Source organism: Drosophila persimilis, unplaced genomic scaffold (assembly GCF_003286085.1).
Source record: "Drosophila persimilis strain 14011-0111.01,24,50 unplaced genomic scaffold, DperRS2 tig00000431-arrow-pilon, whole genome shotgun sequence".
NCBI classification, from domain to species: domain Eukaryota; kingdom Metazoa; phylum Arthropoda; class Insecta; order Diptera; family Drosophilidae; genus Drosophila; species Drosophila persimilis.
In genome coordinates, this window is record NW_020825312.1 from 2,628,880 (window position 1) to 2,750,775 (window position 121,896).

The 121,896-nt window shown below is 45.2% G+C and overlaps 2 protein-coding genes across 2 annotated transcripts; both read left to right on the plus strand.

Annotated features, from left to right (window-relative positions):
* Positions 1-13,658: 13,658 nt before the first annotated feature.
* Positions 13,659-15,850, plus strand: LOC6596202 (proteoglycan 4). Its single transcript, XM_026989610.1, has 3 exons — positions 13,659-15,141; positions 15,433-15,653; positions 15,818-15,850. The coding sequence occupies exons 1-3, from the start codon at positions 13,659-13,661 to the stop codon at positions 15,848-15,850; spliced, it is 1,737 nt and encodes a 578-aa protein (XP_026845411.1).
* A 44,287-nt stretch (positions 15,851-60,137) lies between these two features.
* Positions 60,138-114,631, plus strand: LOC6596201. The gene is made up of 25 exons (XM_026989429.1): positions 60,138-60,289; positions 71,563-72,198; positions 85,948-86,119; positions 86,186-86,334; positions 88,189-88,359; positions 89,196-89,354; positions 89,662-89,738; positions 90,550-90,648; positions 90,709-90,868; positions 90,925-91,036; positions 92,916-93,097; positions 93,167-93,342; positions 93,414-93,545; positions 93,614-93,729; positions 94,312-94,696; positions 94,994-95,123; positions 95,195-95,290; positions 95,349-95,507; positions 95,590-95,672; positions 100,997-101,183; positions 102,438-102,578; positions 107,262-107,356; positions 108,431-110,206; positions 110,752-111,939; positions 113,670-114,631. Exons 2-25 carry the CDS (start codon positions 72,012-72,014, stop codon positions 113,814-113,816), a joined length of 6,279 nt encoding a protein of 2,092 aa, XP_026845230.1. The 5' UTR covers positions 60,138-60,289; positions 71,563-72,011; the 3' UTR covers positions 113,817-114,631.
* The last annotated feature ends 7,265 nt before the right edge of the window (positions 114,632-121,896 follow it).

Below are 121,896 nucleotides of genomic sequence, written 5' to 3' on the forward strand. Positions count from 1 at the left end.
GCCAAGCAGTGGAGCGGTGGAGCAGTGAAGCCGAGGAGAAGGCGAGGCGAATGATAAAAAATGAAGGGGCGAACGAATGGCTGAGTGGAGTAGAGTGGGCGTGGGCGTGGTAATAGCCATTACACACATTGTAAAGTAGAAAGCCATTGTACCCGTAGCTCCTCCTTCTGTTGATATCTTCTAATTGGAGTCCAACAAAGACGTTGTCGCTTCGCATGGCACTAAGGCCCGGTCACTCATACGCTCTGTTGTCCGCTCGTTCGCACACACCCATAACGTTCCCAAGCACCCAGTCATAGTCATAGTGCCTGTCCGTGTCCCCTGTCCCATCACCCCATCACCCCATCATGGCTCCTTCTGGTAACGCTTATCCCTTTTGTCAGTTGCTAATAAACACGAGAAGCAAGCGTATAAATTGTTGACATCTTACTAGCTGTTGCAGCAACTGTTGTTGACAGAAACAGAACGAGAATGAGAATGAGAGCGAGGCATGTGGCAGGAACACGAAGGGTCTGACTGCAAAGAGGGATCGGATGGACAAAGACTGACAACAGTTGTAGCATTTTTCATACGTCAGCGAAAAGTCTCTTTGTGAGTGGCTAATAACACAGCCCCACAAAAAGAAAGTGAAGATGTCTGTCCCGAGCAGTTGGGAGAGAGTCAGTCTATATGTATTTTTTTTTTAAATTCTCACATAGGATACAGATTCAGCGGTTCAATTTCATTGAATTGAAAGAATTGGAGTGTTGATTGGGAATCATAATCATTGATGAAAATTTACAATCAAATCAATTTGGGGTTCTAAGACGTTTATCGGGCATCTTAAAACCTTTAATATTTATCATTTAATGGTGTAAAAAGATCCTACATTTAGTCCATCGAATTAAACAGAAACCTGAAGGCTTGGTTCGTTTTGCCTGGAAATCATACTGCGAGCAGTTCATCAACTAAACCTGAAGCTTTGGTTCAAGCAGTGCCCCGCTGAAACCTGAACACTTGGTCCATTTTCCCTTCACAAGAAAGTGATCAAGCAGTGCCCCGCTGAAACCTGAACACTTGGTTCGTTTTTCATTCACAAGCAAGGGATCAAGCAGTGCCCCGCTAAAACCTGAACATGTCGTTCGTTTTTCTTCCAGAAGCAAGGGATCAAGCAGTGCGATGGTGAAACCTGAAGGTTTGGTCCGGTTTGTCCTGAAATTACCCTGAAAGCAGTTCATTGATTTCACTTGAAGCTTAAGTTCAATTTCCCTTCGAATCCAAACAGCCAAGTGATTAAAAATACGAATCAGCTTTTTAAATTTGACCTCGGATTCAAAGATATAGAAATTCCGGATTGTTCAAGCGACCACACATGCTAAGTGAAAGTCCCATTTAGTGCTCGAACTTTCCTTTATTTATTATCCGCTCTAGCCGTTTTGTGCTCTGCGTGGATCTTCCAGTTAGTCAGTCGGTCTTTTGGGGAAAAAAGCTATATAATAGATTTAAATTATGCCAAAAAAATCATGCGCATATAAACAATTTGTGGCACACGTACATGTGTTTCTTCCTCAACTCTGGATAAACTGTGGAGAGTGTGTCTTGCCCCCGCCCCGCCTACAATCCATCCTGCTCATCCGGCTCGTCACCCCCGCTTAACAGTTTGTGCAGCCAAAACGTGTTTATGTCTGTTCATTGTCACATTTACTTGTAAACTTTTTTTTGCCCTAGAAGCTAGGAAGTCTTCGTCCTGCCCCCGTCTCTGCTGCCGCAATCTGCCTCTCGTGTCCCGCATCGCATTGCAACACAGCGCATCGAAGCTGCCACTTTGGACCCCGGCCAGGACCCTGCTGCTCCTTAGACATGTCAGCGACACATGCAGTCTGCAGTCTCCAATCTGCAGTCTGGTAGTTGCAAAGTCTCTGCTGCCTGCTGCAGGGGCAGGCAAGCAAAAAATTGAATGCCACAACAGCGGCAAGAGCAGCAGCAGGAGCCGGAGCAGGAGCCGGAGCAGGAGAACGAGGCAAGGATGAGGGCGGGCGCAACGGAAGCAAATAAGAAGCAGCAGCAGACGACGATTAAAAGTGCAGACATCGCTGGGACATAAACAAGGCAGGAAGTTGTAAAAAACACATAAACAAAGTTGGCAGCAAAAACTAAAACTAAAACAAAGCGCACCAAAAGGCATCCAACGGAATTTTTCTCGTACTCGTACTCGCACACTCGTTCTCATTCAAGGATCCATGGTAGTCGTCGACATTGGCGCCCTCGACATCCTTGTCGTTCTCGTCGTTCTTCGAGTTAGCTTTGCGCCAAAAGTGCCCTAAGAGCGGTGGGTCCTTGCTGGCTGGATGTGCTGCAAGACGTCTGTCGAATTGCATTGGCAGGCTAACGACAATTGAAAAACAAGAGTGGAAACCGCTGACAAAACGGCAACTGCGAATAAGAATCACACTTCGGGACACCAAATCTCAGGAGCCGTATTAAAAAGATCATTTGACTGCATTTATATGAAGATTGTATTTGATAGGCAGGTGATATGATTCCGTATTCAACTGGATATACCCTTGTGCAGCTATCGGCTCTGTTTTGATAAATATGTTATAGCATTGCTTCTTTAAAGAAACATTTATTTTTATTACAAATACTTGCCTTTCAATTCTGTATGGTATAGTAAGCGGATCTTGGCGGCTTGAACCGGCTTTCCAATTAGAAATGATAAGTGCATGAAGTTCTGCAAGATACCTTCAAAATGAAGGAGCTGCTTATTAAAGTTTCCTTTTCTGGTCCACAATATATATATGTTATATGGTTGGAGGGGCTTTTTTCCGTGCGCCGCAGACATCGGGCAGCCGTCATACCCTCTCGGTAAGGGTATAGAAACAACAGTCAGCTCCAATTGTAGCCAGCCCGGAAGCGTCTGCTTAGCGGTTGCATTTCCGCGTGGGGACTACCGCCCGTGCGGCAATGCTTGTCCTCCACACACAAACATATACACATACACACGTGCGACTACAAATAATACAAACTAATACAAATAAATATGCATACGTGTGCCCCTTACGCCTTCTCTTCCCGGCACTTGAGGAATAGGGATTACAATTTCATTTCAATTTCCTGCTTCTGCTTCTGCTCCTACTGCTGCTCCTGCTGCTCCTTCTCCTCCTTCTCTTATGCACACAAACAAAATGCAACGGCGGGGGGTGGGGGTTCTGTGCAGCAGCTGTGCCGGCTACTTGGCTCGCCCCTAGAAAGTGTGCGACATCTAAGGGTGTATGTGCGTGTGTGTTGTTTACTCAAGGCTTAAGGTTTAAAATGGATTTGTTTGACTGGCAGCAAGCCGACTTGAGCAAGAATACACACACACACACACGCACACACACACAAATATAAATACGAGTACGTGTTCTCCACATCTTATCTGGATACCCATACCCATTCCAGTCCACATCCACATCCCCATATCTATGTATCTTCCACTATCCTGGTGCATCTCAAACACATGTCGTACACGCTCAACGCCATTTAAGCTATTTAACAGCTTCCTTGAGCTTTCTTCCACAACGTTCGTTTCCTTTCTGCTAGTTTTCAATTTACTTTAGTTTTTCTACCCATTTTCTTTTTCCATTTTCCATTTGTTTTTCCATATCTGCTTTGTTCTGGGTCTGTGCCTGCGTCTGTGTCTGTGTGCGCCATGGCTTAATTAGCTTTTGTTGCTCGGCAAAAGTTTTTACTTTACCCCGGCTTCCTCTTTACCGATTTCCCGCTTCTTGCGAGTATTATTATTTTCAAGCGTTTTTTAATTTGTAATTTTTATGCCGGCTGTTTCTTTGGATTCTTCTCTTTTTCCCCTCTCGCCATCGGTACTCGTTTAGCGGCATCCAGCTCCTTCGGCGGCGACGTTCTTTCCTTTTGGCGTCTGGATTCGCAATTGAGTTTCGAGTGTAATGGCGAAAGTTTAATGAGAATTGGGTAGTTAGTTAGCGGTTTAAGTTGCTATTCGGGCTGCTTAAGTGAAGTCGTTAGTGTGGCGGCCTGCGAAGGGGTACCTCAATCAACTCGAAGCTACGAGTACAAGTGTTTTTCCCAGACTTCCATCCATCCTAATGAGAGGGACGACTTCTGTGAAACGCGACGTGAGTCAGACAACAATCACCCAAAACACAGACTGCTGTTAAAGAAACAAAAGTGCGCTCTGCCAAATTCAAAGTGCAAATCTTCAGTTTTTGGAGTGGCAGAGATACTAACTTCCCAATCCCATGCCCATGCCCAGCGAAACAGTTGTTGTGCAGCTGCAACGAGTCTTCCGAATTCTGAATTTTGCTCTCTATAAAACCCTGTACACGGTCAGCCTTGTGGTAGTCTGAAATACAAATGAAAGCCATTGTACTGCTAACAATTTGTGCGGCAGTAGTTCTGGGTACGCCCCTTAACGGCTCTCCAGCTGGAGCAGCATCATTGCCGCACTCGCCCTCGTCCTCGTCCCCGTCCCCGACGCCTACAATTGTGCACGCATTTCCACCTGACATCCAAACAGGCCAAACAGACAGGTCAATCAAGGCCGAAACTCCACTCATTCAGAAGAGTTATACGACTGCTGCAGGAGCAGCCGTAGCAAACAATTCGACAGATTTTCAGCACACTCCTTCCCAGACTCCGACCAAATCAAACGATTTCCCCAGGCTGTTCGTTCAACAAGAAAAACTTCCGAAAACTCAGCAAAGTGACAGAACGACGAAAGAGTGGAATACACCTGTCCAAAAAGCTGATCCAACGGAAAGCACAACAATAGTCTCAAGACTATCCGATGGCCAGCACCATGTCGATTTCCAGGACAGACCTTCACAGATTCCCAGCAAAAAGATAGAGGAGCCTGTCCCACACCACAACAGATCACAAGCTAAGGAAAAAGGCAGAACTGACTGGAATCTATCGGTCCAATCGAAAAATTCAACTGATACGCAATCAGAAGTCTCACGACGGACGGTGCACTTGAATCTACCGGTCCAAAAAGATCATACCACAGAAAGGAATAGAGATATTCAGCATCAACCCGATGCTCAGCCCCATGTGATCTCCGGGAACATTTCTTTGCAAAATCCAGACAAGCCCATCGCTGGGGTCAGGCCCGCCGAAACTCGGATAAAACTCCAAAGTACTCAGAACAGCGGCAGAGCGCAAACAGTCTTCAATTCATCGGTCCACAACGATCATCCAACAGAAAGGAATAGAGATATTCAAAGTCAGGCCAATCCTCAGCCTCATATGATCACAAAGAACATTTCTTTGGAACATCTGAACAAATCTATCGCTGGGGTTAGGCCAGCCGTTAAACAGAACAATCTCCAAGGAACTCAGAAAAATAAAATTATAGGCTGGAAGACATGGTTGCAGCAAAATAATCTAGCGGATAAAAGAACGAATACTTCAAGACAATCCGATCATCAGCAGCAGTATCAGGAGAGTTCTTTCCATCAGCACATAGCTCCCATCAAAGTCTTCGACCTACGTATCCCAGCAGAACTCCGGCCCAGTCACAAAACAATGAAGGATTCAAATCGATCGCTCGAATACGATAATCCAACAGACATGAATCGAAACTTTCAAGGCTCGGATTTGCCGCCTCACGTTGATTTCCAGGACAGTGCTTTCCAACATTCGAGCGAGCCCATAGATAAGGTCGTACCTGCTAAGGAAAACAGACTCCCAGAAGCTCAAAACATCGGCAGGACTGCAACTGACTGGCATCCATTGGATAAGACAACGGAAATATCAAGAAAATCCGATCATCTGCAACATTATCAGGAGGCTTCTTTCCATAATAAAAAAGACAGTCAACAAAGCAGAATTCCGACAACTCAGGACAGTGCAAGGACGTTGAAGGACTGGAATCAATCGGTCCCAAACGATAATCCAACAGAAAGGAATATACATTTCCAAGGCCAACCCGATCATCAGCCCCAATCGTACTTCCAGGACACTCCCTTCCAACATTCGAGCAAACCCATCGATGAGGCCGTGCCGCCAGTTCAACAAAGCAGATACCCAGAAGATCAGTACAGTCTATCGGTAAAACAAAAGAACGCAACGGCTAGGAGAACGGAAGATTCAAGACAATCCGATCATCAGCAACATTATCAGGAGGGTTCTTTCCATAATCCGATAGAAAGTCAACAAAGCCGACTCCCATCAACTCAGGACAGTGGCAGGACGTTGAAGGACTGGAATCCTTTGGTCCAAGGCGATATAGTAACGGAAGTCCCAAGAAAATTCGATCGACTGCAGAAATATCCACTCGACAACCAGGGCTCACACATTCAACAAAGCAAAATCCCAACAGCCCACCACAGTGACCTAACGTTCAAGGCGTGGAATCCATCAGTGCAAACCGATAAGCCAATCGAAAGCCATCTTGATATTCAAAGCCAGCTCTATCGTCAGCACGATGTGTTTTCCGAGGATCCCAGGAAACCCATCGATAATGCCGGAGAGCGTATTGAACAAAGCAGACTCCCAAAATCTCAGCCCAGTGGGAGTGCATTGAATGACTCTAAGCCAACGCTCCATAACGACAATCCAACAGAAAAGGAAAGAAATTTCCAAGGCCAACACGATCGTCAGCTCCACGTTGATTTCCAGGACAGTCGTTTCCAACATCCGAGCAAACCCACCGATGAGGTCGGGCCGCCTGTTACACAAACCAGACTTCCAGAAGCTCAATACAGTGGCAGGACGATGACTGACTGGCATCCATCGGTCCAAAGCGATGCAACGGATAAGAGAACGGAAAACTCAAGACAATCCGACCATCAGGAACATTATCAAGAGGGTTCTTTCCATGATCCGATAGACAGTCAACAAATCAGACTCCCACCAACTAGGGACAGTGCCAAGACGTTGAAGGAATGGAACCAATCTGTCAAAAAAGATAATCTAACAGAAAGGAAAAGCAACCACATGATATCTGAATTTAATCTTTTCCAAGATTCGAACAAATCCATCGACAATGCCGGACAGAATATTCAACAAAGCAGACTACCGGCATCTCAGCAGAGTGGGATAGCATCAAAGGTCTTGAATACATTGCTCCCAAACGATAATCTAACTACAACGAATACCAATTTTCGTCAGCCAAAAGTGGATATCCAGGACAGTCCTTTCCACCATTCGAGCAAACCCACCGATGAGGTCGGGCCGCCTGCTATACAAACCAGACTTCCAGAAGCTCAGTACAGTGGCAGGACGATAGCTGACTGGCATCCATCGGTCCACAGCGATGCATCGGATAGGCGAACGGAAAACTCAAGAAAATCCGACTATCAGGAACATTATCAAGAGGGTTCTTTCCATGATCCGATAGACAGTCAAAAAATCAGACTCCCACCAACTCACGACAGTGGTAGGACCTTGAAGGACTGGAATCAATCGGTCCAAAACGATAAACCAATTGAAAGGTATATAGATGTGCAAGGCCAACCCCCTCGCCAGAGCTATATGAATTCCCAAGACAATTCTTTCGAACATGCGGGCAAACCATTCGGTGACGAACCCATCCAAGCAAACCCAATGATGAAGGAGAGGAATCCATCGGTGCACAGCGATCTTTCAGCTGAAAGGAACGATCAAAACATTGCCAGAAAAGTGATGTCACACCGACAAGAGTATCCAATGGATGGAGCAACGGATGGAGTCTTAGCATACAGAACGGAAGGTTTGGAACCGCTCGAGCATCAAATCCAATCTCAACATCCATTTATACAAAAAGGGATCGTTAGAAAAGCGAGCACTATCGATGATATTGTTCAGACGACTACAGAGTCGTCAGAAGAAAACATTGATGACAATACAACGAAGAAGAACAGATCAGCAAAAAAAGGAAAGAAAGCTAAAAAACCGCGCAGGAAAGCCAAAAATCGTAAACGGAAGACCAAAAGGCAAAGAAATGAGGCTTCCAGGAAAAAGAAACGAGTGACAACAACCACAGAATATTATGAAGACGAGGAAAAAACCACGGAACCCGACGAAGAGTGACGTCTTTAACGAATCAATATATGGATCCGCAAGAGCCAGCTCTTGTGGTAATTATGATTAGTATTGCCTTAATGCAATAGAATATTTTATAATCAATGTATATATTGTTTAATAAATATATTGAAAAATTGTATACTGTACGTGTATTAATTAACATGCATTTCGAATATTTGTTTTATTCGATTCGGACATTTTTTGCCAAATATTTTTGTTTTTTGGGGGTCGAGAGAGTGAAGAGATGGTTTCTTTCAAAGCTGGAGGAAACGTCACCACATATTCATTATTGTGAAAGCAGAGACACCAGACTCGCATACTTTTCAATCCTTTCATAAATATTCATTGGTAAAAACCACATCATTCAGTCGAAAGAGAAATGCGAAGCCAGCGTGTAAGGGCTCCAACAGTCGAAATGACGACTAAAAGATACCCGCTAAAGTATTTTGGGCAACCATTTTGCAAAGATCGTAATATTCTCTGTGCTATATATTATTGTCTCACAGACTCTGGTTCAGACGGTCATAGAACCTGATGCCGTTCATCAACATATCTGCTCTTAATCGGACACGTTTCCTTATGATAGTGGCATACATTTAAAAACGCACAGTACACAATACCACCCCTCTATTCTACGAGTAACGGGTATTAAAAAAAACAAGCCCCCATCTAAAAAGGGTGTAAGGATGGAAGGGGCAGACACTGGTTACATTGCACGGGTTTGTCTCTGTCGATATGCTTTTGTTTTGCGTTTCAGTGCTGCATGGTTTTCCTACTCCCGTTCGCATTCACATTCACATTCGCATTCAGATTCCAATTCAGAATGGAACCCATCTTTATGCAACAAATATGAATTGTTGAAGCTCCGCTCCGGCTAACTCGTAACCGGAGCCACAGAATTTTGTGGCGCTGAAAATCGGGCATTAGCGTTTGTTTGATTTAGGTCAGTACGACACAGGGTCTCACAGCTTCCACTCGTAGCTCTCGGCACACAGCCCCCAAGGCGGGTTCGTTCGTGTCCCTGGGATCGGAGTGGGTATAGGTATGGGTACGGGTATGGGTATGGGTATGGGAAAGGGTTATTCTAACGAATGCATCCGCGTTTCATTTAAATTTAGATGAACAACATTGTATTCGGTTGCTGGCGATGTCGTCCTGTGTTGGTGCTTTTAATCTGTGTCAAAATATTTTCCATTTTCGAGCAAGAATGTTTCCTATATGAATTTTAACGCTTCGGGAAATGTTTTTCGACAGCACCATGTAAAATATATACGTGGCAATATATTTTCCACAAATTCGTGTTCCCCCTCTCTTTTTACTTTTACTTTATTATTGTTTTCTTGTTTTTGCTTTTGTGCTGTAGGTTTTTTATTGCACATTTATGCGAGTATGTGTTGGAGCTTGCTACGATTTTGAGGCTATTTGTTGTATTTGCTTTCAATATTTGAGCAATTCAATGGGGGTTGCGGGGCTACCGGGATGCGGGGATGCGGGGCGTGTGTGTCTAGGGATTAGTTTCTGGCAGTGCCAAAATATGAATTGGTTGGTATTAAATTGTGTATCGTTCGATGAGAGATCGAGGGACTTAGAAGAGATTTGTGCGAAATAAAAGCTTAGGGTAATAGAAAAGGATCTGAATGGCCAAGCTGGCGACTATGCATATTACATTCTCTCAAAGGCTAGATACGAGTGGTAGGTACATACATATGTATAGCATCTACATATATGTAGGTACCTACAATCAACTGAATAGTATCTCTATATCCACTTAATTGAGTTCAACATGAGTACGTAATACTCATGCAACTGTTATATCATTGCGAAAGCAAAGTCATGTCCTGCTGTTTGCGTTTGCTGTTGCTGCGCTGCCACAATAATTTATGACTAAAATAGTTAATGAATTGAAAAAATTGTTCGTGTCAGCAGGGAGCATGAAATGTTTTTATAGTGCAGATGCCGAGCCCAGAATGCGGTCGCTGCGCTGTCGATGTGTGTCTGGTATTTTCCCCAGCGCCATCCCCAATCTCCAATCCTCAGCCCCTTCCATTGCCATTCCTGCTCTGCCTTGCTCGCCTGGCTGCACCGGAGATTGGCAGTTGCATTGATAAGTGCTTCAGGCCATAAAAATGTGCATGGCTTGCTCTACATATGTACATATGTATGTATCTATGTATGTATCTGTATGTATATGCATGTGCTCTCTATACACACATATGTATACCTCCGCTTACTTTCGAAACCCGGCTGTGCTGTTAGTCAGGCCCATCTGCTGGAAAACTACTGCACCAATGTGTAACATGCCCATAAAATTGTTTTAATTTCGAAGCTTTGTTCTTAAGTTGTGACTAAGTGAGATGATTCTTTGATCGTTTGGTGACTAAAGCCCGGTGATGTCTCGACTGCGATATGGATACGGGCTGGCAGGTATAAAAGACTAGTCGGAAATGGCCAGAGCACTCAGTACCATCCAAGCAGCCGCATGATGCAGTTGGTAGCATTTCTAGTACTTTCTTTTCCCCTTTTGGGAGCACTGGTTGCCGGAGACATGTTGCAGGTGATATCCGAGAATCCAGATACAGGACTGGCCGGTAACCGCTCCCTGGCGGACAAACACGGTAATCCAGTCAGCAGTACAACGACCAGTTCCTCCACGCGGATGCACAGCAGCTTGCACCACGAGAATCGAACACAGAAATTCGACGTGAAAAATTACTTTCGCACGAACTCCACTCGGCTCGGATCGAACAACGCCACTGACTTATTTGGATACAAAAGATATACTCCGACCACAGGGGATCAGCAGCCACAGTCACCCATCACTACTCGTCAGCAACTCTTTAAGCAAACATTCGTAACTCCGCAGACTGCTCAGGCATCCTTCTCCTCCTTGGGCTTCGGCACTGGCTCATACAAGGCACTCACATACCCCACGGCGATCGCAGCATCTACGCCCAAGCCTACCAATATTCGAACCACCAAAGTCATGCTGCCCCCCGAAAGCCTATTCCTATTCGGCTCCAACAACCAGAGAACCACCACCACTGGCCCCAATAGTACCGCAGCCATGCCCAATATGATGGAGTCGGGTGTACCGTGTGCTGGAAGTGGAGCGGCGCTGGGAGGACTGCAGCCCCTAATTCTATTTGTGACTGTGACTGTGACAGTGACAACATTTAGAATGGGGAACGCCATTTTTTAGACAAAAAATATCCATAAATAATATTATAATGCTTTATCTCTTTATCTGTTATGATATGATATGATATGATATGATACGATATGATATGTACTTAAAACAAATAACAAGTAAATAAATGATCTTAAACAAATTCTTTGAGGTAGTATTTCTGCAAGTACATTGGAAAACATATGTGAAGAAATTAATTCCACTTCCTTTCATTTGACAACTGATTCTTTACAGATTTTATTTTTTTTTTTGCTTTAAGCTTTTTTATACATTTTCCGTAAAAAGTGTTTTTTGTTAGTGCAAGTGACATTGAAAATGAACGATTAACAGCAGACCAAATGGGATTTTTAATTAATTTTCATGAAAATACCAATTTGTGTCTCAGTTCATTTCAATTTATATTTATATGATGTTTCAATAAAATGTCGTCGAAAAAAACTTGACAGAAAATTGGATTAAATAAACGAAAAAATGATCGCACAAAAACTGAGTCTATTGCAACAAAAATGCTGATTTCCAACGTATATACATATATATTTATTTATATAGTAAAATATGTCACAAACTGTTCATAAATTCATTTAGCGCATGAAATTGGCGCCACGAACAGAATTGCATGTGCATTATTTAGCATTTAAAAGTGAATTTCATATTTTGCGCGGCAGACAAAAATCGCACACTCGCATATCCACATATACATATGTATATATAAAGTCGCAGTCGGAGTACCATATGCAAATACATATACCGTACATACATGTATATGTATATAGGATAGAATAGAGTACTATTTTGTAAATATTTGATACACGTTTGCCATTAGGAGGGGCGTGACATCATCGGCGGCCATCGAAAGTTTGTTGGGAAAAACCAACAGACTGTCAGGTGTCAAGTTCAGACATTGAGACAGAGAGAGAGAGAGAGTGGGAGGGGGGGAGAGAGAGACCCACGTTCTTTGGTGTGCCTAAGCGGCCATCAAAACGCCATTCAGAAGTCGCCGGTATGCAAAAATTGTGCACATCTGTTGGCTCTGCCATTTGCCCCATTTTCACCTTCAACTGACTGGGTTCCTGTTCCTTCCCCTCCCCCCATTTGGTGCACTTCCGACGTTGGGTGGCGTCAAGTTCAAGTTCTTTTCACTGTTGGCTCATGTTGACACAGCTGACGCGGGAAAATGGGGGAAAAACAACTGCAACATGGCTGCCAAAAGTTGTCCAAACTTTTCCCGCTCAACGCAAGCAGCAAAAGACTGTGCAAGAACTAGAGCTCTTAAATCTCATTGGTGTGCTCTGTCTAATACGGTACACTCTTCTGTTATGATTTAAGAAACGCATTAATTGTGCTTTGTTGGATCTCACATATAGAGGCTCTGACAGTTCCTATAATGGCCAAGATGATGTTGACTTCTCTGAATAGTTTTTAGCACTCTGTTCAGTGGGATTCGATTTGATTTGGATACTTCTATAGTCGTTTCTATCGTCTTTAAAAGTTTTTCTGGAAATCATCTTGTTCTTTGTTACGAATTCCGGATAGACTGTGACGACCGGAGCTCCTACTCAGTATATTTTGTAGACACGGAAGGGACACCAGGAAGATTTCAAATATTAGATCCGTTTAACCTATTGTCCATCAATTTTTAATAAGTATATTTAGATCTCAGAAGATAACGTATTCACATCATTCCGAACTGATATTAGTTCTTCTTTTTCGTAGCCTTTGCTTTCTTCTTAAGATAGGCTGCCGTGTTTTTAAGGGCTTTCTTGGATTGCTTTCTTTTAGTTTTGGCTGCTTTTGTGGTGGTTGGGACTATGCTAGGCGCCGCTGTGTTGATTGGGGGGGTCATGGTGGTGGTGGTGGTGGTGCTAGTGGTGGTGGTGCTGGTGCTGAGGCTGTCATTTAGCAACTTATCGTAGGCTGCTCCCTGGAAACTTATGAGAGGCACTTCAATGGCACGCCGCATTCGGATCCCGGGAGCGTCGATTGTCTTGGCCAGTCCTTCTAAGAAAGTGTGTTTTGCGGACTCAATGCCGACTGGGTCCACGTCTATGATTGAAGGGGATCTCCTGATACTTTGCAGAGCTTCATCCTGACAGGACAGCGTTATGATAGAGACCAGGCTGAGGATGGCTAGATATTTCATGTTGCTGATTTATCTGCTGCTACAGGCAAACTGAATTTGTTTGAGATCGTTTGCTGTATATATACAAAAAAAAATGCGCCGAAGCCAAGTCCCCAATAGAAAGCATAACACATTAATTTAAGTGAAGCTTCTGTGATGGGAAAACAGATGTTCTGTTCCAGTGCCACCTCCAATTATCATTTTTGTACCGACAGCTGCTTATGGGGTATAAAAGTTTGTATTCTGGTAGTTGATGATCAGTTCTCTTCAATGCATCAAGCAACGTACAATCGCAACGCATTCAGAATGCGTTTCATAATCATAGTATTTGTTAACTTTACTCTCGTCGCCATGGTCCTGGCGAGAGCCAACACCGAAGAGCTCCAAAAGAAGCCGATTTCCAATAACGAAGTCTCGCTGACGGCCAATTCAAACAAAGCTGCTGTCAAGTCCGAGCCACCGACCACGCTTTCGCATGCGAACTTTTTTTTCCGCCACTTGTCAACCACGAGAGCAACAACGGCAGCGGTGGCAGGATCCAAGAGACGCAAGATGACCACACTCAGTGCCGCCAAGTCCGCCTCCACCCCCACAATTCCGAATTCCGACAACAAAACCCCTAACAAGATCGACAAAAAGATCCCCAGCAAGCCGGACAAAAGTATCGATTCTAAGACAACAAACACAAAAGAACTCAAGGCCACCTCCAAGCCCACTACTAAGACCGATAGGAAACCCACACCAAGCGCTAAAGAAAGCTCCAAGGACACCACTAAGAAGGTCGGGAAACCCACCACCAAGCCTCACATCAAGTCCGACTCCAAGGCCCCCTCAAAGGCCGAAGGGAAGACTAGCTCCAAACAGGGGTATAAGACGACGACAATGAATGAACTAAAGGGCACATCAAAGACCCCCACAAAGACTGACACAAAACAGATTCCCAAAACCAAGCCAAACACCAAGGTTACCACCAAGATCGATGCAAAGCCAGGCACCAAATTGCAACACCCAAAGCCTGACACCAAGGGCTCCAAGCCCGACACCAAGGCCCCCGCAAAGACCGACACAAAACCACCCGCTCCCAGCTCCAAACCCCATACGAAAGTCAGCACAAAGATCACCGCAAAGCCTCAAATGAAGAGCCCTCAGCCCGACTCCAAAGCTCCCACAAAGGTTCAAACAAAACCTAACTCCAAGCAGGAATATAAGACAACGACAAAGAGTGAAGTGAAGGCCACCTCGAAAACGCCCACAAAGACAGACACAAAACTCCCCCCCGGAACCAAATCAAACACAAAGGTCACCACCAAGACCGACTCGAAGCCCACCGCCAAGCCTAAAACCAAAGTTTCTAAGACCGAAACCAAGGCCACCACAAAGACCGACACAAGCCCTAACCCCAGGCAAGAGTATAAGACAACGCTGAACATTGAATCCAATACTGTTACAAATGCCCCAACTACGATCGACTCAAAACCCACAACACCCACTGACATCAAGACTACCCTGCCCGACACCAAGGACTCCACAAAGGCCGACACAACACCAACCGCTAGGGCAGAGAGTTTGATCACTACCCAAGGGGAAATCAAGACAGCCACCAATACCCCTACTATGATCGACACAAAACCCACACCGGGCGCTAAGGCCACCACCAAACAGCCCGAGAGCAAGACCGATCAGGTGCCCATCGGTAAGACAGACGCAACCAAGGCCAAGGGCAAGGCAGACAGCAAAACCGAGGCGAACACCCAACCCAAAAAACAGTCTAAAACGGACACCAAGTCTAACTCTAAGACGGACACCAAAGCCCATTCGAAGACGGACACCGAGAGTCACCCCAAGACCCATGCCAAGACAGAGCCAAAGACCAATGCCAAGACCGAGACTCATGCCAAAGCACACCACAAGCCCCACTCGAAGACCCAACCGAAGACTCATCCCAAGCCCCATGCCAAGCCCCACCCCAAGAGCCATTCCAAGACCCACGGTAAGGCCCAGAATCACCAAAACAAGATCAATGCCAACAAGACCGACACAAAAACCCCCACGAAAACTCAAAAGACTCGCCGTTCCAGCCGCGGCAATGAAACGGTCACTCAGAATTCTGATGTAATCAACCCAGGAAACGAAACAAATTGGAAACTCCTGGAGACTCCCAAGACGGAAGTGATATCAACTACGCCCGTGGCTCCTGTTAAGGCAGAAATAATGTCAACTCTGACCACGGTTCCGACTCTACCGACGACCACCAGTCGTCCCCCTCTTGAAGGATTCGCTCTAGTCGAAGCGGCGAGCTTGCAGGAGGTTGATCTAGCCATTCACAAAATGATGGAAAGCACCACTGTAAGCATCAAAGATAAAGGGCTTCGCTGATGACGAGCAGGATGGGAGGAGTTGGCCAATATTAATTTCTTACGCGTAGCACCACTAAATACAATAAAATATAAAGCCACAGCCGAGTCGAAGTTAATTTTTCTCTAGTTTTAAGTAGTTTCTACAACACGCAGCTAATGACCATTGAGCGACTGGACATGCAATGAATATTAATTGCCCCACATGTGCAGCAGCAAATAGAAATAGAAATGAGAGTACGCCCCAAACCATGAAACCATAAATCTCGCACAATTAGCATTAAAATGCAATTTGGGGCAATTTAAACACACATCGTACACATCGTACTGTACTCCAAAAATCGTACTCGTACTCTGCAAATCCCATTGATAGTAAGCATGCAATGGCCCCGACATGGAGGATGCCAAATGCAAATGCAAATGCCTGCTCGTCCTCGTCCTCATCCGCGTCCTCCGCCGTTGAACAGGGCTAAAAAATTCAACTGGGTTATAATTTCCAGTTACTTTCTAATCTGCTGATAATATTAGCGCTCATAAATTTTCGCATGCTTTTGTATGCTCGTATTTTTGTGCCACTGGAAATCTGTTTTTTGCCTGTTCGCTTCGTTTTTTATTTATTATTTTTTATCGGCCCCGCCGAATTTAGCCTTTTCTTTCTTGTTATTTTTCGGATCCAGGGTCCGGGGTCCGCGGTCCGGAGTCCGGGGAATGCAAATATTTTTTTGTTGGGGCCTGCAGCAGCTTTTCAAATATTCATTCATGCAAATTCATTAAGATTTTTTAGCAACTCGCGGACCGCGTTATGAATGCAAAGGCCGCAGAGAAAGCAGAGAGACAGCAGACAAAAATATTACGTATACGTATTGTGTATAACGTATACGCCACCGCAACGGACCAAAAAGTGCTTTGCTGCCGACTCTTTATAACTCCTCATACCGCTGCATCTGTAGACGATTGAGTTGTTATTTTTATTTTTCGTCGGTCGACCGCCATTTTCCACCTTTTTAGAGACGGTCGGAGGAAATTCTTATGCGTGGAGGAAAATATGAAAATGTGTGGGTAGAAAAGCAAAGCTGTCCATGCTATTAAAAATACAACATAGTAAATTAAAAAACACTGAACAAAAAACAAAGACGCCAACAAAAAACATGTTAGAAAAATGCAACAAAAGCCACTGGAAAATATTCTTCTCCTAGCTGCCGTCGCCATCTTGGCTGCGGCTTTGGAGATTTCCTTTTCTCCCTCTCTGTCTCTCTACCCTCTGCCCTCTGCTCCTGTCTCCTGTCCCCTGGCCCGTGGCTCCTGCTTCTTTCTGCTGTTTTATTTGCATTTCGCTTTAGTTTTCCGCTTTTTCACAGAATTTGCCGCTTTTTTAATTTCTCAACAAGCTTTTTGACGTCAAAATAAGCGTAATATTTAGTTGTACTCCGCAGAAGCGAGAGCGGAAAAGGTGGAAATAAAGAAGGCAGACATTATGTTTAGCAACGTGGAAGTAAGCATATTATTTCGCTTTTTTCATAGACTCTACCTTTACCTTTACCTCTACCTCTACCTCCACCTTCACTTCATGCTGTTGTTGGATTTTCAGTAATTATGCAGGTGAAAATGCAAATTTTAATAAAGAGAAATTGGCAGAGCTGAAGTGCAGAACAGGACCCATGCTGTGCCACAGCCAGAGTCAGAGCCAGAGCCAGAGTCTTTGGTGTTGCGTTAAGTGGTGGGAAATTCCTTGGACCTGTTTCGACGAAGTAAATTAATGCATAATATATTTATTTTTCATTTCAGATAATCAAAACGATACCTTAAGAGATACACGTGTGTAACAAGATTATTGGGTAAGTTTTAAATATCCATGTAGCATATACAATCCAATAAATACAATAAAACGCAGCCATTTTCCTTTATTTGCTAGTATTTGATCATATTTGTAAAACCTTTTCAATATATTAACTGTCAGGCCGCAAAAATTATGCCAGAGAAAAGAACGACGATTGAGATAAATATCGCGCATATAAATATCATAAAAGAAAGCGCCATAAAAACGGAGAAGATTATCTTGTGAAATGTGTGGGGGTTCCAATGTTCGAGAAGTTTGAGTTTAGATATCAACGACAGTTTATCTTTGGCTTTTCCTTTGCTATGGGATGGCCACATACCAACATACCCACATACCCACAGACCGACATACCCACACCCCGGAGCAATCCCAACCAATGTCAAGGCATTATGAAAAATGTTGCACGCCTAAAAATATGTTGGGGGCTAAAAATGCAAAGCAATTTAGTGGAAAAAGCCACAACAGACAGAGGCAGAGACAGAGGCAGAGGCAGAATCAGAGGCAAGGCATCTACATCTACTCGTAGAAGCAGAAGGAAGGAAAGCCGAGAGCAGAAGCAGCCTGCTGGAAACAGGGAAATTTCTGCCTCTCTGGTATGCCTTTGTGGCTTTGTGGGTGGTTGCTTTCAAATCAAATGAGAAGGCACAAAGCGAGGCGCATACGAGGCATGTGAGTGGGCAGATCTAGAGGCAGATCCAGAGCCACTGAGGCAATGCGGCAGTGAGGCTCTAAAGGAGCATGTTGCTACGGCTGGTGGCAGTGCGGTGGTGCGGAGTCATGTCGAGGACACACGCCCAAACTAATTTATTACTTTAATTCGCGTTCAAAGTGGCTGCCGTTTGTCTGTCGTGTCTGTTGTGTGCCCTGCTTCCGTTTCCTGTTTTACAATTTTTGTTGAGTGCCAAGTAATAAATGATGCGTCATTGGGGCAGACATCGACCACACTCCCCAAGCACACACCTCCCTTCGCTGGGCCCGTCACATGTATCAAATTATGCGTCGCCATGGTGTCGTAAATCGTTTTTCGAAAGCAAGTGCCATCTATTGGCGGTTTATGTGTTCCCGCTTGGCATTCGCGTCTATCAGTATTCACCATCGACTGGAAGGGACAGCTTCTAACCCAGTTTCCACTCCTCTAGTTTCTGTTTTAATGCCCTCGCAGAGGGTCTCTTAGTTTCCAAGCAATCGAAACTCTTTATCGCTTCTTGTGGTTCTTGAAAAGTCATACTCTTCGGCAGAGTGTATGCATCGGGAGGGGTCTTCAGATTACAAAGTGTGCAGAAAAGATGCCCTTTTCTTTAATCTTCTTGTGACTTAAAGAATATCCCATCTTTAATGTGCTACTTACTTATTCATCCGATCATTTCAAGTGCCCTCATATGCAGTATAAACAAATTTTAATGCAAATATCACTGGGGCTCGGGCTCGGGCTCGGGCTCGGGCCCGGGCCCTGCTCCGGTGGCCATCGCATATCGCATGCTTTAGGGAACCATCGCGCTAAACCAATAACCACTTAACACGTTCACGACATCGTCAAGAACGCAAACATCCAGGACCTCCCTCGCCCAGACCCGTCCCGTCCCGCCCCGCCCCTTGCTCCAATAACAATCATACGCACCATTGTGCAGCGCAGCCCGTGGTGGCCAGGCCATCATCAGCAGTCACAGGGAAAGCTGGGAAGAAAATCAAATTTTCCACCGTCATTAAACGCTTTGTAAGGCATCCCTGACGTCCTCCTGGTAGATATGTCGACACCGGAACGGCGGCGGCCACTTTAAGCAGGTGGTCCTTTCGTCCCTGGGATGATCAACACTTTTTTATCATTTAATCCCGCGGTCGCCTCCATACAATGGGGTCCGGGAAGCGTGAACACCGAGCGAACGAACGAGTAGCCACGGCAGCTGCTTGTTAATAAATTTAAAGGACATTAAATTTGTTAACAGCAATTTAACTATTAACGAAACCGTTGGGTGTTCCCAGCCAGCTTTCTGGTTCATCCATTTACAAGGATTATTATCTTGCCTTTGCTTCCCTCATCTCACTCCGGCTTTGGCTTTGGCTTCAAGAAAAATGCGGACAACGCAGAAGCCAAAGTGAGAGACCAAAAGCCAGACGAAGGAACACCAACAGGCCAGACAACGGAAGTGGGTTAAAAGCAGAGCACACACACACGCACACACACACACAGACGCGCATGGAGCCATCCTTCAGTTGTATGCCACGTACTCGTATACATATACGTTCATGCATACACATATGTGTGTCTGGCTGCTCTCTCTGCTCTTCCCTGCAGTCGTAAGCCATAATATCGATTAAGGATTATGATAATGATTGTGTGCTTAAGTTGTAATTGCAAAACTCAAACAGCCACACACGCAGATCCAGAACAGAGCTATACGAGTATGAAGTAGGCACCGCCCTCCACCCCCCGCCCTCCACTCTCCACCCGGCGCACAGCACCCTCCACTCCCAGAAGGGAGCTTTGGGTTCTGTCCTCCAGTTCGCTTGTTTGTCGCTCAGGTTTATGTGCATGAATAAGTCGTGAAGATTGATTAGGAATTTGTGTCATGGCATTAGTGCTCCTGTTGTTGTCGTTTCGTGGTGTTGTTTTTGCTTGTCGTTGGCTTATAATTGCTCAATGTCGCACAGCTCTCTTAATATGGCTCGTGGTTGTTGTTGTCAACCATAGAATCCGGCCGAAAGCCGCCTTTTGGCTAATTCGACAGCCGGCTCAAAATATGCTGACACTCGTCCCCACAAAACGAGCATACAGTGTATGAATAATGTATTCGCATACAGCAGCTGCTTCTAGATTTGTAGACTACTCGATTTGTTTATTAACTTTTAGACAATAAACACAGATATTCAAATATACTTTTCCAATTTCCACATCAAGGCATTAGCTGTATTTGGTAACAGCTGTTTTTGGGCCCCTCACACCGAAGTTGAATGAAATGTTGCTGTGACGGGCCACAGATTTCTCCCGTGAATAAAGTTACAAGCGGCTGCTGTACGCCGACATTATTTGGACACTGTAGCATGGTTGTCTCCGGCACATCCAACCAACGCCAGGCCCTGCATTGAGGCATACTTAACGATTCTTCGAGTAACCCATCAATTTGAATTCCCCCTAATTTTGTGGCTTATCAAAAAGAATTGAATTTAGAATATGCAACATTTCCAGCAAAAGGAGCTGCTGCTAATAAGACATATTCCCACATTTGTACCAGTAACGTACTACTTTATGGGGAAGCCCATTTAGATGAGGGAATCCACCTATCAAGTCGAATTCCATGCTAATTTTTGCTGTTTATCAAAAGGGATTATATTTCGAATTTTGCAGTGTCGCAGTGTCGCCATTGGGGACGAGTTCGCAACATTTCTTGCATTTTTCGCAACTGTTTTACCTCACTTTGGTCTGGCAACAACCAACAACTGACAGCTTCTTTTGTCACTTTTTGCACTGGCAGCCACTGAATGGGTTTGCTGCACCGCTCCGCAGTACCACTGCCAGTACGAAACGAACCGCTGGAATGGCACACAAAAAGCCGGAAACTTTTTAGCTCTAAACAGCCAAAAACAAATAGATACGCCAGTCACTCCGTTTACCTACGGATCCCCCCCCCCTACGTTTAGCCTCTCACTCGTAGTCGTACTCCACGTGCGTGTTTGCCTTCCTGTTTGGGGTTCTCGTACTGGTTCTGGTCCTGTTCTGCTTCTGCTACTGTTTCAGTTTCAGTTTTTGCCTGCTGGTTTTTGCTCCAATTTTTCGCCCCTTAGTTGCTTTCAGAGAAAGTTTTTACACATCCCCGAGCTGCTGCATTGTTTTTCATTAGGCATTAAAAATTGTTTTCCCTGCGTCGTCGACTTAACGCGCGGCTACTTTGTGATAATGCCAACTATTCATATAGCGAGAAGTTTTGCACATCCCTTGACAGCGGGGCAGAGTGACAGACATTCTGTGGGACATTCTGTGTGTGTCAGGCTAATGCATGCATGTGCTTGTTGGAGCTTTTATTTATTTTTTCACCCTTTTTCGCTAGTGTGCCAACCGTCAGAAGCGTATGCTGAGGCCCTGAGCTCTGAGTGGTAGTTAGATGAAGGATAAAGCATGCTAATTATTTAGGATCCAGACTCATTGGCTAATTCGTGGGTGTTTTAAGGCCGATGGCTGTTGAGTAGTTTAACATACGGTGGGGACCCATGCGCCAAAGGGAAATATGTTAACGTTCCATTTGCCATATGCTGTAAGTGATATCGATTTCCACAGCAGGTAAATGTCTTTGATTGGAGTGGAATGGAGAAAAGGCATGCCAGAAGCTGCTGGAGGACATCTGGAGGAGATGCTGAACAATAAGCGGTTGGAAAAAGTGGGGTTGGTTTAACAAATAGAATTTGGGATTTTGCCTTTCTACGCCGGATGGAAAATAAACCAGAAATCCATTTCCTACAACAGCGACGGGCGCACGGGATCAGGGCTCAGCGCATTTTGGGAGGCGGCGTATGTGAGCGGAATTTCAAAAGGCGACCAAAAAACCAAATCCAAAGCCCGAGAGATGATAAAATATCATAAAAATATTTGCTTTATGTGCGCCGAAAGTCGTCTCTCTCCCGCGACGTTGGCGTTGGCGTTGGCGTTAGCGTTTGCCTTGTCTGTGTCTGTGTCTGTGCCCCATCCGCCTCCTTGGGAAGGTGAATGGACGGATGGATGGTTTGGCGATGGTGACGATGGCGACACGAGCATTTAGCGCGTTTTGGGAAGGAATCAGACCCCGTGTGTTTGTGTGTGTATTCGCGTGTGTGTGTGTGTGTGTGCTTATGTTTGTGTTTGTGTTTGAGTTTCAGTTTGAGTTTGTGCTGGCGTGCGCAAATATTATGCTATTTCCGGCCAAAGTGGTTTTTGATAGTCATCTAACCAAAGTCGGCATCGCCTCGCATCGTTCGCATCGCATCGCATAGCATCCCTGAATGTCGTCTGAGGGGATAAGGCTGGAGCTGAAGCAGCTCTTCAAAATATCGATTTGATTTACGAGTGTGTCTTGCCACAGGCCACGACTTACATAATCGAATGCCACATTAATCCACCGCCAAACGGCCACTTCATTGGATTGCAGTTGCTTCTTCTTTGCCTTCGAGGGTCTCTTGCCTGTCTGTTGCTCATGCGAGTACGAGTACGAGTACGAGTATACGGCTAATATGCATACCTGGGGGCTCTGTTTGTACTTAAAAATACATTTTAATACTGCATTACAATGCCAAGCACGTGTCGGGTTTTAAAAACTTTGTCCACAGCAGTTGCATAGACTTGCACATGGCTGTGGGAGGGGGTATACGTATCGTGTTTGGCAAAAATCAGACTTCAGCAAAGTAGAAACGCAAATACACTACCAGTTTTCTGAATCAAATGGAAAGAATGAGCTGTCAAAGTGCATTAAAACGAAGTCTAGTCCAAAGTAGATTTGGTGTTGGAAAAACATTAAAGAATGTATCATCTCTACTTTTTTTGAGCGCATGATGTGCCATCGCTTATGCATAATTAAAAGTCTGTTAAAAAAAAGTTCAACAACTGTTATTCTCACTAAGCAGCTGTTGCAAACATAATTAAAGCGACTTCGAGAAATCACTTCATGTTATTTCCAATTGGCCAACATGATTGTTGAACCGTTAGACTGGACCTTGTTATATTCAATGTACCCATCTATATGACCTATCTATCGTGTGTCCCGAAGCTTCCTAATAATGGCAATTGCAGCAACGCCAGGATGCCAGGATGCCAGGACGACAGGACGAGGCGGCAATCTCATGCGCATTTTTAGCACGTATTTCTAATTAGCACATGCAATGCGCCACTAAGCCCGGAAGCAGCTTCTCTTTTCTGTTCGCTTCGCCTCGGCTCGGTTCACTTCACTTCACTTCACCTCCCGTCCTATGGTACGGAGCCATACCATGCCACACCATCTTGCCGCAGAGCAAAAGTCAGCGTGACCAGCGTCAAGTGAGCAGCGATGAGTTCATTAGGGGCAGATGGAGGGAGCGGGACGGAGAAGCTCTCTCGCTGCGGCACACGCCAAATAATATCAACGTCATTTGGAGAATGTTGACACAAACTGCGGTAGCGGTAGCGGATGGAAACGAATGGAAGCGAATGGAGATGGAGAGCTCCTAGAGTGCTCCGGGAAAGTGAATGAACCGTTGGACGCTGCCGATGACTGGGACGTGCTTTAACGCCTGTCTTAGAGCTTTCGGGCTTGTTTAACCAATGCAGCAAGCGACGACTGTTTGCCGTCGACAACCCGTAGTCTGAGTCCGTCCAGAGTCCGATATCCAGAGTTTGCAATCCTCATTCCTCAGAGGAACGAGTTTCCGTAGCCAACGCCTGGAACGTGTCCTAACTTAAAAGGTGCTGGAGAGTGGGCGACCCAGCCCGACCCGACCAGACCCGTCGGCATCTTTAAAGTGTACCCTGCTTAATTGTTCGTAAAATTGACCTGCAATGCAATGCAATGCAATGCATTGCACACACCCACCTCCCAATCAATCAATTTTCATTGATTTTATTTAACAAATAAATGAATAAAACACACTGAAAATGCAATGCGGGAGGAGGAATGCCGAAAACAAACTCTGTGGCAACGATTTTTTTTTATTAAATTGCACAACAAATTTATTCCGGAGTCACAGTCCCGGGTGTGGGAGGAACAGAAACAAAAAACAATTGGCTTTTTGCATAAATAAATAAGTGAAGGAAAAAAAAGGCCACCGAATGGCAACTGTCAGTCACGTGTGGTCTTGTGACAGATGACGTCACGGGGTGCGGATGTGCATGTGCAGACAGGCTCTGAGAAACGCTCCACGGAGGCAGAAATTTAATTAAGATGCAACAAATATGTCGACGGGCTGCACTGCGAGAGAGTAAGCAAGAACAGAGAGTACTGGCAACTTATTAGTTTAATAAATAAATATTTAAAATTGTTAGAGAACGCAGACATTCAACGTATCGCAATACAACCTCTTTGAGATTCCTTCAGATAAAATTATGGAAATTTCAGCCTGCCAAACACCCACGCACACACACACGCACACACACACAGCGTTCCTCTCGCGTTTTAGTATCCAAAATATGAGAAATTCCATTCGCATAATTCAAATGTTTTGGTAAATTGGCGCGTACGATGGAATCTGAACAATAATTATGGCTGTCTGTCGGAATAGTGTTGCAGGCAGCGAAGTTTCCACGCTCATCAGCCGCTTTTCCACACCATCAATTCCGAATCAATCAATGTCTGTTTGCCATAAATCATGCACATATAGAAAGGTGTAGAAAAAGTTCTTTCCATGGGGCTGAGAATTAACAGCCACGACGGGGATATAGTTGTGCATATACATACATACGCACGTATATATGTATATAAATACGTACCTATGTATGTATCATAAACAGATGCTGCATTATATATTATTTATAATTTTCATCTGTGTGTGTGTGTGTGTGTGTGTGTGTGTGTGGCTGAGTTTGCATTTTAAAAGCATCTCTAAGATGGAGAAAACTTTTACCGACAAGGTTTTCACGGAGTTTTCCCTCTGACTCTGCCTCCGCTGTGCATTTTCTTGTCTGGGCGAGACGCATTTTCAATTAGTTTCAATGGCACTCGGCACACGTGCCGTAGGAGTCGCGTCCTGGCAAATGTATCAACGTCACAGGCACATACAGTGCAGGTGGGCCCCTGAAGCTCTTCATAGTCGGGGAATAGATTGCCAATAAATGCACCATTAAATCAGCTCCATCAGTTCGATGGGGATAAAGGATGGGGATGGGGCTGGGGGACAGGGGACAGGGGAATAGGGGAATAGGCGGTTAGGGGGAACCATTGAATCGCTCCTATCGTGACGTTTTCCCGACAAACTTTTGCATAAGTATGCACCAAGGCTCCAAGTTGTTTGTTGCGTGGAGGCGAAAGAGCTCTTAAGAAGTTTCAATGGTATACAAAAATCGCTTTGGGTCTTAGGGTATTATGTATCCCATCTTACTATTGCAAATTGTAAAATTATAAAATTACGTTCCCCTCCCCGTGCACGAATTCGCTGAAAATAATGTGTTCTGATTAACAGAAGAAACCATTTTGGATCTTATAATTATTACAGCCATGAGCAGAGTGCCTCTCTCCGTATTCGAAACAGATTTAATTGTTAGAGATGAGTGCGTTATAGTTAGGATACAAGTACTGTGTGGTTGCTGCGGTCTTCATGGAGTTTGTAGGCGATCGATGGAATGAAAGAAGGACGCTCCCCGCTATGCGCTTTTGCCTTGAGGAATGCGAATGGAATATTCTCTATCAGTATAGCCAAATTATTCCCACTCTTGGCTGGAGATAGTTTTTTGAGTATAGAGAAATATGTAAAGCCACTAGTAGTCAGAATCTCACTTTGTATCTCTGCTCTTTGGCTTCATTTTGCGATCTTTATTCCCTTTCATATACGTTTCCAGCGAACACTTTTTTGTTTGTAATTTTTTTTGGCAGCTAAAAATGTAAAATACGCTTTTAATTAAATTTCGTTGGCAGTGCAAACTTTAAAAAAGGGGCGCCCCAGCGCCAGCACCAACACTATCGTGAAATATTGTTCGCTTGTGTGTATAGACGTACTCAACACAACCTCGTTTTCTTTTTTTTAAATGTAAATTTTTACACACACCTGAACTGAACTGAACTGAACGGAACGGAACGTAACGTGGCGCAGGTCAAGAGCGTTTTTAATTAACGTAATGGGTTGGCCAAACAAGCCAAAAAATAATATAGTTTCCAAATTAAAAGGGCTTGTATGGGTTAAAGATTGTGCATATCAGAATGATATCAAAGTTCGGGAAAACTCTCTCTGTGTGTGTGTTTCTGTGTGTGTGTGTGGGTTCACCCTGTTTCACTCTGTCCCCCTGTGTTCTGATATGAGTGGAAAAGGGATATCCCTTTAAGAGTATGAACATTGCCTCCTCGTTGAGTTGCCAGCGAGCTGGCGGTGGGGTGCGGCTTTCATTTCCATAAAAAATTTATTCGCATTCAACTCAGTTTCCCAGATCTCCGGGACAAACAATGACCGTTTAAATGCCGCGTATGCATTTAATAGTCGCAAAGTTATTTAAAGCGCAGCTCCAATGTGTGTGTTCGCGTTCACGTCTACGTTCACGGAATGCAGCAGCCCGTATATGGTTATAATTTTCATAAAAAATCGTTATGAAGTAGCAGCAGGTGTAGAATAAGCGAAAAAATAATAAAACTCCAACTAGAATTTCAGTGTGAAAAAATGATATAAATTATGGGGTGGTGGAGTCGTGGGGCGGTGTGGGGGGTAAAGCGCACAAATGCTTTAACTGAATTATGGAATATTTAAAGGGATATCATTTCCATAAATACAATGTGGCGGATATGGTTTTTTAAATGTGTATGTGATTACCATAAAAATCCATCAGAATCAGAACTTATGGAAGCGTTTTGCGGTTGCCAGTCGTAAAGACATTCCCCCTTCCTTATATCCCTATACCATTTTGCGGATTTAGCTGATTTCTTAATCGGAAAACCACTTTCTTGTGTGGCAACACACTTATCGCGGGGTGGAAAAGCGAACTGCGAATGAGCCCCAAGTATTGGAGCACGCAATGACCCACAGCATTAGGGGGAAAATGGGATGAGAAAACCGCCAACTCGAATCCAACAAGTACGCAATAAAATAATGGAAATCTAAGCAAAACTTTTTGCAATTAAGCGACATTTTTATTGCTTCCTCAATGCAATTTCGGGCCCAGACAGAAGGCTGAAAGCAGAAGGGAAAGGCCCAGATGGTTTCGGAAGGAGGAAACCAAATAAGGGATTGGAGGAAAACTTTGATGGCGTTACAAATTTTTATTACATTTTCTGGCCATTTCTCGCAGCGTTTCATTGAAAAGCGACAAAAGGGACCGAAAACAACAAAATTAAAAAAAGAAAAAAGGAAACTTGGTGTCCCTTTTTTTCAGAGGAGTACGCATCCTTTTTCGACTTGACACTTGTTATTTTATGTCCTGGACCCCGTTCTGACGACTAGTTGATCTTTTTGACAGCTTTCTGGCAGCCCGACGGCGTGTGAAAATATCCGTGCCCATGCCCGCCCCCCCCCACCAACTCTGGTGTCCTCTAACCCGGTGTAATTTCCATTATTGAGTGCTTGCCGAAACGACGACATGACAAGCTGTAAAGCATGCATTCAATATTATTAATTAAATTAATTTTCAAGTTATTTTTTTGAAGGGGGGAAAAAGTAGAAGAGGTTGATTGATAAATCGTTCGCTATAATATATGTATATTTAAAGGATGGAAGGGCTATCCTTTTACTGAACAAATTATATTCAAAGTTCCTCCGAGTTTATTCAGGATTATGGTACAAGCACTTCCAGTGCAGAAATTTAATTAAATTGCCATTGAAAATGGCCAAAACGAACCCTTGAACCTTTGGCCGACCACTTGCAGCTTAAAGCTTTACCACCTCTTGGGTTTAAATCAATAAAACTCGGCTTAAAACATAACACGAGCGAGTAAATTTCATCGTTGTCGTCCTGTATGTTGCTTGATCCTTGGCCTCCCTCCTTCAGTTTCGTTTCTCCCGTCTGCGCAACAACACACAGAAACTGCGCTTTCACTTCCGCTTCCGCTGTTTAGCCACACTCTGGCGAGCGATTCGAGCGCCACACGGGGAGAAAACGCCGAGCTGTGGGCCACTGAATGTGTCTGTAAAAGTCTAAACGATTATCAGCTGAATAAAATGAACGGCACATGGAATCCCGCTAGTAACTAGTACTCCTAGTGCTCACGCACAGGGTCGGGTCTCATGCCCATGCCCATGCCCATGCCCGTGCCCATGTCATGCCCGAAGCAGGGCCCAAAACAACAAGTGACCAAAAAAGGGTTAAAATCGAGGAAAGCCTGGCCCGAAACAAAGGCATAAAAACGTCTGAAATAACTTCCGGTCGCTGGCACGCACATGGGAGGCGATTGGCACAGAGCAATGGTCGGGGAGAGCTGGCTGGCGTATGGGGGGGGAGGGGAGGGGGGTACGAGTACTAGTTCAAACATTTACACACACTAACGCCGAACAAGCAACACCCAGAGGCCATTAGGCAGCGCCTTATCAGATGTACAAAGTGCAACAGCCTAAAACTATGCAGCACACGCAGAGGTGCCCGTACAAGAGGCGAAAAATGGAAAACGTTGCATTCTTTTCCATCTACAGGGCCTACTACCCCACCACACCGGTGCACAAGGCGGCACAAGGCGGTGTGTGGTAGTTGTTTGCTTCATTTATGGTGTCTGAAAGAGGTAGTGGAATGCATTCAACGAGCATTTGCTCCCCATAAAGTACTAAACGTAGGGAAACCTGCCTCACAAACATAGGCCGATGTATTCCAATTTGAATTCCAAATCGAAATACAGGCCAGAATCTCTACATCAGGAGTCTTCGAACGCAAGTTGAAATTTTTGTAAATTAAAGGCTGTGCCATGAAATTTAATGGGCCGAATCACGAAAAGCCTACGACAATTTGAACCATAACGCATACGCCCTGATGGTAAAAGTTTCCTCGTTTCCCCCCCTTTTTCCCTAAACTAATTATACAAATTGTCACTCTTTCGGGATGTTTTACTACTTGCTTTGGTATTGTGGGCCTTTTGTTTGCTTCTTTTTATTGTTTCTCTTTCTCTTTCAATTTTTTTTTTTTTTTAATTTCCATAAATGCTTTGGACTAAAAACGTAATTGATTGTCGACCGCTCTATATAGCAACAACAAAGGCAGAGTACTGTAATACAGCAAAAACAAATACAAAAATGAATGGAATTAATAAACACATCACGCACACACGCAGAGTAAACGGTGCGGGGAAATGGAGGGAAATTCAAGGGTAGAAAATATGTAGCGGACCCGTCAAAGGTCAAAGCTAAACGACGTAATTCATGGCGAAAGGAGTCTACTGCTGGGGCCAACGGGTACTCTGGCCGGCAGTCAAAAATGTGTGTGTATACCCTCACAGAGGACCCGGTATAATTAATCTGAGGGACAACACTCTCTTTGAATAGATATTTTAAGCATTTTCATCGCTTTTCCCCCCGAATTTCCAGTGTGGACTTCCCCTTTTCAGCGATTGTAGATATGTGCATATGATTCGGTGATCAAAAAGTATAAGAACACATAACAATATAGCCACACAATTCCCTGACAAATACTCCTAGGGTATTGGGGACTTCGGTGTACAAAAAGTATGCTTCTATGTGGGGATAGATGGGTGTATCCTTTCAGAGTTTGAGGGGCGCAACCGCCGCCCAAGCCTCAGAATATTATTTATTGTTATCGATTGTTGGAAAACTAAAGAGGGAGGAGACATCGACTGGGGCTGGGGCTGGGGCTGGGACTGGGACATCGACATCCTTGCCCAATAAATTCCTGGATTGCTTCATTGACTTTCACCTTTTGTGTCAGTTTGGAGGTTAATAAAGTCATTCGGCATTTAGAAGAGAATTAGAAGCAGGTGCCTTTCTCAGGCATTCATTTTTGAAAATGAATATCCAGTGTTAGATATTCAATAGAATTTTCTTCTTCAATCAAGTACCAAATAACCTGAGAATGCTTCATTGCGAAATTAATTTCCCAATTCGTTGACAAATTTTGCTGGCATCGTCAGACGCCTCCTCCTCCGGCTATTCGACACCTTTTTGTCATTTAACATTATCAATTTCCGCTCTTGTTAGTAATTAATTGGAAATTTTCCGGTTGAACGCGACTTCACCTGAAAAGGTTTTATGTCCTTTGCAATTTCAACTGAATTTCAAATGGTTTATATACTGTGTACTTCATACATTTAGGCAGTTTTTAATCAATTTTATTTTCACCCTCTGCATTATTAATCCCTTTTTTCCGGTCCATTCATGCTCTCGGAAATACACGAACACGCATTTGGAATTAATTGCGAACTGTGAAATACAACAGAAAAGTAGAACGCAATCACATAGCGTTAATTTTTAATTAAATATTTATATTTTCTAATAGAACAGAATGCGATGGCAAAAATTCAACGTATACAATTAGTCACCGGACAAAAAAGAACATAAATTTACAGTGGAAATTCCCATTTGGCAAACACTTGGACGTACCATGCGAAATTGTTAACATTTGTAGCCCTTTTTGTAATGCTTTTTTTCATGAGTTTATTTGTGTTAAACAATATCCTGATTAATGGCTATACGATCAGTAAAACATTCATATATCATCGTTGCTGCATCGAAAATGTATTTGTTTTAATTCTTTAGCTTTATCGTAGTATATATTACCTAATCACTGATTAATGGGCACTTTGAGTTGGCGAGAGTTCTAATTAGTATGTTTCTCCTGTAACTGAATATTATAAGGTTGTCAAACAATTTATTCCATATCTCAGATTCGTACATAATCAATTTAGCCACCCACCCACCACATTTCCTCTCGCATTCTATTTACGAACATTTGATTTAGCAAATTAGCTCGGCACGCGAAACAATTTCTTCCCGGAGAAGTACGAGGTTTAGGTACACAAATCAAAATATTCAGAGCCAGTGCCAGAGCCAGTGCCAGAGCCAGAGCCAGCGCCTTTCGGCCACGATGGTTTCCCTGGCCACAATTATTTAGCTTTTCGCTGCGGAGAGATCTCCCCACTTCCTGAATGCCTGTCTGACAGGCGTAACAAAATACATGCTCCGCATACGAAATGATGATGCCAGGCCGTATGCCAAAAGTATGCCATGAAATTAAAATGCCACGGCATGAATGCTGGTCAAGAGTCATCATCAGAGAGGCGCGAGCCGAGACAAACATGTGTCTCTTTCTGCTTTGCTCTGCTCTGCTCTGCTCTGTGCTCTGCTCTGCGTTTGTGCTCGGCTGTGGTGGCTGTGCTGGCTGCGCTGGCTGCGCTGGCTGTGCAGTCACTTGAAATAAATTACGTTTCCTGTGTAGGTGACTGGTGCAAAGGTTGGATTCTCCGGCCACAGACAGCACTCTGGCACTCCGGAGCACTCGGAGGATGGCATGGCCCACCACTAGCTCGCTAGTGGGCCAAACACCAGAGATCTGCACATGCATATGCATAATCCGGCAAGTGCGAGTATGTTGCACCGCACAGAAAATAAGTAGATCTTAAATGTTGCGGCATGCCGCGTCAGGCCTCCCACTTCCTGCCTGCCCCCATTCCGGCTGGCAGAATTTCAAATTAAATTCAAGAGCAAAAAAAATCTAATTTTAATTTCAAAGCGGCGCTCAATTAGAAATACTTAATGATGTTAAAATAAAAAGCAAGCGCCATGAAGTGCGTGTCCTTCCCCGACCCGTCGCGTCCCGTCCCGTCCCGTCCCGTCCCGTTCCGCATTTTCAGCTGGATTTTGCACGGTCCTGCCTGCATTTCGTGGTCCTTCTTTTTTTGCCTTTCTCGTTTTTTTTTTTTATTGGTATGAAGAGCACGTACACGAAAATACCGCAAAGCACCGCAAGGCGCAAAAGTTTAAGATGGAGAAAGCTGGAAAGCTAGAGGAGCTGGAACTGCAGTCGGTCCTTCCATACATTAATGGATCGAATGGGGGACTTGGGGGCGGGCATGGGCGGCCAGGAGGCCAGGAGACCAGGAGACTAGGTGACGAGGGAGACGCCAGGTCGGGTCAATGCTTTTAGCGCGGTGATTATTTCCGAGGCCAGAGAAACTTCGCCGACGGGCGGTGCAAAAAAAGTGACCAGGCACAAAAAAATATACGGCTGCCCTTTGAAGTTTCTCCCCCGTTTGGCCCCTCTTCTGGGACGCAGTGCTAATGGATTCGTGTGTGCTGGAGAAAACTCAATTTGAGCACTAAGCCATGGATCCCTTCGAATGTCAATTAGTTTCGTTGTCAAACTCGAAATTCTGCAAACTCATAAGCTCCTCCGTAAAGTCGAGTTTCTCTAATATTCGTACACCCTTTAACTGCTCTGAGCTCTGTCTTAAATTTCCTCTAATCAAAATAGCTTTGCCTGAAGGAATGTGCCACTCAAAGGAGACCTTTCCAATCTCCATCCAGACCCACCCGTCTACGTGCCGTCCTGGAGAATGCGGGGATTAAGTGGGGGGCCAGTTGTGTTCTCCCTCTCCCTCTGCCTCTGGCTCTGCCTTTGCCTGTCCCTCTCCTTGTCAAAGAATTAATCGCATTTGCTGCTAAACATAAAATTATAACTGCTTTTACTCCCCCCTCCACCAACAACCTCTCCCTTCAATCCCAAATCGGAGACTAAGTAAAAACAACAACAGAGCCAAAAAGCTTTTCTGAAAAATGCAAGCAAACTTTTCCATCATTTCTGGCCGACTCCCGGCCCCGCCCTTCCCAGCCCTGCCCTACCCTGCCCTGCACCCTGAGTGCCGCAATGAACTCCACTTTGATGCTCCCCTAATGGCAGGGTTTTAGTCCTGCAACAACTTTGTAAACAATTTTTGTAATAAACCAAAAGAGCACCCGAAACCCGAAAAAAAGCAAGGCACAAAAACGAATTTCTCAGTCTAGACGGCCAACAATTTTTGAATGATGCACTTGAGTTCAGCGAGTTTTTCCACATTCCGTAATTTTTATTGCCAAAGTTTAGACGGAACGAAGCGGGGGTGGGGCTGGGGGGGCTGGGGGGTTTTCTTCTTTATAAACTACTTATGGCACTCGCCCATCCGATCGGGCGTGTGTGGAGCTATTTCCTTGAGAACTGGAAACGAAATACCTTCCCATAAACGAGCAGCAGCGGTAGCACACATATGTATGTACGTACGTACGTACGTACGGGTTTGTGTGGAAGTTAATTATCTTAAGTGTTGGCAAACTCTCGTACTAAATGCTTTGGTAATTTATCTTTTCTGCCAGCGAGTGTCGGTTGTATAAATTTACCATCTACCAGACCAGACCAGACCAGACCAGACCAGAGCAGACCCAATTTCCCTATCATTTTATTTGAGCTTTTCCTTTTCGCCCCATTTCCTCGCTCCACTCGCACTCGCACCCGCACTCGCTCCATCGTTTGGCTGTCAACCAGCCCGCAATGTAATTAATATAAGAGTACACACAGTCGAAAGGTAGACAAAGCCAATGGCGGGTGGGCAAAAACGGAATTTAACACTGCAGCCTGCTGCCTCCTGCAGGGAAAGAGGGACGGAGGGAAGGAAGCCTCCTCGCGAAGGCCTCTTCCAGCGGCCAACTATTCACACAATAATTTCGTGCACCATTAAAATTAAAAACTTTTCCTGAGGCAACTTTGCCACGCTCATTTGAAGCGTCAAGCGCACTCAGGACTCACCCATCGCCCATCGCCCATCACCCATCGCCCATCACCCATTACCCACCCACCGCATAGCCATGATTCGCTGGCCAGAAAACAAATTTTTCAATTTTCCACGACAGACAGGGAAAGCGAAACAACCCCAGCCCAGTGTAGCCCCCATGCCCCCTGCCCCCACAAAGGTACACAAGTAGAAAGGTATACTATAATAAACAAAATTGAAAATGGAAAATAAAACTAAAATAAAACATAAATACTTTTCAGGTCAAACACTTCAACTTGCTGAGGGAGCGGGCTCGGGTGGCGTGGGGATTCACAACTGGGTTTTAATAGATTTTGCGGTCAAATTAGTTGGCCCCAAAAGCAAACGCCACTTTTTGGCGCTGGCGAAAGTTGTGCATAAATCAAAAGGTAAGGGAAAAGGGAAAATTAGAGCGATGGAAGGCGGAAGGTGGAAGGGGACCGTGGAAATCAATAAGACCGTAAACTGGCCCACAAGTACGTGCAGTGGAAAGTGGGTAAATGAAATCTGTGCTCGCGTGAAAAGCAGGGAAACCCAGGGAAACCCAGTTCTTAAAGAGGTGAAGGAACCCATGCAGACAGCGGCCCTTCCACGAGTACGTACGCCTCTCCTTCGTCCTGCCCATTAATCATGCCACAAACTAGGCAAATGATTTATGGTCTCGCCAATGCGACAACGCAAACAATTAACGAGTTGCGAGTTAAATATGTCACTTACACGCCATTTTATTAACGCAACACAAAGCATTTGTGCAACGCATCCCGGAAATACACTCGCACAAGTTCGAACCACCCGGAAGCCCGGAAACCCAGATAGACAGATAAACAGATAGACAGATAGACAATTGTTAATTACATATACGTATACCCCACTTGACGTAATCCCTCCAGAAACGGACAAAGACAGACAAAGACTCTGGCCATGCCCCGGCTTGTGGCGTGTGGCGTGCTGCCTCCGCAAGACGCACAAAGTTGCGTGTTGGGCGACCATAAATTATAAAGAGCGTCTTCATTAGTTCTCAAGCGGCAATCGAGAATACGCTTTGAGGGCTGCCGCTGCCTTTGCCGTTGCCGCTGCCATTTCCCCGTCTTCTTGACATTTGAAAAGTTAAATGCCACAAAATTTACCTCTAAGCGTATTTTGTCCTGACGACTTAGCCGCGTCGGAACCCCACCCCCGGCCTGGCCCCAGCCCCCGTCTCAGTCCCAGCACGTCTCTTTGCCTCGTCTCTTTTTCAAGGGGGGAAAAAGCGGGTGGGGGAGAATACTTAAAGCAATATCTACTTATACCATCAGCAGAGCAACAGTTCTTTTAGGCCTTCCCCCGCGGCACGAGGGTCTCAGAGGCGGCCCCGAATGTCGTCTTAAGTGTTGCGCATAATTTTTGATAATTCAATTAAGATAAGTTTATGCCTTCTCTTTTTACTTGGTCATTCCTGCCAGGGAGGACATTCGACCCGGGCATTTCATTCAATTACGTAGGCTAGAACTTGTCTCCCAGCTCGCCGGAGCTTCTTTCGTAGCCGCTTTAGGAGGTTTTCCGTGTGCCGGCCGGACTGCCAGCTCGGGGAAAGTTGAGACATAAAACTGAATGTTTACTGGCAATGTTTAGCATATTAGCTGTGTCTTTATTTTAAAGTTCATTAGAGAACAGAGAACAGTGCCCCTCTCCAGGACACAATGTACATCCAGAATGGTACGTTGTCCGAGGTCTTGTCAGATGTTTATTAGGTTTTAAATTAACTCGAATTGTTTTCAGGCGGATCGGATTACATATAATAAGCCCAGGTGCACGTTGCGGAAACACTTGCGATAATTTTTATTAAATTTAACTTAAAATGGAATGTAATCCCCACTGTTCTTGGCCATTTGCCCATTTTCCCATTTGCCACGCCCCAATCCCGACCTGTGAAATTTCATGAGCCTAATTAAATTATATGATTTTTATCGCATCAAAGATTACCTGCCCCTGGGTCAGGCCACGTTCCGTTCCGTTTCGTTCCGTTACGGGCCTCTCCTCTCAAATTACACATTCTCGATGGCAGAACCCGACCCGGATTCCTATTTTGATGCCCACAGGCTTTCGGGGCGGCCACCCTCAAATAGTTTTTCCAGCCTTTAAACATTTTTGTTACAGATTTTTGCGGTCAGCTCCCATATTTACCGCAAAAATCACACACACGAGCCATTTGCAGAATGTTTCCCCACCTCAACCTCCAGCGCCAAGCCGCCATTCGTCGGGAGACATCCATTAAAAAAAAGGCTAAGCCATAAGCCTGGTTAAGCCTTCGGGCAAGGTAAAGTAAAGCTAATAAAGTGTTAATTAAGCGTTCTAAAATACACCATGCCCCCGCGCGAAAAGGCTTTTCTTTCGCCCTTCCATTCCTCTAGGTTTCCTCGTTTCCTCGTTTCCTCGTTTCAGAACTTTTTCTTTGCCACAAGGTAAGCCGATGATAGGCGATGGCATAGGCATATCTAAATATTTGCTGCATACCTTGTGGCTGACGCATAAGCCGCCCAACCTCTAACCCCCAGCCCCGACCCCAGGCCCAACCCCGTAATACCCATAACACACTCTAGCCTATGTGTGTGTGTGCGGGTGTGCGAGAACTGAGTGAGGCAAAGACAAAGTTTGGTATCGGGGGCCACTCGGTGTTTGCCCGAAACTTTTCTAACCTCCCCATGCCATGTAGTGCTGGTTAGTTGTCCACCCGCCTCCTGCCTCGTCCTGTCCTGGTTGTTCTTTGGGGCGTGCACACACAAACAACGTGGAGAACTGCCCCCTGGCTGTAATTAATGGTAGGTAAACTATTTGATTTCCTTGTTCCCCCTTTTTTTTACCATGCTCTGTGGATGTGGATGTGGATGTGGACGTGGACGTGGATGGAGCAGAGCTAGAGTTTCCGTCTCCTTCCGTTGTGGCCGTTCGTCTGCGGTCGACCCTGCGTAATTTTTTGACTAATGGCATGTTAGATGAGGAAATGTGTTAATGAACACATTTGCATACTTTAGGGCGTTACCGAAGGACAAAATTGAAAAATGACCACGGGACAGGTGGACAAAGACACGAGCAAATGTGCGTATATAAGCCATATGAATGGATGCTATGGATACTCCACGAGCACTGGATAATCATTCCCAAGGGAACGGTTTTTGGGCCACAAAATACGAGTATTTACTTCGTTGGACTCTGATTTTCGATTCCCTTTTTGTCCATGGCAAGAACTGGAGCATTAAATTGCCAATTGGGCGCTTAAAATGTTTAACCCACATGGATCAGCACGTACCAACTGCAAACTGCATTGATTTGAGCCGTCCGGAGGGGAATGGAATCCATGGCCCCAGAACGTGGATATCCGGCATGCAAGGGGCTCTAAAAGATTTCTACTGGCTGGTATGTGGCAATTATAATTCGAAATTGTCTAGTAAAAGGAAGGTATGGATGGATGGGGCTTTCCCTGGAATTTCAATAGAGCCCCATAGACGTGATATGATCCTAGTCTGCCGCACACTCTGCGCGCCGTACATCAGGTCGTCTCATCTCGTATCAGAGCTGAGGCATCTCGCACAGAGGGGCCGAGCCGACGTTCAAGTACGCCGCAAAACTCATTCGAGTTTAATTAACAGTAATTTGTTTGTGCTGCACTAAGTAATCCTTGTGGGGCAACCGGGCTATCTGGCCGGAGCGATCATTAGAGACCCCGCCACACAACCGACACACGCACATGGATGGCGAGGAGACAGACAGAGCTAGAGCCAGGCCCTGGTGCCAGTAGTTGGGTTTTTTCATGACGAACTTAACGATGATATTTATATGTCCATAAAAAGGCGCTATAATAACGTTTAAAGCGAAGCATTGCGAGGCAGGCGAATTTCCCGAAAGGAAAGCACTCGCTGGAGTGCGCCATTAAAAGCGAGGCAAACCGCCGCCACCGCCGCCACCGCCACCGCCGCCGACATCGTCATCGTCGTCGTCGTTGTCGTGGGTAAACAAGTGGCCAGGAAACTATGGGTATTGCCACGAGGAGGAACTGCCGACGACGCCAGTTAGACACTCGAGCACATGCACGCCCCTCGACAGGACATTGACTTTTTAGGCGGTTGCAACACATGCAGTACATGGGGCACATGGCAAAACTTTAGAGCTGCGTTTGAGTAATGAGTGAAGAGAGGTGGAAGAGTCGTGCCATGAAGACTTTACCTTTACGTGGCGAAAGCGGCAGTTTGACTGCAAACAAAACTTTTTGACGGCTCTTCTACCATTTTTGTGTATGCCTCGGAGGGAGCCCACACTCGTAATTTCTATAATTTAAAGGCGTCCCGCAGAAGTTCAAGGACATCTCTGTGCTCTGTGTTAGCCAGAGTCCTCCTCTGTCTGTTAGTATGGATGTTTGTATGTATGTATGCTGGTACACTTTTGTGCTCGTCGAGCATTAAATTATTTAATTCAATAGCCCAGCAGCGCACACGCACATGGAAACAGATTCAAAGAGCAGGCCAAAGCCAGAGCCATAGCCAGAGCCTGCTCACAAAGTCTGGTCTCAAGACCATATGAGGTGGGTGCGGCTGCAGTTCAGAGCGAAGGACGGGAAGGGGCATGAATGAATGGTGCGTCACGCCCTGAGTGTTGTTTGCTTTGCGGTGGGTACATGCACATATGTACATTCATCCAAGTACGGCGTATAACTCATCATCTGGCATGTTTGCCTGTTTGCACGGCACCTGGGGTGGGGGGAAGGAGACAAAGACAAACTTGAGGTATAATAAGCATGAAATTAAAATGATAAACAAACGCCATGGGAATGGCAATGGCAATGGAAATGGAAATGGCTTTAAATAATATAAAGCAGATTTATCGCCAAAGCTCTCGTCGCTGCCGACTGTTTCTATGACAGCAATCGGATGATAATATCCGGGCATGGATGCTGGTTACTTTTAAGCCCAACTACGAGAGACGTTCCACTTAATAAGTCCACGAGGAGTTCATTGTTGAAAGCGTGGCCATGTCTGTAGTTCTGCTCTGGACAGAGCGTTGCTTACATTTCTGCCAAGTGTCCAGGTGGCCCCCCGTCCTCGTCCTTGTCGCGACTGCGTACGTGACCCGAAGGCAGGTAAACGACTATGACTCCACTCCGGTGGTCCCAGTCCGTCCCAGTCCCAGTCCCGGTCCCGGTCCCGGTCCCAGTCCCGGTCCTTCCTCTTCGTCGACCGACCCGCGCCACATGTTAATTGAGTCAAAGTTTCGAGCTTCAAGTTGATTCCGAACGTGTTGATAGCTTAAAGTTTATGGCCCCGACTCCGACTTGTCCTCGACGGTTAGCTTGTTAGTTTTCGGGTTACGTATACGTGATTGCCCGGCATCATTAATTGGACAGCCGGAGCCGTGGTCCTGTAGTCCGATAGTCCCGTAGTCCACGAGTCGGAGCACACTCACGTCGTAAGCGAAACCCCCAAGGTGTTTACAAATAAACCTCTACGAAACTGAAAATACAGTCTCATTAATACAGTCATAAAAGTGTACGACTTTTGCTTATTACGAGCTCCATAAATATTAGCGCAAGACATGTAATTACGGCGGATACGGCGGGGGCAGCATAAAAATTATAATAAACATTGTATAGCATTACATAATTGACAGTTTCGAGTGGGGAGCCCACAGGTGGGTTATCCTCAGAAAAACACACCCCTCAACCACCCCGCCACCCCACCACCCGCATACACACAACACTTTGTGCGGCCCCAAGTTCTGTTTATTTTCATGCACGTCCCCGTCCCTCGTCCTGCTCGTCCTGCTCGTCCCGTTCCGTCCCATTACGCGATAACTTGAGGGTGGGGGCTTGGTGTCCTGGCACCTTGCCATATCGGCGTCATCATCCTTAACGCCTTCGTCGTCATCGCTTTTAATGTCTGTTGATTTCTTTTTACTGATTTTTAATACCAAACGAACCCCAGCTACTGTGGGCGGAATGTGATGGTGAATGTTGCGGAACGCTAATGAGGGGAGAGTCCTATACCACTGCGAGTATGTGGGTGAACAATGGTCTCAGCACACGATGGAGCTGCATAGAATGGCGTGGGTATCAATATTGGTATTTCTCGAACTGATTTGCAGCTGCTTCATAAATGGGTCGCAGTGTGGCCGTTTCACACAATCCACAGACAGGTGGTTGCTTGGTCAAGAGGGAATAATATAATGTTTCCGATAGCATTAGATTAAAGTAAATATGATCTGACAAGCTGAGTTCATCCTTCTAAGTAGATAATCGAAATGTGCCTACAAGAGCTCTCGACGCAATTCAAATGCACTTGTTCCACTGTTCTCTATCCTTCCTGGTCCTTCCCAGACCAGACCCCAGACCCCAGACCCTTGTCGTTTCTTTTATGAATGCCGAGGGGTTGCGCATATGCCATCGTGCTCTCCCTATAAATCCCTATAGGGACACGAGCATGTATCGTACAAATGTGTATTTTTAGTGCTATCTTGGCAAGTTACAAGTGCGCTATAATTTGCTCAGCTCAACTCAACTCAACTGTTGATGTAGTGCGGTATTGAGCCTTTACGAGTATTATTATTTGCTTTTATTGCGCGGAGAGTTTAATTAATGTTTATGGGTAATTCGGTAACTGGACGGGATTGGGATTGGGATTGGGATTGGGATTGGAGTGTCACAGAGATGGAAATAAATGCTTCCAATGTTCTCGCATTATAGTCACATTAGGAGCTTGGGCTTGCCAACAACTATCAGTATTCTCTGAACAGTGCAAATATTTAAAAGTTTTCCATGTTTTTCACGCTGTCATCGCGGTTGCGACAAGGGGGAAAACATTGTTGGAGGAGCAGCCAACACTCCATGGTCGCCAGAAATTAATTATGACAAACAGCAAGAATTCCGTGCTGCTGTGCTCTTCTCCGAGACGGGGACGGACGGGAGCCCCGGGCGCGGCGATTGCGGATTGGGGATAGGGGATAGGGGATAGAGGATAGCGGATTGGAGAACGGAGGTCGTCGAGTCCACAAACCAAACATTTCGCGTGTAATTAGCAAAGTTTTCCGCTCAAAACTTTTGTCCGAATTTTCGCTTGCAGGAATATTTTGCGCATAACAATCCACAAAAAATAAAAGAATGAGCTCCTGATGAGCAAGGCAATCCAAGGCAACGCAATGGTGTCAACGCATTCCCTCGTCCATTCCATCTAGTTTTTGTTCGTGAAAATATTGTATTGTGCACCGACCACAGCCCAGTATTTCCTTCCAGGCGCGGCGCCCGAAAGAGTTTTCCGTTTCGTTCCGTTCCGCCACGGTTCATGGTCCACAGTCCACAGTCCAGAGTCTACGGTCCCTGGCCATGGCGGTTGTGTTTTGTTCTACAGTCACTTTGTCATTTACAGGCGACAGGGGACAGCTCCTCAAAATGCATTCTTTAGAAACGGGGCACTGAGTGGATGATGGCATTTTTTGTATAAATTGTTTAAATATTCTCTTGCAGTCGCGTCATAAAAAGCTCTGCTTAAATGAATATAATTAATAAACAGTACACAAGAGCTGTATGCACACATATACACAGTCAAATACAAAGATATGTAATTAAAAGGACTAGAAGATACTATTTGCGCTTTAATCAACTTGTTTTGAAAACAATAGCCACTGTTCAAGGACCTTCGGAAGGACATTTTGGCATTTCTTTAAGTCCAAGATGTCCAAGAAGCAAAACAGCAGGTGGTTGGCCCCATTTTTGTTGTTTGTGATTTCAGCAGTGAAGCCCAGAAGGGCGTCAACGGCAGGAGCAGCCGTCACTTGTTGTTGTGTTGTTTGCTCATTTGGCACAGCAGTTAAATTGTGTTTACACACACCCAAGGTCAACATAATAGCACCAACAATCTGAAAACATGATTTAAAATATTTACAAGCCAGTATGTTTTGTTATGCATATAATTTAAGCAAATCTTAAGCAATCTGGAGGCTTGGTGTTCACTGATAAGGTCTTTATGTTCAGACATGTTGAGTAATCATATTCCGAATTCTGACGATAGCTGTTGCGGGGGCCAGGGAGCAGACACAAGATTAAAATGGAATAAAAAGTCTATAAAAACACATTTTCGTATACTCTTGTCCCGATATTTGAATTACTAAAAATATTGAAACTCAGCTAATTTAACCAATTGACATATAATTTCAATAACATTGATCTGAAAACTTATTAAAATAATTTGTATTGTCATGTTTTCCTTAATTATTTTCTCCTAAAGGAAAGATGATTCTTGATAAAACTTTTTCCTCAAAGTGTGTCTTACCTATTTATCTACCTAAAAAATATCCCAGAAAATTTGCTCAATATCAGTTACAGGTATATTTTTTAACCTTTGCTGAGGTTAAATTACAAAGCATTAAATTATTGAATTCAATTAAATTTTAAAGAGACGTTTATCAGAAATTCACATCAATATATTGTCTCAACTTTCGCTGAAATCTCAGCTTGAATTGATCGCCGCGAAAACCAGGAACCATTCGAACTTAGCACCAACTATGGGGCTTATCAAGAGCTACTGTATAATGGAAAAATTAGTTTGAAAGTCCCTCATATTTTGACCTTTCACCACTTGCAATGGGTGCGACTCTTGGAAATGTTCTATTTTCGTCTATCGAGACCGAACGCCAACAACGACGGCGGACACGTCAATCAATCTCATTTTTCTCTGCAAACTCCACAGTTGTGTACTGTGCTGATTCTGAAAAATTTCAAGTGCAAGCCCCACGAGTCCCTGCATTACTAACAGATTGCATAGCTCTGCGAGTGTGCAGGGAATCGACTGGTTAATACCGCAGATATTGTGTACTGATCAGCAGAGCAGCAGCGATCTGACTACTTCCTGCCATCTATGCCGGTCGGCGGATGATAGCATTTATTATAGTGGAGTTTATTTAAAGAGAAGTTAGCTCTGTGTAATAGGGTGAGTACAAGGAAAGTCCCCGACCCCGTCCTACGAGCTGGGCCCAGAGCGCAGCTTAGAGAACTAGCCCCGATTCCCTTTCCTGCAGAGACTGTGACGAAAATTAGTATTAACTAATCTGGCCGTGCCATTGCACTATTTAATTACAATATTTTTAGATTTTAATTTTATTTCTATGCTATTATTTTAACCACCGCTGTACTTTTAAATCCGAGTATATATGAATGTGCATATAGCATATAGAAAAGAGGTCTGGCACACATTGCTCTGAAAACTGCTGCTACTTTTGTATGCTGTTTTTGGTAAGCTATAAATTTAAATATACGTATACATATATTTTCATGACGATCATATTTTTGTGCACCACCAAAAACTGGGAAATTTGTGCAGTTTGCGTCGCATAACTTTGTACGCCACTGCGAATCCACACTAGCCCCTACCCCGCCCCTTTAATGTACCTTCCATAGTACATATTGTACATATGTACGTATAATCGTTTTCTGCATTCTGTGGCCTAAATATTTCCACTCTGCATATGGATATTGTTGTTATACTAAGGACTTGTGGAGGAAAAGGAGACCTGGAGGCATACAAGTCGAAAGAACGACACTATGGTGTGGCAAATTGATTGATAAATACATATTTATAGATACCTGTATACCGATTTATTAGATCAGATTTAGAGAAGTGTTACAGAGTCGTTGCTTACTCGTCTTATATGTGGAAATAATTAACATGCAAATGTTTATAGTAGAACTCCGAAATTCACAAAACTCAAAGTCATGTCAACCCAATTATGTAGCTTCCTACTCGTGTATTCATAAATCTAAATATTCCTGCTAAACGATAATCAATTTGTCTGCTCAAAGTCGGTTGAGCATAAATTTCATTCTCCATTCTCCGCCCTCCGACCACCGCCCTTCCTTTGCTCTGCTGCTCTCCTGCTGCTGCTGCCACCAAAGTCCCTGCAAATTATGCCTTGGCATAAACAAACAGAGCTTCTTCTCTTCCCTTGGAGCACATCTTATGTGTGGAAGGTGCACAGAACTGGTAGCATTTTGTGGCGAGTGTACAAAGCAATTGCCATAATTGACACAGTGCCGGGGTAGCCGAAAGAAAAGGGCAATAGGTGGCAGGACGTTGGGCGGGTAGCGTGGGGCGTAGGTTGGTTTAGTTGCACTTTGGCTGAAATGCGGCAAACTTAAACTGTTACTGAAAAGGCATTTAGCATTTTGCGGTCATATTCGTTGCAATGCACCACAAGAGCTGCAGCCGGCACTGCAAAAACCGTTCTAGGACAGGGCCAACATGGGGCAGTAGCAGGAGGAGGAGCAGACGGTGCGGGAGCAGGAGCAGGAGCCGCAATAAACAATATAGTAGTGTGGCGGTGTGAAAGTGTAGCCCCTGGCAGATCGAGCCAGCCAAAAAGTCAGAAGCAGAGTCAGAGCCAGAGCCAGAACCAGAGCCAGAACCAGAGTCACACAATCTCACATGGTGGAAGATTAGCAGCGTATAAATAATGGCTGGACGCTAGGGAGGGAACTGGAACTGGAGCTGGATGGGGCTCGAATGGGGATAGGGAGAGGGAGACGAGAACGGGAACGGGAAGGGGAATGCGTGCAGCAAGCGAGTGTGGTAAATATTTGCGGCTGTGGGAGCTATAAATATTTTTCTACCCAGCTACAAGGGTATATTGTACTCTTGCGAATGTAAGCAGGAGAGGAATGCCCCTTCTTCCCCTCCCTGCCCCATAAAGTGCCAGTATCAATAGCCGAGTGTCTCGGGTGTGCGCATACTTTTGTGAGCAGGGAATTGGATTATTTTTGGAGTGGCGGGTATCTTGTAGTCGGAATAAAGACTACTTCCGTCTTCTATTTTATCCGTGTAACCCATTGAAATGGGGAGTTCAAGCAGAGCAGAGGGAATCCTAAAATAGGGAATAGCTCGGGCCCGGGCTCGGGCCCGGGCTCGGGCTTGGGTTGGGTTGGGTTGGCTCAAAGGTCAAAAGATCGAATTTAAAACTGCTTGAGGCACGAACAAGTAAACTGTGGCACAGAGAATTTGTTGAATTGATTTGCATTGCTGATTGGTGCTCCGATGCGTCGTCAGGTGTCTATGAGGCACAGTGGTAAATGACATTCATTAGATGCCATTCATTCATCAATGCTGTGTTCTCTTTGCCACAACATTTTTGTCGTCCTAGAAATTGTCTAGAATCTGCAACACCTGCTGTCGACAGTCGACAGCCGACAGTCGACAGTCGACAGCCTACAGCCGCCCCCGGGGGCAACCCACACAAGCAAAGAGAGCAAAAGGTTGAACCGTAGCGTAGCTTTTCCTTTTTGCTGTTGCGGGGCTGAGGGCTCCTCTGAAAAATGGTAATTTGTATACATACTCGTATATTTGTTTATATATTTGCATAAAATTGTTACAAATCGCCACGAAATGCGGCCAAGCCGAGGGTCGGTCCCGGCATCGTTTGAAAAGTGTGCCGTGAACGTGTCTTGGTTTTGTGAAAGGCGTTGATTTCCACAGAGAGAGAGAGAGAGAGAGAGAGTGGGAGAGGGAGCAGAGAGTGGAAAATATGAAGAATTGCCGAGGAATGTAGGTGGAAATTCCCAGCAATCTCGTATCTTACTTGCACAATGGGCTGCTACATGGAGATACGAGTTCTCTTATGCAATGCCATGAAGGTCAACAATCAATTGCAGGACTTTGCCTCCGAGTTCGAGTATGCAACAGAGAGAAGTAGAAGAAGACCGAGGCCGAGGCCGAGGCCGAGGCCGAGGCCGGGACCGAGGCCCACAAACAAAGGAGGCAGCATAACTGGCAACTGATGACAGGATAGCTGCAGCTACGAACGAGGAGGCTCTGGCGAAGGCGGAGGCGGTGGCGGCCAGGAGGAGCTGAAGTGCTGCCAAGTCCAGGGTCAGGACTCAGGACTCAGGACACAGAGCCACGACTCAGGGACTCAGGACTCGGGCCGTGTGTCTTTTCACTGCCTTGCACTGCACTTGACTGAAATGAATTGCCGAGTGAGAAGTGCTCCTGCCCATTTCCCCATCTCCCCACTTCCTCCTATTGCTACTGCTCTTCCACCATTTTGCAGGGTATGGCCTGTTAACGATTACGTGATGAATTTGCATTGCAATAACAGGCTCCCCCGCCTCTACCTCCACCTCCACCTCCACCTCCACCTCAACCTTTCCATTTCCTTCTCCGGCCTTTCTCTCGGTCTCGGGCTCGGACTCGGGCCCCATGTAGAAACAATATGCCAGGCCTTAGCCCGGCACCCTGCTCCTGACTTCTGCCAATCGGGGAATGAAACTTGGAAGCCGTCAACGTCAGTGTTCCTCCATCCGTCCATTCGTCCATCGTTCCTGGCTGCGTTCAAAGTAATTTGACGCCAATTTTATGGCCAAGTCTAGGCAGGAAGCAGGACGCGCAGGACGCGCAGGACGCAGGACGCAGAACCTTCCTGGCGTTCCTCTTTCCTCTTCTTTTACTATTTGGCGTTTTATTTATTTATGCCATTTGCACTCCCAGGCACTGGAATGAGGCTCTTGGCGGTGTGAAAAATGATTTTATAATACGAAGAACGAGTAGGAGTGCGAGTACGAGTACCAGTACGGCTACGAGTACGTATCAAACCAGAAGAGTGCTCTAGACTGGACGGAGCAGCACGGGCAGGAGCAGGAGCAGTAGCAGGAGCAGCCGCAGGACCCATAAACGGGCTTGTTTGCAATCAAACTGCCAGCAATTACAACTGAGCAAATTGCATATAAAAAATGGTAAGGAATACACAGCTCGAGGAATAGTACTAGAAGGAACTTGTTGTGCGTGGAATATCGTAGAGGCATGTGGGCCCGTAAAAGCGTCTAATTGGATGGCAGAAAGGTGTTAAAGCGCAAATTGAATGATGTTTAACTAGTACCCAGTGGCAGTGGCACTGGCACTTGCAGTGGCACTGGCAGTGGCAATGTGGCCTCTGCAACATACAATCACAATAAAGATGTTGGCTGGCATCAAATGAAATATGGCTGCTAGATATGGCTTTTCAATTTAGTTGTTAGTTACCCATCATCCACAACCAATCTACACTACGACCTCACAACTTCCCGCCGTCTCACACACACACACACCACCACTCACCACTCACCACTCACCACACACACACATACATGATGTATGACAATATTCTATGTGGGATTCATTCGGTAATGCCGATGCCGTGCGCACTGCGTGCGAAAGCAAATAAATCACAGTTAATGCAATTAAAACTAAGCGTTTGTCAATGGAAAAGCATCTCATCCCAGCCCCATTCCCCGCCCCAGCCCAATCCCATAACCCCACTCTATAAACCACTTTACGGACTGAAGAGCACTTGAATTATTTACGGCAACTTCAGAGAGAGAGCGAGAGAGAGAGAGCGCCAGGCCATGGTTCGTTCTGGGGATAGGACCACGTCGAATGGCTGCACCTGCTGTCGACTGTTTTGCATTTCCATTTCCAGTCGTTGTCGCATTAGCAATTGTTGTTCCATCGGGTGTCCCAGAACCAGAGCCAGAGCCAGTGTCAGTGCCAGACCCACGCCCTGGCCCAGTCGCAGTCGCAGTCCCTGTGCCCTGTGCCCTGTCCCCTGTCCCCTCTCTCAGCTTTGGATGATGCTCTACGACTAGTTGTTCTAGTTGCTGCGCATTTGGTAATCTAAAACGTTGGCTACTAAATCACAAAAAGTGTCAATTGCACTTCAGCTACCATGCACAGCGATTCAAAGACTCACAGACTGCGGCTGGGGCTGGGGCTGGGGCTTTGCCTGGAGGTGGGGCCAATCGACAGCCAGCACTGATTCCCCTTTCTTGTAGCCCATATTCCAGGGCGGGACTCCGGGGTATCCCTGTCCCGCGGCTTCCCCTCTCTCTGGGCTGTGTCTCATTTGCAGCAAATTGATGTCAATAAGCGATAATTGAATTAGCGCTGCAGCTGTCCAGTGTACACTGTGCTACATTGCATTGGCGCTGTTTTTTTGTTTGTTGTATTTGTCACAATCAGCCAAGTCTCCACCGCACCGCACCCCACCGCCCTGCACCGCCCTGCACCGCACTGCACCGCGCCCCACACTCGTATTTCTATATCTTTCAGGTGCGGTAGTTTATCGCCATTTATCCTTTTTTTGCACTGCTCGTAAATGGATTTTGCAATTGTCAATGTTGTGTTTTCCCTTCCCTTTCCCTTTTTTCTTGTCTTTTCCTTCCTAGTTTTTCTTCGAATCGCTTTGTTCTGTTAATTGTTTGGCCGCCTCTGGATTGTTATTTGCTTCGTTTAACGCCCAGATGGTTCGGCTCCTGGCCCCCTCGTTGGCTCCGTTGACATGATTAGCATTAATTGAACACTGATTTCTTTTAGCAGTTCGACAAGATGTCACTTGCCCCACACTGAATGCACAGTTCTGGAAAAACTTGTCCCTCCGCCACCCCCACCCCCAGCGTCCTCTGTCGTGAACAGATTTCGAGTTTAATTTGTGATCAGATTTGTGTTTACTAACTTATTGGAATCACTTAGGGACTTAAGTGCACCACAATGAGCATCAAATAAATGCCAAAGGCGTAGTTTAAAATTGTGAATTTTATTGTTTTATTTCATTGTTCATTGTTCAAAATTGATTGACGTTTTTCCACATCCGCATCCACATCCACATCTGAGTATGCCTGAACTTTTTCCAACGTATCAACATCAAATCAATTCACCTGCTATGCGATTACCTATTCGATTCCATCATCCATACTGCACTCTTGTGTGTGGACATTTTATCAGTTTCAGAAGCATAAAGGTCGGGTCGGGTTGGGTTCGGGGTCGGTGTTGGGGTCGGTGTTGGGGTTGGGGTTGGGCTCGGGCTCGGGCCTCCTCCCTTGAATGGCTAAACAAACTGTCTAACAGTCCGAGAGGCAGAGACAGTCATTGAGTGGATCGGGCAGTCCACAGTCCGCAGTCCTGCCACTGTTTGTATCCGTTCGCATGTGTATGGGAGGGAGTGCTCGAGTATCGTGATGGCTGGCTGCCTGCCGCCGCATCCATCCATTTATCCATCCATCCATCGACTGCCAAGTCAGCGGCTATCCGTGCACCTGAGCGGCGAACGAATCCTTTAGCCCGCCGTTCCGTACGTACTCCTTAGCCTTTGAGCGGATGCGCAAACAAATCTGACGTGCCACCAGCAAGCATCGTGGGGCATGGCGCGGAGTCATGGAGTCATGGAGTTACGTGGAAGGCAACAAAAGGCGGAACAACATCGGGGGCCCAGAGAATGCAATACATTCGTGCGGTTTTCCAAACTGACAGATTTTTATATATTCGCCTGTCTTTCGGGGGCGATGGATGCCATTTGTTTTTGCGTTGCTGCAACTGCTGCAACTGCTGCTGTCGAAATTTTGGCTGAACGAACGAACCCGTCTCCGAAGGAGAAGAGATAGAACTACAGCTCTGATTGAGCAATATGAAATGCGAGGGGGCATTGGGGACCTGCAGTTGAAGCGATACATCGGCCATGAATGTTGCATTGTAATTGGCATTGAACATGCACCCGCACAGTGGCAGATACAAGAAGAAGGAGGAGGATGGAGGATGGAGGATGGAGGATGGAGGATGGAGGCTGGAGGATCGAAGGGTCCTTTGAAGTAGACGCTTATCCTTCCGAGCTGCTTTCCATCTGGCATTTTTGTGTCGACTTTGCATTGTTTACGTCTGCCGCTAAAAAATACAAGTCATACATTCTCCGAGCTTTCTTTCGGGGCGCTTTTCCTGGACTGCCGGGCACTTTTTCTTAGATAAATGAACTTCAGTCGACCGGCAAATGGGAACATTCCACTGTCCGTGCATCGAAATCCCGTTCGCCTCCATGCGGCGGCATGGCTGGGCCCCCATTGGAAATGCATCAAATGTCAAGTGCAGCAATCAAACGAAAAGGAAAAGGAAAAGAGAATAAAGACAGCGTCCAAGGAGGTATTGTAAGAGTTCGAGTACCAGTACTGCTGCCTGCCTGCCTGCCTGCCTCCCTGCCAGTGGCTGTAATTATAATTTGAGTGATGCTCAAAGAGTGGGAGGGAGAGAGAGAGGAAATCATTAAAATCCTGATTGGCAAATAAGTCATAAGTCGGAAGGATGGGGAGCTTCAGCTTCCCGCTTCCCCTTTCCCCCAACCCAACCCCGACCTCGGCCGATTCTCGACCTTTCGAGAGTTTTACATGTCAGCCTGGCTCACTGACAGTCGGCGAAGCGGGTGAGTGGGAGGGGCCTTCACATGTCACTGACAAATGTCTGTTATGTAAGAGATATGTGCGGCTGATTTATCAGAGCGCACAGAATTCCTGAGGTGTGGGATCCGTTCCCACACCGCACCACCACCCCATCCTCCTGCTGATTCCTTCATGTGAAATATGAGCCCCGACTCCGAAATTGAATTTTAAAATTATCTGCACCCGTCCCCCACTCCTCATCCCCCATCCCATATCCCATCCTGCGTGGCACCTTTCCTTCTTACAAGCTCAAAACTTTTTCGTACATATTTTTCTTTGTTTCGGGTTTGCTTTTTCGCCCCCGTTACTCTTAATCAGATGCAAATGAGCGATCCGGAAACGTAGTGCGAAATCGAGTAGGCGAAGGCCAAACTTTGAAGCACTCCTCGTGCTGATGAAAATGATTGAAAAAATTGAATTTCAGTAATCTGCAACTTGAAAGGAATGGAAGATGATGGGAATATGATGAGAACTCATTTCGGATAAATTCCATAGCTGTCATCAGTTGGCCCTGAATAATACATTCTGATTACACATGTGACACCCGAAGGAAATTCAATCAAACTTCCAGACAATCCCCCTATCATTATCCGTTGCCATTGCCATTTCGAATTCCGCAGATTAAATTTTCGCACCTTTAAAAGGCCACTGAGATGGAGAATTCCTGCCAAAAAGTAGCTGAGAGAGTGGTGGGGGGTAGAGAGTGTCTCGAGAGATCCACTCGGCAAGTCAATTAGTTTGACAGATTAATGCAAATAAACCTTTCAGGCATCGCCGAAACAAATGAGCCGAAAAGCAAATTCTCCTCTCCGTCCAATTTGGGAACCAGCTGACGATGCTGCCTCGTGTGTGGGCGCTAATTGGGCTAATTAAATGATGGGGGGAATCGTAGCAGTAACAGTGCCAGGGCCAGTGCCAGGGCCAGGGCCACTGCCAGTGGCCTTTTTAAATCGGTTCAAACCGTACATACATATTTACTATATGTATATTCAGATATTCAGCAGGTTCTTGTCCATGTCCATCCACCCAAGGACCCGAGCGCTTTACTCATTCCGGAGAACTTAAGAAATTTCATCATCGAAATTGCCAGTTGCACGAAATATTCCGGAAGATGACAAAGTGAAAGTGTACTCGGGTCCGTAGCAGGAGAAAAGGAACAATAAAAGCAGTGCAGACCCCGGAACCGAGTGGGGCACACAGACTCGACTCTGAAAATGCCATCATGCTGGCAATGAAATATCTCAAAAATGCCAAAGGAGAAAGGGCACCCAGCCATGTAAAAGCTCTCTCTAGTGCTCCAGTGCTCCAGTGCGTCTACACCCCTGGTCCTTAGCTTCGGCTCCGGCTCAGGCTACGGCTACGGCTATTGCTACGGCTCTCGGCCAGATGACGCTCTTTGCATTGTCTCCTTGCCTGCAGAGATGAAAAATGTATATAGATATTAATGCCAGGCGACTTGCTGCATTTCGAACAAATTATAGAGCGGCGGCAGGCTGGCTGCCTATAAGAAATTACCCTAAGGGTAGTGTCATTTGTTGAGGGCGTGGCAGGGATTTATTGGAGCTTCTTCGCCGAAAAGCTAACGACTTCTTGCACTGCCAGAAGCTGAAGCTGAAGCTGCAGCATGCCGCTCCCTGGATTAAGTATGCTTTAAAATGTGTAAATCTGTGTGGTAATATAATCAGGATTCATTGATTAACTTTCCCTATTATCGAATATTCGAATATACGTGAAATCTAAGTAGTGCTCACCACAGGAAGAACATCCATAGAATCTTTGCGATTCGCGCACTCACATTTCCTGTTCCGGTCCACCGGTGGCCTCCCACCACCACTCTCACTTTCCGCTCTCGTGTTCGTGTTCGTGTCGGTGTCCGTCTCCACGTGTGTGTGTGTGTGTGTGTGTGTGTGTCTGTGTGGATCCTTACCTCTGTCATATCATGTACACATCACATCAATTTGCAAAAATAAATGAAATGGCAGCAGTGAGGAGGAACAGAAGCCACTTAAGCAAGGACTCTGCCACGTCCACGGTTCTAAATGGGCCCCGGAGATGGCGACGGCGACTGGAACGGGGGGGGGGGGAACCGGAGTGGCAGTGTGCCAGAGTGTGGGGCGAGTGGAGTGTGTTTGCTGGTTTAAGCAGAACTCCTGCCGGAGAGGGAGTGCTACGTGCGCGTTGGATGCGTTTTTGTTTTCGGGCTGTCACTTGCACGACTGTGTGTGCCTGCCACCACGCCCCCTTCTGCCCTACTCCTTCGCGCAAATCAATCTGTGGGCCAACAAATCAGTAAAGGGCCTGGGCAGAGATGCTGCTACGGTTGATTTTTAAAGAGGCAAATGTTTGCCGCTTAATGATGTTTGTTGCCTGTCGCCAAAGTCCCGCGGAGCCCCGAACGCGTGTAAATTGGAATACGTGTGTTTGCCGTGCCGTGCCGCCCGCCCTCGCCCCCGACCCCGCCCGTTTGGTGGCTGGCTCCCCGTCGATGAGGCCGTGATGCCGGCATGTAAATTTAAATGTATGTAAATCGCATTCTCCTCGCGCCCCACAGACGAAAGGCTTTACATCCCGCCGAATGACATTTGCATACAAGAACCCTACATATGTCACTCCTCCCCAGCCCAGCCCAGCCCAGCGCAGCCCGTCCCAGCCTTTCCCTTTCTCTAGACATGGATGCAAGAGGACTCGTACATTGATGTATGTATGTATGTATGTTTGTATGTCATTTGGTATGTAAGACTTAATCCTTTTTGCACGCATTAAGGGCTTGCCAAAAATTTGTTCTTGTTTCAAAAACAGTAAAATCCCCCGTTTCTCTCCATTTTTCCGTTTGCATTATACAAATTTTATGCGGTTCGCTAGCTTCCTTTTGGGTCCCTAAAATGTGTATTATACATTTGTGGAGAGGTTTGGAGCGCCAAAAGATGGAAGCACTTCCGCGTAAAGCTTTCCCCGGTTCTCATTAACAGTCGCTTCGATGCAGGGATCTCCACAATATCCCTCATCTCCAGCCTTCAGTATCTGTGCAAAGAATCCTTTTGGATCGTTTGTGGCTATGTCTTACGGATCTGCTAGGGTATCTGAGGCTTCGGTCTTCTCTATCCTCGATTTATTGTTTTCTTTCTTGTTTTATTTTATTTTGGAGGCGTGGTCCCCGGCCGGCTTCCCTGCGGTTGCTCTCTTCGTCAGACCGAAGCGCCGCTTGACAGTCAGACATCAAAATCAGCTTAGGGAATTTCGCTTAATAGAAATTTACAATATTGTTCTGCTCTCCCACCACTTCTCCGGTCTCCCCACGCCCCCTCCCCCCTCCGCTCGTGCTGTCTCCCCTTGGCCAACGTATCTGCTGACGCTTTTGTTGGTCTGAATTTAATTACGGCCTCTGATCCGTCGGCGGCTTAAAGCGTGTAATTAGTGCGACATATAATTGAAAAGGACTCAAATGATACGGTTTGCCCGGATGTTCGGACGGTAGGACGGACTGTCGGACGGTCGTTTGGTCGGATTGTAGGACGGTCGGCCGGCTGGCTGGCTGGCTGGCTGGCTGGCTGTCCAGCCCCCCAGATGTTCGTGTCCAGCCCACTGTCAAATATGCCAGTTTTTCCTAGGAAATGACAATCCGAAATGGCCCTGCTTTATGCGGGAAAATGTCACCAATAAAAGTTAAATTTTAATGGGTTTCATACGTATACAAAAAAAAAAAAAAACAACTTTAATTAGATGAAATTTGTGTATAAATAAACAAATTGAATGGGGGTTAATGTTACAAGTATTTTGTTTAAATTCGATCCTTTAATGGCGACAGGAATCGCTCTCAAAGAACTTCGGAAACATTAGAACAACATTTGGGGACGCACTCCACCTGAACACCACCTTCTGCCTTCTGCCTTGTGCCTTGTCATTGTCTTGCATTTTCCAGAGCCGCGAGGCAATTTGGAATCCTCTTTGGTCGAAACTTTCCTTTCTGCTTGTCAACGGAAGAGGTTGAACAAAAACGGGAAACGCAAGGCAAGGCAAGGAAAGGAAAGGCAAGGCAAGGAAAGGAAGGAAAAAAGAAAGGAACTGAACGGAACGGAAAGAAAAAGGAAGGGAAAATGAAACTTCTGAAGCCTGGCGGTACGGTACGTTTTGCACATCAAACAACGACAGGGACTTGGATGACATGTTGTCAGCCATTTGGGGTACCAATTTGCGAGTGGCCCGAGGCCACGAGGCCGAGACTCCAGTCCACGGTGCCCGCTCCCCGCTCCCCGCTGCCGCACCGTCACTCGGGGCCGGCCAGTGCCCAGCCAGCAGGCGGGACGGATACTTGTAGGATGTGGCATGATGGCGGGTGGTGCACCATTGCGCACAGAATGGCAACTTAATGCGACGGTGCTGCTTTTTGTGGCTCTGATTTCTTTCGTATGCCACAAATCAAAGTTTACAACATTTGCTTCGGCTGTTGGCTGCTGGCTGCTGGCTGATGGCTGATGGCTGTTGGCCATAATTCTCATTGTCTATCTCGTTCTCTCGGTTACCTTTTTGTTTGCCTAAAGTTTATAAAAAAATCTTTCACTACATTAAACTTTGTTCCAGCGCTCGAGCAGCAGCAGCAACAATAACGAAGCAATAACAGGCAACAGCTTTTGATTAACTTTCGTGCTTGCCGCGGAAGCTTTCGCTCATTTCCGGTTCCTCCATCCGCCATACCCATCCCCCATCCCCCAGCCCCCAGCTCCCAGCAAATATCCCTCGAGTTATGATGCTTAATTATATCAGGACTCGTTGTTGTTCCTGCCCCTCCTGCCCCTTGCTGCTCCTTCTGCTGCTGCTCTCGGGGCGCACGTGCGTTTTAAGTTGCCAGGCGGCGCTCTGATTTATGTTTGGAGAAAACCCCCAACAGGCACGCCCATACATTTCTCCTCCCCACCCCGCCCCGCCCCGCCCTGCCCGAATCTGCCGGATCTGTACCGTGGGATCGGCATGCTCGTATAATGAGCTTCTAGTCCTGCTTCTAGGATTAGCCTCTCCTGCCTGGGATTTTTTTTATGCTTTCCCAAACACAAAACTAGCCCGCGGACTGACTTAGAACATGTTTTTATAGGGCAGGATGCTTGGATTCTCTATTCCAGGGATATTGCCTTTGATGGCCGTGGGCTAAACACGGCACAGGATTGAATACCCACGGTGGGCGAGGGAACTTCAAAGCTCGTCTTGTTGCCAAAGCAACGTGTGGCAAAGTGATCGGAAATGCGGAAAAAACTCCACTCCTGATATGATTCCAATAAAGTATTAGTTCTGGCAATAGTTACACATGTGGCATCCCTCTGGATGGTCCGGATTTTCTTCAATTTAAATTCGATGGCTCCGGGGCATGGCCAACCGTGCATTCTGTATTGTACGCGCTCGTGTTTCTCTCTTGCCTCCTGGTCAATCAACCCCACTCTAAGCCCCCGTGAAGAGGTGGTCCGGTCTGAATGGGGACTCCAGCGTGGCTACTGGCGGTTGACATGATGACGTGTGTAATGAGCAAACAAGCACTGGGAAAAAGTGCACAAATAAATAATAGAACAAATGGCAACAAGACGAAAACAACGCTGACAATTCCTGGCCCAACATATCCTGCAGCGCAGGGAGGCGAGAGAGACACGGGAGAGAGGAGAGAACGGGGGGGATGTACAATAAAGAACATCAAAAAAATCACTAATGAATCCGGCTAAGGATTCCCAATGCACGTTGCAGTTGCACGCGCAGTTCAAATGAATGAATGAATGAATGGCGAATTGTTTCCAGTTTCCCCCAGTTGTTTTTGTTGTTGCTGCTGTTGTTGCTGTTGCACGAGTATGTGGCTCCTCCGGCAGCAAGGATAGCCGGAAAAAATACTACGCTTTTAATCCCTAATGTCAGTTCACGTTCAATGGAGTCGGAGTCAGAGTCAGAGTCACAGTCACAGTCAGAGCTGGAGCTGGAGCTCTTCCTGTACTGTCCTGCCGTGTCCTGCCCTGTCCTCTCCGCTGCTCCACCCCAGTGCCGCTCTGGCATTGTGGTCCATTTCTTTACAACTCTTTCGCCCCGGCTCTGTTCATATTATTTCTATTTTTTCCATTCCCATTCCCATTCCCAGTTCTGTTCTGTTCTGTTCTGTTGGGGTTCTGGTACCGGGGGTTCCGTTCCGTTCCGTTCCGTTGTTTCCCAGCTCTGCGGATGCACTTCGTCCTGTTTCGTTCTGCAGCCGGAAAAATAACTTCGCAGCAGCAGAAATTTCCCTGTCGGCGTTGTCGGGAGTTGTTTATTTAATTAAAAATGAAAACAATGTATTCCCCTCACCCCATTTCCCATTCGCCCATCTCTAGCCCCTACCTCCCCTCCCGTCCTGGTCGCCCCTTCCGTTGCCGAACAACAACATTTATTGTTGTTGTTCTTATTGTTTTTGTTTTTAATAATATTTCTATCATATTCGTTTAATATTTAAATATTTCTCCCACTCATTCTGTCGCTGCTTAAATTTTTTCAAAATTAGTTTCCACCCCCCCAACATTATGCAAATTTTTGCGCATTTTGTGCGGTTGGTAAATAATTTTATGATGCCGCTTGGCTAAGAGTGTGCCCCGCCACGCGTTCAAACTAGTGCTTGCTGGGCCTCTGATTTGGGCCTGGGGGTTGCCTCATTTAAATGTTAAAAGGATTCAAGTTTACCCGGAGAGAAAGGGGCTCGGAGGCGGGCACTTCCTCATGGCATTCGGAAGTTGTCATTCGCCCCTTTGTGACTTAATTTTTGAATGAATAATGCCGCACTTGCGAGTCCCGACTAATTGCGAGCCAACGATGGGAGGATGCATGCCCCGGTCAAAGAAAGAACCCTTTGGATTAGCTGTACCTTAACCCTTTTGATGGATTTCGATGGGGCTCAATATTAATCTGTCTGTACGATCCTAGCCTGGCCAAATCGGAAGAATGCTGTTCCCATGATTCTACTTTCTAAAAGCCGCCTTTTGATAAGAGGATTAACCCTATTTCTCCTTCACTTATCTCCCAACTCTCTTTGATTAGCCTCAGTTCAAGCAGGTACCAAATTTTTTGGTCGGTCTCTGTATGAGCTATGATTTTTCCCATTTTTACCATTTTTACCATTTTTACCATTTCTACCATTGCTCTACAACGTCCTTGTGTGTTGCAGCACTCAACAAACTTAAATCAAATATGACCAAGCCTTTGGCTCTAAACTTGTTAAGACTTACCCGTACATATGTATGAACATATACAAGTGCAAATAGAGGAGAACGAAAGAGGGCGAAAGAGTGGAGAGAGGGAAATGGGTTGTAGAGGGAAATGGAGCTTTTTGGAGAATTTTCTCCGTACACTTCATTATCCGGTTCTGTGGAAACAAAACGCATCTGGCAGCTTGAAAATGAAATGCTTTCAAATGAAACGAAAATCATATTAGAAACGCAGGCCGTAGTATACCGGAGTATAAACGCAGATGAAGACGAACGCTCCAAGGGAAAATGGAGCAGCAGCGGGTGGAAAACTCTATGGAGAGCTCATGGAAAATGTAAATAAAATTCCATGGCGAAACATTTTGCAATTACAGGGCACAACTCTCGTCTCGTCTCGTCTCGACTCGTCTCGGCCCTGAATCCACTCTCTACCAATCCCTTTCTCCTCGACCTCGACTCCAGTCCACGGCGAGTGCTGGTCATTAAATATTAAGCGAGCGGTAAAGGAAGAGGTTGCTCCCGTTGCTCCTGTTGGGCCCCAGAGCCCGGGGAGGGGCCTGGGAAGGGGCCTGGGGAGCGGCCTGGGGGTTTGTTTGCTCAGGCGAGAGCGAAAGTTCCTCGGCGAAGAATGGCTGGTCTCCGTCTCAGGGCCAGACGGTCGGGAACTGCCGTAATTCCCATTCCCATTCCGATTCCCGTTCCCATTCCCATTCTGCGTCTCTCGATTTGTGAAAATGTCGCGACATTTGTGCTTCACTCTGCGCTTTCGTTTCCTTCCGCTTTTCCTTCGCTGCCATCCGTGTCTGGCGGCCGGCCGCCCTTTGGCACATCGTTGCAGCAAATTACAGAAATTAAAGCTAACGAAGCGCGAACATTGCCAACAACCCGACAAGATGTACTCCTACTACTCGTACTATATATAGAGCTATATAGAGACCAGAGCCGGAGCAAATCGGGGACAAGGTGTTGGGCCCACTGTGTGATGCGTGGGTAAAGCGTTCTCGCTCCTTTTTTCCCTTTTCCTTGCCTTTTCCCTGCTTTTCCCATTGCTTTTCACGCCGTTTTCCGTTCCGTTTCGCTCCTTGCAATTTCTTGTCGCGTGCCGAAAGGATTAAAAGTAAAATTCCCATTTTGCGGCAATTGAATTAGTGCTAAAGGACCTGTGATTCGGGGTGAGCATGGAAATCGGAGGGAAATGCTTGGATGCCCTGATTTCCACCAGTACGAGTATTACAGGCAATGGATCTTCGGGGCACACCTCGCACGAGCCACGACATCCAATACCATTCCCGGGGGATAAACTAAAATAAATGCAAACCAAGTAAAACATAAATAATACAACAAGCAGTCGCGCACTCAATTACCAGCGAGGGTCCGTCCGTCCGTCCGTGTGGATGGGGGATGGCATCGGATATGGTCCACAGGTAGAAAGTCAATTCCACCTGCCCACCTGCCACTCCACTCCTGTCCACCGTGGACACCGTGGAGCGGAGGCGTGTGCTGCGTCAGCGGTGGCAGCAACCCCGTGCCTCATTAATACACCGTCGATATGTTGTGTGTGTGGCGGCGGGGCGGCAGAACGTGCGTAGGGGAAGGGGTGCGCCTCAGGAAGGACGCACAGGTGTCAGACGTTCCCGCCACCCTGTAACACAAGACGCTATCGGTCCTTTGTTTTGCTCTGCTCATTCTTCGATTCTCTCCCCACCATTTGGCTCGCTCTCTCTCTCTGTCTCTCCCTGTCTCTGGCCTGTCAGTGCCGCTGTCTTGGCTCTTTTTGGAGACTTCTCGGGCTGGCTGTAGAGGCTGTATGGGGGGCAGCCTTTGAGGCAGTGCCTTGGTTTGTGCCTCGTTTGCTTTGGCCACTCGCCAGTTTTGGTTTTAGCAGATTCTCTTGCGTGTGCACATCCCCTCCCCGCTCCTGCCCATCCCGAGCGAATTTCTCGATTTGTGTCTTGTCGTCTTTTTGTTGAGCGCCAAAAATAAACACAGCGTAAATCGTCCGAAATTGCTTGGGCCACAGCTCGGACGATTCCAAATCGTTTGGCATATGGTGGGAAATCAGAAAATCAGCCCGATATATGTATGCATCCATCTCCAGCAGCCATCTTCTGCGGTGGCTCATTCTGTTTGTGTGACCCAGAAGATTTCGCCTCATTTCATGTAAATTTCCAAGGTCAAGATTGTGCATGTGTACATCCCCCCGACCCCCCCGCTCCCTGTGTGTTGGTGGTTTTTATACCCAAATGAGTCAGCGATCTATTGGCCAAAACTCTGTTTGATAATAATCATTAATGGATCTTTGTATCTTTGCATTCCACCAAAAGAACCATTCGATCCGTAATGTCTAGCAATTAAATTGCGAGCACCTCTGGCATTTAGAGCAAAGCAACAGAGTCCCGAGATGCGGCAGCCGCAGATGCCAAAGTCAAATTTGTTGAAGCAGCTGAAAGCCGCTGAAAAGTCTCCAAGAGATGGCTAACATGTGGCCGACGGTATCGCAGTTGGCCTGGCCCAAAACACTTGACCGACCCGCTACCAGCTGTGGAAAGGAAACGACGACGACGCCAGCTTCAGCTTCAGCGCCGACGACTACGACAGCGTCAACGTTTCGCGCGGGAGCCACTTTAGGGGTTGGTTGTTCTCTCCGCTTCGCGTAGCAGTGTTGTCTCTGCCACTTGCCACATGCCACTGCCACTGCCGCCAAGGCAGAGGCAGTGGCAGCTCTGCTGGCGTAGCAGCTGACGCTGACGCTGCCGTTGGCGTTGCTGCTGCTACCGTTTTGGCTCTTTGGCTTCTGGCCACCTTCGAGTGTATTTCAGTTTCATTTTGAACGCCGTGCGCTGAGAACGTGGACGTACTGCCGGTCTCGCTCTGTGTCTCTCGGTCTCTTGCCCCTCGGCTCGCCTCGAGTCGTAGCGTAGAACGCGTGTGAACCAAAAGAAATAATAATACTTTTTTTTTTGTTGAATGGTGGCATTAAACGGAACCCAACCAAAGAGCAACGTGAAAGTAAGGAATACGAAACAAAAGGCGATTAAAAAATATAATTTAAATTAGGAACAAAAAAATATACAAAATAGAGAGTGACAAAATAAATGCAGAAAATATAGAAAACAAAAGGTTCAGACTATATATTTAGATATATGTATTTCTGAATAAAAATATAATTTCCAAGGGAAGAAACTATAGTTCTCCACCAAAGACTTTCTCTGACGACAGATGTGCACGAAATTAGCACCAGAATTTGGCCTTGAAAACTGTTTTGGCTTCCGGTCAAGAATAAAAAACGGCGATCCCTCGAATAAGCTCGTAACTTTTACAAGAAAATAATTTTTTCGTTCTTGATTTATAATCATAATTCCTTGTATGTGGTGGCATGCGGCAGCAACAAGTAAATCATCGATGAAAATACACCTATATTTAAATCTGAAAATGTTGTCATAGGAATAACATTGAGAAATACTCGTATATGAATATTCTTTTATTTTTTTGTTGTTCGAAAATGAGCGAATGTTTGAAATATGTGTGCTAAAAGCGAAACCGAAAATCTCTCTATACATCCTCTGCGAGTATACGATGTATATATGGATACGGATTCGTGGCGTATGCGACGATCTCTGCGATGTGCCGGCTAAACAGAAGTCGCGGGTCTGGTCAGAAATTATATCATAGCCGAATCCACTTTTAAAAATAGCGCGCAATGATTTTTTCTTATTTTTCGTATAATTCAAGAAAAAATATGTGTCATGCCTGGTAAAAAAAAACATACAAACATATGCACTATATACATACATATATATGTATATTCAAACGCAAATCGGGGTTACATGTGTGTATGGCCGCAGATAGAGATAATCCCGAGCCGAAAAGATCTGTAAGGGAAGGCATATCATGCACCGACTTTTGCTTTCCAGATAGATTTCCTTTAATCAAAAATAAATTACATAAATAAATTGTGTAAAACATTGGTCAATATGGATATTATGGTTCCGAAATGCCACACTACCAGCGACCAGCCACCAGCCACCTGCCACCTGCCACCACCTCGCTGCGGTAGAAAAGCGAAAAAAAAAACAGAGGCCGGAATCAAACGGAATAACTTTTTCGTTATTGTTCCATCCAAAAACGCCATCCCTGGAGGCCTGTCTGCCTTCCTGCTGTTCCTCCCTTCTTTCGGCCAGGAAAGACAACGAAAAAACAATTTGAGGGACGGGAACAGGTTGTGCACATTTTAATTCACGGTTCGATGACCACAACGGAAATTTCTTTAATGACCACATGCGACGACGCGGACAATGACGGTCTCGAATGCTCCCAGTGCTCCCAATGGAGGCCGGAGACAACTGCACGTGGGTGCAGATTTTGGTGGCAGGGGGGGGGTAACCCGATGCGTTGCACCACCACCGGCCTAAATGAATTGAACCGGAGGTCCGTGCGGACTGTCTGCATCTTCCTCTCACCACCACAGTGTTGCAGGTGTTCCATGGAGAGCATTCTGCGTTTGGAGCTTATTCCAATTACACGCAATGTTATACAGAAAGTAAACACTTTTCATGGCATATTATGCGAGAATTGTTGTATCTAATTATATCGAAATTCAATTCACATCATGATTAGGAATATCGCAATATTTAACAAAGAACAACAGGCTCCTCGTGTATGGAAACCCAATTTGCCAATTACCATTCGAAAACATTAACACAAATAATCGCTGGCCGATCGACGTAGATTCAATTAACGGCGAGGTCCGTTAAAAATGAATTGTTGAATCTGTATTTTTGTATTTTTGTATTTTTGTAGTTTTGTGACATTTTAAGCCTTTGGCAGTCAAACAGAAAGAGCAAAAACAAAAACGGGGAAAAAAAGAACCCAATAAATAGAAAATGGAATAATAAATAATGTAATTTATGCAGCATAAAATATTATAAATCCCAAATTATAAATCATACGCAATATATGCAATTGGAACTGCAATCAGAATCAGCGATTCCAGTTTTATTTATTTATGCAAATGAGAATTGTTCCATGTCTCATTGTGTAAGTAAATTAAATTGGAATTGGAAGCCCCAAGCCCCCATATAGTGCTAGTATTCACCGAATAACGCCTAGGAATACTTAAAAGCACGAACCTCTGTATTATCAACAGACTAGAGAAAGTATCATGGGAAAGACGCTTCATTTGTTACAATTACAGGGGGGTGGGATACGGGGGATACGGGGGATTCGGGGGATTCCGAGCTACTCGAAAACTCAACTCGACTCCCGCTTCCTGCTGCCTGGAGTTTACTTTCGATCGAAGGTGGAGATGGAGAAGGAATTTCTGCCAGTCAGAGACTCTGAGTAAATTGTAGCATACTTTCAGGTGTGCCAGCCACGTCGTTTAGTTTATTTCATTTGTGCAATCAATCAAGCGGATGAGAAGGCCAAAGAGCAAGTCCTGCTCCCTCCCCACCTACGGCCGTGATGTTTAAAGTGAAAGGATGACTGGATGGCTCCATCGCCCATCGCCCATGTCCATCCCCCCCCCCCCCGGCGTCAAAATGAAAATGTCTGCAAAGAGAATATCTGTATGTTTTCCCATTTGATCTCTCTCTTTCTCGTTTTGGGCGGGGGCTCAGGCTCCCACGCGTTCAGCATAGTTTCGTTCTAATTTTCTACGCAACCCAAAGTTGTTTTTTCTTCTCCTCTGCTGGAATCACAAATCAACAGCAAAGAACAACAAAAGCTCAAAGGTTTTTTGCCTCGAACCCATACCACCTCCATACCACCTCCTCCGCCTCGCCACCTGTCGTGACCAAGCCAAAACAGAATACAATTGCCACAACGAAAACGAAAGAGTCGCAAGTGCTACGCTACGCCTTTCGGCGCAAATTTCCCAAGGTCTGGCCGAGAGACAGCGAGAGAGAGAGGGAGAGGGAGAGTTACCATTAAAAGCGCGCAACTCAATTTTTCGGATCTTCCGCCCAGATCTTCCCCCCACACTCGATTTTGACCTCTGTTTCCCCTTTGATTCTTGGGAATCTTCTTCTGGTTCCCAAAGTTGTAATTGAGTTTCTCGTTTCTCCCCCTTTGATTTCTTTTCGAGCTGTGTAAATGGAAAATGAAATATTTTCACTACCGAATTGCATCGTTTCAGTCGTTTCAATCGTTTCAATCGTTTCAATCGTTTCAATCGTTTCAATTCGCAGAGGATTCTGCTGTAACCTTTGGTAATTCCAATTGGAGTATTTATGTGCCCGCACCAGTAACGAGGACATAACATGTCCATATGTACATACACATGTCTGTAGGTACGTGAATGTGATGGCGATAAACAAGCAAATAAAAAAGCAATTAATGCGCTTGTCGCAATCAAAGTGTAGCCGTTTGTAGCCGGCCACAAGTGTATATCTGAATCCCATAGATGAATCCCATAGATGCGACCGGCAGTAGGCAGCGGACAGTCCGCAGTCGGCAGTCGGCAGTCGGCAGTGGGCTAAACAAAAACAAAATAATATATCAAGCGAACATCAAACATTTACCCAGCGGACAAAATCGTAATAACATTGGAGTAAACCGAATAAAAATATTAATGGGATCTCCATCCGTATCCGCATTCCCATTCGCGACCCCCAATGGGTGACACAACCACACACCCACACACCCGCACACCCGCACACCCGCACACCCGTGGATACATTCGTAGGCCTTCCGACCACATAAATATTTGCGGGACGCATTACGGTTAAAGCCATGGACATGTTTACCCGCTGTCCGGTGTCGTCTGTCCCCTGTCCCCTGTCCGTTGTCCGTTGTCCGTTGACCGTCGTCCCCACGGTCCTTTCGATATGTTTGTTTCGGTTTCTATTTTGCATGTCATAAATTGCTGCACAAACAAAGGCAACGGAGAAGGCCACCGAAAGGCCACCACCAAGCACCACCGCAACAGCAACAGAAACAGCAACAGCAACAAAGAAAACCGCATTAAACGATATTTTTCATTTGGGGTTTTCCCCAAGATAAGGGGGCGCTGTCTCCGTGCCCGATTCCATCCATCTCCGGGACCCATATGAGCCATGTGTCATAGACTTCATAATGATGATGTTGACGGAGGGGGAAATAGTTTTTCCTTTAGCTGCTTTTCTTTTCCTTTCCCGCTGCACATCCCACATGGCCACATCCCCACTTCCCCGCCTCTCCACTTCCCCGCTTCTCCACTTCCCACATACATTCTACATCCTACTCTCTGGCTATTTATTATTTGCCCAATGTCTGGTCTGGAAATTTGTAGTCTGCATCTAGGCGTTGTGCAGCTTGTTTGCCAACTAAACAGTCAGTAGCGGGAGATCGAGGACTGCGAACGGGGGGGTGGGGCGGTGGGGAGGGTACAAGGAGGACGGACTGTGACTGGGACTGGGACTGGGTCTCGCTAACCGCCTAGCCATGCATCATATTTTCGTTTTGGCATTGTCTGCAGTCTCTTTTCTGGTTGCATATCATTTTGCAAGTGCATTGTTTTCCGAGGGTTTTTTTCCGAGGACAATGAGTGGCGTTGCCCTTGTTTTCGAAACATGGTTTATTATGGCCACATGGCAGATGGTAAATCAAGTTAGACCCGGAAATTGCAATGAGCAGGCGAACCTATACACTTAATCATCATCATCATCGTCAGACGATATGCCACTATCAGTGTCTTTTCCAATGGCATCAAATACTATATATTCTCAGAGATTCTATTTGCAACAGTCGTGCTGTGAGGAAAGGATAAGTCTTGACTCCGAAAACCCTTTGCTGAACGAAACTCGATCGAAATCTGAGTTCTATATATCATATGGGAGGGTCCTTTGGCCGTCTCTCTCGGTGTGTGTGTTGCCGCTCAAAAGTTGTGATGAATTAGCCAAAAACATGCATTCCGCTGGGGTACCGTTTCGCGTCAGACGACGGGTACACGTTTAATTTATTATTCTACTTTCTAATCAACCTTTATGTGTGTGTGTGTGAGCCCAGAGAAGGTCGAGCACACACACACACGAACACATAAGTGTAAGTGTAAGCGTAAGTGTTACCCTGTGTGTCCTTATCTGGTGTTACCTTTTTTTCGCTGTTTTTTTCGCCTCTAGCCGCACGCAAGAGTTGGGTTAAGCACACATTCGAGAATTGCGGCACAATAAAAATACTTTGCAAATTAATTAGTGAAATTGTTTTGGGGCCACGTCGAACTTTGTTCGCTGCAACTTTTGTCGACCGCGCTGCTAATTATCAAGAACTCCCTACGCCCTACTCCGGCACGCCCCTTCAATTGCCTATCCACCGAACAAACGAACACACACCGAAGTCGAAAAGAAGCGGAGCGACTCCCGTGCCCCAATGGGGGGAAATTACATTAAAATCCTAAATAATGAAATTGCCAACGCAATAAAATGATTTTATGATTATGGCCCCAGAGTGTGTGACTTACTCCGGCTCCTGGCACCCGGCACCCGTCACCCGTCCCCGTGACATGACTCCGTCCGTCGGCAAACTCGTCGATAAAATTCGAAAGCCAAGAAAATGCGTGCGGCATATTTTAGGGCGGCACTTGCCCCCGTTGCCCCCGCAACCCCCCCAAACCCACGCAGCCCACGCAGGCCTTTGCATGCGTCTGTCTCCATGTCTGTGTACGCGAGCTGTAAATTAATAATATCAACTTTGGCAGCAAATGTCAAAAGGAGCAGGAAAATGCCTCCTTCCCGCAGCACTGTGACATGTGTGGCACTTTCCATACGGCCTGCCGAATCAAACTTCAATGAATGACATTTGTGTACATGGAGAAGCTTTCTCAGACATGTTCGAGTCCTTGCGAGGGGCGGGGAGGAGGGTCCAGCAGTGTAATGCATAAAACATCTCCAAGTCTAAGGCGAAATCAATTCACACACAGAACGCTTTTCATGGATCCCGTATTCAGAAGTCATAATTTCATATATGTATATTTTGAGCCCAATTGTTAGCCAGTCTGTGGCGATTTCCTCCCCCAAAAAGAGTGCGCCACAAAGCCATGTTTTCGTTTTCAAATGTTCTACAAAGGGTCGCGAAACAGGGCTCAAAACCCTTGTCAAGAGCGCTTTCCGAGGATTGTTTTATGGGGACAAATTGGAAATTAACCACCACCCATCAGCTACCACCCACCACCCACTACCCACCACCGACCACCGACCACCACAGATGCCGTGCGGAAACGGGAAATGTCGTACATTTATTACTTTTTAAAATTCTTATTAGCAGATTTTTCTGTGGAATGGGCCCTGGGCCTGGGCCTGGGCCTGACAATCAGCATACAATATTTGAATAAATTGAGTTCTGTCATCAATGTCCAGCCAAAACCACAACCACAACACATTTTCCCGCATCTCACACACACACACACGGACACTGAAGAGCTTCCTTCCCGCAAGACAAGCCAGCAATCAGCAGCTCTTATCAGAGAAGAAAACACACAAAAAATATAGCGGGGTGGGGTGGGGTGGCGTGGTGCGGGTTGGGTTGGGGGATGCAAAATGAAAAGAATAATCATATAAAAACTCAACAACATGCAACCACTATGGGTATAAAGTCGGCAGACCGAGTAGATTGACTGGAAGCGAGCGCTTGCCTGCCGGGCAGAGGCCCCCAATCCCCAAAAAGCCACTCCAGGGATCGTCCTTGCCCCTTTGGCCGACAGCCACTAGCCAACAGCCACCAGCCAGTAGCAGTGGCACCAACAGTAGCCGTGGCAGCGGCAGCACCTCGGGTCGGGGGGGTTGCGGAGGTAAAAAAAAAGTGTTGTGTAAAGTGTTGCACATCAGGCCACAATGGCGCTAAGCCAATAAATTAAATCAAACAAGCGCGATAACCATTTCACTTTTGCCATGTCTGTCCTCTCTCTCTCCCTCTCCCCCTCTCTCTCTCTCTCTCTCTGTGGCTCTGGTCTCTGGCCTGGTCTCTCGTCTCTCGTTGAGACCACTAGACACTCACTCCACCAGACCCAACTTTGTTGTGGGATTCGCATACGCAGTTCAGTTCAGTTCCAAAAACGAGCGAAAAATAACTGAAAAACCGACAAGAACTGAAAAGTTCCAATAGCGTAAACAATATAAAAACTGAAATGCATGAGCTTCTCGGTGAAAAATAAAACAAAAATAGCCATAAATGCATTTAAATAAAAGAGAAAATAAAATACGAACTGAATGGAAGAAAATAAGACAAGATACTCGTGCAGCGAGTAAAAACCAAAAAAAAAAGCTGGGTGAAAATTGTTTAAAAGCTTCTGTGACATATTCAGCGAATACATTTTTCCGCATATTCCATTTCCCATTTGCTTCCTGGTTTATTTTTTTTTTTTGTTTTACTATTATTTTTATTTTTATTCTTTCAGTTAGTCGGTGGGGGGCGGGGGGGGTTCCACGCACCGATAAAAAAAGATGATTATTTATTTTTTCCATCACGAGTGTGGAGCGTAACGACGCGTCGCCATTCTGCTGTGGCATCTATGGAAAATTATTAAAAGTTGTTGATTGCTGTTTTGATAATAAGTTTCTGGGGTTTGGGCTGGGGCAGGGGCAGGGGCTGGGGCTCTTGCGGCTCCTGCTGCTCCAAGGATGATGCTGATGATGTTGTCAGGACATTGCTCCATTAAAGTTCAAACGATTATATCTATGTATATGTTGTTGGCATATATCACAGACACTCGTACTCGTACTCGTACCCGTACTGGTACTCGTATGCTGCATGCTTCAGGGAAAAGTTTTTGGCAGGAGGAGTCTTTGAACAAAAAGGAAACAAAAGCTCACTGAGGTCACGCTAAAAGCTCAACAAATTTGTAGCCACTCTTCTCGTGACGTTAGAACAAAAAAAAAAGAGCAAAAAAAAAAAAAGAAAAACATGAAACTACTTAGCGTCGTTGATGAATTGTGACATTTTTATGGGTTTGTCTTTGCACGGCAGCACAGAGAAGAGAAGTGGAAGCGTCCACTCTTGGCTTAGCCTTAACCAACCGCCACCCACCACCCGCCACCCACCACCCGCCACCCACCACACCACCGCACTTCAGTGAAAAGTGTGGCCAGTCATGATATATACTTTTCACTCGTCTCTCACTCCGCCCCCCCCAGCCGTTTCTCCTCCCCCTCTTTAATTGTGAAAGGTCCAACCGCTTTCGACCCTTGAACGCTGAAAGCGACCCGCATATGATGCCACCTGGAAATTATTTAATGCGCCTCTCACGTGTCGACAAGTCGTTGAGAGCCTCCTCCGTACGCATAACCCGGTGAATATTTATCGTTGCAGGTTCAAGTTGTGTATTCGCGATTCATTAACTAAAAGCTGAAAGCTGGCAAAAATTGCTAAACACTGCCCGGGAAGGCCCGGGAAGAGGATTTCCTTTTTCTTCTCGTTTGATTTCCCAAGCCATTGGATTCCACTTTAATGAGTCGTTTACGGGAGAAAGCTGTCGGGGAGAAAGACTTCCCACACAAATATCTCAACTGCCTTTAATTGGCTCTATGAACCGACGAGATTCCCTTTGAAGTAATAACCCGGAATCGCATTCAAGTGCTGGGAATACCGTGGAGAAACGTACCTACTAGTGCATTAGTCAAATGCGAACTTAATCTTTTACAACATTCGAATCGATGGGGAGAGGATTTCTTTCGATTCGACTTTCTGGCCAAAGGAAAAACTCGGCAAAAATAAACAGAAAAGCCCATTAAACGATATCTCATCAAGAAAATCGCATTAAATATGTTTCTGCCTAATTTCCCACGATTGTCGGTGCCCGAGGGGGAGGTGTAGGTGGAAGTGGAACCGTTTGCTCCTTCCATCATTTCGCTATATGCATACAAAGGCGATAGCCCCCACAATAGTCGTATATCTCGTGTACATATGAGCGGAAAAAAAACGCATTGGCAGAGCCAAGAAACGAAAAGAAACAGGGATAATTTTTTATGTTGTTTCCGTCGTCGTTTTTTGTCTCTCTCACAGTTGAATGGCCACAAGGCCCATACGAATCGGCCAAAAGACACAGAGATCCCAAAGAACGGCAGAGAAAGGTAGCAAAAACGAGAAATGTCGTAGATGAGATGAGAGATGAGAATAAATGAAGCAACAAACATGTGTGTATGTGTGTGTGCGAGAACAGAGAGAGATAAATTACGTGGCAAAAATTAGACACTCGGAAAAGCGGAAGAGCGGAAAAGAAGCTACGAAATATACTCAAAGAATGGGAATCCAAACTTTATTTTCCCCATAAAAAGCAAAGTCCTCTGTGCCTCAGGCATTTGCTAATATATATATATATGTATGTGTATGTGTGTATATATTGTGCTACCTGATGGCACTTGATTTGGCCATCATTTGGGCCGATTCCGGAGCCGAGTCTCACTTTGGCCATATTTTAATTTCGCACGCGCCGGCTGCTTAAGCTGATTAATGGCCTCCGAGCAGAAAAAGCTGCTGTCAATCAAGAATGTCCGCACGGAAACAGATCCTTGAGGTGGCCCCCGAAGGAGCTGCTTATGGCGTGGCAGGGCCATGGACAGATAGTTAGTAAGCTAGACATCGGGGCTGATGCCCCCTCCGCGCAGCCCGCTCTGACAGCCATTTAAACTGAATGGCTTTAAGATGATTATTGAGTTGATTTTCAATAAGAAGGCGGCTCCCTCTTCCTGTCATTTCTGTCAGGCTTGTAGCGAGACCCGGTGAGCAGCTCTCAGTGGGGGTCCATCTTTCACATTCCCGATCCGATACACTTCGATATACAGGTGTTCATATCTACATATATTTTTATTCTGGTGCTATACTTTATGGGCTTGGAGATTGATCCATAAAGTATCGTGCATGATGTAGAAAACAAGATCTCATAAGAGCACACACACTCGTACGTTTTATCAAAGAGCAGACGGTGTGGGCGGGTAGACAGAGTGTGTGGAGAGTGCGGCATGCGGCATGCGGCATAGAGGGTGGCTGGGTGTGTGGCGTTGCGCTGCTTTTGACGTTGACGTTGATGTTGGCTCGCCAGATATTGGTCAAGTATTATAGACATACATACATACGTACATATGCCAATATCTAGTATGGTATATGGGGAAATATAAATTTGTCTATGCGATGGCATACATAAATATTTTCATGCGGTTTTCAGTGGGGCCCCCCAGTCACGTTTTCATTGGAAAACAGTATTTTGGCTCAGTATTTGTTAATACTATTCGATGTTTGTTGGTCCCGCCAGCCGCTGCCGCCGCCGCACCCGCCGCCTCTTCATATACTATACATATACTTGGGGATTTATTTATTTTTCCCGCTTCGTTCGCTTTGGCAGAGAGCAAAAGGCAAGCAAACAGTGGGCATATGGCGGCGGGATGGCCTTCGGGGCTGCCTCAACGCCGTGCCTCATGCACCCACAAATTGGAATCAATATCGGAGCGGCCTCGAAAATACACAAATCGTCGTCGCCATCGCCATTGCCGTTGCCGCTGCCGCTGCCGTTTCCCTCCAATCTGCCCAACATCTTCGGCAATAGTCAAGAGTCGGGAGTTTGCTGGACAAACACAAACACAAACACAAACACCAACGCAAACACGAGAAGCGAAAGAAATTACAAAATATTGTGGAGCATACTTTTAGGAAATTGCGCCGGAAAGAACTAATACAATGTTTGGCCTGATTTTGACCAGTTTTCTCCCTCGCATCGCATCACATCGCATCGCATCAATATTGTTGTTATTTGTGTCCGAGCCAAAATCAAATAAACCAAATTGATTGAAAATCTTTGAAAGTTGTTGGCGTCTAACTTTTCAATACCCAAGAGGAACATTAATTGGCTTTTGCATTGGCTTTTTATTCTCAAAAATTGATATTCAATCATCCGACAGAATAACCAAATATACATATCAGCCCTTGTCCTTGTCCTTGTCCTGGTTCTGGTTCTGGTTCTCGTTCCGCGAAACTGACAAATTTAATCAGTAATGGAGACATGAGCTGGCTTCAAAAGCGAATTGGTTTCAATTACAATACAAGTCCTTAAGGATGTGTGTCTCCAATGCGATGCGATGAGATGTTAAGTGACTTGAACATCAAATAAGTAGATATTTTTAATGAAAACTCGAAATATTCGTGCATTTAAGACAGATTTAAGCTAAGTTTAAAACGCAACAAAAGGTAGATTCCACAAATACCATACCACAAGTCACATTTATTTCCAATTCCATTTCAATTTCCATAGAAACCTTAGATGATTTTGCTCTTGTTTTATATTAATCTGAAATATTATTCTTCCTCTGGTTTCTTTGCAGACCCAAGTGCTAAATGTTCAATGATTGAAATACGACACCTACAAAATAATAAATCAGAAGGAAAAAAAAGATAGAATACAAGTGAAAAATCAATGTGAAACAAAGGAAATGATATTGTAAAGGCAAACGCAGAGAGAAATCAACTAAATGCCAAAGCGAGGCGAGGCAGCGGCTGAAAATTGAAATACAAAACTGACATCGAAACAAAACAAAAACAAAGCAAAAACCAAAAAAAAAAAAAAACAGAAATCGTGAAACGAAAGAAGCGACTCGACCGACACCCACACCACACCACTCCCCACCCATCCACCACCGGCACCACCACCACCACCACCACCCAAACAAATATTGAATGCGCGTGAGTGAGGACAAATCCGAAAGCAGGTGTTTAATACTCTCGGCTAACAACACAACACAACACTGGCGGCACTGTCTGTAACACTGGAAACATGTTGCTGAGACGCTCGCCACACAGCGGCATCCCCAAGAAGTCGCCGGGGCGTCGGACGCCATCGCCATCGTCATCGCCATCGCCATCGCCCTCGCGGCCATCTTCACACCCAACGATGCCACTGCAACTGCAACTGCTGCTGCTACTATGCCTGGCATTTGTGGGCCATGTCAGTGCACAATTTGGTAAGATCTGATACTGAAGCGGCGGCACAATCCGCACAATAAATATAAATCAAGCGGGGAGTACACATGTCCCCCCGCCATTCGGGGCCCAGCTTCTTCCTAATGCATTAATTATGCGTTTTCCACAGTTTGCTTTCCAATAGAATTTTACATGATTATGGAGAGTTTTGTGCAGAGTTTCGGCATTCGGCAATATGCGACACACGGAGTTTTAATTATGCTGCCACATGCAGCAGCAACAGCAGCCGCTCTTCCACGCGGGTGTGGCAAATATTACAAATGTTTTTGGCTGCCTTCTGTGCAGTCCATGAAATCGTAACGAGCTGCATTGTAACATTTGGCCAACAACAAGATCATGCATATTAAACGAGCAGCAAACTTAAAGAGTAAAAAGTCGATTCACGTTGGCGGGGGGGCTGTGGGGGGGGCGCTGGCTTATTATTTAATTAATTATACACTCGTCGCGCCTTTCCTTCGTTACTTTCTATTATTAATTTAGCAGACTAGTGGAAAACGGAAAATGGTAAATGGAAAATGGTAAATGGAAACAGTGGCAAGGGCCATAAAAAAGAGCGCTCTCTTGAGTGTTTGTGGATCTTTTTCTGCTGCCTCTTTTCATTAGCATTTGTTTGGCATCGGCTTCTGTCTGGGTCCTGTGCCACCAGCCAACCGTCGGCCGCGTCGGTCGCGTCGGTCGCGTCGGTACAATTTTCAGCACTGCATCCATCCCAACCATCCGCCGAAGCCCTTTTCGCCATTGTTCTTTTTCCCATTTTTCCAAAGTGCAACTACATATTTTTTTAGCTTTTCCCGTTGTTGCGTTTTGTCGCGGCTAAGGCCTCGTCGCCTGTGCCAAAGGAGCAGATTTTTTAACGAGCAAGGACATGGAACGAGTCCCCTCTAAGTGAATTCAATTTTCGGCTAGAGAGATATTCAATTATTAAATTCCACAGTTTCGCTGCTCAGTCTTTTATGACGTTCGTCTCACATTTTACCGAATCTCATTAGACATTTCCATAATCACAAAATGGAACTAAAAACCACTCCAAACATTTGCTGGCAGAACATTACCAATGCTCAAGGGCGCTCAGGGCGCTCAGGTCGCTATTATTGTAACCGAAATGGTGTGATAGGCAAAGCGGAATAAACCAATTAAAAGAAAGTGATGACAAAATTGGGAGACACGCGAGATGACCATAAAACAACTGCTCTGCAGGCAGGTACTCCTCCGAGTGCCCAGTACACTCGTATTGTGAGAAAGTGAGAAGGTATCTGGTGTGCTGGAGGAAGCTGAATGATTGCCACATGATGATGATCTCCTACACTTAATTAAATATTGTAACTTCTGTTCGGCGGGATTCCGAGAGGTTTGCTTACATTTGCTGCTTGGCTTTTTGCTGTTCTTTCCGCTGCCCTTCTGTGCCTTCTGGCAGTGCTCGCAGTGCATGGGAAATGCATTTACGGAATGCTTTCCGCGGCACGAAAGCACGCGAGTGAGACAACATTTTCCCAGCTTTGTTTCGAGGCTGACCTGAGACTCGACTCGACTCGACACGACTCGGTGCATGAGAAAGAGAAATGTCGGCGGAGCTGGAGCTGGAGCTGCAATTGCGGATGGCTCTTCTCCCACGCCATTTGCATATGTTTTATGATCTCCAGTTTTCATTATAGTACATCTTTTATAGTACAAAGACTCTCCCGAAGAAGAGCGGGCCGCCGGGAAAAGCATTAAATATTCTAAGCTCTTGTACTGTTGCTGGCCCAAGGCCCCAAGGCCCCAAGGCTCGCAGCCCGAGGCTCGAGGGGTGCGAATTCTTCACACGTTTAGCGTAAAAACAAACTTTATGTGCAAACTTGGCGCCATTTTCGTTTCTGTTTTTTAATGAAATTTTCTGTCGCTTCGCCCACTTTGTGGATATATATCTGCATATATATTTACTCGTATATCTTTTATACTTTTATGACTTTCATTAGAGTTTTTCATTTCGCCTAGTTTATGGTCCGCACGGGCTATTTAACTTTTAAGATATATGTATCTCGAATACGAATACGAATACAAATGCAACAACATATGGCTTGGGTCAGACACATGTTGTACGGTGTACGTGTGTACGTGTGGCTGTGTCGTGTTATGCCTAATGTTTATTTTCCATACAATCCGAATTGGCCAATACCTCAAATGAAAATGAAAATGAAAACGAAAAGAGGAGCCGAAAAACTCTGTTCAATTGCCGCACAAAATGAATTAGTCTATAAATAATAGCTAGAGAAAACATTTGCGCTTCATCAGATGCAGCAGCAGCAGCAGACCACCCCGCCCCCCCTCACCCCTCGTCCCACCGGACGAGACGGATGTTGCATGTGCAACATTTACAGGATGCCATGGCAAAAACATTTTACGTATTTTTACTCTTCTATTTGCAGAGGCAGAGTCCGAGTCCGAGTGTTATATCATTTTTCTATTTTTATTACTTTGAAACGCATTTCATTTTAGCATTTCATTGGCTGTTCCGCCTCCGTCTATGCCAGATTATATGGAAGGGCATGGCATATAATTGGACTCTCGAAAAAGGGATAAACGGATTGATATTCGGTTTCTATCAGTATCTGCATCTGTTTCTGTGCCGTGCAACGTGAGCCCGTCTCTCTATTGGAAAACCTCTCATGCCCCTCATGAGGCAGTAATCCATTTAAATTTAAACCCATTTTAAAAGTCAAAAGCACAACTGCATGATGCTCGTGTGGGGCTTTTCCCGTCCGTCTATTCATCTCCCCCCCCCCCCCTGCATTACGAGGGACGGGGACGGGCACAAGTAATCGTACGCAGCGGCAAATTTTATTTTATGATAACACAACGGCAGGAACATTAAAATACAATGCAGCATGCCACACACCACAACAGGCACACAACGCAACACAGCAACACGACAGGCACAAAGCATTCAAATGTGTGGCACAAACTGGGCTTGTCATTTGTAAAAGCGAACAGAGCAGAAGCCGAAATCGGGAGACGTCTCCACAACGCAACGGTTGGCACGTGCCTCCAAGAGAATGGCGAGGGGCGAAGGGCGAAGGGAGTACCATAATACACCCACCCACATTCACTCACTCGTACGCGTAGAGTATCCTTCTCGTCCTCCCGAAAATCGTATCCCTTAGACAGACTGTGTGGCTTTGCCTCGTTTTGCTCGCTTTTCTTTTCTTTCTCCCCATCGCCGTATCTTGATTTGTGGCAATTGAATGTCATGTGCAACAGCAACGACAGCAACAACAACTGACAGCACAAACATTATCAGCAACACATGGAAGACCCACGCACACAACCCCATCCCCATCCCCATCCCAATCTCCAATCCCCAAACCCCAACGCTCATCCCCATCCACAGAGAGAGAGATTGTACTCCCACGCTTTGCTATATTGTATGTGTCGCGTCCTATTGCGTGTGTCCCATCTCGCATCTCTCCTGGTAAACAAATTTTCGATACGGTTTCGATTGTTCGCATCGCGCGTCCTTCCTGCCTGAGATACGGATTTCATGTATTTCACGGAATTGAATGGGAAGCAGGTGTCTTGAATTAGTCAGTGTAGCCTTAGCCGGGTGGGGAGGTGGGGCCACCATTCACCATTCAACGTGCAACATTCAACTGCTCTGTCTGTCAATGATGTTAATTTGTATGGCTCTACAATGGAGGATAAGATGTTTTATGATGATGTTTCTGGGAACTCCTTTGATGGCAATCAACAATTTTAAGTCTATTCCTAATTCCATTCCTATTCCATTCCTATCCTCAAGGATATGGTACGATATTATCTCCAGACCATGAAAAGGTTTCCCTGGCCTCAGTTCCAGCTCTCGTTGGACGGGCACTGCCCGTGCTAATTGCACGAAATCGAAAGCCAAAATCAGGAATACCATTATTGATTTATATTCACCAAAATTCTCATCAAATCTGTGTGGTCTTGCAGCACGCGGTAGGCAAATACCAAAAGGCAAATCAATTAATGCGATAATTGAATTGTTGTCAAATGCGATTCCTGTTGCCCATTGCGTTGGCCTTCCGCTTCGATCTGCAGCCACTGCTGTTTGTTGCATGTGGCAGCCAATCAGGCAATGCCAATTAACGCCAAAAACAAAATTATGCCGGACCGTTCCAGGACAGTGCCATGATAAGTGCCCCACTACGGACAGGTACTGGTACTATTTGAGGATATTTGTTATTAGCAGCACTCTGTGTCCATTAGGAAGTCGCCAGTCAGTCTTCTGCTCTAATCAAGTCAGTTGTCATTCGGGAGGCTGTCTAGCAATAAAATACCACTCCTCCACACAGTCTCTCTCTCTATCGACTGTCTCCTACTGCCACTCTAGCAATTGAATATGCAAATTGCTAGTAGCTCCTCCTCCCATCCGCTTCCAATCAGCACACACACACCCCTCAGCCATCACCCACCTCCCTCCACCCATCAGCCATCGGGGATGTCCCCTCCGCCGTTTGCGACCACAGAGGCAGAAAAATTCATAAAATTGTTATAAATAGTACATGTACTTGCTCTCCGTCTCTTCTCTCGTCGTCCTAAAGGACTTTTCCATGTGTGTCTCTGGCTGGCAGTTTTTGTTACCATTTTAAATGAAAGCATTTCCCTTTAGCACAGTTTGGTCTTTGATTAGTTCCAATGTGTACGAAAGGGGGTTTCTACTCGTAATTGGTGTTCGAGTGACTGTCGCCAATTAGGGGTCCATTTTCCACTTCTGAGGGGTCCCCAGAGTACCAACTATAGCTCCTCTCCGGTGATTATGGGGAGCATATTATATTGTTCTCCAGCTGTTTTATTGGCTTGATTTCATGGAGGCCATCTAGCAGCCAACTGGGCCACAAATTCCAAGCCTAAATTCTTCGAAAACCGCATGAGGTTTCCTGTTCAAAATATTTACATAAATAGAAATCAGAATAAATCAAAACATATCCATTCTATGGACTAGACATGTACTTTTTTGAACTTCTCTCTCGACAATGCATAAAATGTCGTTTAGTTTGTACAATTTGACAGTTAACCATTAATTTAGAAAGGAGCAGGGACATCTGCAAGCGAATGGAGATGGGAATACAGGAGCCAGGAGCAAGGAGCCAGGAGCCAGGAGCAAGGAGCTAATGCAACTGCAGAATGCTTTGGCTCTTTATGGATGGCCCTGAAAGTGTCAGGGCAAATTAAATGGTTTGTTTTCCCCATCTTTGCATTCTTGCAGCCACGTAAAAAGTAGCTCATTGTGATCCTTCTCTTGTGATTTCCCACTCTGTGGGGAAATGGCATTTTCCCGTGACTCATGCACCTGTTCGTGATTCCTTGGCTCGTAAGATTTCCACCCCCCTGTAAGTTATATGAGTGCATTTTTCAACCAAAGTGAAGTGCAAATATTGGCTAATGTTCCGCTTTGGTGTAGCGCTCGTGCATAATCCAACTCCTTCGCCCCCGCCCCTTCTCCCGCCTTCTCCTGTGCCACTGACATTGATTAAAGGCACTGCCGCTGAAGGCGTTTACGAAGTTTAAAGTTGACATCCCCTAGATTTGTTACCCCTCTCTCTCTCTCTCTCTCTGGGTGGATGGACAAAATTTAAAAGAAAATGGGCACTTCTTTTGCTTAGTTTCATGTTTTTACCATAGAAACATTGCAGTGACGAGCCCCGGGTTGGGTTGCGGCTTAAAGCTTACCAAGCAGCTTTTCATAAATCAGTTTCTGGCTGATCCTCGTACCCCCAGTAACCCGATATCGAGCCGACTAGTGCACCTTACCATGTCAAGGCTTCAGGGGGGGAGGGGCGGGCCGCTGTGTTTACTCTTCTTGGGGATTTGTACGTTCTGCTCGTCGTACTCTAGTCGCAGCAGTAGACTCCGCTCCTAGCCGCTTGCGACATGCCACAAAATCAATGAGCATAAAATATTTGCAAACAACTACCGACTGGCGACTCTCGACTCTCGACTGTCGACTGTCGACAACCTCCGACTGGCGACCACTCAACCAACTGTCAGCACAAGTTGAACAGTTGGCAAATTTTGAAAGTGAAACTTAATACCTCGGGGACCTGCACTCGCAAACTCGCACTTCTGGCTTCTGTGTGCTGCATGCAACATTGGCTTGCAACAACTGCTGGACGGACAACTTCTTCTGCAGCACATATGTGGGCACTCGTTTGGCTTCTTCCTTTTTCTGATTTCCCATTTGCTTTACTTTTTTTCTTTTTTGTTTTTTTTTTTGTCATTATTACTCACATATTTGCTGTTGGTTTTTACTTTGAGAATTGCTTCCTGGGCTGGGCAACGATTTACTTGAATTACTTCTAAATATATCCGATTTCCGGAAATATGGAGATAATTATAACTCGGTTTTTTGTTGGTTTTTTGCATGGAGAAAGCATGAGAAAGTCCATCAATCATTTATCCATCATCCCACCGGATCCGGTAGTACGAGTAAATAAGTAATTTCAACCTTGTGGGAATTATAGGATACTCCAGAAAGTACAAGAAAATCCTTAAATCTGGAATTCAAACAAAACAACACCTTCCTGGACGACTCTCCCAGCACTCGCAGGACTTCCACTGCCACTAGTTCCCCTTGCCTCCCGCCCCCCCGACACTCCAAGGCCATGGTGTAGTGTGTGCTTAAGAACTTAAAAACTCTTGAAACCCTAACTTTGGTTTAGTTTTGTGTGGCACCAAGATCTTTGTTGGATGTTGACTTGCGGCTGCATTAAAGTTTCTCCTGAGGTGTCGGCCAGCATCCCAATGGGGCATCCACTGGGGGCACAAGCAGGAGCAGGTGGATAATTCTGACAAATCGGACAAGAAGGCAGCAAGGACAAAGATTGAGAAGCTTTCATTTTGTAATTTGTCGCATGTCAACAGGGGGCGCGGCATATTATATTTGCATTAATGCGACACACTCGGAAAAGCAAAGGGAAAAAAGGAACCAAACCGAACCGAACAGAAAAGAAAAGAAGGCCAGGACACTTCAGGCCAGGCCAGGACAGGACAGGACAGGACAGGACAGTGTTTTCCCTCTTAGCAAACAAAACTTTTCGTTGTGTCAAACTTAAAGCTGTCCAAGCATTCGGAAAGAGAGGCTTTTGCCTTTGAGAAAAGTCGCCAAATCTCCCAGAACTTTCTCTCTCTCTCTCTATCTCTATCTCTCTCTCTCTCTCGCTCTGTGTCGTATGTAAATAATAGGAAACGAAGCGGCAAAATAAAACAGCAAAAAGTTCAAACATATTTAAATTAGGCCTGAGCGCATTTTGATGATGATGGAAAGTTTTCTCTCTCTCTGGCAAAAGTTTTTGCTGACAGCAATTTTGTTGCTACTTTTTGTTGCTTTTTGTTGCTTGTTAGTTGTGTGTGTTGTTGTAGGAATAACATGCTCCCATCATTATAACGTGAACTGCTTTATTATTAGAACTTTTTCTTGTACTTCAGTAACATTTTTTTTGCTGTTTTTCTGTGCGTTTGTTACCTGCAGAAAGAAAGGGAAACACATTCAGAGAACTGTAGTGGCTCTTGGAGCTATCAGGATATCCACGTTCAGGTGTCAAAGCCTCGACAGTGCGTAGGGGATTATTACTCTTTGGGAACGGAGCTGAATTTTACGGAATAAACAAATGGATTTCGAAAAGCTTTGAGCCATTGCTTCAATCAGTTACAGCAGAGATGCAATCCGCTTTTTGTTTCATCTTCAAAGTCCCGTTCCCATGACCACAAGCGGGGCAGGGGCAGGGGCAGAGGAGTACACGAGTACAGGAGTACAGGAGTACTGGACGGATACAGAATGCCTCCTGCTAACATTCAAGGCTCTGGCAAACGAAAAAGAATTTTTGTGCTCCGAGCATTGTATAAGCGGCTTTTGGTTATCGACTGACAGTTTTCAGACCAGGCAAAGGCTACACATATCATCGTAGCAATACCTCCTCGTTGTCCTTTCACAAACAATTTGACGTGCGACAGTTGATGGTTGGCGAAACCACAAATATCCGTAAAATGTTGTCAAGGTGGACGTGGACCCTTCATCGATTTCTGTTAAAGAAAATTTCGTTGACGTAATACATTTTTTAGTTCGGGAAAAAGCTTCCCCACGATACTCTCTACGACAGATAAGGTCGTACGGTCCTACACGGTACGGTCTTCCAATTTGGTCCAATACTTCCCCTGCACTTCATCTGGTGGGAAAAAAACGTAATACCCTCTCTGCAAGGGTATGCTACGGGGTGGCGAGGGGAAGAGCGGACGGTACACTCTCTCACATACGATATGCGATATCCTTTCTCTGCCAATGTCCTCCTGAATAAAAAAACTTTTGTTCAATGTGGAAAAGTGGAGTGGGGGAAAGCGAGGAGCTGGCTTTTAAAAACACCAAAGCACCGCAGCACTTAATTCGCTTCCTTATCAAAACAGAGACAGACTACCCCCCCTCCCCAGAAACCCCCCCGCTCTTCTGCTCTCGTGTGTCTAAAGAATACTCCTTACATCTCCATCGCCGTCTCTGTTCAATGTTCCCTGTTCCCTGTGCAGTGTTCTCTCTTTACCTACTTGAACAATACCTCTTCTTTTGTGCGGTCCACAACAAAAAGTTTTTTAATAAAAATATTAAATTTGCATATGTTGCTCTCGCAGTCAAAACAAGACCCCCGGACCACGAAGAGTACGAGGAGTGCGAGTACGGGTAAAACCGGATCGGGGCAGTCCATGGGCCAGAGCCAGACCAGGGCATACCTCTTGGGGTCTACCTTTTGACTCTGCTCTGCTCTGCTCTGCTCTGCCTGTGGTGAATGGTGAATGGTGGATGGAGTTTGCGTCGGAAGTGGTAACCAGTCAATAGGAAGAGGAGTCAGCTTTTATCGCTGGTCGTTTCGTTGTGCCGTTGGACCAAAGTTTTCACTTCCTCTGTCCTGCCTTTAATATGGTTTCGTCTCTGCGTGTTTCCAGAGCCTTAAGCTCCATTGAAAAGATGAAAATTAATCTGCAGACAGACACTCGGGCCGCTTGCAAAATTGAGTTCAAGTGAGCGAAAGCCGAGATAGGTTTTTCGATTGCAAATCTGTTTAGGGAGCACTCTCTGTGCACACTTTACTTGCGGCGGCATTTTATTTATGCCCAATTAACGTTCGCTTTTATAGAAGATGAGAAAATTAAGACGCCTTCCACTCCGCATGCCACACTCCAGGCTGGGGCTAGGGCCAGGGGCAGGGGCAGGGGCAGGAGTATGGATACTCCTATGCATTTATCCTTTCAAATGATTTCCACCCAAACTATTCCCAACTTTTCGCCACTAGCTGGAAAACCTTCCCTACCTCCCTGCCTCCCCTCTTCCGCTCTTGTTGCACATTGGAGTTGAAGTTTTCCTCCTTTCATTGTTGCTTTCGTTTCGACTTTCGTCTTTCGTCTTTCGCTTCGTTTCGTTTCGTTTCGTTTCGTTTTTCCATGTCAATGTTTTTCGGACGTAATTACACTTTGACTTTGAGCATTTACTGCCGACTTTGGAGTGTCGTTACATGCTGTTTTTCGAGGCAGTAGGTGGCGATCCGTGTCCTCGACGGGAGGCGTGCTTTGAGCTGCTTTTCAACGTCCAAATTGATTGATTAAGTTTTAAGCTGCGTTTTTATTAATCGGCATTTTGGCGCTTTTTGTACGCTTGAAAATTCGATTTTAATTGTCGAAAGTTTCCGACATTTCTCACGCATTTCTAGTGGATTTCCAGCAAGATTATCATTCAAGTAAGGAATTCAGGAGTACCCCGCGAGCGTAGTGTTGTTTTTTATTGTGCAGCAACAGCTATGCGTAACACCCCTCCGAAAGAGCTCTTAAGAGGTGCGCTCATGCGGCACCAAGCGGCAGACTGCCCCGATAACAGGGGTCAAGACTGCGGGGTAATGAAACAAATGTCGTTCTCTTCTGTCAGCGTTACGCTCCAAGGGTCCCAGAGGCACCCCAGACCTGACACAACAACAAAAGGGAGACCAGAGCCTATTCCCCTGCAGTTTGCTTGCGGAATTCGAAAAAAGATACAAAAAAGTACAGTCTCTTGCAATTGGTCGCAGATACATACATACATACAACATAAATATTGCTATCCGAATTAGGAGAGACCTATCTTCTATGCTCTTATAGAAGACCAAAAGGACTATGGAATGAGCCTTGTGCGCATCCCCAGACATTTTATATTCAATTAATAACTCTTTATGGTCTCCACTGATGTTTTCCCTTTCGATTAATTATGCCCCAAGGAACAGAGCGATCAAACAGCATTCGCGAATGAAAAATGAAACGACATGGCACTCGAATTAATCAAAAAATAGTTCCACTAATGAAACGGAGCGTCTCTCGGCGTAGTCGTAAAGACAGACGCTCTTTCGGCCCTCTTTAATCTCTGCCAGTCTTAACAGCATTCTAGTCTAATCCTTAATATATTGTCGCTTTCTGGTACTTTTAAATTATGCAAAAGCAACAGCAACGCCACATGCACACGAGCTCCGTGCAGAGGAGGACCAACCAACCAACACATGGCACAGGCAGTGGCAGAGGCACTGGCACTGGCAGTGGCAGTGGCATTTGGCTGATTCCACTAGCTGGGCCGGGCCGGGCTGGCTGTCTGCCTAACGCCAACCGCCTAAAAGCATACAAATATCTTATTACCGGCACTTAAAAGAAGCACTAAATTTTAATGTGACAAACCCCGGAAAATATGAGAATCTTTTCCCTTGCCCACAGCCACGGTGGAAGCCTCCTCCGGCCCTCCACAGTGTGTGTTTGTGTGTGTGTGCCTTTATAGAAACCATAATTTAATTTCATTAAGGGCAGCTGTTGCTAAGCATGGGTTCAATATAGGAGGCGGGGGCTTCCACTCGAGACATAGTAAATAGCAAAAAGGGGAAACCCACACAATTAGGGGTCAACAGAGCGACGTTGACGTTGACGGTGACGGTGACGGTGACGTCGCCACAGTGGGCACTCGAGTGAGCGGGCAAGTGGCAAGTTTATTACAAAAGAGGCGCTGAATCACAGACTTGAATTATGAAAATGTCATTTTAAATCTGGATAAAGTCCCAAGAAACTCTTAGTGGCAGGAACGGAGGGGAACATGACCCTCAAATGTCCTTAAGCTGTCAGAAATGAGTGTCAACGGAAGAGGACATGGGCCGGGGGCAAGCGACGAATCCAGCGAAAAATAAAAACAAGTGAAACATAAACGCAAATTTTTATTTTGTTATTTTCTCATCTCCGTGCTCGTCGCACAATGAAATGCCTCCATCCCGGTCCAGCCCAGCCCCGTTCTGTCCCGTTCTGTCCCGCCGGATTGCCCCGGATAGCAATGAGGTGTACGCGTCGGCATGAGGCACGGCCGCCGCCGCTTCTAAGTGGCAGTTTCGGCTGCTGGCCACGCGCTGTAGCAGCAGACGCCATATTGAAATTATGCCGAGAGTCCCGGCCTCTCTGCCACCCATTTGTACAGACGAAATGGCTTGCCACCTGCTTGGGGAAAGTACTGCGCCTACCCCCCGCCCCCCATCTGCCGCGCACTCCCAAAGTGTGCGCTTCATTTAAATTGATTCTGTTTATATAATTTTGTATGCGTTGACTTATTTGACGAAAATTCGAGGTTAATTTTTGTTCAACTTCATTTGTTTCATAATTGGCGATGTCTCACCGACAGCAACGACAGCGCCGACAGTGTCTGCACTAATTAAGATGTACAGAATATACAGAGTTCATGAAATATATATGTATAGTAAAATATATTCTGCCATAGGCCGCCCACTCTTTTCATACTCGCTTTTCTCTCTTATTTATTTTCTAATTATTTATACTAGGAACTCTCCCACTTGTATGCTCTTGCGGGAGTATTTTATATATCGATTAATTGATTGATGAACATGCTATGCTATGAATAGCAGATACATATGCACGTGTATGTGTGGGGGGATGGGGTGTGGGGCCTACAAGGCCTACATGGATACATTATCGCCTGGCAATGGCAAAAAAAAAAAAAAAAATGTAAGAAACTCGGTGATAATTCCCTGAGTTAGGAGATTAAATCATGTTTTTTGGGCCTGGCCAAGCCGCAATATCACCTCGCAAAGGCTGGCAAAGCAGGAAAAGATAGACAAACCACTAAGCGACACACAAAGTCAGTGTCAATGCTCACAAAAGTATAGCACGTACAGACGAGTATGTACGATACACCATGCCACACCACACACCGTCCATGGTGTGAGTGAGAACGGAGTACGGCAGTCTGGAGTCCGGGCTGTAAGGAGAGGACCGAAGAGACGATAATAATCCCATACTGCCAAAAGCAGACAAAGAAAATGGAATACCCGAAACATGTGAAAAAGATGTGTAGAAATATACACACACACACACACTAGTGCATACATATATGTACATACATGCATCGTATATGGAATACACTCGTAGCGTAGGGAAAAAGCACAAAGTTTTTTGTACGGAAACGGAAATAGAATTATAAAAGCCAAGCTAAAGGCGTTTCCAGACTACAAAAAGTTATGGCCATGTAACAAGTGGGGATGGACACATAAGACAAGCAGATAAGAAAACTGATTGCCGATGGCTTAAAGCGGGCCGGGAGGGTGCTGTTCTGCAATAGAGAAAGGAGTGGAGTCGCATGGAGTGGTCCGGAGTGGAACTTTTGGCCAACTTTCCCATGGCAAGGGTAAAATTTATGAACAGTCAGCCACAAATATGCGACTGCTGAGCAGGAAACGGAGGAGACAGATGTTCGACAGAGGGGCTGATTCAAAAATAAAGTGCGATTTATGGTCATACAAATCAAAGTTTTGATGCTTGAGTTGATTGCTAACAACTTCTTGTGTGTCGTGTCGCATTCTGGGTGTGGCTTTTGTAGGCGTCTGTTCGAATAATGCGGCCCTACCCTTGCCCTTTCCCTTGCCCTTACCCTTTCGATGGCGATTGCGATTCGTTCGTGTTAACAATAGGTTGATGTGCGATTAGTACTCCTCTTGCATGTATTTTTACCTTAAAAATACGCTATTAAATTGTTTAACCAACAGAAGCGGCTAGCCGCCTAATATAATATATCGGAGTGCAATCTATCGGGAGGGGGGCGCAGAGAGAAGGCTATAAAAATAGGAAGACAGACCCGTCAGACAGACAGACAGACGTGAAAGTGATTGTCGGCTTTGGGTGGGATGTGCCGTAAGTTTAGAAAATGCTCTCGCCAAAAGCAGCCCACAAGATGGACAGGATGGCTATTTTGATTTTATAGGACGAAGGATGGATAGAACGTGTGGAATAAATGATATTTTGTAATCAGGACACACACACACACAAATACACACGTACTAGTGGAGCACACACACACACACACACACGAGAAGCAACTTAAATGGAGCGTAAATTTCAAATTATGTTATAGGCTTTTAAGCTGATAAGAAAATTGTATTTTTATGCTTTTAGGGTCGGGCGAAAGGCCAAAGAAAAAGTAGCAAAGTAGATTGGCGGAGAGCGGAGTTGGAGGTGGGAGATGGAGGTGAAGGAAGAAGAACTATTCAAATATTCTTGAAATTTATGAGGGATTTATAGGAATATACTTAGTATGCAAGGAATTTCGAGAAGCTTAAATGGAATGGCCCGAATGAAGTCGATTTAATGGTCTTGGCCATTAAAACAATCCCAAGGCCATCTTTTCTGTAATGGACTATGCTTAAACCTTGCTTATACTATCCTTGCAGATCGGACTATCAGTGAACAGGAGAGCAAGTCTGTGGTCCTTCCCTGTCCCGTGAATGAGGAAAAGTGCGGCAAGCTGCATTCATTGAATTGGTTCAAAGGCGACGATCGCATTGCTGCCATGCTGCTCGGCGATAGCAATGTGACGAGTGTGAATAAAGAATTTGAGGACAGGTAAGAAGAGAATTGCTCAGCAAAGAGTATCATTAATAACGATAACTAATCCTGGATCCCTTGCAGAGTAACTGTTGAACAAAATCCATACAGACTAGTTATTAAGGACCTGAAAATAGGTGATGAGGATATTTATCTATGTGATACAACATTTTTTATACCAGAAGAAACGTGTGATAACTTCAACGGATATCGAGTGGAATTGAGAGTCTTAGGTAAGTCCCCACCCACTCGCCCATTCGCCCGTTCACCCGTTCATCCGTTCAGTCGTTCAGTCGTTCAACGATCTCCAACGATGATCGTCGCTGCTTTGCATGTTACCAACGCTTGTATTTTCATATCCGTTTCACACAGCGTACTTTTAATTGCTTTTTTTGCGTTGGTGTTTCTTGCTTTCGTTTTTAATCTAGTCTTAAGTCTAAAACTAAACCTTAAAACTGTACAAAACGCATGGGAATTCTAAGCCAAGTTAAGAAAAGAGAAAGAGTCGTGTTGTACAGAGTGCATGTGCGCGATGCGATCGATTTGGAATAGTTTTAATGCTTACTGTGCTTGTCCCCTCATTGCGAGATACTCCTCCTCCTTAAAATGTATCTAATTGTTTGCCTGATTTTACACGCATTTCTAAAGTTAATACGAATATCTCAACCCATAGACTGTGTACTGTATTGTTCTATCGTGCGAAATTTGATGATAACCCATTTCGAATTGCAACCCCAACGACTTTACCCTTAACCGCTCTCTTCTCTCTCTTTCTTTACTTTTTCCACAAACATTTGAACGTGTCAAAACTCATGAAAATATTTTCTCTTAACTGATTGTTCTTTTCGAAAAAATGTCCCACAAAATAAATGAAAAACGCTCGTCAACATCGACATGGAAATTCCCCTCTAATACGTACATACAAAACACCATCCTTTAATACACACACACACACACACACACACACACGCACATACAAATACATATACATATATCCCACATATACATATACATATACATATACATGCATCGTTATCTAATACTCAAACAACAACAAAAATTCGCAAAAATTCCATGACTATAAAAAATTTTGAAATTCAACCAAATAAAAACCATGACACGCCTCCTGGTTCACATCACGCCCCATCGGCACCGAAACGGCCACAAAAAACCAAAAAAAAAAACTACTTCCCTCTCACCCACCAAAAACAAAATTGTTTTTTCCTCTTCAATATTGTGTGCAATGTTTACCTGCAAAACTGAAAACCGAAAACCGAAAACTGAAAACCGAACACCGAAAACTAAAACCCGATATGTGGAACTCAACTTAAAAACAATTTAAATTTAAACTCCATCCGAAATACAATGTTTGCAAACTAAACTCAATATTTAAAACATCCAACGCATTGCTCTAAAACATTTAAAAAATACAAAACAAACAAAAACCAACCTACAAAACGTTTGGCTATGATTGCAAAATATCTACGTGCTAACAACGTAGAAAACATTGGTAAATTAAACTCATAAATTATCATTAATACCTTTATCGATGGTTTCTCTTTAGTTATAACCTTAAGCAAGAACAAGAACCTCAATGAGCATATTGAAGAGCGAATAACCTAGTTTTATTAGCTTGAGAATTATGGTTTTTACATATGTTTTCTGGAATTTTGTGGATCATTATTTATGGGCTATATGCCATAGGCCTGGCCTTTTTTTCTTTTTTCTCTTTAGTTTGTTGTTGTTTAAATAAAGTCACTTTGCTAGAGTCTTGCTCTAGGCTTTTCCTTGGTTTATTCTATTTAATTTTCATATTTCATTTAATTCATTTTTCATTTAATTTCATAATTACAAAACTTGATGAGTTTTGGGGGATATTGTTATTTTTTTTTTGATGCAAACCAAAGACCAAAATAATATGATTTATTAAAACACGAATTCAACATTTTTACCTTTCAAATAATTGAACAACACTCACACCCAAAACCGAAACACCTACGCACAAAATACACACACAACCGAAACCGAAAACCAACCGAAAACACATCTATATGTCGGATTTTGAACACTGACCGATGACCCTGCAGTGCCACCCACTGAGGTTGTGATTTTGGATGCAAAGGGCGATCGCATCGAGAACGGCAGCGTGGTGGGTCCCATGCAGGAGCGGCAGGCCCTGAAGGCCACTTGCACCGTGAAGAACACCCGGCCCCAGCCAGATGTCGGCTGGTTCCGTGGCACCAAGCGCCTGGCAACATGTGAGTACAACAAAATCCCCATTCTCCATTCCCCATTCCCCCTATACCACTCCCAATCCTGCGAGAAACCCCAACACAAGCACGAGAACGACACAACTCCTTGAAAAAAGGTAGAAAGGGAAGAACAGTTTTTGGCTCCCAGATCATAGTCGTAAAAGCAACCGAAGCGCGTTTATTGATTTCCAGGACGGGGACCAGAGCTAAGTAGCCAATTTGATGCATAAGCCTTCGAACCAACTAAAGTCTCGGGTCCGTGGATCCGTGGATCTGTGGGTGGGTTTACGATGCGCCACAAAGTTTATGCAGTGACTGACATCGACGACGAATGAGGACTGAGGACTGAGGACTGACGAGTGGCTATAAAGAGCGGCCCTGGCCGGGATTTGAGTGCTGCTGCCGCTCCTCTCCGCCCTGATTCGTATCAGTTTGCATATGGAATAGGAATAGCCATAGCCAACCGCGTTCAGCTCATAAAAATGCTACGTCCTTTTATTGTGGAGCATAAACGTAAAGTTAGAGGCACTTTTGTTAAATTTTTAAGTACGGCAGTAGAACGAGAGATTTAAATAAATCTACCGGACCAGCCCCCCTCAAAATTAAACCAGGTTGAAGTAGGGTTATTTATATATACTTTTAAGCACCAGACTAAGCTTCTCCTAAAACCACTGAACGAAAATCTCCTCGAATCTCTCGAATATTTATCATTATTATCCCAAAACGGACATTGAATGTAGCGAAATACTCTAAGGACATGTCGGGATTTCCATAACATTTTTTTCATTGTTTCTCTGGATGAAGAATGCTTTCTTAATGATTCATTTTGTCCCCTTCCACAGACTCTCCCACTCATGATTTGAACGATGGCCTCTACACTTCGACCCTGGAGTTGGATTGGCAATTATCCCGCGAGGATCTGGCTCAGGACATAGAATGCCGCGTGGAATCCGCGGCCATAAAGTCCACGATTGTTACCAAATTTAGCGTGGACCTGCAAGGTAATGCCAAATCGAAGCGCCAGTTTAATGGGCAATGGTTTGAGGCAAAAGCCGACCTAAACGTTGTCGAGCCTTCTTCAGGAATTCATTAAAAAGTAGTCCAATTTGTTGATAGAAAGGACTTTTGCTTCCCAAAAACCGTATCTACAAAAATGCAAATTGCCATTATTATCGTTTCGTTTCGTTTCGTTTTGTATATAAAAGAGCCAAGCCGGAAGTACGGACAAAAGCCAATTACAATGGCAGACATTTTAAGCAATTTACCAAAGTAACTTTGAATATTACTCTTCTCTTACCCCATCCACAGTGCGGCCGACGAGCATACTCATCAAGGGAGTGGAACATCATACGGTGCAGGGCAGCAAAGTAGTGCTGCAATGTGACGTAAGTATTCGAGGAACAAATGCGGCAAATAAAAGGGGATTTCATCAAGAGCTATTAGGAGGTTTTTGATCTGCATCTGCATCTATGACTATACTAGAACTATTTTGCAGTGTAGAAAAAAAGTCGAGAGTGCCAGCTGTCATTTCGGAGTGCTTCCCTCGTTCAGCGTGTTGGCATAGCTTAGGCATTCACGTAATTGATAACAATTAACTGCCAATTATTCTGCGATTTTTCATATGCTCCCACTCCTGGCTCACTGCTCACTGCTCACTGGCCCTAACTGGAGCGCCACCCCCACCTCCGGAAAGGCATGGCAGGGCAGGGCATGGCAGGGCAACTGCTATTCCGGTATTCTGTTCTGGTGTATGCCTTTTACCTTCGACAAGGCATTGTCACAGGCCTCGTAAGGACTTCCGCCATTTTACATGATTTCGTCCTCCGTTGGAGTATAAGTATTTTTCGTTGCATTTTATCGAAAGACCGCTCGAGCGGCAGGAGTCGAGCAATTTTGTAGCGACACGAGGAGTGGGAGTGGGGTGTAGGGTGTAGTAGGACCTACAGAAGGCTTGTCGGCGCTGCAAAATTATACAAAATTGTTTATTGATTGCGTATTATGTTTTAATGGAATTTTGTGCAATCGCTTTTGCCTCTATCGGTATAGAGATAGAAAGGTACAGAAATGTGTAGTTAAACGGAGGCATGGGTAAATGCACTTGTTGTTTAATGGAAATATAATAACACACACAGGAGTAGAGGGCGGGTAAATGGGCAAATGTCGACAAGTTGTGAACAGTTTTCCATTCTCCAATAGATTCACGGTGCTCGCCCGGCTGTTAACCTCACGTGGTACAACACAACCTCGACCATCAGCGCGGAGGAGAATGATTTAACTGAGATTCGGACCAAGGCGGTAAGTGAATGCCACTCAATCTTTGATCAATCGATGAATGTATCCCCTCGATGTTTGCAGTTCGAGAAGGAGGATGGCACCTATCACACACAATCAGAGCTCGTGTTCAATGCCTCCCGCTTCGAGAACGATCGTGTCTTCAAATGCGAGGCCGAAAACATTGTTCTGCAGATCAACAGAGAGAAGCCAATCGCATCGTCTCTAACACTGGAAGTGTTGTGTAAGTAGCAGAAGGGGATCAACCACTTTTGGGTTCGCTTAACCGTTTTCCCACAGATCCTCCCGTCGTCAAGGTCAGTCCGCCTGAAATGGTCACCAATACCAGTGAAATAGTCCTCCTGAACTGTGAATATTTCGCCAATCCTGCATCTTTAACCCAAGTTGTATGGTAAGTAGCGAACACATTTCTTATTACCCTCTAGCCCCCCCCCCCAACCCCCCCCCCCCCCCCCCCCCCCCCCCCCACGGCCCACAGAGAGTATCTTTCGAAATTGTGAGTGCAAAGAAATTCGAAATTACTTTCAAGTCCCTCAGCAAATACTTACTTTTGAGGCAGATGAAATTAAGCTAACAAGCAGACGAGACGTCGCCTCTGTTGCTGTTTCTGTCTTGACTGTTTAAAGCCGTGTGTGTCCTGTGTCCTGGGTCCTGGGTCCTGAGCCCCGAGGCAGGACCTGACGCGCCATACATGTGTCTGACCTAGGTGTAAGGCATTCAAAGGGTTGCCTGGCAATCTCTGACTCTGACAGGATGGGAGAACGCCTGCATCCAGGACTCAATTTAACTACAATTTCCACAGTAAACAAAAATCTAATTAAAAACAAATACAAAAGCAAATTGACAGCACACTGTGGAGCAAGAACGAACGATTCAGGGGAGACGGAGTCGGAGTCGGAGCGGGGCGGACGGACGGACGGATGGACGGACGGACACCGCCAGGGTTAAGGTGCGTGCGGTGCGAAACCGCATTCTGTTTAGACAAGTGCGCGCACGGCACAGCGTGCCACTCTTTCTCTCTCGATTTCCCCTCTCCCCCATCATCGCCGCTGTCCGGGCCCCAGCGAGGATGCAGCTGAAAATCAAAATGGAAAATGCGTAATGTGAATTTAGATCGAATCTGCCGAGGTTGATGATGAAAGTGGGACTTCTGTGGTTGCAATTGGACGAGACTGTACGCGCATACCTGTACATTTTTTGAATACGCTTTAAATCGAAGAAGATGTTGGATTGATAGCCAAAACACCGCCGTCCTCCTCACACACTAAATCCCATAATCATCAAAATCAAAATCGCTCGCATCGCATCGTGGCCGCGCATCCCCCCGTCCAGCTCCACGGGGGATAAGTAAGCCTTGTGACCAGGACACGGGGGCTAACGAGCTCCGCGAATTTCGTCGGCGAAATGCCAGACATATTTTCGCGAATGCAGCGCATCGCTTCACATTGGCACGCAAATTGCAATTTTCGGTGACATTCGAGATGCGAGATTGGGGCTTTTCGTCTATAGATTGGATTCCTGGATACGCCCCCGTTTGAAACACGACGACTGTACGGATGATTATATGCGCTCTGCATATTGAATTTGTCAAATCTGAAACACAAAAGATACGCGGTCGCTCGCTCTACGGCATCGTACGCTAGTGGGTCGCTCGACCTCTGCCTTCCACTTTGCACGGAATATCTAGAGCACAAAACTGTCAGAAAAACACACGCTTCTAATTAGTGAGTGCGTTGCGGGACCGGCTGGAGGGTGAGCCGCGCGTTTATGATGTATGTATGAGGATGGTACTGCTGCCATCAGACTTAAACACACTCGTCGTCGTCGTCGTCGTCACCGTTGTCGTCTGTGGCAAGTGGCTCCATTCTCCCATGTACCACATGTAATTTTGCAACTGAGAAATTACACAGTAAATGAATAGAGTGACTGACGCACACAGGAACAGCCACACCCACACCCACGCCCACACCCATCCCCTCGAGATGTGGGCACAAGGCATATATTTCATTTAGGCCCTGCCATGCCCTCCCCTCCCCTCCCCTGCCCACCGTTTGTGTGTGCATTTGAGGGATTTCCATGTTTGTTTTTCATGTGAGCGGAAAGTGAAAAGAGTTTCCTCCCTCCCCGAGAGGAAAACTTAATTTAAATAGTGATTTTTCATCCGGAATTCGCATCCGTCATAGAATTTAACAGGACTTAAATGCGCCTGCACAAAGCAAACGATTTTCGAAGGTCCTTACACTAGAATTCCTTACTTTTCTGCCTTCCAGGTACCGCAACGGCGACATCGTCAATGTGAACGATACGGATCACTACCAAGGCGGTAATTCGGAAAATGTGGCTCTGGTAATCAAGTCCACCGATAAGGAGGACGTTGGCAACTATTCGTGTCAGCTATCGAACTCGATTGGCAAGGGCATATCGGAGCAGCAGATAGATCTTGATGTCCAGTGTAAGAGATGCCTGAGTCTATGCCGAGAGAATCTTTTGCTTGAGCAAGCGTTTACGTTTATTTGAATAGATGTTCCCGTTGTGGAGGTTCTAATGATACCCGAGGGACCTGTGAAGGAAAGCGACGAGTCGAATGTCACCCTCTTTTGCAATATTTTAGAGGCAAATCCTTCAGTTCTCACGAAAGTGCGATGGTACGCCAATGCCACGCTGCTCAAGGAGCTGCCCGACTGCGAGGAAACTAGAGTAAGTGCTGCAGGACATCATTTATCTTTATTACTGGTAGTACTTTATTACGTGTATTTTATATTTTAAAGGAGGATCTGTGCCATATCGATCCCAGTAAACTGTTGTTGGAAAGCATCGGACGGGGATTTTTCTACAATTACTCCTGCGAGGGCTTCAATGCTGCTGGCTGGGGTCCGCGCAGCGAAGAGAAAGAGCTGATGGTGTGTGCGAACAATCTCTTCCTCTTTTCTCCCGTATTTTACACCCCCACTCTCCCCCTCTCTCTTAGGTACACTACGAGCCAGGACCTGCTACCCTGACGCACTTTCCGCCCATTGCTGTGAAAAAGAAGAGCGTCATCTTCTCGTGCTCTGTGGACGATCCGGGATACCCGGAATCGAATAGGTTTGTAGCACCACAAACACAACCACAACCACAACCAAAATCACAACAACAAGCCAACAAGAATCACAACAAAATCACGACACATAATCCAACACCACTAATCGCCTACCACACCGTCCAAGCACTGCAGCCGCACGAGGCTGACATGGCCTTCGAGGCGCTGCTGCTGCAAAGGCAGCAAGAGCAGCAGCAGCAGCAGCAGCAAGAGCAGCAGTTGCAGTTGCAGCTGCATCCACCATCATCATCAAGAACATTAACAAGCAGCCTCGCATCGGCATCCGCATCCGCATCTGCATCTGCATCCGCATCCCGACCCGCAGTCCATGAAATTAAAGAAACTCACGCTCTAATTGATTTACATCTGAATCATTCCCTTTGTACACTACTCACGCTCACCACCTACACGCCACAATCGCAAATCTTGACCCTATACACGGGTGAACAACATCCGACATACTCGTCCTCGTCCACGTCCACGTCCTCGTCCTCGTACGCCTCATCATCCTCGACCTCGTCCTATGCACTCTACCGCAAAATGGGCAAATTTACGTTTGTCGCTCAAATGGTTCTGCAACCCAACAGATATCGTTGGCTGCGCGGCGGTCGCGGTCCGCTGCAGGACATTGTCACCAAGGACTGGACGGTGGAACCTGTTGGCCTCGACAGTCGGACCAACTATTCCTGCTATGCGTACAACGAGGGCGGCAAGGGCGTAATGGCCACAGTCAATTTGGAGGTACACGCACCGCCATTTTTCATCAAGAACCTGCCACAGTATACGGGCGTGCTGCACTCCACCCGCAACGCCAATCTAACCTGTCGCATCGAGTGCGTTCCGCGCTGCGAGATATCCTGGCAGAAGGACGGCACCCCCATCGAGAAGAACGATACCCGCTACTTTGTCAAGGAGAAGTACATGGACGCCTCGCCGGCCACCGGCGACTTTGAGAGCATGCTATCGGTTCTGGTAAGTCCTCCGTCCCAACGTCTAAACATGTATCTGATTGGAAGGGAACATTCCAATAAGTTTCGAGTTTCGGCACTTAATGCGAAGCACACAATACGAGTCACAAATTAATGATCCATAAATGGGGGAGCCAACGTTTTCGATTCACAATCAATCACAATTTGTTCTCGAATTGTGCGCGTACGAGTACTCGTGCGAGTGTATCCGCTTACCAAATCAAATTGTATCCTGCGAAAGTCGATACCTCTGCTGGCGCCTCTGACATGCTGTGTTCTGTGTTCCTCTAATCGTTTGCAGCACTTTAACATGTCAAATTGGGCAAATTCGAAATTCGATATCTTGGCGGATAGTGCCAACTACACGTGCGTCTCGACGGCCAATTCTGTGGGAGCTGGCATCAGGAGTGGCACCTATTTGGGCATTGAATGTGAGTACAAGCAGGGCACGAACGCCGGGAGGGGTCTATAATACACGCTCCGTATCTTTATTAACCGACAGATGCACCCATCAACACAACCGTCGCGAATGCCACCGTCTATGTGCAGGAAGACACCATCCCAGGACGCGTCATCTGCAAATCATTTGGTAATCCAGGTTGGTATTTGCCAGTGGGATCTCCTTTTGGGTATTTTCATAAACGTAATCTATTTAGAACCTTCCTATGAGTGGCGGTTCAAGGACAAGACGATAACGAGGGGCAGTGCTCTGATCATCAATACTCCCATGCAACGCAACGACAACGGCACCTACACCTGCGTGGCCTTCAACAAACACGGCAAGAGCACGGCTGAAACCGTCATCGAAGTGCAGTGTAAGTAAAATGCCACCCATTGAACAATTACAGATCTTTAATCGTAATTTTCTTTATTTTTTTTCTGTAATTTTTCCCTTAGTTAAGCCGCGCTGCGAAATCGAGAGACGGGAGATCGACGATCAGGACACTCTGATTTGCACAGCATTCGGTAACCCCGTGGAGGTATGTTGACGAACTTTTCCCATAATATCATGTACACATAGTACTATTTGCGGTTCTGGTAACTGTCAAAGTTTACCTCCAAGTGGCGGGGCAAACATTTTAAAATTCGCATTTAACCGTGCGCCGCATAAATCAGAGCCGCATTTCTGCTCGGAATTATTTTCGATTGGCTTTCTTCTGCAACTCTGAAATTGCATTTGCTTCGCCGAGGCGCGCCGTGTTACTGGAGTTCCGGCGGTGGGTGAGTGGGTTGGTGGCAATTTAAGAAGTACGAGAAAAAGTATACGTTCTCTTTCGTAGTGATCAGACGTGTTTTTGTTTTGCGCTCCGCATTTTTCCTTTTGTTTCGAATAAACAGCCGGAGTTTTCCTAATTAAATTCTAAATATACTTTCTAACCAGACAACAATCTGGAAACCTATTCATTTACGCGAGTGCATGCCTTTTGATTTGTGTTAAAATATTATTTAACTTTTTATTTTTCGGCGTCGGCTTGTGTTGTGTTGTGTTGTTGCAGTGAGTGAGTATTGCATTGCAGTCCGCTCTCGTCTGGTAGCTTTTGTTGTCTTATCACTCTCTCGCTATCACCTCAACCTCAATAACTGTTCTTTCTCTCTCGCTCTTTCAACTTTCTGAGCAATAGCGCTCTCTGTCTAGTAGCTCTCGCTATAACCGCTCTCCACTCTGCTCTCTTTTTTTTTTTTCTTACCAATTCCGCTTTGAGCGTTGTCTGGCACATTGGTCTGATACCAATTTGTTTTGGAAATTTTTAATTTTTTTGATTTTAATAAAATATTTGAATAATAAAAATAAAATGGAATTCGCTGTGGTCTGCGCCAAAAAAACCTGCAAGAAGCAGATCACTCACGATCAGCCAAATGTCCCCTGCTGGCTCTGCGACAGCGTAGTCCACGCAAAATGCGCGGGATTTTCTGGCCTCGTGAGCGATGCCATAGCCAAACGTAATGGCTTGCATTACAGTTGCGAGGCATGCCGTGCGGTGGAGAAAGACATGGTGGCTTTCATGAGGCAGACGCGGAGTGGCTTTAAGGAGCTGACCGTTGGTTTTAAAAACCAATACGATCGGCTCCTAGCCATGGAGGCTCAGTTTAGCGGTTTAAAACTGCTGAATGAGTCTCCGAGGCGCAAAAAGGTCACTCCGCGGGACCTGCAAGTGCCAACCGTCACTCAGCCGTGCGCCGCCGAAAAATTGACTCCGACCACTCCAAGTGTACAGCAGTTGATCTCGTTTGCCACTCCAAAGGCAACGAAAGCTGCTGGCGATGCAGATTCGGTAGCCGAATTCATCGCCTCGGAGAATGTGCAGCCAAGTACGTCTGCTGCGTCCGTGTCCGTGGTGTCCGCAAGTTCACTAGTTGTCCCGTCTATCCCGATCCCACCAGTAAATAGACGTTCCGGACCTCCGGATATTGCCACCACAGGTACTAGACCTGCGGTGACTAAACCACTGGTGGGAGTCCCACCAAAACGACAAGTTTTTGTTTCACGGCTGGCCCCTGACCTCACATCTAATGATGTAACTGCTTTCATTCAAAGCAAAATAAAAGCCGTGGGTTTAAAGGTGGAGAAATTTAACTTCTCTTATGCCAGGGAGATAGCGTCGTTTAAGATAAGCATCTCCCCAACTCAATTTGACACCATTTGCTCCACCAAATTTTGGCCGGAGCATTTGGTGGTGAAGGAGTTTAAGGCTAAGAAGAAGAATAGGCCCCCCATATCGCTTCCAAATCTTTCCAGCGTGCCACCCTCAACCTTAACTTCCTCTTCCTCAACTTCCCGTCTTGGTCCAACCTTTCCAAAAAACTAACTTCTCTTTTAGTAACCTATCAGAATGTAAGAGGCTTGCGTAGTAAGCTCAGCATTCTTTTCCGGGATAGTGTTGCATTTGCTTCCCACGTTATTGTGTTTACTGAAACCTGGTTAAAGCCGGACATTCTTAGTTCCGAGGTTTTGGCAGGTCGGTACACAACTTTTAGAAAGGACCGTTCGTCTCGACGTGCAGGAGGGGTTCTAATTGCAGTGGACTCTTACTTCACGTCAGAACACTTCACAGTCCAAGTTCAACAGGAACTGGAATTCCTGTGTGTAAAACTGATTCTTCCCGCTTTCGCTATATTCATTACTTGCTCGTATATCCCACCTTCTTCGGATATTTCAATTTATGAGCAGCACTTGTCCGCTTTAACCGCTGTTGCTTCCTCGCTATCTGATAAAGATCGTATGATAGTTCTTGGTGACTTCAACTTGCCAGGAACTGTTTGGTCTTCGGTAAACGAGTCTAGTATCCTAGTGCCCATGTCACGACATGACTGTGTTGACGGCTTGCTTGACCTGTCCCTGTCTCAAGTCAATCATGTGAAAAATTCCTTGGGTCGATTGCTTGATCTATGCTTTGTATCGGATCCGACCATAGTGTTGTTAACCCGAGCCCTTCCGCTCACTATACCTGAAGACGCCTACCACCCTACTTTCGAGGTGTCGCTAGATATAGGACCAACTGTATTGGATCGGTCGAGTAGACTACCTGAACGTGTCCGTTGCTTTCGTAAAGCCGAGTTTGCGAAGCTTAATAACCTAATCAGGGATTTTGATTGGTCCGCTTTGTACTTGTGCACTGATGTCACAAAAGGCACAAACATTTTTTACAATGCTCTTGGCACATTTTTTGATTCTTGTGTCCCGCTTTCTTGTCCGATTAGATCTGGAAAACCCCCTTGGTTTACCAAAGAGTTATCCAGTCTAAAAAACTTAAAATCAAGACTTTATAAAAAATTTCAAGAAGTGGGTTCTCCTACTTCTCACTCTCGTTATGTAATAGCTCGGTCAAACTTTTCAGTTCTTAATGCTCAATGCTATAAGAACTACCTATCTCGTTGCAGGATACGTTTTTCTCAGGACCCTAAACAGTTTTACTGCTTCGTAAACAGTAAGCGTAGAACGTCCGCACACCCATCCTCGCTATCATTTTGTAATACGTCGGCAAATAATGATCAGGCAATTGCCGATCTTTTTGCCCAGTTTTTCCAAACTACCTATTCTGAGGAACGCTACTCTGGTCAACCGTACCCATACGGATTACCGAGGTCGAACGGCATTTTCAGTCCCTTGTTAAATGAGTATTCCCTACTTCAAGATCTTCGACTAGTTAAGCCGGTGTTTTCACCGGGTCCAGACGGGGTTCCAGGTTGTGTACTCAGGTACTGCGCCGAGGCTCTGTGTGGACCATTGCTTAAACTATTCACCATGTCCATTGATTCATCTTGCTTCCCCCCAATCTGGAAGGAATCGTTTATAATTCCTCTCCATAAAAAAGGTAGTAAGTCTGATGTAAAAAATTATAGAGGTATAGCAAAGTTATCCGCTATTCCCAAATTGTTTGAGAAGGTTTTAACTCCGCACTTGCAACATCTCTGCAAGTCACTTATATCTCCAACTCAGCATGGATTTATAAGGCGGCGATCAACCACCACGAACTTGTTAGAGTTTACCTCTTTCATTATTAAAGGCTTTCAAGGTAACTTACAGACGGATGTTATTTACACCGACTTTAGTAAAGCATTCGACTCTGTAAACCATTCCCTTTTAGCACATAAACTTGACCTTTTAGGGTTTCCGCCCAACCTCCTGAGATGGATTTCTAGCTATCTTTGTTCTAGGTCTCAAAGAGTCCTCTTCAAAAACTCCCTCTCTTTACCAGTAAAGGTTTCTTCGGGAGTACCACAGGGCAGCCATCTAGGCCCCTTACTCTTCACACTCTTTATTAATGACTTGCCTTCAGTAATAACATACTCTCGAGTACTTATGTATGCGGATGATGTTAAACTCTGTGTCCAGTACAAGGACATTTCATTTCATTCTCGCTTGCAATCCGATCTCAATAGCTTTCAGTCATGGTGTTGTGCAAACTTGTTACACCTTAATGCCTCGAAATGCAAAGTTATGACATTTCATCGTTCTAACCCTTTGTTGGCTCCCTACACCCTATTTGGGGGTTCTCTTGAGAGAATTACCCTGGTGGATGATCTGGGTGTTATGTTAGATCCCAAGTTAAAGTTTTCCGAACACATTTCTACCATGGTAAATAAGGCCATGGGCGTGCTTGGGTTTATAAAGAGGTGGTCAAAGGAATTTGACGACCCCTATATAACAAAGACTCTCTATACCTCGCTTGTTCGTCCGATCTTAGAATACGGCTCCTGTGTATGGTGCCCTCAGTACAAAGTACACCAGGACCGTATAGAATCAGTACAGAAAAACTTTTTACTCTTTGCTCTGCGGGGCCTTAACTGGGATGCGGGTGTAAGACTCCCATCTTACTCTAGTAGACTATTATTAGTAAACCTCCCATCCTTAGTTAACCGTAGAAAAATGCTTGGTGTGATATTTATGCACAACTTGATCAGGGGTGACATAGACAGCCCTGATCTGTTGAGCCGCATAAACTTCACGATTCCTATTAGACTGACTAGAAACTTTATACCGTTGTTCCTTCCACTTTGTAGATCGAATTATTCCTTGCATGAACCGTTTAGGGTCTTATGCTCGGATTATAATTCCCTCTACCATATTATATCCTCCACTAATTCTCTTCCTCTTATTAAATTACTAATCCTTACACACCTTTCTAGTAATTAGTAATTGTAGTGGTATTTGTATTTTGTATTTTATTGCATGCTTAATTTCTTAATAAGTTTAGTGCTAATTTTCCTCGAAGGTTAGTCTAATATCTATCTTTCTTGCATGCTCGCGTTTGGTTCGGCTACGCACCGCGCGTCATGCGGCAGCGCCCCTCGGTCGGTTGGGCGGGAGGAGGGCTGCGTTTTGCCTGGGATCCGCGCGTAACAGCCTTCTGCTGGTGTCACACGGGCCACTTGACGGTGCAGTAATTGCATCGCCTCTTGTTAGATGCAGTCATTGCATGTCAACGTCCAATTAAAAAAAAAGCGAAGGAGAAGCAGGAGCAGGAGCAGCAGCAGAAATTTATAGCCAAGAACCGCAGAGAGACGCGGGGCGTGGGGCGTTGGGCGTGGGGCGTGGGGCTAGGGGAGGCCCACGAAAAGTACGTGGATGTATGTCGGAGGTGAGGAGTCAGTCGGTCGAAATTATTTGATTGGAAATTATTCAACGGGCGACAAGATGAAAATTCAATAACCCAACGAGCCATCGATTAAATGGGGAAAGCCAGCAGCGTTCATGTTTAAGCAGATTGGATTAAAACCATATATAACTAAGTTGGAGTATAGGTTTTTGCAGTGAAAATGTTTTCCATTTCCATTTTTCATATATTTTTCATATATTTTTCAGGCTGATTTTTCATGGTCAATTAAGGCGGAGAACGAAACTGTTGAATATTTGGGCAGCGGCGACGAGAAGTCGTTTGCGGACAAGAGCTTCTATGTCCTGCAGGAGGACTATGCCATTGCCAGGACCTACAGATGCGTGGCCAATAACACGGTTGGATCGGGTGCATTCTGTGAAATCGAAGTTGCTGGTAAGTAATATTCCATGCCATGTCGCAAAAGGATCCCATATCCTTACACTTCATTTACTGATATATTCTTGCACCCTTCGAACAATGAAAAAACTGGCAAGCTTTTGGCCCATTAAATGGCTAAATCCATATTTGTGTCCTTTTGCGCTTATATTTTCTTTTCAAAGGCGAACAAATAGTTGTGATTAGCCCCAGCTTATGTCTCCCCTGGAAAAAAAAAAACACTAATTCATTCCATTCCATTCTTTCGGCCCAAATATCTTCAAAATTTCTACAGCAAAAGTTGCATATTATTTGTTTTTATTTGACAGCTGGTTCAGCGCTTTTTATTTGGTGGCAAGGTAAATGCCGAAGCATAGATACCCCTATTCCATTTATGTGCCTTAATAATTTCCTTGCTATGCTTGTGCGCTAATCGACAAGTACTTTGACCCCAGTGTGTGATAAAATGTTACTAAAATCTGTCTTTGCCTATGCCGTTCTTCTTTTGCCGTATTTTTCCAACCCAAAATTGTAATCTCCCCTCATGCTAAACACTAACTGAATGCTTTCTGTCGAAATAGTGCGCCCAAAGAGTAAGTAAATCCGCATTGAAAACCATTTAATTTTGATTTGTAAGAGCGCCATTAATCCAGCCAGTAATCTGTCGCATCGCCAGCTACGAGGACGAGCATGTACTTGACAATACGTCGTGCTGGGGGCTTTGTGGGGGCGCCTCGAATATGAGAGCGAGCAGTCATGGCGATACGGCAACAGACTTATTCATTTGTTCGGTTGATAATCATCTGAGTTATGGCGATATAGAAAACAATGAAAGACAACTAAAGCACATGTTGTTATAGCACATGTGAAGAGAGCAGGGCGGGGGCAGGGCTGGGCAGGGGCTCTCAAAGGAAAAGCCGTGTGACAAGATGATAAATGTAAGAGGCGGAAAGCAGACGGACTTGTCCTGTCTGTGCAGGAAGAGGATGCGGCTGGCTGGCGGCTCAGCTGGGGCTGAGGACCGAGGACCGAGGAATGAGGACTGCATTCAAGCAGTCAGACTTGGAATCCAGAATGTCACTCTTGAGAAATTTGCATGTGTTTATAAATTACTTTTCCCCCCGAACCCATCTCGAACCCATCCCGTCCCATTCCTTTCCCCCGCCCCCACCATTCGCTCCAAGTTAAGCTGTCCTTTAGAGCTTTCCTTTCCACTATCACTGATTGCAATCGTAAATATATAATATGCTCTTCACTATTCCTCAAAAACAGAACAATTGGCCTGGTGGCAGCGCTGGGAGAAGACGACGCTCATCATACTGGTTGCAGCCATTCTGGGACTGCTGCTGGCCGTCATTATCATTTGCTGTATAATCATATGCGTCTGCCGTCGTCGCCGGCGCCAGGATAAATGTGAGTACGAGTGCTCTTTGGCTAACCGAAGGGCAACAGAATCTGTACATAAATTCGCTAAGAAGAAGTTATGCTTTAATGGAACCCTCTTCGAAAATCGCATAGTTTTAGGCAACCAAAAATATCGAAACGAACAACATTAGAAACAGAAAAAAACTTCCAGAATGTCGTTAAGGCCAAATCGAAAAACATTGAACCTATTCCCGAAAAATACAATCATTTTGGTTTATTTTGTTGTGATTGCTATGTTAATCCGCTTCTAGTTTTTTTGTTCCTTTTTGTTAACGTTTAACTTTATCCAATATTCCATTGTGGCCAAACCAAAGCATGAGCCGAGCCGAGCCTTTTGCCTGTATTGCCTCTTGCATGTGCTTTCTTACCTTCAAAATACGCTTGGTTATCATCTCTCAGTACATCGCAGTTCCTTGAAACAAACCAAAAACACTTGAGAGACGACATATTTTTATGAATTGGCCACAGATTGCATGAGAACCACCAGAACCACCAGAACCACCAGACATTTGAATATTTGGCGAGAATTTAAGTTTTTAAGCGCTTTGGCGCTTAAAGCTAATTTCGTTAAAACTCATCAGAAAATAGTAAACAATAACAGTTTGTTTAAAGAGAATATTTAATTACGATGACCATTTTTTTTGTTTTGTTTTTTTCTCTCTTTTATTTGCAATCATAAAAATTGTCTCTCATCCGAACACATTCGTGCGGTTCGGTTCGGTTCGGTTGTACCTTTTTAATTCTTCAACAACTGCAAACACGAACCGCAAATACTCGATACCGTGCACTCGATAAAACACAAAACATGCTAAAAATCAACATTATTTGAACTTAACAACAACAACCGATACAATCCATCTACAACTAATTAACAACCATATAAACAAACAAAACTGCGGCCGCCTGCCCTGCAACACACTGCCACACTGCCTGCCACATACATATGTATATATATGTACAATATTATCGCTTGATGTCTCTCGATGAATATCCATCCATTCGTGCCTCTGTACTGCTTTGCCTCGCCGACTGTTCTCGGTACAACTTTACACGCTGCTTTAATCGCTAACAATATGCATGAAATGCGTACACACACTCGACCATCCCACATATGTACACATATCTACATACATATCTACAACATGTACATATAAAGATCACACGGAAGTATCCATAAGCGCCAGCCAAAGGTAAGTGAATAATCTTCAAAAGTATTCATACGATTTGTGTAGTTTTTATTCGAAAGTAACTAATAGTTTGGAATTTCCTTTGACGTAGCCAAAAATACAACAGATTTTGAGCATTTTATTTTGCAAAAGAGGGACTTACTTCAAATTCAAGTTTCAACAGACTATTGTCAATAATCATTATGTCCTGCAGTCTCTATTATAATGAAGAAGTCTTGTCTGTCTGTCTGTTTCGGAGTCATAAGACCTATGGATCACATCCTTTTCCTTAACTCTACAAGCTTAAAGAGTGGGACTCTCTTATGGGACTCCTTCCTTTACAAACATTTCCTAAGATATTATATCACTATCGGCTAAATAATAAAGGATGTATAACCCTCGCCCATCATATATGTTTTTGAATATGTCTTTTAAGTATTAGTTCCGGGTATAACTGGGTCGGATTATCGACTAAAGCTTTCTATAGATTTTGGTTTATTTTTGATAATTTTATTAAGTATCTGCATGCTTCGATTGTTGTATTTTGCCATTTCCATATTTTTACAAACTGTGTTTCCTTTTATGTTTCGTTCCAAAAACTATAATACGCTTGCTTCCGGTACTCGTAATCGTACTTGCACAATTTTATTATACATTTACTTGTACTTGTACTGCCAAACGACACTCTTTACGCGGACACATTGCCATCCATTCGCTTGCTTTGTTCTTATCCGAATCCACTAACACACTGCACCTGCCTGCATACGTCCTCAACGCACATCGCGACGAACGATCGTCATCAGTGTGCTGTCGTATCAGCCAGTAATGCCGAAAGTGGGCGCGGCCCTGCCCATTCTGGATACGTCGGCTAGCCTGTTGCCAGCCACCTTGTCGGCGGCGAATCGGCAGCACCAGCAGGAGCACCAGCACCAGCAGCAGCAGCAGCGGCAGCGGCAGCAGGGCCAGCAGCAAATACTGGCAGTGGCCGAAACCGAAACCGAGACCGAGACCGAGAATAACAATGAGATCTTATCCACGCCCCCTCCTGTCACGCGCTTCAATGGCAATGCACCCAAATCACCACCCCGCTGGCCACTCCGTCCGGGTGTAATGCTCCACGTGAGCAGCGATACCAAGGAGAATCTGGCCGTGAATCGGATGACACTGAAGCCCCATCCGAATACGAGTGCCAGTGCCACTGCCAGTGGCAATGTGAATGTGGCCAACGCCAGTCAGTTGTCGGCCCAATTGAGTGCCGTGTTGAACGAGAGCCAGACTAACTCCAACAGCACAATGCTAACTGAGGTGACGGTGGTTACGGAAGCTGGAACGGGTCCGGGAATGGGAACGGGAACGGAAGCGGGGAGCAACACTTTGGGGGCAGTGACGAGATTGAAGGCTGAAGAACATTTACCACCAACAGATGAGGCAGAGACTGCCCCGGAGGGAGTCGCCTGCCTGGAGAGCCTTACAGAGGCACCAGCCCCAGCGGCAGCATCGTCCTCGTCCTCGTCCTGTGCCAATGCCAGCAAGATGGAGCGCATTCTGTCGTTTGTTTTCAAGAGGGCCAAGAAGAAGTCATCGGATGATGGCACCCGGGACAGCCAGCGCAGCCATGTGGGGCTGTTGCAGACATTCTGGCGGGGACGTGGTGGCCACAACGATAGCACCACCTCCTCCCCGTTCGGAGCCCAGCATAGGCTCAAGGGGATACGTTGCAGTGGCAGTGGTAGAGTATTTCCGATTTACTTTTCATTTTGATTATGATTTATTTTGATTTATTGCTAATTTTACATTTCATATTACGTTGCCTCGCCTCAATGCCTAACGTCCATAAACACGCACATAATCACACACACACACACACACACACACCTATAGTCACCTATAAAAAGACGCCCGCAAAATCAGCCACTAATGAAACAACCACAAAAGCAGCCGCCCCAACGGCCGGAGAGACCGCGCCAGTGAAAAGTCCCAGCAGTGCCCCATCACGTGCCTCTGTGACATTTCAAGCGCCTTCATTAGACAAGGAAACCGATCCGGGGAAAACAATAGCAGCAACAGCAACAGCAACAACAACAGACGTGGCCGGGAAGGCACTCGCAATTCCCTCGCAGGGAGCCCATTCTTCATCCCAACCCGTCGGTGGCGTGCCGGCGACCTCATCGCTCCTTCAGCAGCAGCAGCAGCAGCAGCAGCAGCAACAGCAGCAACAGCAGCCACCATACGGTCGCAGTGGTCGGACGCCGCCGCCACGGCCGCCGCCACCCACATTGCCACTGAGGCCACCAGGCCTTGGCCTCCCACAGAAGGCACTGTTGAAAGGCACCAGCAGTCCGTTCAGCGGCATTCCAATCAGAGTCAGTTCCAGCTCCCTGCCTCTGGCCAAGCGAAGCATACTGGTCTCCTCCAGCTCCCCCAGCAAGGTCGAACACGTCCAAAGTAAGAATATACATGTCGCAAGTCACTTTTACCACTCATAAGGACATATATCTCATCTCATCCTCAAACTCATCTCATGCCCATCACTCATGGTTCTGCTGGCCCTTTGTCCATGAGCCATTTACATTTTATTACACGTTTCTTGTATATTTTCCTTTCGGTTTTTAATTTAATTTCGAGTAGCTCCCTTATTTTGAGTTCATGTTTCTGCAATATTGCTAACAAATATTCCAACATGACTGTGTTTTGTGTGTAAGCTTATTGATACAAGGTGACTTGCTCGAAGCGGAACGGAACGCATCTGTGAATAGACTTTCAGAGAAGGAAGCTGCCCTTTATGCTTTCATTGAGTATTACTTCATTTATTTACCATCATGGCTCCAACATACAACATACTCGTATTACATTGCAATGTCTATAAATTCCTCTATTCTAATTTTATTTAAAATCTTTTGCGTAAGTAATTTACTATAATGAATCGAACGCCGAGATGCTCATATAACACCACACGACGACAAGTAAGAAACCGATGAAAGGACAGCACTAGCCATCAAAAGCTGTTGTATATTTAAATGTCTCTTTGTTTCGTTTTCATTTTCGTTTTGCTATGCACTCGTTGTTGCATGCCTCGTTATTGTCCAAAATTTAAGCATGTTTCAGCATTCAATTCAACAGATAACATTCAAAATAAATCAAGAACAACTGATATCATTTCCATAGGGACACTCTAGGTCTTTTAGATTAGACTAAAATTACAAAAAAAACCAACAAAAAATAAAAACAATAAAATTAATTTTAGTGAAACGGTTTTAGCCTATAGTTTATCGTTTAGTTATTTCGATTTAAACCAATTTATTTCTCTTTCCATTTCTTTCTAATAATTTGATTTATTTTTTATCTCATTTGCTTCCAATCGAAAAATGAATGAATTCGTCGGAACACAAAAAATACCAATCAATCAAAAAAAAAAAAAAAAACAACCCCCGATCGTTACGAAAAAAACAAAAAAACACTAATCGCAATATCAACCGATCCGTACTGTGTGTGCCCCGATATATAGTACACGACAAGTCGTCTTCACTGGGGGAACCATTGACGGAACCTGGCGAGTATGAGAATCTACCGTTTCATGGTCTGCAAACGGCACCTAACAAGGTACGGATATAACGAATATTTCAGCTACCTAACTATCCCCCTAGAATTGTTACTGCTCTCACTGGAAACCACTCACAAGCCACTCACACACCACTCACACACCACAACACACCACACCACGACACACCTGTCACTCGAGAAGCGCACTCAAACACTTTTAATCTCGCTAAAACCCTTTTTGTAAACCATATACCATTTACCATTTACCATATACATGATATACAATACTATACCTAAATATGCCCAAGCTTTCTCTATATACATACATATATTGCCTTTTTTGTCGATCGATGTAAATCTCTCTTATGATTTGATTTGATTTCCCGTTTTAAGTGTCTTTGCCAATGCATTGATTTCATTTGAAAGCCGGGAAATGTGTAATTCTTTGCTATAAAACTATCCAAAAATCCATATTGTTTCTGGCCCACGTATATATAGAGCTTTCTATAGCATACTAGACTCGTAGAACACTTGACATTGACATTTCTCATATGTTTCACAGGTCATCTGTTAGTATTTTTTTGTTTACCATTCCTTGCCATGCCTTAAAACGAAAACTTTCGAGACATTCGACAAGAAAATAAATTCCCATACCTGTTTTTTTTTTTTGAGTGCCGCCAAGTGTATCTCGCCTTTGGTTTTTCAATTATTTGCTAGATACTTCATTTAGTACATATACTATTTTTATTATATATTAGATAGGTTACGTTTATAAGTTATTTGGGTGCAATAAGTGTATATTTAAGACTGAGTATGATAGCTGTATTTCTTTCTTCTAATTTAGAACACAACCAACCACCCACTGACCCCTTGAACCTTCAATGTTGTTCGCTAGTAACACACCAACAAAAAAAACCCCCCACCCAAGATTCGCCAAAACACGACCAAAAATTGCTTAGCTTTCCTAGCTTTTCCATACGTCTAATATATGTATAACAAACAGCAACAAAAACCATACAAACTAACCGTAAAACTAATCCAATGTCTCTTTTCAACCGCTCCACACGCTCTGCCTAACGCCTAATACGCCGCATGCCTCCCACACATCATACATTGGGTGCGCGAATGCCACAGTTCTCTACTACCCCCACAAATTTTAATAACAACACAAATGTGGTGCGCGTCGCTCCACGACCCAAGAGACTAAATGGAAGTATCAGTCAGCCGTCGAACAGCCAGCAACAGCAGCTGCAGCAGCAGCATCATCACCAGACTCTGCAGCATCCTCATCCACACCAGCAGCAACATTACTGCGACCTGCAGCAGCAGCAGCAACAGCAGCAGCAGCAGCAACAGCAGCAGCAGCAGCAGCAGCACTACAACCACCAGAAACCTGGACCACAATACAATACCATGCACCACCTGCCAGCCCCACATAATCAGGACTCGGGCACACATCAAGTGCAATATAATTTGAGCAACTGCTTCCCCAAGAGCTACACCGAGTACTACCAGCAGCATCAGCAGCACCAACAGATCCAGAAGCAGCAATTACCACCGGCCATGGCCACGACCCAGCAGCAACAGAAGTTCAACACCAACTCCTCGTCGAATGTGCAGCTCCTGAACGCCATCGAGCACGACTACCAGCCCACCTATGCCGTGGTGGAGCGCGTTCCGGCACCGCCGCCGCCACCCGTGCCCAGCACGGCGCTGCTCAACACGAACCCCTTCCTGGCGGCCAGCAACTTCCGGAAGTACGATGCAACGGGGGAGGAGCTGCACGGCAGCGTCAGCGGCAGCATGCAACGGGGCAAGAAGACCAAAGGAGTCGTGGAAATGGACAAGAAGTTTTACTCTCTGAAGTTCCCGGGCGGCGGCGGCGCCAAGGTCAAGAAGCCAGCTGCGTACAATGGGAATATTAGTACTCCACTGGGCTCGACCACGTCCCCCACCTCCGCCACCGACTCATCCTCTGCGTCGAAGTGCAAGAGACATCATTCCTTTGCTGGCAATAGCCATAGCGATATTGACTCCGGTGGCAAGCCCATGCGGCTCTATGATCCGCCCGTCTACGAGAACGTAGCCGAGAAATGCCACGTCGACGCGGCCATGGACATGGGCGGCGGCAGCAGCAACCTTCACACCAATCCAAATCTGGCCACTGTGCAGCTGCACACGCACTCTGGTGGAGGCGGAGGGGGATCTGCTGTCGTCCAGCAGAAGAAAAAACATCACCATCGCCATCACCAGCAAAAAAATGATCCAGGAGGTGGAGGAAGTGGCGCCGAGTTCCAGCTGATGGAGCCCGAACGCCTCAGCATCTATCGCAGCGACTCGGGTATATCGAACAGCTCCTACGAGTCGCAGCTGCCATCCGGCTTGTCGCAGCAGCAGCACCGCCCATCGAAGGCCCACAAATCAGGAGCAGGGGCCGGGGCCGGGGCCGGGGCAGGGGCAGGGACACTGGCAAATGCCAGCGCATCTGGTGCGCTGTGTCGGAAAACGGTCTACATAAATATGGAGGGACAGTGTGCCGGCCTGATTCATGCAGACTCGCCGACACATGTGCACTCGTCCTACGAGTCCGCCTCGTCCACCAGCCACGTGGGCGGCGGTGGCGGGGGCGGGTCGGCCCTCGCCGTGGATCCGACATCGCTCTCGTCCTGCACATCGCTGTACAGCAGCGGCACCAGCGGCACAGCTGCCTCCCTCCGCTTTAGCCGTCACCAGCACCAGCACAATCAAGCCATGGCGAATGAAATCACGACTCCCGAAGACTTTGAGCAGTACCAACTGGGCCACCATCCGACGCACTCGGCCTCCACGCTCTCGGTGGCCAGCAGTCTTAATGCTTCCGGAAGGGGAAAATGCAAAGCAGGCCCACCACCCCAGTACAGTCCTCACGAGGTGCGTATTTGTCCATCGGTCTGCAGGCCCCCAAAGGATGCTCTTTAGTTTAATTATCCAAGCATCAACATTTCACTTTTGGTTACGTTTATCAGAGAATTTCGATTAGAATGGAACTCCTTTTTGAGGAGTTTATCTGTCCGTTTACCACAGATTTTTTTCTTATCCTTTCTATATTTAAAGAATATGTTTAGTTCTTTTTATTGCAATTTTATGTAATGCCTTCGGATACTTCAATGTCCAAGCGACATGTCTAGAAGATTATTTCCCAACTACAATTCAGCTAGAATTGGGGAAAAATCCAACGATATTTCAGTCCAAATAATACATTCCACCCCAGACGTCTTTCGATATGGAGTGATCTTGATTCTGTACCTGATTTTGATTATTTTTGTTGTTTAATTTACTTTCATGTTTGGTTTTTGTTTGCTTTTGTATCTGTTGGATACACACCGAAACAACAACGACAAACAAACCACACTGCCGCACTCACAACACGCCACACCACGCCACTAATGTTGCCTCGACTCCATGACTAACAAAAGACCAACAAAACGCTGGCTACTAATCCATTTCTAGCCAATAAACGGAACAACGGCGGCGTCGGTGGCGGCTGCCTCGGGAACAAGAAACTACGACGGCAAACCATCAGCGACCCCTACGCACATATCAAACGGCGGCAGTACGATGGTTATGCAAACGCAGCAGCCGACTATGATGTCGACACCAATATTACCCGCAGCCACAATTCAGAAGCCCCTAATGCCCACGGTGATAGCTGCCCCACCAAATCTGCGACAGTTGAATCAGCAGCAACAGCAACGTCAGCAGCACGCCAGCAGCAAATTGGCAACAGCAACACGGGCTTTAGCCACATCAAGATCGGGAATGGCGCCAGTGCCAGTGCCAGTGCCAGTGCAAGTGCCAGTGGAGAACATCAAGCACAATTGCTAATGCCCAATGAATTGCTGCTGCAGGCATCCCGATTAGGTTCTTTCGCCACCGTCGACAATTTGAGATATGTACCGCCGCTGACTCCGGTCAATGGTCCACTGCGACGGCCCCTGGCGGATGGCGGGGCCTATGACTGTCTGGTGGTGCGACGTCCAATACGCCTGCCCCTGCGTAAGCACCACACCTTCCATTTTCAGAGCAACCAGACGGCCAATGGGCGGCTGCAACAGCTGCGCCAGCAACTGCAGCACCAGCAGCGGGAGAGGGAACATTTGGAGCAGGATGTGGGCTCTCTGGTGTACCGTCCATTGGCTCTGAATGAGCGGCATGCCTTCAAGCCAATTTCACCAACTCCCGCCATGGCAGCTGCTGGACCAGAGGAGGCAGAAGAATCAGAGGCACAGGAACAGCAGCAGCAGCAGCCACAGAAGCAGCCCCCTGGTACAACTGGACAACTAAATCCCGCCGCCTCATTAGAGGCATTAGAGCTTCTAACTAAAACGCATCCAGACTTTATGTTCCCGCGGTCAAGCTACCCACAGAACAAGCCCACCACGGAGGAGGGAATAGAATTATCTGCACGGCCATCATCAGCACAAGGGACGGTGGAGGTGGAGGCAGAGGTGGAGGAAGACGAGGATCTGGGCTATAGCTTCTGCGAAGAGGAGTACATGGTGGACAACGATAACGATAACGATAACGATGATGCCAGCAGCCTGCAAACAACCACAGCACCGACTAACACCCCAGTCCGTAGCTCAAACCAGGAATCGGCGATTGCCAATGCAACTGCAGGTGCACTTAAGTATTTTATGACCCAAAGCTATCGTGAAGTTCACATTTAGAAGGCAAAAATATTGAAATTCACCAAAGAAAACAGGCCTACGCGACGCATACAAGGTATTAACTATTATATGAAAGAAGGACAAGTGGAAGTGAAAGTGGAAGTGAAAGAAGAAGCGGGAGTAAAATTCACTTAGATTGTAAGATCAACATAATTACTGCAACATTTATAAGCTTAGCAAACCGAAAAAAGTGAAATATAGTAGGGCATAAGTTGGATAGAAGAAATAATAATAATATCGGCGTAACATTAAAGGAATATGTCCGTATTTTTTTTGTTTCGACTTAATTTGAAAATCATCCGTGGATCGTATAAATATAACAGCATAGAAAACAAATAGGATTAACAAAAGGGTGGAATCTTCCGGCTCGCACTAATTGTATATACATATAGATATTGACATTCGACATAAATATCATTAACATTAAGGTTTATTATTCTCAATAGCAAAAACCAATGCAAATCCAAATCCAAATGCAAATGCAAATACAAATAAAATTACAAAACGCAATGCACTTAGCCCCGTCTAACAAAATAACCGAATCGAATCACACAACCAAATATGCATTTATTTAGTTGGCGCTAACTATCGACATAAAATACATACATGTATATCAATCGTTTTTTTGTCTAGCCTAAGCAAAACGTGGATTAGATAAGTTAATTAAGTACTCTAGTACTCTAGGAAAATCAGACTGTGTGTGTTAAGTTTGATAGTCATGTGTATAAGGGTTTTTTTTTTTAAATAATAAATGCGGCCGATAGATACATAGATGTATGTTAGCTAGTGTGTGGGCCTACTCCGCATGGGGAAATAGCATACAAAAAGATAGGGGTATACGTTTTTCTATTTAGTTTGTCTAGGAATCGAAAACACCATTGATACAAAACCAAAAGAAAGCCACCCCGGATTAAGGTATTTTTTTAGTTTAGTCAGTACTTAATATTATGGCAATAATTTGAAACCAAAGCAAACTTGAAAAGTCTCTTGGGCGGCATGCTATATCGATTTTTGGAAAGCTATTCTCCACTTCCTTTACAGTATACGAAAAAGCCATCACAATGTCTCCTAAATTAAACGAATTGTAATTTTTTATAGCATGTGTCTGACTTTGAGGATCCTTACAAAAGCAGCAATACCTATATATACTAAATTATTATTTGTTTAAATTTCAAATCAAAAAAAAAATCCAAAAACTATAAAAAAAAAACTGAGCTAAATGTTATATGTCACAATAGAAAAAGGTAAATTCTTTGTTTCGTTCAATAATCTTTGTTATAATAATTATCATAAATCAAAAAAAAAAATAATTTATTTCAACTGTCGCACCCGCTGTCTTCGTATATGGTTTTCTGCTTTTGAAATTCTGAAACATCTGATCCGATCCTCCCAGAACTGTGTATCTCTACTGACACATAACCTCTCTAATTCTCTGTCCCCCTGCAGCTACCATTTGTTTACTGAAAGCTTAAAGATTAATCCCAGCAATAAAATAGAAAAATAGAAAAAACGATAGTTCGCAGGCGTTATAGATTCAAATTCAAATGCATGAGAGAAGCCGCACCTAACAATGAGCCGCGCATGACCCAGAGCCCAGCTTTGACAGCCACGAGTATTAGAAAATGTCTAAAGAAGTAATGTGTCTGCTTACCAACAACAAACAGCCACTGAACGCCGCCAGGTTCGATGATGAATTCATCTATGCTGATCTCGAGAGTCAACACTATGGGCCCATCAACTACAAGGCGGCCTCCCTGTACGCCCAGGTCAAGAAGAACAAGAAGACGGGAGCTCTGGAGGAGCTCAAGTAGAAGCCGGAGAGACGCACGACCCTCTTCTGCTTAGCAGTGCATTTTTCTATACTTTGTAGCGGGTTTCGTTCTTACTTTATAAATCAGTTTTTTTTTTTTTACATTATCTTTTTCTTTTCTGATAAAATGAGCTTTTCAAATGGGGAAAAAGGTACTAAGGAAATGGTTTAAATAAAACAAAACAAAACGAATAACGAATTTCTTAAACTAGTAAAGCGAATAACAGTCATGTCATTGCTATAAAATAATATACGATAGGAGCTACTATCGCATTGGTCTAGCAGGAAAATTAGAAAACATTTTCACAGTCAAATTTACATATGTATGTATATGTATGTATGTACGAGTATCATCAGATAATGTAATGTAATAGTAAACAATAGTAATAAATATACTACCATACATATATACGAGTACGCATAACGAATCAGATAAATGTATTGTCTGAAGGACGTGTGGACGTTGCAATAAAATTGTCATTTTTTAACGGAAATTTCAATACTTTTGTTGCATACGGCACACGGATACGACAGCAATCGACGACCCATTTTGAAAATACAAATCATACAAAATTAAAGCTCATACATATTTAAAATCGAACAAAACAAAAAGAAAATATTCAACATTCAAATAATATTGAAAGTGTATAATTTTGTGAAAATATCGAAAACCTATACCATATTCGAGTGTGTTTTCGAACCGAACAATGAGCGAAATCATAGAAGGGAAGGGGGCTCATTTTTGTTATGCAATTTATTGTAATTATTTAAATATATAATTTATTATTCATTCTATGAAGAACATAAACAGACAAACAAGAACATATTTCTATTGTGAAAGTAAATGCAGCATTTACTTTGAGATGCGAAAACAGGCAAAGCAAAGATGGATTTACGCATCAAGAGAGCAACCAAAAAAAGTGTAATTAAATTGAAGTAAACAACTTAGACTCGAGTATATATAAAAACCATAAACATTAATTAAATTATGAGAAAAAGTAAAGTAAATAAATAAATTGTAAAACGTATCGAAAATAGTGTTTTCTTTTCTATGATTAAACAGGGAAACCAGGAGCCTCTCATTTAGCCATTTACCCCATCGAGGGACCCAAATTGGCTGTAGATTAAAATTCAACTAAAATTTGCACCCACTGCCAGGTGGAAGGGCACCCTCAGCAGGTCCCTTCGGCCCACGAGCGTGTTTCATTTCCGCGCCTAGTAACTGGATTGGGGCTGCTTCCTGCAGAGCTGCACCTTCGTTGCAGCGACCTCATTTCCGTTGCTGCCACATACGAGTGCACACAGCAGCCGAATGCAATGCCTTTGCTTTCCCTGTGCTCGGGTCGCTATTCAATTTTGACAGCGACCAAGTAATGGCTGAGATCTGCCAATGCCAATAGATGATTGCCAATGAATTAGAATGATAGATGGGTAAGTAAAACACACACAAACACACCCACACATGTATGTCAAGGGTGTTCCGTTTAATGATCTGGGTTTATGGCCAAAGACGGGAGGAGTATCTATGAATGCAGGACCCGCTGGATCGGCGAAGAGGAATATGCTACTCCTTTTTGAGCGGTATTTTTCTGTGTGCCACTGGAAAATTGTGTGCTTTGACGAAAGTTTATGTTAATGACGGAACTTTTCGTCAATTCCAAGACACATACACATAGTCGCACACACACAGACGAGTACTCGTACTCGTACTCGTATATGTGTATAATAACGTTGCTTTAATAAGTTGGCAAAAGTTGGTTCTGCGGGCTTTTGGCTTTCGCCTTTGACTAAGTATAACGCAAAGTTAAAAGGAATATAAAATTTAATTCAAGCAACGACAGCCCCATGTGTTGCCGTTAAGTGCCACCATCTCGGACTGCCATTCGCCGCCCCCCCTCATCATCATCGTCATATGGGAAACTGTTTTGCAGTTTCCCTCCCCCCCCCCCCTTCCCGCCACAGTCACACACACACACTCAAACATTCTGGAGGAAAAGTTTTGCGCAAGTCATGCGACAACTTTTCTGAATTGAAAACCTCCTCTCCGCAAATAGTTGCCATAGTTGCCGACGCTTTCCATCTGAAGCAACAAAGCAAGGAGCCCCATCCAAAAGTCAAGTGTTTAATGAAGATTTTTCCAGCAGAGCGGCTTTTAATGTGCATTGACGGGCAAATGTTTGTTAATTAAAAAAGCAAGAATGTCACTTATGTTTGATGTCTGAAACCGGCGAAGAGACAATAGCTATGCCGATTTGATGGGGCGCCAATTAATCAGTCCGGCCAAATGGCGAATAACCGATCGACAGAGACTTTAATTCATTATAAATATTGTAAGGGAACCTTCCCGAGTTGAAAGACCTCTTGCTCTCCCAATTTCGAACGTTTACTCGGGTAACCGCAACAATATCTTGCTCAACACTTGAGCAATATTACTTTTCCGTTTCATTTCAGGCTTTTCTGTTACATTATACAAGCTGTCAGCGGCATTCGTAAGCAATTTTCCCTTATTCTTCATGGCATTCGCCATTCCAATCACGTACAAACATTCCGCCCCAAAGAAAAAAGAGGCCAAAAGGCCACAGCATGGATATACATACGGTTCCGTTTTTGAAGGTTCAGTTCAAGGTTCACAGCAAAAAATTAATTTTAAAGCCAGTCAATTAGGTTTTTTTTTCGGCCAAAATGGCAATGGCATTGGGAATGGAGGCAATCAAAAGAACCCAATATCTTGGACATAATTTACATGCCAGAGAATAGAGAGAGAAACGGTTGGCAGTGCGGTGCCAATCAGGGACAAGTTTCACGGTCCGAAATTTGTCATCTTGTCAGCTGTCAGATGGGGAAAAGTCGAAAAGTCCAAAAGTCCTACCGAAAACAATGTATTTCGTTAGCTTTGATTTGTTTTCGTGGCTTGGCCGACGCTGCATAATTGATTAATTGTTTGTGATCTGGGGCATTCACGTCCTTCGTGTCCTTCGTGTCCTTCATGTCACGCATAGCATCCCCAGTAAATAAATTATAGGTACGGCCCACAATATGCCCACTGAATAATTCATAAAAGTCAAAGATGCGCTTGGGCATTAAACAGAAACAACAGAAACGCAATAGTGGGGTGAGTTCATTGCTTTATAAAGATTAAAATATTTAAAAGGGCGGGATGCCAACTTAGAGCTCAGCCGCAGACAGGCTAAGTCTAACTCAAATTTATTGACAATGAAAATAATGTCAAGCCCGTGTGCACCATATGACGATTGCGTCCTGGGGCCTGTTCCTGGAGCCGAAGCCGTTCTTTGCTCAGAGACCACTTAACTTGTCAGCGAGAGCTTTGCTTTGCATATGGGCTTGGCTTTCTTGATTTCCCAGATTTCGACAAAATAAAAAGCAATGTAATAAAATTTTTATAAACTTTTCTGCGTGCCTTCGCAGCTCTCCCTCTCCCCTCTCATCTCTCTTGCTCTTGGTCTTGCTCTGCAAGTGCAAAATACCGCTTTATCTATGAAGGATTTTCCAAAGGGAGAAAACACGAAAATAACACAAAAAGTTTCCCTACTGCCTGCTGATAAAAGGTTTACTGAGGGATGGCTTGATGGCAGCATTAAATCCCCTTGAGTCGGCTGCAGATTTTGGGCGTCTTTTCTTGTTTTATGTCGTTGCATTATTTCAAGTTTCAAGCCACAAAGTATTTAAACCATAAAATAGCCACTAAGATCTTTTATCTGTATTTTCTCCGCTGCTGCCGCTGCCTGTCAAGTTCTTAGGCATTCGACAAAGAATTTACGAGTATTATGTGTTTCGTTTCAGAAACTTTGCTCTTTATAACTTTTTGTCCGCCAATTAAACAATAACAACTTACAGAAAGTTCTACACCGAATATACATATATTTCAATGCACTTAAATAGTGTATAATTCCCTTTAAAATGTCAGCGAAAAAGGCATTAAATGGAAATGGCGATGGCGATGGCGGTGGAGGTCGCGCTAGAGATGGTGGCATCTACATATGGCCAGTAGATAATAGCAGCCGGGTTGATAGATACGAGATTCCACTGATATTTTATTTATTACCTACTCCAATATGGATGATGCGAATCGCAGCAGTTGCAGCTCGAGTTCTGTGATGAAAATTCAACATGCCATAGAAGGAAATTTGGCCAGAAAGGGCCTCGGGCCGATGCCATCATCGTTTTAAAAGTCAAACAGAAATTTCTAATGTTTCGCTCAATTGGGAAAGAGCAAGCAGGTAAAGTCCCTCATCATGTGCCACGTTTTAAGTGCACACTTTTAATTACAGAGCTCAAAAAAAAGGAAGAGAGCAAACAAAAAATTTGGTGGCCCCGTATGGAAAAATATTTATTCAAGGCAATTTTCTGGATGCTGCCTCATAAATTATTTGCTGCATTTCATTCTGCTGAGAATTAAACAGGAAATTATTCGTTCAACGGGTTGATGCTTTTCTCGTTTGAAAGCTTTCAGCGAATTTCCTCTATTATGTTGACTCTGGGAAATGAAGTGGAAAGCGTTTGCTGTCTACTTTCATGCATTTCATTTATTTAGTATATCTTATGAGTGCATTTCCCCTCCGACAACACTCCACTGCTCCACTCTGCTGTCAGTGTTTATTTTGCTATTTTTGCACGATTTATTTTCCAAACAATATGCAAAACCTTGTCTCAAGACAAAGCCGCAATATGGTTCAGTGTTTTCCGAAGAAAATTAAGACTGCGTATGGACTTGTTAGACAAAAGCAACAACTTTCAATTACAATTGCCATCGACCGGCTTTCACTCCAATCTGCCGCCAGTCTCCACAGTCGCCCGTCCACTGGAAGATCCTGAAAGATCTGAATATCGAGAGAGACATTCGAAAAAAATTAACGTAATTACTGCGTGGGGGATTGCAGCTTGGGGACATGCTTGTTCGAGCATTAGTGCAGACCGGAAACAGTATAAAAACTTTAATTGGAGTCCCCTTTCGGTCCTCCCCCAGCAGATATTTGGGCAGCCTTTGTTTACTGAATGTCGGCGCAAATTGTATCGTTTTTTCTACGACGCCTGTTACGTGGCAAAAACAGCAAAGGGATACTGGGATACTGGGGATATGCTGGGGCAATGCTGGGGCAACGCTGGGGCAATGCTGGGCCAACGCTGGGGCAATGCTGGGGGAACGGGCAGACAGTTGCACATTCAATCAACACAATGCTGGCATCTCTTTTGGCTTGTATGTTGGTTTTGGCAGTCGGACCAAGCCAAAAAAAAAACAAGCACCTCTCCGATGGCTCTCTGGGTCCCAGTACTTGTTCTCGTCCATCTGTCGGCAACACACGGGCCACTGTGGAACATGTGTCTCTCGACAGACGCTCCTCGCCTGCTTTTATAATTCCTTTGTACAATATTTGTTTGGCAATGAATTTAATTGATGGTCACGGCAGACGGAACACTAAAGGCTAGACCCAGACACAGGGCCTAGGGGCACAAAAAACGTGAAACGGGATTTCACGAGCATTGAACATGGATTGGATTGGTATTGGTGGCACTGAGGTGTTGACCCCATCATTTGTGGTTATCGATTGCCAAAGAGACGCCGATGAACAGAGTTTGATGGAGTTTGATGGAATGCAGATGCTTCACAAAAAGCATAATATTCACGGACACACCAAGCGGAAAAGTGTGCTTCAGTTTTTGTCGTTATTCCATTAAAGTTTAGAAAATCAATTGCCATTTTCTATGGAGTGATGGCCAGTAGACCAATCGACTGGAGGCTTCTTTGTTTGTAAGCCTATTAAATGGGAATTCCGGCTGTTCTTCTTAAGGCTTAAAGGAAAGGGATCTTTTGAGAAGTAATACTTTGAAGCAGCTTCATATAAGCTCCTGACTATTCAGTGGTAAAGGTAAGATAATAAAAGTATCGTTTGGTATATATTATTACCCTTTAATGATTTCGATTATTCAAAGTTAAGCATTTAGCTGTATGTAAGGAATATGTAAATGAATAGACAAGCCTCTCCGGCCCCGACTCCGCCTCCCGCCTCCCGACTCCCGGCCCCCGGCTCCGGCAGTATTTAATTCCCTCTGAATGCGCTGCTGCGGTTATGGAGTGCCAGTAAAACGGAAATTAATAAGCAAATAAATCACACTGCTGCCGCTTTTGTTTCCCTCAAAGCTTTTCGGTCGCTTCTTCCATGCGGAAGGAAGCGCTGAAAGTGTTGCACTTGATTTACGGCTTAATTTGCCCCATCTCCGCGCATCTCCGCGCATCTCCAAAACTTGTAGAAATAGAATGTAAATGTATGTTTGTAATTTGTAGACTGCAGTTCGATGGGAGCTTGAGATTTAAATCGTGTAAGAAAATTCCATTTAAATCCATTACATCGTGGGTTCATCGAGTAATACATCCTGCCAAGGCATTTTATTAAATTCCATGCCATTTTATTTAATTTCAGTCCACGCTTCCGCCACTTCCCCCACCTCTTTTGTCCGTGCGCCGGGCGGAAAAAAACAATTAAAAACAGATATATTCTTATTTAAAATAATTCATTCACTGCGAAACCCGTAATCTGCATTTACAATCTTTTCATCATTTGGGGGAAAATCTGCCATCTACCGCTGCGATTTCTGTTGTGGTCGGACACCGATTCCCCCCGACTCCGTAAGCGAGAAAACCGAAATCTCTTTCAAATTTATTATTTTATCCCTGGGCTTTTTTTTGCAATTTGTAAAAAGGAACTAACTTGTTAATCAGCGCTACCGCAAGAAGAGAACAAAGAGTCTGAGAACAAAAGTCGTGTCGTCTACAAGTCGTAAATTCGATCCGTTGCCATAAACCGTAATGGCCGAAACTGTTCCGGGACAAGATTCATTTTCCTTAACGCCTAAGCGGCTTTTGAGGAACTACTGCCTCGTGGCATTTGCCTGCAGATAAGGCCCCAGACTCTCCGCTAAGTAGCTTACAATTATTTATTTATGTTGGCTAGGTTCCCGGTTTCCTTCGGCGACCCCTAAGCCTTTTCGACAGTTGTTTTGTGGCTTAAAGGCCACAAAATAAATGCGGAAGCACTGGCGACCTCTTGCTGTTGAATCCGCAACAAAAGTTGGACAGCTCGCATAACTTGATGCTCGATGCTGTTATATCACACCTACGTCTATCCTTAAATTGCGACCTCAGTGAATATTTTCCCCTCTCTCTTGCCATTCTTGCCACTCATGTGCCCCACCACTTTTAACTGCAAATGACAAGCTAAGCAGGAGCATGAGCTCAGCTCCGCTCCGCTCCGCCTCGCTTGGCCTCGGTCTGGATCCGGCAAACTGGCAATTGCAATTATATGGCCAACTGTGTTTGGCGTTACAATCACCGCAGGGCCACTCGAAGCACCAGTCACTGCGGTTGTCCGTACTGGAAGCAGTCCCGGGTTATTCGGTTTGCTCTGCGGCCAGTGGGGGCGGGCCCCATCTTCACTCCGCTCCACTCCGCTCCCCTTGTGCTCATCTTTTTTCTGAATGACATGCATGAAGTGTTTATTGCATTTCCCATGCGCACTGCAGCTCTCAGCTTATGTCTACGACCTAGCCAACTTTTTTTGAGCAGTAATAAAATTATAAGCCCGATCATCGAGTACTCGTTCCGCCGCTCATTCAATTAAGCCACCAGAACAAACTCTAGTTTCAAGGCAAATCACCCCTCAGCCCCCTCCCCACCCATATCTGATCGATTCTGAAATCAATTGGAGCAAATTTTCAGGCTAAAGTGCGCAAGGGGAGGGAATGATTTCTGCTGATTTGGTAGAGAACCTTTCCGCTACAATGCCAGCAAGTGAAGCATATGAATAAAACATGTACATGGGAGCCCGAGTATGGATGTTGGAACGCCACTTTGGAACTGCTCGAAACTGGCGACACACTCAGTCATCCGGATGTGACGTTGAAGCGTGCCACGGCACTCCTTTTAAAATTCGACATCTTGCTAAGCCCTCAGCTACTTTTATGCATCTTTCAAATTGATATTAAATGCAAAATTATAAATGCAAACTACAACGAGTCCTTAAAAAGAATATGGTAATTGAATACAAAACTGAGCTGGTAAGTAAAAC

Coding starts and splice junctions, on each gene's coding strand:
- LOC6596202 (XM_026989610.1), top strand. CDS start 13,659: ATGGTCCTGGCGAGAGCCAACACCGAAGAGCTCCAAAAGAAGCCGATT. Junction 15,142..15,432: donor TTCGAAGACGGACACCGAGA/GTCACCCCAAGA, acceptor TAATCAACCCAG/GAAACGAAACAAATTGGAAA. Junction 15,654..15,817: donor AAATGATGGAAAGCACCACT/GTAAGCATCAAA, acceptor TACAACACGCAG/CTAATGACCATTGAGCGACT.
- LOC6596201 (XM_026989429.1), top strand. CDS start 72,012: ATGTTGCTGAGACGCTCGCCACACAGCGGCATCCCCAAGAAGTCGCCG. Junction 89,355..89,661: donor ATTTAGCGTGGACCTGCAAG/GTAATGCCAAAT, acceptor CCCCATCCACAG/TGCGGCCGACGAGCATACTC. Junction 93,098..93,166: donor GATAGATCTTGATGTCCAGT/GTAAGAGATGCC, acceptor TTATTTGAATAG/ATGTTCCCGTTGTGGAGGTT.